Source organism: Parasteatoda tepidariorum, chromosome 4 (assembly GCF_043381705.1).
Source record: "Parasteatoda tepidariorum isolate YZ-2023 chromosome 4, CAS_Ptep_4.0, whole genome shotgun sequence".
In the NCBI taxonomy this organism is placed as follows: domain Eukaryota; kingdom Metazoa; phylum Arthropoda; class Arachnida; order Araneae; family Theridiidae; genus Parasteatoda; species Parasteatoda tepidariorum.
In genome coordinates this window covers 33547186-33688589 of record NC_092207.1, presented here as the reverse complement: position 1 = coordinate 33688589, position 141404 = coordinate 33547186, and the positions used below count along the sequence as shown (strand labels likewise).

The following is a 141404-nucleotide window of genomic DNA, read 5'->3' as shown; positions in this document are numbered from 1 at the left end:
GGTCTTTTGTTTCATAGAAGCACTTTATATATATATATATATATATATATATATATATATATAATGCGGATGAATCGCTTTGTACTGATACTTACGCGTTGCATTAACAGTTCATTAAAAAATAGACTGTATACTGTTAGATAAGCTTTGATTTTTATATATCATAAAAAGTGTACAAAATAAATGAATAATGAAAAAAAGTTTAATTATATTGAAATCGATTGGAATTATCATTAAATGAAAATTCATTTTTCAATAACTTGACAAAATTTGAAATAAACCTATCAATCAATAATTTAAAGGAAACTAAACTTTTAGGTTATGTCGTTGAATTTAGCAAACTGTTTCTGTTAAAATATTCTAAAAATATGAAAGTAAAAGAAATGTTAGACTATTAGAATGATAGCGTCCAAAATACATTGGCACTGTTGGAAATTTATCAGTGCATGAATACATTAAATATACATTAAAAATGCCCATTGACACAATATAGATTTAGGAATATAGTAACCTGCCCATGAGACATAATATAGATTAAAAAAAATTTAATATTATGTTAAAGAAATAAATTTTTTTTATTGTAAATGTTATATTGTGATGATTTGAGTGATATTCTCTCATGTATACATTTAGGATAAGCCGGAAATTTTATTTAACTTATTAAATGATAATAATAAGATTTTGAAAAAATGATTTCCGTACATAAATGACGCAGTCTAATCGTATAATTACTATTACCAATAACTATAGTGATTGAATGAGTGAGTGAATCGATGAGTGGATGGATTAGTGATTTGATGAATTAATTCGTGGATGGTTACTAAGTATTTTAATTAGTGTAAAAAAGTTTGGGATTTGTTAATACAGTCAAACCTCGTTATAGTGTACATGGTTTATAGTGAACTCCCGGATAAAGTGAACGAAATGTTCGCCCCCGTGCCTTGCTCTACACATGTAATATTATTTTTGTGTGGATATAGTGGACCGAAAGAGGAGAGGAAATTGGATATTAAGAACTTTTTTCTGTCTTTGACTGATTTTCTTTCTCTTCATTTTTTGGTAATTTTGCAATTTCTACATAAAATACATACTGATTTTTAAAACCATCTATTGAGTGCAATGTAGTCATAGGCATTTTTTTCTTGTTTGCTTCTTTTATCTCAGTTTCCCGTCCCTAAGTAAAGGCCATTTTTGTACGCAAGACGAAACGTAATAAAAAATAAAAGTTAACACATTTTTTGTTACTACATATAGTTTTTTAATCATTTTTGTATGTCTTTTTTTTAATTGGACATTTATTTAAATAATGTGTAATAAAAGAGAGCAGTTTGGAAAAAGGAGTTAAAATTGTTTGCGGAACGGATATAGTGAACTCCTGGTTATAGTGAACCGAAATTTCGGTCCCTTGAAGGTTCGCTATTGCGGGGTTTGACTGTATATTGAAATAATATGGAGATTGACTTTGGTGCCCATTCAGTTACTTAGAAAGTTATTTAGTTGATGCTTTAATAAGTTGGTACCTTACTTAACTGGTGATTTGTAGAGTAAATTGTTTAATCAGTTAGGGATTTCTATGGTAAATGATTTAGTTATTAAGTGATTCAAACAATAATTTAGGCAGTTCTTCAGTGATTCCGTTTGAGAGAGAAATAAAATGTACATAAACACTCATTGCAAAAACTAAAAGATACAGTTTCTTAGTCAATCTAATGTAATATATACGAATAAATGTAATAGCTAAAATTCATTATGTCAATAGTTTTTTAAACACTCGAAAGCATTCTTATCGGGTACTTAAATAGTAAATTCATTACCTCCATGTTTCGTTAATTATATGCGAAAATATTATTGAAACTACCAATTCCACAAAAATTTACGTTAAATTCTCATAATGTGATGCATTTCGAGTGTGTATTTATATCTTTATTTATTTAGTGATTTAGTTAGTTATGCTGCAGATCCTAACCGGATACTTTCAGCTGTTTGAGTAATACAGTCAAACCCCGGTATAGTGAACCTTCAAGGGGCTGAAATTTCGGTTCACTATAACCGGGAGTTCACTATATCCTTAATGCAAACAATTTTAACTCATTTTTTTCCGAAGTGCTCCCTTTTATGACACATTATTTAAATAAATGACCCATAAAAAGAAATGCAAAAATGATTAAAAATCAATACGCAGTTGCAAAAAATGTGTTAACTTTTATTTTTTATTACTGTTCGTCTTCCGTACAAAAGTTTTTGGATTGACCTTTATGTAGGGATGGGAAACTGAGATAGAAGTAGCAAACAAGAAAAATTGATGGCTGCATTCCTTTCAATAAATGATTTTAAAAATCGGTATATGTATTTTATGTAAAAATTTCAAAATGACCAAAAAATTGAGAAAAAAAATCAGTCAAAAACAGAAAAAAGTTCATAATATCCGATTTCCTCTCCTCTTTTGGTTCACTATATCCACAAAAAATAATATTATATGTGTATAGTAAGGAACGGGAGCGAGCATTTTGTTCACTATATCCGGGAGTTCACTATAAGCCATGGTCACTATATCGGGGTTTGACTGTGGCAGTTTAGACTACAATGGAGTGGTATCTAAACTAAAATGGCTTATAAATACAATGAAATACCCAGATATCAGGCATCCTTATGGTAAACGTTGCATTTTTATTTTTTGGTTGTCATAGAAAGGTTGACTAACTAATTCTTTTTACAAACTTGGTTGAAAGATTAGTATGCCAATCTTGTTTTCTTAAAAATTGAATTAAGGCATGAAAAAAAAAATTTAAAAAAAAAAACACATTTTCAACTTTCTTTGTAAACTTTATTTTTGTCTTTTTTTATTTTATTCTAACTCATATGTAGCATTCTATTGGTGAAAAAAACTGAATAATCAGGACAACCTTCACTTTTAAAGTGTTAAAAAAGTATATAAGAGCATACGCCAATAAACCGTGTTTCAGTGTTTCTCATAAAATCTAAAATAAACATTGAGAAGGTGAACTTATCCTTGGTTTGAAAACGCTTTCTGCTCTTGATTTGAAAATCATGCTTCATCCTCGATTTCGAAAGTTTTTTTTTTAGTCTTGTTTTCTAAAGGATGAACTTTTTAAGCTAATTGAAAATTTTTTACCCACAATTATAAAATTTGTTAATCCAAAGATGATTCCATGCAAAAAATAACTTTTATTAAATATTAATTATATTTCATTATTTTACTTAAGAATGGTCGAATTTTTTTTATTTGCAAGGTATACAATTTTTTACATCATTTTGAAGAATATAATTTTACATGGCAAAATACAAAATTTGAGCTAAATCGTCCGAATAGTTCTTGAGAAATTGAATTTTGAAGAAGTCGTATGAGATTGAGTCCTAGAAATCGGATGACCCGATCATTAGATCAAAAGTTATTTAGGGTGATCCGTTTGTTTTTTGCGCCCTATACAACCCTCTCTTGGGACAGTTAAGAAGCTTTATATTGTGTAAACCGCAATGACACATCATCACATACATTTCACTCGACAAAAATTTTTTAAGATATATCGAAATAAGCAAAAGTGATTTAAAATTGCTAATAGGACCATAATTTTCGAATTGCCACCCTTTGTACAATTGAAATCGAAAATTAGTATGTCATGATGTGTCATTGTGGTGGCCACTATATAAAGATTCTTAACTCACTTTAAACTGGGGTGCAACTATGGTGGTTTAAACATCCTGCTATGGTCCCGGAGGTCCTGCGTTTTAATCTTGCCGGCAGCCCACGAACATCTCCTGTATTACATTTTCTCCTCCAAACGCGTTTTTCTCAAAAATGAGTATATGCTGTTTGAATTTTGAATATATGGATGTTTCTAATCCAAATGTTATGTATTTCGGAGCTATTTCGACAAATTTTTGCTTAATTCTGAGAAATCTTTTTTTTTTAAATTTTTTTAAATATTTTTTTTTACAATGATTAACAAAAATTATGTTTGAAAGTGATTACGATGTAATATAAATGTGAGGAAAAAAATAAAAATAAGGTAAACGCGAAAATGATGACGGAGTTATGAAGATAGTAATAGGAAACTTTTTTCAAGGATAGCACGAAAATTAAAACGGAGATATGTAAATCACAACACAATAAACGTAAACTGATGAAAACAGAAAACACAAAAATGAATACGAAGTTGCGTAATTCACAAAATAAATAAACTTGAATTCAAGAATACAGAGATCGCGAATATAACTACGGAGTTATGAAAATCTCGGGAGAAAAAAACTAAATTAAGTAACATCATCTAAATTTCATCGACGGTTTTATTTTATTCCTGGTTTTTCTTTTCTTCTTTTACGTAATATTGGTATGATCGTGTATCGTGTTAAGTGTTATGAAAATAGAAAACGCCAAAAATTAATACGCAGTTGCATAACTAGCAAAATAAATAATCTTGAATTCAAGAATACAGAAATCACGAAGTTATAAAAAACTCGGAAGAAAAAAAATTAAATTAAGTAATATCAGCTTAATTAATTATTTCTAACAATTTTTTTTTACATAATATTGATCTGATCATGTTGTTAAGTGTTTTGGTAGTGGACACTGATGTAATTGTGCCCTTTGGCCATAGATGAATCTATCTCAGGTGAATATTAAAAGAAGATATAGGAGGCGCTTCTTTTTGATGACCTTAACTTTTCCTCTTACCTTGGAATTCCTTTTTGGTTTTGAACTTGCTGATGTGAACGCACTCTTCAACTCCTTCAGATTTACTATTACGAAAGAACTCCTTACAAAACCTGCATTCTTCGTTCACTTTACGAAATATTACAAAATTAAACTTTTTTTTTCCTACCTAATCTCAAACTCGATTTATTACGAGGAGCAGAATAAGAACTGTCCATCACACCGCGAGAAAAAACCTCACGTGAAAACAAAATAACATAAATCGTTGAATTACAAAAATTATTAAATAAAAGGTTATGAATTATAAATAAATAAATGAAATATAAGTAATAAGCAAATTCATAAACCAATAGAAGATAAGTTAATGAAATGCTATTAATATTAAACAAACAAATAAAATAAGATTGCAAATAAAATAAAACTTTGTACATATTAAAAAATACGAACGAAATAAATGAAATGGAATTTTAAAATGAATAAAATAAAATAAATGAATTAGATTGAAATAAAAATAAATTGTTTCAATTTTTCTTTCAAGTTCATTTCTGAAAATTTCTTTAAATTCTCCCCTCAAAATTTCGGTCAATCACTCTTTATACTCAGTTTAATTTTTTATAACTCTATACACTGTAATATTTTATTTTTGTGTATGGTAATTTAAGTCGGAAAAGTGTCAAAATTTTTATTGATTATGATTAACAACAAATTTATGCTTAACTGTTTACTTAATTATGATTAACGATAAATTTGGTTGCGTATTGCAAAAAATTCTGGATCAAATTCTGGTAAAATGTCCCGGCATCTGGATGTTGGCATTTTTTGCCGTAGAATCCATTTTATCGGAATATATTACAAAAAAAATCTGATAAACCGTAATTTATACGGTAAAAATTACAATAAAATCACTGAATCACTCTAATTATATAAATATTACGGTAAAAATTACAGTATATTATACGGAAAAATGGATTTGATGGTAGAATGAATTTTAATTTTGATGGCGGTACATAAACCATAATTTCCTCAATTTTTTTTTACAGTGTGCTAATTCTGCCTATATTCTTAACCATTATGGTTCTGCTCAAAATATTTTTATATTGATAGTTATAAATTTTGAAAATATAAATTTTTCAAAAACTTAATACTTCGCTCAAAAACGTCTCAAAAGTTGAAAAAAAGTTCAAATTAATTGATAATATCACTGCTTTTTGTTTTTAATTTAATTTTCAATTTTTGTTTTACTTGTATTTTATCCTTATTATATTTTACATTAAGCATTTTTTAAGACTCTAAGGTTTATTTTTAAATATAACCTAACTTTTTTTTAAACATCTGTTAAAAAAGTTAGGCAATCATATTAAAACCTCATCAAAATTCCGAGTTTTTAATATGATTTAAAATTACACTTTCAGTTCTCTGATAAATAGCACAAAACTATCATCATTATTCTGAAAAAATAAGTATTTTAAAGCCTTTATTTAATAATTGAATGATATGAGGACTTAATTAGCATTTTTAAAAAAAATTTAGAATGCAACATCTGACTCAATTCTGATTTTATTTTTTAAACTTAAGTTATAGTGAAATTTCAAATGTATTTCCCCATGATAATTATTTTATTTATTTTTTTAAACTTCAAAAAAAAACTTCAAAAGGTCTGAAACACTGTGAAAGAAATTTACATTGTCTGTAGAACACATACACTTTAGGTTTATTTCTTTATTTTGTTTTCATGAGTTTGAAAAAAAAAAGATTCCTATTTATAAATTTTTTAAAGACAAAGTTAATTAACAAAATGAAATTAAAATGTGATAATTTAACTTAAGATGTGCGTAGTTTAATTTTTTAGTTGCTAATGGAAAAAAGGAAGGTAGTCTTCAGCCTAGATGGTCAAAATAAATAAAGCAAATCCATCATATTGAATTATAATATTTTTACAACTTATTAAAATTTCCCCACATTCACATTTTTATTTAGTTACATTACAATTAAAATGCAACATTGCAAGTTTCAAAATTTTAAATTAAATAAAACATACACAAATCAATTCAAAAGAATATAATCATTAAAAAAGGTTATAAAAATACTTCCTAAATCTTCTTAAACCGATAATGACATCAAACTTTTCGCATCAAAACTATTAAATTCTTAAGCGAATAAAATAGTTTTTAACACTTAAGACATTATTACATAAATTTTAAGTATTATATTTGGAAAATGCTATTCAGAAACAAGAGTATTGGGACTTGAATAGACTTAATAAACAAATCAAGAACAATCGAATTCTTAAGCGAATAAAATCATCGTTTTTATTATTAAAAAAATTTGGCTTAGAAAACTACTCAAATCTTGTTATAACTTTTAAAAACCTGTTTTTTAAAGAGTTATGGCAAGATATGACAAGTTTCTGACCTATTTTTATCTCATCTATGCATGATGAAACATATAGTATTGAGAAGAAAAGGAATTAAAGCAAAAGACTAAAAATAACTTAAAATAGAAAACTTTTAGCATTACAAAAATTGCTTTTTTCAATATATAATATATGCTAATAGGCTCCCCACCCGGTTTGCTAANTTTAAAATATTTTTTTGAAATTTTGTATAACAGTTGTTTTCAACAATATAAATGTATTCTGAAAATTTCAAACAAATCCCTTGATAATTTCAAAAAAAAAAAAAAATTGAAAGTCCCTTGTCGCCTTAAGCGAATAAAATCATCGTTTTTAATTTAAAAAAATTTGACTTAGAAAACTACTCAAATCTTGTTATAACTTTTAAAAACCTGTTTTTTTTAAAGAGTTATAGCAAGATATGAGAAGTTTCTGACTTATTTTTTATCTCATCTATGCATGATGAAACATATAGTATTGAGAAGAAAATGAATTAAAGCAAAAGACTAAAAATAACTTAAAATAGAAAACTTTTAGCATTACAAAAATTGCTTTTTTCAATATATAATATATGCTAATAGGCTCCCCACCCGGTTTGCTAATGTTCACAAACTTCTTGATTTCAAAACATTCTTATATGTTCACATTGCGAACCAAGTTCACTTCGTTTGCTACTATGGGAGATCACAAAAACTGAATATTTTTCTTATGGAATTGGTATCCTCATTTTGTTACAATTTTTAGTCACCAAAAACTTTAGTAAAAATATCAACACAGCCGTTTTTAATTATTGGTCATGCAGGTCTTATTATTATTGTTATTATTACTGTGATTGCTTCAATAATGCAAAGTACTTTTCAACCTAGGGGTCATATTTTACGACAGTGCCATTTTTCTACTCTAAAATACAAAAGAACAGTAATTCACAAATGCTAGTCATATTTGAAATTATTGTGTTTCTTTCCCTTTTTTGCGCAATTTTGTGCTGATGTTTATATCTCTTTACTACATTCTTACCCGGAGAAGAAAATTTTGGTAAAATAATCATATTGTATCGTATTGAAATTTCTTTTTACCCCCCCCCATAATTCTGGTTAAAATGTACGGTATTTAAACTATACATTCGATAATTGTTCCGCTTTTATGGTGGTAAAGGTTTACCGGAAATCTTGGTTTTCAAATTTGAAGTTCTTATTGCCACGCATTTAGTAGAAAACTTAAAACTGAAAAGTAAATTTACTGAATAAATTTTTCATGTCATGCTCTAAGGCATCACAGTAAAATTACCAAATTTTACCTCATTTACCAAATTTTATCACATATTATTAATCATGTTTTACTTTTAACTTTACCAGAATCATTAAGAAAAATCTTCGGTAAAAACTACCAATTTTTTAATGCTCCCACAGAGCAAGAAATACGGTAAATTTTACCATATTCCGATAGTTTTGACCATACGTTTTTGTCAGTGTACTAACCCGATTTTTTGTCTGTAAAGATGGATAACTGCAATCAAAATATCGACTATTTTCCAAGTTGCTAGAGAACTCAAATCTCTACTGATAATGCAAATTTCCACCGCTTATTAATCTTCAAGAGCAAAATTTATCACCGACTTATAATCACGAGGAATTTTTCATAAAAATTTTGAGCACCGTTCTACCAAATCGAATGCTTAAACTTTAACTGAAGCTTTGTTAAAAATACAATTTTCAATCGTTTCTGTCTATTGTGAGACCAATTTATCAACACATTTAGCTTATCGTTTACAAAATATCATATTTTGTTTGACTAACTAGAGTGCTTAAATTTTAAGTGGAGCACTGCATTGAATGAAAATACAAGTTTCTATCATTTCTTGTCCTCTACAAGTTCAACTTACATCAACTGTTTACCGTCATGCATAATTTACCGTCACTAGAAATTTCGACCACTCTCCTGCTATTAAAGTACTCAAATTGAAACTGAAGCTCTGTGCATGAAACAGATACAAGTTACATTTGTTTCTTAAATGACGCTATCGAATTTATCGTTAGTCAAGCTTGCATAAGCAACCCTTATATGCTAGATTTGATCTGCCATCACAAAACAAGGCTAGGAAATTCTTCTGCATCATCATTCGCAAATCAAGAGTAGAAAACATTCTCAAACCGAGGGTAAATTCATCTTTTCAAGGGTTATTTTAATTTTATGACCACTACTGAAACAACATTTACGGATGCAGGCTCTTATGTACTTTCTTTAACACTTTAAAAATAAAGGTAGAAATCTCGAAGGAAATCTTTAAAGAAACAAACTTGGCATGCTAATATTTCTATTGAGATTGAAAAAAGGATTAATTAGTCTACCTTTCTATGCCAACCAAATGAAAATGAAAATACAACGTTTGACGTAAATTTGCCTGCTAACTGAGATCACCATCAAAAGTTATCTCACGTCTTTCGAAACTAATACGTTTTTCGTTTTACAATGCGTTTTTCGCTGGACAATTTTTTTTTCTTCTAATTTTTAATCCACTTAGAAAATTTAATTTTCAATTTTTTTAAAAAATTACTTGTATCCAAGAATGCGTTTTTGTTTAACAACCTTATATTACCTAACCTTGACGGCAAGGTTATTGTATTCTCCAATACTTCGATCAGATACTTCTATTTTTAGTATCTGCTCATATAGAAAGTGTGAGATTCCCGGATCACATTCAAAATCCTCTTTTGAAAAAAAAAGAAGGAAAAAGTCATCTCGCACGTTATTGATCAACAAATAAACAGCTTTTGCTTACGCGATAATACGGATTTCGTCAAAATGATCCACCCTCCGTCATAAAATATGGATAAAAATTTTTTTTTCCTTTCTAATCCATCAAACGTGTTTCTCTGAACCCATCAAAGTCCTGAGTGCTACTGTTGTGGGCTCTGAATAGGAGGACATAAAAGCGCCAAAATTTGTTCCGTTTAAATAAGGGAAGAACTGAAAAAACTCGCCTCACAATAGATGCAGGGTTTTAAGGTGTGAAAAGGAAATAATAGACCATTGTTGTTACTTGAGAGAAGAACAAATTTAATTTTCCGCGGCTATCCACTTTCTTCAAGAAAACTATCTTTGAAAGTGAAACTTCCGTTGTATGTAATAACGGGCTCGTCTTTTAAGATCTGGGGTTTTTGACCGCTTGCAACGACGCAGGTGACCGTTGTGTGCGCTTATGAAATAACTTAACAGTTCTTATATTTTCTCAATTTTATGACAAAAGAAGTAGTTTGGAATCATTTAAATTTTTTGTACATTGATAATTACATAAGTTGACCACTTGTGGTGCATTGTTTTAGTGGCCAACTTAGACACGGCTATCCACTTTAAACTACCATTGAAAATAAAACTTGTATTGTTGTATGCTATAATGAGCTAGTCTCTTAAAAATCAGAAGTTTTTGACTGTTTATAACAGGTGATGATTATATGTGAACATGGGAAAACAATATACTCAATTTTATGGCAGAAGTAATAGTTTAAAACCATTTAAAAATCAAGCTCAGTGTAACCTAAGTTGGCCACTTATGGTTCATTGTTTTACTGGTCAAGAGGTTAGTATAATTCAAAACTCCGAATTCTACTAAAAAATCTATCTTGGTCTATCTTTTGAAGTATTGAATTTGCTTTGCTGTAAAGAAAAACTCGATCATCAGTTTTAAAATTCTTTAGGGTAAGCTGATTTTAAAAAAAAAATTTTTGTAGTGTATTTTTTTTAAAATATTGTTATAAATTTTATAAGCTTTGCTAATTTAAAAGATATATTTGCAACAGACCAAACAGTTTACCTACTGGCATAATTTAAGGACTTATAAGCTTCTGTTAAAAAGTTTAAAAAAGTTAATAAGCTTTGAAATTTTGCGCAACCTTACGAAATTTTATAAATGTTATAAGCTTATTAATTTTTGTAAGTCAATTTTTACGTGTTTTGAAAGGTTTATTTCAGTGTAAACTTGTGAAAGTTAAGGTACCCAACTGAGTAAAAGTCGGAAATTTTGACAAAAATTTTGATTTTTTTTATTGCAACTTTTGTTTATTAACTTTCTAAATCTCTTTAAATTTTTGCTCTCCTGACTTTAGAATCTAAGTTACAGTTTTTTTTCGCATGTTTAGAGACAAAACAGAATATGAATTACATATTCTAAATGCAATTTTAGAATAACGTTCATTTCCAGAAAATCTTTTTATGAGAACACACATTACGAAAGAAGTTTATAGTATATCTCTTTGAAACTTGAATGTAGATTTTGTTCGCTTTCAGCAATGTTTCGAACTAAAAAGTCTAAGTGTGAATTTATTATTTTTATCACGCCTTAAGTGCGACAGTCTAGAGCTTATCTTTTAAATTATAAATATTTAACAATATATTTAACTCTATTTCATTGTTTATTTGAAATTTTATAAGGATTTTAGTTCAAAACACAGATAGCTATATTTATGATCTAGAAAAAAAAATAATTTCAATATTTATCCATTACAATTTGTTGTAGGGCTGCTAGTATGATTTAAAAAATGCATTATAATTTGCTGTAGGGCTGTTAGAATGATTTAAAAAATTAATAAATTATATGCTCAAATTTACCCGCATTTATAAAAAAAAATATTTCATCAATTTTTAAAGTTTACATTAGATTTATAATTTTAAGAGCTCTGCTTAATTAAAATTAAAAAAAATTGCTGAATCTTGTCGCAAGCTTTAAAAATGTGAATTACTTAATAATTAGAGAAAAAACATGTTTTTGTTTCTAGATATTGAGAATCAGTTCCTTAATTTAAAAACAATCTTCTGTATTTCGATTTTGATATTTAATGTGTAATTAAACTAAAAATAATCGCTTAGTATTTGAAAATTTAAAAGTAATCCAATGTTGAAGGATTAAAAAACGCTTTTGTGAATGAGTATTGAATAAATTAATCATACATGAATAACTATAATAAATTATGGGAATAAAATAGGTTCACTTTACTGAGAACTTGCTTAATATTTAGTGCATGAACTAATTTGCTTTAATGTTTAGTGCATGATGCAATCACATATAAAGGTTCCGGATGTGCTAAAATTAGAGATCATTGGAATATCAAAAATTGAACATTCATGTATAACTAACCCTTCAACATTATGATAATTGAATAGGCTGTTTACCGAGAACTTGTAATTTGTTTTAATATAAGTGAAAAATGCAACCGATCAGAAGGTATCACTACGCACACGCAGGTAGAGAACAAATGTTATATTTAAGGAGTAACTTAAAATGTTATATTAAGTAAGCTTTCATTAATTTAATCATCAATTTATAATTTCGGCTCATTAAAGAAATAAAATTAATTCAGTTCCTGAGAACGTACAATTCTCGAATTTAGAAATTGGTTTGGCATTAAGACTATTCATATAACTGTGCATGTGTGAATATTAATAGTCAGTATAAAATTTAAGAACCAAAAAAACTGGAGCAATTAAAAATTGCTTACTATAATACATTATACGAATAAAAGAAATTCTGTGTCTGGGAACATGTAAAAGTGCTTTTCCTCTATACAGCCGATTGAGTGAGAAAAACGAGTTGCGTTGCAGAAAAAACAATTGCCGCTCGCAATAAAAAAAAAACGAGCTTAGGTAAAATGAATCAAATTCTCATTTAATTAATTTACTCTTTTAAAGAAAAAAAATTAAATTTGCGAAATTAAATCGTATTATCTTCTGTAGTAAGTTTCAAAAGTAAAGAGAGAGGTCATTTATAGCAAAACGGACATGTAACCTAGGTACTGTTAGTAATTTTTATTTAATATACCATTATGTTAATCAAATTTACATATTTTTTTATTCCGTTTTTTATTTGAAGCATCATGTTTAATCTATATTATGAATAGTATAAATCACTTTTTTATTCCAACATTTTTAGCCTTTAAATATTATTATTGATAAAAAAAAAAATTATAGTAACAAAAATTTTTTTGCATTACATACGAAACTATAAAATAAAAAATTTATTTGTAATATTTTGAGAGTCTGATAATGCAATTTATTTGATGCAGTAGCAAATCTGATACAATTTATCTATTGCATTTGAGACGCTTGCGCTTTTACTCTATGAATAACGTTAATCATTTACTTATCTTTTATATTTTATAATAAAAATAGCATATTTAATTCTGTTTTTATCCCTGATGCTTCTTTTAAAAGCTTTATCCTGAAATGCCTAATTTCCGTATACTCCAATTACAAAGATAACAGGGGTAGTTTATTTTGACTAATGATTTCTGAATGAAAATGCACCACAATAAGGGAATTTAAATTGTATTAAAAATTTAATTTATATCTCATCGCTCGTCTTGCAGAAAAATACGGTAGATTGAATGAAAAAGGCTAATTCAAATTTTGTTGGATAAAAACCCCTTACACCAAATTTTATATTATTTTTCTCTTTCAAACACGTAAAATAAACCGTACAATCAAAATAGCGATTTAAGGACTAAATTATTGATTGCTTTTTCATTTAATTTGCATTTTAAACAATCTTTCGAAATTTATTTTTATTACTCTCAAGAAACATACAGTACATTATTATTTATTTATATTTTAGTAATTAATTTTTGATTAAAATAATATATGCTCTGAACTTACTTAAGTTCTGGAACAAAGTTTGTGTCAAAAATATGTCTGTAAACTCATTAAAAAAATATCATAAGTTACTTATGAGTTCACCGAAAACACAAAATGTTTTGATAATTTCAACAAGAATAATTTTTACTAGAATTTATGTAAAAGCATCTGGTTTAAAATTTACACTTTAAAAACGTGACAAAATAAGGAATAAATATTTCGTTTTTCATTTTTATCTACCTTGAAACAGTACAACGCATGAACCTTTTTAACACTTGTAGAAAAAAAGTTGATTGTTTAAAAATTAAGTACTACATTTAAGTTTCAGATTGACATAGACTAGTAGTTTAAAAATTAAGAAAAATGTAGACCAGTATTCTGAATGTTTAGGTTTNTATTGATAAAAAAAAATAATAGTAACAAAAATTTTTTTGCATTACATATGAAACTATAAAATAAAAAATTTATTTGTAATTTTTTGAGAGTCTGATAATGCAATTTATTTGATGCAATAGCAAATCTGATACAATTTATCTATTGCATTTGAACCGCTTGCGCTTTTACTCTATGAATAACGTTAATCATTTACTTATCTTTTATATTTTATAATAAAAATAGCATATTTAATTCTGTTTTATCCCTGATGCTTCTTTTAAAAGCTTTATCCTGAAATGCCTAGTTTCCGTATACTCCAATTACAAAGATAACAGGGGTAGTTTATTTTGACTAATGCTTTCTGAATGAAAATGCACCACAATAAGGGAATTTAAATTGTATCAAAAATTGAATTTATATCTCATCGCTCGTCTTGTAGAAAAATACGGTCGATTGAATGAAAAAGTCTAGTTCAAATTTTGTTAGATAAAAACTCCTTACACGAAAATGTATATTATTTTTTCTCTTTCAAACACGTAAAATAAACCGTACAATCAAAATAACAATTTAATTGCTAAATTATTGATTATTTTTTCATTTAATTTCTATTTTTAACAATCTTTCGAAAATTTTTTTATTACTCTTAAGATACATACAATACACTATTATTTATTTATTTTTCAGTAATTAATTTTTGATTAAAATAATATATGTTTGAGCTTACTTAAGTTCTAGAACAAAGTTTGTGTTAAAAAATATGTATGTAAACTCATTCAAAAAAATATCAGAAGTTATTTATAAGTCCATCGAAAACACAAAATGTTTTGATAATTTCAACAAGAATAATTTTTACTAGAATTTCTGTAAAAGCATCTGGTTTAAAATTTAAGCTTTGAAAACACTACAAAATAAGGAAATATTTTGTTTTTCATTTTTATTTACTTTGAAATAGTGCAACATATGAACCTTCTTAACACTTGTAGAAAAAAAGTTGATTGTTTTGAAATTAAGTTCTTCATTTAAGTTTCAGATTGACGTAGACTAGTAGTTTTAAAATTAAGAAAAATGTATACCAGTATTTTGAATGTTTAGGTTGAAGTTCGCCATTAGACTAATTTTATTAAAAAACAAGCCTGTTTTTTTTATATGAAATTTGTTCTGTAATTATTGTTTGCAGCTTTAAAAGAATTTTTATTTTCGAGAAACTAAAAGCAGCCAAAAATAATAATAATAAAAATAATAATAATCTGAATAAACTAATTTATTTGATAAGAAAGTTTATAAATGAAAAAAAAAATCATTAACAATCCATTAAAAGTATCCAAACATTAATTTAAATTTTTCCATTATTTGTCTAAACAATGTAAATTCCACTAAAAATATTTGTAAAATTAATTCATGGGAAAATGAAATTCATATGAAATACGCTCTACGATATATAATGTATTAATTACGGTATTTAAAAACAAATTAAGGAATAAATAGGCAAGACACTAAGCTGTTTTAATCTAAATTTTAATCTTGAAAAATTAACAGCGTGAGAAATATTATAATTTTTTTCGCCTGGTTAAAGAGAATTATTTTGCTTGTAAAATAAAACTATTTTTTGTTTTTATAAATAATTAGATTTTTCTAAAAAGAAATACAAAAATATTTCATCCGAAAATAAATTACTTATTTTGTTGCTTGACTTTTGTTTTAATGTAGTACTTGTTGTATTTCAAATATAATGAAAAATAAATATTAAAGCAGTTAAACTGATTTTATTTAAAATTTAGTCTTTGAAAACTATCAGCTGGAAAAAACGATCGGCAAAATAAATCCGATGGAAAATATAGATTTATTTTTCTAAAAAAAAANAAAAAAAAAAAAAAAAAAAAAAAAAAAAAAAAAAAAAAAAAAAAAAAAAAAAAAAAAAAATCTATTATTTTTCTAAACAATGCATATTCCACTAAGAGGCAAAATGAAAAATCTTTGAAATGAAAACTCAATCGTTATATAGTTCATTTCTTGTAATGCATAGTAATTATTACATTTCGAGGGAAATGAAAACAAAACAAATATTAAAACAATTTCTCTGCTTGAATTTAAAATCCAGCTCTAGAAAGCCAACAGCAGAAAAAAGGTTTTTCCCCTGACTTAATAGATTTTTCTTAAAAAAAAGAAAGCTATATCTTTTAATTATTTTTTAAACAATGTGTATAAAAGGAAATATAAAAAAAAATTTAAAAAACGACTTTAGTTATACAATTCATTCCTTGCAATAAATAGTAATTTTTACATTTTAAAAAGTAATAAATAATTGAAAACAAATATGTAAACAATTTAGTTGCTTTAATTCAAAATTTAGTCAATTAAGACATTTCCATTATTTTCTAAACAATGCATATTCCACTAAATGGAAATATGAAAAATCTTTGAAATGAAAACTTTATCGTTATACAGTTCGTTGCGTAGTAATGGGTAGAAAAATTATTTCATTTGAAAGTGAAAAGAAAACAAATATTAAAACAATTACATTATATTTTTTAAAATCCGGTTCCATCAAACCAGCAACAGAAAAAAGGATTTCCTCCCTGACTAAATGAAAACAAATATTTATGCAATTAAGCTACTTTAATTTAAAAATGTAGTCGTAGAAAACAAACTATAGGACAAATGTTTTGTTCCCTGGTTAAATAAATCTATTTTTCTTAAAAAAGAAAGCAATAAATTTCTATTATTTTCCAAACAATGTATATTATACTAAAAGGAAACATGAAAAAATATTTCACATCAAACACAAAGAAAGTAAAATCACTTTTAAATAATACACAGTAAACAGTCTTCCCAAGGAACAGAACTTCCGGATCTTACCAGGAATATTATTTAATTTTTGACTCCCGAAAAGGCAACAATTTTCCGTACCTCCCTTTTCACTTAAAAATGGGAGAAAAAAAAAGCGAAAGCTAAACTGTCAGACCACAAGTAATGTTGGGGGAGCCATGTTTAGTTCCACCTAATCAATTTACGGGTTCGACGCCCCTTACAGAATCGAACAAACAATAAACGGAAACGTTTACAAAATTTAGCGAGAAACCGTTGTCCAAAAAAGGCCCCCCGATACTTGTTAAAAAAAAATGATGACCAAGGAGAAAGCAACCGAATAAAAACTTATCGAATAAACAAATTGACAGCGAAAGTTAAAAGAGAATTCGAATCTCCCGTCGATAGTATTAATAAAAAAAGTGCCATAAAAACAACATAACTTTTTTTTTCTTCATCCAAACAGTCCATCAAGGCTTCTATAACCGGTCTCTAAAATTTAAGGTGTCATCGCCTGACCTTGAACTTGTAGTTCTGACAAGAAATGTATATACCTTAACAGAGCCCCACCGTCTTATTCATCGCATCAAAAAAAAATTTTTTTTATTAAATTTTTTTTTTATTATATATAAATACACTCTCTATGTACCCCTGGAGGTGGGGTCAACATGCGAGGGATCTCCCATTGTTGCCCCCTTGTTTTCGCCCCAGCAGGTAGAACCCCTGTTGGGGGGCAGGGAAAGCGCCCAAAGAGAGGGTGCTTCTTTCATTGTATCAAGTGAAATTTTTTTCCTTCACCTTTTACTTCACACTCTTTCTGCTTTTTCTGCTCTCCCCGCCCTTTCACCGCGGGTGGGGAGCATTTCATGCATGTCAATGAGGTTTCATGATCGTATAATTTGACAAGTTAGTCAGTCAAAGACCTGGGTTTCATTTTGGGTTTCTTCATTAAGTTTATAGTAGCTTTATTGATGTTAAAATGTCAATCAAGTGAATGTTTTCATTAGATTTCTTACTGCTGTGTTTAAAAAGGAATTTTAATGATATTGTTACTAATTCTACAAGAAAACGCATGGAATAATCACCAGTGTTATAATTAATCACTTAGAATTGTCACCAATGATACAACTAAACGTGTTGAATTATCACCAACGCTAAAATTAAATGCATAGAACTGTTACCAATGCTGCAATCAAACGCATAGAACTATCACCAATGCTACAATTATGAGTGAATGCGTAAAATTGTCATAAATACTAATACATACTACTGTAAACAATTATGGATCAAATTTTGTTAAAAAGTACTAGCACGCTGAATACAGCATCCTTAAAACCCATTTTACTGTAAAATTTTAAACCTCATTTCTTCACTAATATTTATTTAATTACAGTGATTCAGTTATATTCAGTTACTTTACAGCAAATATTACTGCAAAACATTATATATACCGTATATAATGTGTATGTCGCATGTAATGCGTATAATACCGTATGTAATGTATAGTCTGATATACCGTATTACATTACGGTATATCAGATTGCTTGTGCCGTAAAATTTTATGATAAAAGTGAATTTTACGGTAAAAAGTACTGGCAACCTAAGTGCCAGTACTTTTTACCGTAGTTATGTCCCATTTTTTTTATCCTCGTTACCTGGGTAAATCTGGACCATCATTAACTAGGATTAGGTGAATTATATTAAAATAAATTCAAATAATTTTTGTAGCTAATAACAAAGAATGCTACATAGACATGAACAATAATAATAATGACGATAAACATTTGGAATTTTAGCTTATCTTAAATTATCTCGTGATGCAGATTCAGGTGACTTGTAGATTTATTTATTTTGATTTTTTGACATGATACAGTGCTGTTTATTTCAACTTTACTTTTGAATTACACATTTAGACAATCACACACTTTTTCTCATGTGAAAGGATGCAACCGAATGAAGTTGTAACAAATGTTAAAATAGTGGAGTACTCGTAATATAATTAAATTGGGGCAGTTGCCAATAACTTTAAATAACTACAGAGGTATATGAAAAAGTATTATACATTCAGAAGTACGATATACACAATAATAATGAAGATGACGTTTGGAGTTTTTCCTTCTCTTAGGCTATATCGCGATAAGGATTCACATGAAAGTACATATAATCAAATGCTTTTAATAGGTATAACGTATTTCCTTCTGTGGCTTGGGTTTTTCATGGAATCGGTAGCTACAGCTACCGATACTATACCTAGTACTATGATGCGTATGTTTTTTTTTTAACATTATTCTTAGAAATTTTCATTTGAGCATTCGAATCTCCAGGGGATTTAATCGTGCTTTTCAGCCAAAACATTTCCCACATTATATAGTATGGGCTCTGTTTCATGGGTTATGAACTTTTATTACGTTGAACCTAATATTTAATTACGAATCCATTTAAAACAGCAAATTTGTTTCTAAATAAAATTTGAAAAAAGTTAGTTTAGTTCTTTTATAACAGAAAATACTGTATCTTAATCTCAATAAACTTTTGCTTGCTTTCATTTTAAATACTCATACTTTAAGAGATCATGAATATTTGCTATTAGCATTTTGAAAATTTGTTTAAATTATTCTCATTTCAAATTACATATTTTTCCTTTTCTTAGTTTTCTTAAAAAATATATGTTTTGAAATATTTCAAGCCTCATGCAGTTATAATGTTATCAAGTTTCAAAATATACCTATTGTTTTAAACTAGAAGAAACAGAAACTAGAAAACAAAACATGAAATTGAGAAAAAAAATATTATAGTAAAAATACAACAGAAATTCTAAGCTCGTTCATAGCTTTTAGTTTAATGAGAAAAAAAACAGAAAAAAAAATCCTATCTCACGTTGAGATAAAAGCATAATTTTTTTCACATTTATGAAAAAAAGCAATGATATTATTTTTAGGAATAATAAAAGAATTCAAAACAGTTTTAAGTTTCTTGATACATGAACCTTTTCAAGACCTGAATGTAAAAGCTGTGTCTGTACAGTGTGCCAAAAAAAAATGGACCAACCTGATAACTTTTAATTTAATGATCGGGTTTTCGCGTTCTAGGACTCAATCTTAATGGTTCGAGGCGATGACTTAAAGCATGCTAATTATTTAGTGCACACAATATTTTAAGTTACGAAATCAGACCCAAAAACGAACTTTCTCTGAATATTCTCTGATTTAGTTTTCTGAACCTCAAAATACAGATAGTAACAATCTGGGAAATACAGTTCTAATAGTTTGGTCAGGAAAGCGCTGTAAAGTTTTGATTCCTTAATGTTAATTTTACTCTTTGCGTATTTCGCCATATCTCCAGAACTTTTTATAGCGGATTGAAAAATTTTTGCTCATAATTATAATATTCGTTTATCCAAAGATAATTCTCTACAGAAATTATTTTTTAGTAAATATTTATTATTTTATATTTATCTTTGATTATTTCATTATTTATAGTCGGAAAAATTTCGAATTGTATAGTTTACAATTTTTTACAGCATTTTTAAAGTAAGTAATTTTACATGGAAAAATACGAAATTTGAGTTGACGAGTTGAAAAGTTTTTGCACACAATTATAAAATTCGTTTATCCAAAAGTAATTTCACGCAAAAAATAAATTTTAGCAATTATTTATTATTTTTTATTATTACATTTATTATTTATTATTATTTTGTTATTATTCTATTTAATAATACTCGAAAAAAAATTGAATTATAAGGTATACAATTTTTGACATCATTTTAAAGTATCTAATTTTAAATGGCAAAATACAAAATTTGAGCGAAATTGGCTGAGAAATCAAATTTTTAAAAAGTCGTATACTTAAAACTCGCACAGTGCATTAGCAATAGGCGAAAAGAAACAACTATAAAAAAATATCAACCAAACAACCTTTAAGACTAAATGTAAGTTTTTCTTCCCACATTATTTAATTTCTGTCAGCAAATAAAATGGCGAAAGAAGCAAATTGGATTTCGCAATTTTGTTCGGAATCGACCTGTGTAAGATCGAAAGTTCGCTCTCATAACAGATGAGATAAGAGTAACAGGTCCATTTAGGGGCCCCCACTATATCGAACGTCAAACGATTCACCTGTTGGAAAGGTCCACTCTTCTGAAGTTCGTGCTGGGCCGAACTTATTCCGAGCTTGAGTTCGTTGAACTTTCTGGGGGATTGAGAGGTGAATCTAAGCGGTCGACAAGACACAGATATTAAAAGACGGCCCAAACATGCTTCCAGAACCATTTGGGTCAATAATTAAGAATTTTTAACATTTCTTTACAATTTAGGCAATATTAACGCTATTTTTATTGTTAAATCACGCATAAACTGCATATTAGAACACTACTGCCTCTGTTTTAAATAGTATTGTCAGCACACAATGAATAATTAGAGGAGGATTTAAAAAAAAATATTAAAAGTTATATTAAGAATTTCGTATTGCATTGAAAAAAAGTCGATATTTATATTTTCTGCGAGAGTTTTACAATATTTACCTCAGACTTTCCGCAATTTGCTCTAAGCATGATTTAAAAGAAATAAAATTCCTAAAAATTGACTGTTTAAATTTTTTTATGATAAGAAATTTAGGATGAAGTGGGGTTCTTTCAGGACAATTCTGAGGTCTTTTTTTAAAAAATGTTTTGAATGAATTGCAATGCAGAGCTCTGAATATTTTAAATAAAATGAGAATATTTTGTAAGGAAAATATATGAATTATTTAGAATTTTTTAGTTGTGTTGCACCATTTATTAAGCAGATAAATTTTCTTCACAAATTTTTTTATGAAATATTTAAACGATATAAAGTTTTAAAAAATTTAATTTCTAATTCTTTTTTGGTTTTTTAGGGTTCTTTTTTTAAAATTTTTTTTTAAACAATTTTGAAGTATTTTTTCTTCTTTTTTTTGTTTGTTTGAATTGCAATTTTTTTTTCGTTTGAATTGCAATGTGAACCTCTAGATATTTTACAATTGCGCAACTTTCTTTTTAATGTGGTAAGTGAAACTTTATTCTAATTGGTTAGAAAAATTAAAAAATTTATTTCTGTATGACAAATTTTTCACCTTGGGGGAGATAACTTTGGGAGACCTAATTTGTTGCCTAAAAATCGATTAAAATATAATTCTAACTCACAGTAAAGCTTCTTTATACTGAATATAGATAAAAAAAATTTGCAATATCTTTGAAAATTTTTAAATTAGATTTTTTTTTTAAATTTTTGGGATGGGGAATTAACAAAAAAGAATCCGGCATTAATGTATTAATTTCTTTGTAGTTATGAGCAATTATACATAGAGTATTCATTGCATTATTCCTATCTATTCTACATTATTACTAATTATATTGCTATTATTTATAATGCTCTTTTAAAATCAGCATATAACAAAATCATAAGAAATTCTGTTTGGAATTGGGATCTCTTTTTAAAAAAAAAATGATTTCTTTTGTAATAGACTAAATCAGATGGTCCGTCAGCGTAAATACATTGCCTTTTACCTTAATAAACAGCATTGGAAACAGCCTTAATAAACAACCTCGTTGGGGTACTTCTTCTTAAATACTGAACAACATTGCACAACATAATTAGTTCTTGATGTTTCATCATAAACTCATTATTGAACAATACATAACCAAAACTTGTCATAAAGTTACCACCCTCAATGCAATATTCTTTATTATTATTAAATGTATGATTGTACTTAAAAAGACTTAAATAACAAATAAACAAATTTTAATAACATATAAAATGTATTTATTATTGTAGGAAACTGAACATTAACTTACACAGAAAAAAAATTGGCAAAATTACCGTACTTGTATGGTAATTACATTGCTCATAAAAAAAGAAACGTAATTCTGGTAATAAAACTAGAATATGCAGTTTTTAAACCATTCATTTGATAATTTTTCTGTTCATATGTTAACGATTTACCAAAAACTCTGGTTTTCAAAATTATAATACTTGTAACAACAAAATGTAGTAAAAATACAAAACTGGAAGGTAAATTTAACCAGACAAAAGGTTTTTATACCTTGATCTAAGGTATTATAACAAACTTATCGAGTTTTATAACATTTACTACCAAACAGCATGGTAATCAGACCATATTTTTCTGTTAATTTTACAAAAAATCATTACCAAAGAGCTTGAGTAAAAATTATAGTGCTTTTTGCTGTTCACATAGATTCGGAATCATGGTAAATTTTATCGTATTCTGGTAGTTTTAACCACACAATTTCTTTCAGTGCAGATTACTGTAGTACGTACAATGCCGTAAATAAGTACTTCTGAAAAGTTTTGAAAAAGTTCATCACAAAATTAATATATTGTTTTAATGTTAATAGAGTTTGATATTCCATATTATAATATGTCATCAAAAATTTTTGTTATCAGCATTTAAATGGAATAATTACATAAAAAAGGAATAAAAAAATAAAAGTGCAACAATTTTAACTTAAATTTAATTATAATAATCTTAACTTTTTCTTTTGACGAATTTTTCGTCTAATTTAAAACTAAAAAACAATTCTTTCGATTTTCAGAAGAAATTTATTGTAAAATATCGCAAATATTCCAATACAGTGCGCAAAATGAAAATCGGACCACTCTGAATAACTTTTTGATCCAATCTAATGATTGGATCTTCCTATTTTAGGATTCAATAGTTCGAGGGAGAGACCTCAAATATGATAAATAATTCGTGCAAGCGATATTTTAAGTTACGAAATCAGACACAATAATGTATTATCTCTGAATAAAAATACTTTTTTTTTTGATGGACTCAGATTTCTGACCCCCAAATTGTAGGGAATAGTCGCAGTCTGGGAAATATGGCTCCTTAGTTTGGTCAGGAGAGTGTGCCAAACATTAGACCCCTTAATGTTAATTTTACTTTTCGCGTGCTTCGACATATATTGAGAATGTTTTAAGCGACTTGAGAAATTTTTGCATAAAATTTTAAAATTCGTTTATCTAAAGATTACTCCATGCAAAATATAACTTCTAGTAAGTATTTTTTATTTTATTTAATAATAGTTGTAAAAATGTTTAATTGTAAAATATAAAATTTTTTTACATCATTTTAAAAAATATAATTTTGAATGGCAAAATAAAAAACTTAGGCGAAATTGGTCTAAAAGATCGTGAAAAATCGAATTTCGAAAAAGTCGTATTTTTAAAATTGTATTTTTTAGAAACTATTCGACCGATTTCTCTCAAATTTTACAATTTTGCCATTTAAAATTACATTCTTTAAAATGATGCAAAAAAATTGCATACTTCACAATTTAAAATTTTTTCGACTATTATTATTTAAAATATTAAAAAAATAATAAACAATTACTAAAATTTTTTTTTGGCATGAAATTACCTTTAGATAAACGAATTTTGTGATTGTGTGCAAAAAAAAATTTCAATTCGCTTACTGAATCTCTTGACCGAACTATTAGGATCATATTTCCCCGACTGCTACCCTCTATATTTTGGGGGTCAGAAATCTGAATCAGTGAATATGTTCATTAAGAGAAAGTACGTTTTTGTGTCTGATTACGTAACTTGAGCTATCGTCAACAGTAATTAATTAGCAAATTTGAAATCTCCCCCTCGAACCATTAAGATCTAGAAAAAGGAAGATCCGATTATTAGATCAAAAGTTATTTAGAGTCGTCCTTTCATTTATTTATTTTTTGCTCACTGTACATGTCCTTAATTTTATTCCTTATCATTTTTAGTTTCTGAGATTATTAAGATTAAAAACGTGAGAAAATTATTCGTAGAAAAAGAAAAGAACTCTAATTTTCAGTATCATTTGAAATTCGAAACAAATTTGAAAAAAGGAAATACAATGCTTTCCCAGCAGGGCGCCGGGCAACCCAAGCAATATAATTTTCTAGTCTTGTTCTAATACGTAGATATTTTAGCTTTTTAAAAACTTGATTACTTCGACTTTCATACTTTTGACTCCTTTATCGCTTAGAACTTTATATGTGTATTGTTTACATAACCTTAAGTTTCGGTTGAACAAATAATTACATTTAATATTTCATTTTGTTTAAGAAACGGACCTATAAGTTAAGCGAAGTTAAGAAATCGGTCAACCAAAGTTTTATGTATTACTTTAGTTTTTTGATTGAAATTTTTTAAATAATTTAATTGCTATGAAATGTTTTTTTGAACGGATGTTTATTTGTTTATTAGGATGAAAAATGCCTTACCTTTGGTAAAAAAAAAACCCTAAATTTTGAAGAAAAAAAATATTTCCGCACTAATGAAAGAGTATTAGCGTTTCGTCTACATGAACTAAATTTTTTTTATTTTATTTGTTCGATATGAACTTTTCAAATAATTTTGTTTGCTTTTCGTTAAGATTTAATCGGTATTTTCTCATAATGAATTAAAAAACAAATCTTTTTGTATGTTATTATTTTATTAAACTAAATTGGTTGTTTATTTCACATTAACTATGTTTTTTAGGCAAATTTTTTACATCAATTCGAATGTAGTAAATTGGAATTGAATTGGTTTTATTTCAGCTAAGATATTTTTAATAGGAATTATGATAAATGTTTCTGATCACAATTCAAATGTTTTACGTAATAATCTTAACCTAATTATAATTTATTTGATTTAGTTGAAACAGCTACATGTTGCAGTTTGTTTAGGTCAGTTTGTTTCACTGAAAAAATAAGTATGGTCAAAACTACCAGAATATGGCAAAATTTATCGTTTTTCTGTCACTATGAGAGTACTAAAAAGCTCGGTGACTTTTACCGAAACGTGTTGGTAATGATTTTGGTAAAATTAGCAATTAAAAATTGTTTTTTAATGTGATAAAATTTTGTAATTTTATCATGGTACCATAGATCATGTCTTAAAAACCATTTATTCAATTAAATTTAATTTTCAGTTTTATACTTGTTATTAAATGAATGGTAAAAAGGACTATGATTTTGAAAACCATAATTTCAAACCGTTACCACATGAACGGAAAAATTACCAAATAAATGGTTTAAATATTGTATATTTTGATTTTGTTAACACAATTATGTTTTTTTTATTAGAAGTTTCTTTACCGTTATAGTATCGGAGTTTTTCTCAACGTGCGCAATACTTATATTTCTTATTTTATTCTACTATTATTACGTTTTTAATTTTGATTGTTTTTTAAATTCAGAGTTCAGAATTGATTTTTTTTTATTATAACGTAATTCTATGATATTACCTTATTTTGCTATATTTTAAGATAAATTTATTTGATTTGGTGTTTAATCTAATTCGTTTTACAATTATAATTTTTTTGGTGTAAATAACAATAACCTTCTGTTATAAATCGGTGAAGAGATTCGTTAAAATATTTAGAACTTAACGATCAGCTTCATACATAATGATACATGCACTAACGCTATATAGCAAGATCAGGCTGTTTGGTTCACGAAAATATTAAATTACGGTTTTAAACTCACCTAATTTATTACATCAATATACATGCTAATTTTAAATGTAATTTAAAAAAAGATTTTTTAAGCAAAACTATTAATAATTACAATGTAGATATAATATAAAATTATGAACCTCTTATTAACCGGGTATTTGGCCAGCTTTTTATAAAAATGGTTAAAAATATAAAATTTAAACCGCATAGCAAAAATAATACATTATATTTACACCCAAGTTCTAAGTATGAAACTGCTATTAAGATTATCTTAAGTGTTTCATCGGTAATCCTTCATCCGCATGTGCGTACTTCGAAAAATTGTTTTTTTCTTAATCTCGATAGTAAGCTTAACGTTTGCAAAAGAACACGAAGGTTGTTTACCCTTTCTTTTTTCCACCTGCATTGCAAAGAAGACGAAATGCGGTGAAAGACATCAAACATCGCATCCTGTTGATCCTGGAATTGAAACCCCTTTTCTTAAACTCCTCCGCACTATCTCTCCTTCATTGTCCATTCCTCTTTTTCTTTAACAATTCCTCCTCCATATTCGTTGTTCTCAAGTGCCCATATCCTCCCCTTATGGGTAAACATTTCTCTTTTGCATGAATAGAGAGTGAAGCACACGCCAGGGTACAAAAAACACTTTAACCCAGAAGAATAGATGTCAAAGAACGAAAGGATACGGTGTTTTAGTGAATATTTTCGCTCCCTTTCCGCTTTTTTTTACAGAAAAAAGGATGCATCTTCAGGTTTAACTTCAACAGAAAAATTCTTTGTTCAAAAAAGTTTGTTTTTCAGCAATGAGGTTTTGGAATTTCTTTCCAAACATCAGTTTCCTTGGTCAAATTGCTTTTTTCTTCTTTTTCTTTTTTTTCTGGTAAAGTAAAACTGGTTATGGGTATTTCAGAAAAATAGCTAAAAGCTTTATTATAGTTTAATCAATAATTGATTTAAACAACTTGATTGTTTTCCTGACAATTAAGATGTTGTTCGAATTTGCTTTTTTTTCTGGGGTTACCTGCTTCAACCTGACCCAACACAGATGCACTTTATGATCGTTTCCTCTTAAATTTATTTTGGTTTATTCCCCTACAATCTTTTTGTGTTAAAAAGAATATTTCATTCCAATGCATTTATTAAGTAGGCAGGTATTTCATTTATGTCACTCTAGAGCTGCACAATGGGCTATTAGCAATGATCTGAGGAAACATTCCTTAAAATCATCTCAAGACATTCCATCACGATCTTCATCCTCTGCAGAGGAGATGATTTCCCTTCTTTGGTAGCTTGATGACCTGCGCGCGAGGTCATGCACTGTATTACAATACAGTACTCGACTTCGTGCACAAATCTTCCAACGATGTCCTATACCGCGATCGCCGAGTTTCTACGCAGGCTGATCAAAGTGGTCACCCACCCGCACACTGACAGCAGCCAATGATGCTTGATTTCGGGTTTCAACTGGGAACCATATATTAAAGATTAATCCACTGCGAGACTATTAAATAAAAATAATATTGCTTAAATTGGCACAGTATTGCCACTTCCAGACATTGTACTGTTAAACTCTTCCTCTTCAGAGGACACATACCAGGACAGAAACCCTTTACGACACATTCTGTATTACCTAAATCAGTAAAAGAAAAAGTTAGTTTATATAAATCAAAATTCAAATGTGAATTTTCAAATGCTGATAAAGATTTTTCCTTTTATTAAAATGCAAAAATTTTATAGAAGGTTTACTTAAGATTACGGAGAATAACATAATTTTCTTGCACTTTGAGATTTTGAAAAAGTAATTTGATACATCATCACGGTTTACATTTAGTTTATCTAATCTCATTTTCTACTATACTTTACATTTTAAGCAACTAGCGTAGGCAAAACAGATATTACAAGGAAAAGTTCCATGATTTAAAACAACTTCTTACTATGCTCCTTTATTAAAAAATTTATTGGATAAACAGAAAGGAAAAGGACGTATTATGTAAAACATCTCACTAAAATTTTGGTAATATTTTCAAGTTTTAAAGGAGAGATTGGAAGTCAACTACCCATTCACTAGATGCTATTCTTATGCTTTTATAATAGACCATTCAACTCGTACATATAACGAAATTTACAGGCACTTTCTATAATATTTTCAAATTTTAACACTAAATTTAAAAATGTAATAACAACTTGACTTGCTTTAAAATTCCGAAATTGTAAAGCATAATCATAACGGAGAAAAATTCTAAATCAATTATGAATTGTCTCTATTGAAAGGAAATATTTTGCCAGTGAATATAAAGCCACTAACAAACCGACAGCAATTTCTGAAAATGTCGCCAATCTTCCCCTTTATTAACTTTGGAAAGGGAAATCACGCACAGAGAGGGATAAATTAAGTATATGTATTTAAATCCTTCAGAAATATCCATTTTCGCTTCGTCCGTGAAATGTGGCCTCATACCGTAATAGCCTTTTAACATTAATGCCTTTAGATTACGTATATAGAAGAATGGCTTTTCAGAAGAATCTGAACACATGCAATAGAAAAGCGATTAAACAATGGAGAGTAGCAGGTTTTAAAGGTTCGTGACTTCGGACCCCCCCTTTGAGGAGGAGGCTTGTTGATTTGAATATGGAACAAAAGGCTGAGCAAAAGCTTCTCTTTTCTATGTGGGTCTTAAATCCCATCTCCATGTTAAACCGAAAGGATATATGTTTAGATTGAGAACTGAGCGCCCAGCCGAGAAGGGAAATTTGACGAGTTGGTCACAATTAAAGAGGTTATTGGAAGGGGGAGAAGTTTCTTGGATGATTCAGTCTCTTACACCTGATTTAACCTAACTTTGGATGTCGTAAAGTGTATGCGAAATCTGGAAAATATCGAAATCCTTTGGTAATTCACATAGTTTTGTTCCCCACTGACATCGGGAAATGTCGACATTCTTCATGCACTCATAGGGAATAGTAAATTCAATATTTTTGCTAACTATCATCATTTTCACACTGATACCGATAAATGTTGACATTCTTCACGTCTTCATGCACTGATGAAGAATTTTGAATATTTTTTTTAATTATTACTTCTCACCGTTGCCAATGAATTTTGACATTCGTCACGAGGATAGAGAATAGCTAACAAAATATTTTTGATAAATATCATTATGTTTCGCTGATGCCGACAAACGTCGACATTCTTCATGCACTGATGAGGAATTTTGAATATTTTTTAATTATTATTATTTCTCGCCGTTACCAATGAATTTAGACATTCGTCACGAGGATAGAGAATAGCTAACAAAATATTTTTGATAAATATCATTATTTTTCACTGATGCCGACAAATGTCGACATTCTTTAGGCACTGATGAAGAATTTTGAATATTTTTTTAAATTATTATTTCTCGCCGTTACCAATGAATTTCGACATTCTTCATGAGGATAGGGAATAGCTAACAAATTATTTTTGACAAATATTATTTTTCGCTGATGCCGATAAATGTTGACATTCTTCGGGTCTTCATGCTCTGATGAAGAATTTTGAATATTTTTTTAAATTATCATTTCTCGCCGTTACCAATGAATTTCGACTTTCTTCATGAGGATAGAGAATAGCTGACAAAATATTTTTTGACAAATATCATTATTTTTCGCTGATGCCGCCAAACGTCGACATTCTTCAGGAACTGATGAAGAATTTTGAATATATTTCTTTTAATTATTATTTCTCACTGCTATCAATGGATTTCAATATTCTTCATGGGGATAGAGAACAGTTAAGAAATTATTTTTGTTAAAATTATTTCTTACAGGCAAATGCCAACATTTTCATTGCAATGATCATTTCAAATTCTGAATATTTTTTAAAAACATTATTTATCTTCACCACCGATGCATTTTGACATTCTTCATGCATTGATAGGGAACAGCGAATGAACATCATTACTTCTTACCAACACCAACAAATATGGAGATTCTTTTTGTGCTAATGATGGATGATGAATACAAATTTTTGTTAAATATCGTCACTTTCCACTGTCACAGGTAAACGTCGAAAGGTGAATGTTGAATATATTAAGTTTAAAAAATAATTTTCGTTATTGGAAATTGTTGATATTTTTCATGCACTACTCTGACAAGTCTATAAATTAATGTAATAAATTTTAAAATGAAGTTTAAATTTTATACTAAAGTGTACTGTAAGACTATAGCAAGTGAAGTTAATTTTAATAAAATAATAAGTCTTTAAAATAAAATGTTTCGATATTAATTTAAATAATTAAATTTAAATACTAATGCGTTTTTCTATACATAATTATTGAATTATTACGTAGTTCTTTTTTCTTTAATATTATTTCGAGCATTAGTATGAGAAAACGTGAAATTAAAAAGAAAATTACAAGAAAAAATAGTTTGCGAAAAAATTTATTTTGTTTGAAAAAGTAAAACAAAAAGCAACTGTAAAGTTTGGACACGCTATGTAAAAAATACCGAAATCTAAAGTTATATAATATTTTAGGTAAAAAAAAAATTGTCCTTACAATTCCTTTTAATAACACATTTGCTAAACCTAATAATATGGCCAATACTACTTGATCATGGTGAAATTTACCGTATTTCAGGCTCTATGGGAACACAAAAAAGCTCGGCAATTTCTACCGAAGCGCTTTGGTAATGATTTTAGTAAAATTAAAAATAAAATATGGTTTAATAAAATGTGATAAAATTTGGCCACTTCATAATACTACCTTAGAACATGTAATATAAGCCATTTATTTGGTTAAATATATTTTTCAGTTTTGCATTTTTTTACAAAATATTAAGTAATAAAACCGGAATTTCCGGTCAACTGTTACCATATAAGCAAAAAAACTACCAAATGAATTGTTTAAATTCTATATATTTTTGTTTTATTAACCAGATACTTCTTTTTTACCAGAAATGTCATTACTATACCAATTTAAAAGGAAAAGATAGTTGTGACCTTTTGATATATTTTCATAAACATTCTTAAAAAAAGAAGTGTGAGTAGTAATGATTTGTAGTTTATGCGAAGGAAATGGACCACATATATATACGAGGATACTTATTTACTATTTTTTTTACTTACTGGAATATACCAGGATGAGAAAAAAAATAACAATATAATGATTTCAATTTGGAATCACTTGAGCTGCAAAGGTCAATACTTGTAATTGTTTGTTCAAAAATTTTCAAATTGATAAATTTTGGATCAGTGGTTTATGAGAAATAATTTGAGTAATATAAAATATTAATTTTTTTTTGTTTATCCCTGGAGCTAATGATAAATAAGTACTGCATAAAAATGTACTATCAATTGACGTTAGATAAAGCTTATAAAAGGCTTATTATTTTAAATTACTTTAAAAATAATTAAATAATTAGCAGACTTAAAGGTTTAAAGTGATCGTTTGCTTTAGAATCTCTCCTACCTCATTTTGGAATTAAGGTCCATTTTTTAAAAATTTTCATTTCCTCTATGTCCTGAATTTTTTCCAATCTGAGCAAAATATTAGTGATAGAATACCACTCGATTAAAATAATACTTTATTAAAACAGGAAGAAATAAAGTTTCAGTTTTATAAAATGAGGGAAAATAAAACTGAAATAACCATTAAAAGTTGAGACTTTTTTTTCAGAAATTAGAAACAAATTATAAAGTTAGTAGTTTCAGATATGTTGCGTGATAATGTACATTTTTCTAATTTTAAAATGTTTTATTTTATTTGTTTACTTATTTTAATAAAACTGAAAGAAAACGATAACGCAAACACTTTTTAAAAAATAATAAAAAAAAACATTAAATTGTATAATACTAAAACGTTTTTCGTAAAATGCTGATTGCTGAATTGAACTACTACAATTTAAAAAAAAAATCCATTTAAAGTTCTAAAAAAAACACTTACTTACACCTCTTTCATTTCGCTTGGATTTAGCATGTTTCAAAAGGTACTGCCACTAGAAAAAACATCAGTTTACTTTTGAAATTTTTTTTTATTAAAAGTAATACTCTCCCTTCCTTCTTCCCCCGATTTGATGGCTGCGTGAGGGAAGAGCCCCTCTCCTCACCTGACGAATGTTCTTCGAATTCTGTATTTATTTCATTTTTGTTTGAATGCCAGAGAGGAAATTAATTAGGTAATGCTGAAAATTTTTTAAAAGTTAATTAGTTAATGTGAAAAAAATATTTAAAAACTGTATATCGTGCAACACTAAAATGTATTTCTGAAACTAATTGATCGCTAAATCATAACGGCATAATTTTTTCCTTAAAAAATTCATTTGGAATTCTAAAATAACGGCTGCTATTTGTCTTCCATTTTGATTGGGTGGTGTATTTAATATGGTTGCATTCAAGATGTACCAAACTTGTTTGGATTTAACATGTTTCAAAAGATATTTCCAAGTAAAAAGAAAATATCAGTTTAATTTTTCAAAAATAAATAAAAGTGATTTAAAGTATTCTTAAAATTCCCCTTCCCTCTTCACCCCCATTTTATGGACACGAGATAAGAGGCCCACCAGTGATTGTTTTCATGACAATACAGTGACTTAGAATGCACTGACATCCTCGGTATTCAGGTCCTATATTTAAATGATGTTGCATACTCAACAATTAACCCTTTCTTGCGATATTACTAAAGTCCTGCAAGGTTGGCGAGAATTAGTTCTGCAATCGAATACCTCCTGCTTTAATTGGAGATTTAAAGAAGGGGCAGGGAGAATTAATTGCATTTGAGCAAGTTTCCAAGTGTATATTGAAGAGAGTGTCTTTCACATCTATACCATAGAAGTTGCTTGTTATGCTAATTTTAGGTTTATTCGCGAACCCACATTTAGACAATGTAAGACGCGTTTGGTCTTTCAAAAGGTCAATTTTGCATTACATAAACGTCAGTTGCTTAGATATTTAAAACGAGTTGGTAAATTAATGCCATAGAACTAAAGGACTTAAAAAAACATTATTACTGAGCATTAATTTTAGGTAATAGATTTTGAAAAATTAATAGCTAAATTGAAAGTGATAATTAAATATGGTTTGTAATACGTATGCATATTTTAGGTTTATTCGCGAACCCACATTTAGACAATGTAAGACGCGTTTGGTCTTTCAAAAGGTCAATTTTGCATTATATAAACGTCACTTGCTTGTTTGTATAAAATAAGTTGATAAATTATTTTTATAAGTGCCATAGAGATTAAAGAGGCTAAAACAACTTTATTGCTGAACACGCATTTTGGATAATGGAAATTGAAAAATTGATAGCGAAATTGAAAGCGATTACGATTATTGAAACCGATCAATTTGTTATACTTATGCCAATTTTAGGCTTATCGACGAACCCAAATTTAGACACTGTAAGACGTATTTGGAGCTTCTAAATACCGATTTTGAATTACAAAAACGTAATTTGTTTTTGGCTTTTGAAGAGAGTCTATAAGTTGATTATTTCAAAAAACAGTAGAACTAAGGATTAAAAAAATTTTGCTAAAGGCTAATAGAACAAAAGAAGATAAAAAAAATTGTTGCTAAAGGCTATTACTTGATAATGGAAAAGGAGAAACTTAAACTGTTATTCAATAACTTGCAAGTTAAATTCAATTATATTTTGCCACTATCCAAACATTTGTTTTAAACTAGCTTGAAAATAACAATATCCTCAATTTCGAACATGTTGCTCGCTAAAACAAGCTTTCTGAAAAATTCCTCTTTACAATCAGGGTGAAATAAAATTCTAATTACATAGCAATGCAATAATGGGTAGTTTATTTTAAGAAAATGTAAAAGTAAACAAAAGATGCAATGTTTATTTAAATGAAAGTATTCTCTTTATGTAAATGAAATAAATAAACATTTTATTTTTTATTTATATTAATTTTCTTGATTTTAAGCATAATTGAAAAAAAAAATTTATTAATTTATTTTGCGGAAAAATTCCTCAACATAATTTAAAATAACGTTCGAAATCATTTACACAAAAATTATTACATGGCATGTTAATATTTTTCTAAGTACGGATTGCGCATTATTGAATATTAATATGGAAATCCGTATTTTGTTTTAAGAGCAAGCAGTATTAAATTGCATTGGAATGTCTCAAGTAAATATAGTAATTTGCCTATGTCTTTAAAGTAAATAAACTATTCAAATTTCTTATTGCATATACTTTTTAAAATAATTGGATCGAATTGACAAAAATTCTTAATTATTAGTGCAAAGATCAATTTTTATTTATTCAATTTAAAAATTATTTTTCTAATTTACATAAAATACTAAATTTTATAAAAATTAAAAAAAATTATATTTGTTTTTTTTTCTCTCTTTTTCAGTATATTTCCAAATCATTCATCGAAAAAATAGTAATTCCGCTATTCGAAGTAAAATTCAAAATTATTAGCGAAATGTATCGCAAGTGTTAACATTGTTTTTTTTTTTTTTTTAAATATCTGATTCATATGAAATATCTTAGAATTATTTGATCAAAAATTTGAATTCATTTCATTAATTTAAATCAATTTTTTAAAATTATTTTAAATTTTCTAAAATTATTAGTTAATTCAGAAATTTTAAATACAGTTTAAATAAATATATAGGAAAAATTAAATTTCTTTCGGTCCAAGCTAAAAATGCATTCAAAAACTTGTTTCTCACACTTGTTCAAAAAGATGTAGATACATCTTTTTATCTTAGAAATATATATTTCTATCAATTTAAAAGCATCAAAACTTGCTTGTCAAGAAACCTTGTTTTAATTTTATTTATTTTAAATAAAAATTTTAAAAAAATTATTTCCTGGGTATTTTTGCTAATATTACCCTGTTTTACCTCAATCATAATTTTTTGTACAAGTAGTTTGCTTTTTATTTATAATGTGATAAATAAAACGTACTTTGATTTAAAAAAAAGTATTAATTGAAAAATTCATATCATATTATTTTGAAAAAATGCTTATACAAAAAATTAATACTATTTTTTTAATTAAAAAAATAGTTAACGCATCTATTCTTTTTTCTTTTTTTTCTCGAATGGACTTAATTCGTTTTGCCTAGAAGATGCCAGAGGTGCTACTCATTTCGCGTTACCCAGTGGGCACCTGTGAACCAAAGTCATGGAGACGAGTAACATTGCCCATGCCACAAACCCGTTCATAGGGTGGGCCACATTCACACGACACACAACAACAGAGGACAATCCAAGAAAGAGAAATATCCATGCCAAAGCGGGATTCGAAGATTCGAACGCACGGCCATTGGCTTCGCAGTCAGGTGCGCTAACATCTCGGCCACCTAGCCGACACATATCTAATCTATACGAAGAAAACCACTCAATATATCCTAATTAATATAGTTTTTTTTTCTTCAAAATTTTCAAAATTTTCCATACATTACCTTTGCCATATTAATAATATTTTTTTTCCATATGTTCCAGATAAAGAGCACGAAAATTAAATTATATCAAACTTATCTATCAGTTATGATTAATCTTTTAAATAATACCAATTTTAAACAAGAATATAATATTTTTCTTTTGAATTCATAAGACTAAGCTAAACTATATCCCGTATAAGAATATAAATTCTTTCACAGCATATCAACTAAGGATCAGAAATTAATATTAAAATGTAAATATAATTTGTAAATATATGTTTTAACAAAGTTGTTTAGCACGTCTAAGAAGCCTTAACCAGCTTATTTCTAAAGATATTTGAAATAGAAAATAGCGCAGAGGTGCATTGAGAATCGAAAAGCTTATGTTTCAAATTTTAAAAAAGAGAAAGGAATGAAAGATTGGTTCTAAAACTTGAGAAAACTTCAATACACTATAAAGCGTCATATTCATATTTTAATTTGTCATTAAAATATGCAAATTTGAGTGAAACGGATTAAAGAGTTTCTTCTCTGAAAATTAGAAAATTTTATTTTTCTCCACTGTGGTCCGCTTCTGTGTTGATTACATAAATTTCATATTCGTAAATTTTTAACAGCAAAATGTTTTCGGTTTCGAAATCTCGCGGAAGTTATTCTATAGCTTCGGTAAGCCATAGGATCAGAATGACTTAAACAATGCTTCAATTTACTGAATTGGAATGTTCGACACCACCCTTCAAAGGACTTCGCCTTTATCCCTGATTTTGAACGAGTCCAAGTTCTTAATCCAATATCCCATCTGTTGCTGAGGTTTCAGGATTTTAATATTTCAAAGAATTGCTTACTTTTAAAGTAGGTTTCACGAATTGTGCTTTAATCTTGACTTAAAATTGGTCGCTGTATTTCGTTGCAAAATTCAGACGCTACGCTTTAAAATATAAGAAAATTATGTATATGAGATGTATATATATATATATATATATATATATCGAGCTTTTTTATTTATTTTCTTCAGGGAGAAAATAATTCTGGGGAAATGATCGTATGGTATGGTAATGACATTTTCAATATGAAAAAAAAACAACATAATTCTGGTTAATAAAACCACAATTAACGGTCCTTAAACCTTTTGTTTCGTAATTTTTCCGTTTGTATGATAACGGTTTACTAGAAATTCTGGTTTTTGAAATTACAGTTCTTATTATCACACATTTAGTAAAAAATATATAACTGAAAAGTATATTTAACCATATAAATGGATTTTATCTACCAAATTTTATCAAAATCATTACCAAAACTTTCTTTTCTGAAATAATTTTTTTAAATTTTAAAAAGCAAATATAAATTTTCTTAATTCCTATTAAAATTGCTTATCTTTTCTTATAAAAGGACCTAGTGGATATTTTTTTAAATTCAAGTTCTTAAAATAAATTTGTAAGTTAGGTAAATCAGCATAACGAAATGGAGATCATAATATCATTTGCAAATTATGTTATAAATATTTCTAGAACTGTAAGAATTCAGAATTCAATAAAATTTATGATTAGATTAATTTTTTAAATAATAATTATTATTAGAATTACGCATTCAAAACGATAGTTTAAACATAGATGTTAGATTTTAATCGAAATAATTACCTTAAAAGTATATAAAAAGTTTGTCATATTAGACAAAATTGGTAAAAGAAATAAGTATGGTAGCAAGTTGTCCAATAATATTTTTATAATGATAATAAATAATGAGAAGTCCAATGTTATGGCAAAAACCATAAAAAGACATAAAATTATTTAATGATAATAATAATGATTTTTAGAATTAATCATCCAAAATGATAGTTTAAACATTAAATGAAAATGCGTAATTAAAATAAATAATAATATTCTTAAGATAATAAGAAATTCAAATTCTTGGTCAAACCTATAATAATGATGATTATGGCTTATGATGATTATTATGATAATTTAAAATTCTTATTTTATTTGAATGCTTAAAAATTAAATGTAACTTTAAATGGAATTATTTATTTTTGAATAAGTTTGAAGATTGAGAAAATGTAAAAAATTTACTTTATAAATAGAAATAATTGTCTCTTTTAATGTTTATCTAAATACTTTCTTAGGGTAATAATAATTTTAAAATCATGTCAAAATCTATAATTCTATAATATTTTACTTATAACAATGTTCAAATTTTCAATTTTATTTGATTTAACGATTAAATGTCGAAGCACTCCTTTAAATTGATCGCCCTTTTAAATTGTGATAAATAAATTTGAAAATATGAAAAATGTACGATGAAAAACATAACATTTTTGAGAACGTAATTATTGAACATAATTTCTGATAATAATAATTTATGTCGCATTCAATCCTTAGAATTCTGTTAGGTATTATTAGGTGTATTTTTATGTAATGATTCAAATTATTATTAATCCTGTCAGGAATTAATGTTGAATCATAAAATGTTTAGCTTTGAAATTAATTAAATAAAATTTTGATTTTCTGCCCATTAAATAAACCAAAGCAGTTTAAGAATACGGATGTATAAACTGAATTATTATATCAATCCTGTTTTAACATGAAATTCCTAAATTTGTGTTCTTATTTTTATATTTCTATGGTGAGTTTATGGGATTTAGTATGTGTCATTGAAATTAAGATCTCCTATAGATTGCAATACAACTTCAGTAAAAAAGAATTTTTCAATTAACAATTAATCAATGAACTTTTCAACAAAGTCCTTTTTAATGAGACAATAAATCCAATTATTTTAAGAAATTTCTAAAAGCTATATTTTAAGATTTATGCATTTGTCGAATTAGTGAAGTTGTTATGATTCAGTTCTACTAGTGAGAGTTTATAAGATTATTTTTAAACATCCCAAGTAAAGTACACAAAATGAATTTAGAGAGTAGTAATTGTTTTAAAACGTAAACGCTAAATGCGATCTCTTTTAATCTTCTTCTAAATCCTTTTCTTGGAAATCTAAGGTATTCTTCCAAAAGAGATTAGCATTTTATCAAAAGAATCCAAATTTGAGAGAATAGATTCAACAAAAGCGATTAACAACACTGTTCCAACGAATTTAAAAGGCTAAAGAACAGAGGCGTTAGAAAGGGCGCAAGAATTAGTGATTATTCTACATCTATTGTGAATAGCTTAACTATTAGTGTATCATCATTGGTATGAAATAGCATGATGCTATTTAAAGTATTAGTTGATCCGTTGCGCTGTTGGATACTTTAATGTAGTTGATATTCCCAATTTCACCTTTTAACGGTAACAATTGTGAAAGGATTTTGATGAAGTTTGGTAAAGAGAATACTCACCTGTCTTAGCCTTTCATTTTAATATCACGACCCATCTAATAATTAATTTTTAAAAGTCATTAATTTAAATTGTTATTAATATAAATTGCTATTAAATTATTTTGCATGATGAAGTTAGAATCAGTTCTAATAAAATTAGAAAAAAAATTTTAAATTATGATTTACTCAAAATTTTATTTTTTATTTATTACTAGTGGGCTGCCCCCCCTTCCTGTTCGCTAACGCTCACCAATCCCCGAAAATTGCTACGTAATCTTATATGGTTTGCTTCGCAAACCAAGCTCGCTTCGCTCGCTTCTATATTAGGTGCATTGCAAATGCACAAAACTCTAAGAATTCAAAACAATCATTCAAATCCATATAAAAACTTTTTTTTTTAAATTGCATATTTCTAGTAAATACTAAGTCATTAAAGTAAATTTGAATTCAAATAAATGACATATAATTCGTTAAACCTATTAGAAATGTGCTATAGTATAATTCGTGATACAAATCAAAAATCGTCAAATAAATTCGTAATATATAAATTCGTGAAAAAAAAGCGCTTTCGACAAAATACTAAAATAGAGATCTATCGACAAAGACTACTCACTTCTGCCTAGCTTAATAGTATGAGATTGCCGCAGCTGATGCTCTCTGGTTATTTCAGTTTCCGTTTTTAAAAGCGCTATATGTTGAGTCACCTCAGCTAGATTTGGCATGTGACATTTTTAGCGGCAATCATTGGTCGATTCGCCGTGTAAGACAAATAGTAACGTAAACAAAACAAAGCAAACGCTGAAGAAATACAGCCCAAATTTGGGAGCCCCGTAAGAGAATTATATATATTAGATTATGTTTTGTCCTTTCAGGTAGCTTCGCGTTATTAAACTAAGCAAAATTTGTTTTAGTGGTTCATCCGGTCAAGATAAAGATTAAGTGTATTTAGTATCATTTAGCATGATGCTGTTGCTCTATACCAACTCAAAACAGCCAAAATTTACACACACAAACAGCCACAAACACTCGATTTTTTTCGAGTACTGATACCTTTCGAGGATTCGTAAAAAACCTTTACATAAAATTTGCACAGTGCTGCTCAAGTTTTATTAAGTAGCAAGTATACTAACATTCATTTTACTTATATGTGGTACAGATTAAAAATTTCGCAAATTGCTATAATAACATTTGAGTCCTTTACCAAAATTAATTAATCATCATTGGAGTCAATGATATAGCAAATTTTCACGCTTCTCTTTAACGAATCCGTACCATTTCTCTATTAATTTTAATTTTTAGTAGCACATAACTTACTTTTTTTCATTTTATTTCAATGAGTACCTATTACCGCTAATAATTAAGCCTCATTGCGTCAATAATAGTTTGGCGAATTTTTTTACGGATAAGTACTAATTGATTTTGATTTCTTTTAGGAAGAGCTTTACATTGCAATGAATAGTTCAAATTCATTGTGAATTTTGGGTTACTTTAAAGGCTCTTAAATAATATTTCTAAATGCTCTCATTTATAAAACATAGGTAAGTTAAGTTTTAACTATAATGTCTCAGTATTAGAAAGAAAAAAAATTGGTACTTTTTCAATTTGACCAGATTAAGTAAATTGAGCTATTTAATTTAAATATTTATTTATTTATTTAAAAAAATTGTTTGTACCTAAAACTAGAAAACAGAGATGCAGTTATATTGGATGATTTAAACACGTTAAATACTTACTCTTTATGCCACTTATATTCTCAGAGTGAGACCGTGAAAATCTTGCCATTAGAAAGTTTTTAATTTTTGATCAAAATTGCATCAAATTTAAAAAAAAAGAATTATACTATTCTTAAATATAAGATGGAAATCCAAAAATAAGCACAAAATAATCAAATTGAAATTATAAACATTATTTGAGACATTTTTAGATAGCCAACATTCCGCAGTTTTTATACACAAAACTCTATAATTAAACTTTTAAATATTAGGTTAAAAGGAAGATTAGGGTGTACTTATACTTGGGCACTGTATCTTGAACTCTTATAGCACATAAAATTAAAATATTTCATTTTCCTAATATGCTTTTATCTCGATTACTTATTATTAGAAAATCTCACAGACATTTTCCCTGTTTTCTGTAAGAATACAAAAAATTTCCTTTAATCTGAATTAAAAAAAACAATACAGTCATGCAGCAAAATTAAAAGTTTAATAGTATTTAATAATAAGAAATTTTATAGTATTTAATAATAATAAGAAAAAAAAGTAGTAGTACGTACCGCTTCGATTTGAAATCCGTAAGTTCTTTTTCTCAGTCAAAGGTTGAAGGAATTGCTAAAAGGCTTTGATGGTATGAGAAGTATTTTTTATTAAACTGAAATTATAAAAATTCAATTCAACGAACAAAAGAAATAGCATAGATTATGCTGTCACATCCCAAAACTACAATCATTCTAAAAAAATCGTAGAATGTCAAAATTAAACTTGTACAGAAATACCAAAAACAAAAATCGCTTGAAAATCAATTCTCTTGACACTGTTAGAATCGCTTATCGATTAAGTAACCTCCAACGCTTATTGAAGAAAGCGTTAAAAGTTGTTTTGATAATCGTTTTAATAATTTAGAGCTATAAGCTAGATAATTCAAAAAGATCGTCTGCAGTTTTAATCATATCAATAGCTAGTTCTAAATCAATGAGAAAATTCTTTTTTTCAACGATCTAATTGAAATTTTAGTATCGGGGGCTGAAATTGTTCCTTTATGTCGCAAAAAATGCTTACAATTAATTCACGTACATCCACGCAATTCGTGAATTATATTTGATTTTAAGAACGTCGATTTTGCCATGCGTAAAATATCGTCAGTAGATTAATTATAATCAACTACGAAATGGCATGAATTTGTTGTCTACTTTACATCTATAGAACCAGATGTTTACCATTACAAAATGTATGTATTTTTTCAGTAGTGTAATAAGGATAATTTTATTTTAAATTTTAAATATTTGTCAGTTGTATTAAATAATTTTATAGTATGTAATTTATGCCCGCTGTTAAGCCTATCTCAAATTCATGTTAATATCTTCTTTGCTAAGCCTTTAATAAATTTACAAGCTAAATGCATTTTAGGAATTTGAGTCTGTTTGCATCCTAAACTAAAGGTACTTACTTTTAATTAAATCGTAAAGATAACTTTACTGACTCTTATGTATATTATATTTTAATGCTAATGTAAAATTTATTGTTAATGAGCACCAAAAATGGATCCAATTAGATAACATCAAAAGTAGTGTAAAGGAGCATTCGTAATGATTCACGAAACCAGGAGCTGGACCTGATGTTTGATTACATGAAGAATTATCTATGGTGTTTCAATGCATCACCTTCGGTGCAAAATAGTTGCCACCATCTTTCGGTGTTAAGATACACAGAACTATTTTATAGTGTATTAGAAATAAAAATTACTTAACTAAACTCTCCACTACAAACAAATAAGAAAAACGACTTTTCTTGTTTATTTTTAGTCGAAGCAGATTTTATACAATAAAACGTGCATTTTACGCCACTTTTCTTGTATAGAGAGGAAAAGTTGCAAAGAAATGTCCTCAATGGGCGCAAAACGACATTTCTTGTACTTTATATGAATCTTGACCTATCATTATTTCCTTTCGAAGCGAAAAAAAAAAACATTAAGTTAAAAAGGAACATTTGGCGAGAAAAATCTGCTGCCAAAGAAGTTCGATGGAACGTCTTCATAATGCGTGAAATCGTAAATATGTCTTCAGTAAGGGATACTTTGGAAAGGGAGTTTGAATATCGGGAGGGGGCTTTTCATTCAATTTCGACGCACTCGTTTTACATGAGATGTAAATAAATTCGGTGACAGTTATTACTTTTTTCTCTGCGGGCATTGAATAAATGCCCTTTGTCCGGCAGTTTAAATGTTCTAAGTAAAAGTTCACATTGGATGTCGGCCATGAATAGTATATAACTTCCGCATCATTGGACAATTTTTTCGATAGAAAAATTAGACTAGTTGCACAGATTTTGTGTGCGTTTTCTTTTATACAAGTGTTTGTAAATTCGTTTCGTGTTCGTAAGAGTTTGGTTTTGTAAATTCGTTATTTTTAAAAAAAGTAAAACGAATTTAGGAAATCAAACTTTTCTAGAACACTAATTTTCACAAAGTTTTGTTAAATTATCGTCATTAAAATTAAATGTATTGTTACAAATCAACGTAAATAAAAATAAGTTTTTAAGTAACTCTGAATGCATAAAACGTGCATATTATTTTAAAGATATCGATAAATAGTTCATAAATAGTAAATAAATAGTTCTAAAAATAATAGTTCTAAAAATAATAGTTTAATAATAATAATTCAAATAGCAATAACAATTATAATAATAATAGTTCATAATAGTTAAAATTCAGATTTTATTTTCGCATATTCATTACAAGCTCTAGATTTTCTTAAAAGTGACCCAGGTTTAATTTTTGGAGATATCATATTGATTGAAACTGGTAACGCAATACTAACCCAAAATCCTCTTGAAGGGTAAATAAAGAGACTCCCGATGCCATCGGCCAAACCATGAGAGGTTTTTTGTGATTATCTTCACCATGTAAGGCAAAGATATTAAAAAATGTTTAGGTCTAAAATGTTTAATACGATCATTCAAAATGTTTAATACAGCGAGTTTCATTCAGAATCCCCCCTGTCTCAAATTGGTTGACTCTAATTATTGTACAAAAATGAACACTAAAAGCAGCTCATTCGGTCATGGGCCAATTATTCAAAGAATGCAATAAATGTAAACGTGTAATTTTTTTCAGATGTTTACATAAATTCTTTTTTTTTTCTACATTTAAAAAAATATTGTTAGAGAAGAATTCAGAAATTTTGAAAACATGTTTATTTTTAATTATAATTTAGTTGTTGCATAATTTAGCATTTAAAAATACTATTTTGACGTGTTTATAGCTTAGAAATTATTATTTCACTTAAGATTTTCATTCTACAGACCTTATTTTGGTGAATTCAGCAGTCTTTCTTCTAAACAATGAGTCAGTGGTTTTAAAGAGTACTGTGATAGAAAAGAAAAGAACAAAGAAAATAATCTCTGTCAAATATTTCCATTAATTTTGAATGTTTGTCGTATGGATATAAAATTTTCTCATTATTAATTTTAAGTGTTTACAAAATAAAACATACTTTAGGAAATAAGTATTTTTCCTTATTTAATGGGAAAACTAGTTTGCTCATATTTCTTATGAGTTTAATGCTTACTATAATGTAACAGTAGTAAGCATCGTCTCAAAATGATGTTTTCCTTAAAATTACTATACTTATGTTAAAGATTGCCGTTGCCATGACAACTTTAGAGCAACCGCCTTTCTAGGTGGAGATCAATCGGAGAGATGCTGGACAGTGACGTCATGTGCGCAAACCGAGAAATATGTATAACAATTCTAGCATTTTGGGCGGGATAACAAAGTAATCATTTTCTCTACTCCACTAATCGAAAAACGTAATCTTCTCCATTGCAACGAAATCTTCCGCATTTCTTATGTTGCATGTTTGCTGTAAGATAGAGGTGCAATATTTTATGTAATATAGATTTAAAAAATGTAAAAAAATTCGTGTTTATTTTTCAGATTCTAGGATATAAGTTTTATAGTATCTCATTCGCCTTAATGAAAATAGTTGTTTTAATATTCGAAATTATTGCAAAATTAAAAGATAGAATAGGACCTGTAAAACACTAAGATTTAACTAAGAAATCCTTACCGCTTAGTATCCCAAATAAAGTTTTGATTCTTTTAGATAAATGCAACTTTCAAAATTAAATTAAATTCAATTCGTATTATCTTCTTTCTCTCGAAAATTTAAAAGTAGAAGTGTACATTTTACGATCAATTTTATTTCCTACAAGAAAATTTCTATTAAACAATCAATTTTTAAGGGAAGCAAAGATATCTAAAAAAATGCGAGTTATAAAATTAAAATTAAGAATTACAATAATGGGTCAATGGTTGAGTAGCATTGAAACATGTTAAACCAGCTAAACAAATCATAATATTTTTTGTAATTTCTTTCGTAGTTGTGACAATTTTTTAATTGAACTAGAATAGTACAAATATTGAACAATAAAACGTGGTTTTTAAAACCATCTTCCCCTTAAGTTTTTCATTAAATAAAAAGTAATTTAAACTAAATAATTTCAGTATGACATTGCAATATTTCTGATTTTCATGATATCTTATTTTTAAATATAGCATTCGTAAATAACTACGCTTAAGAGCTTATAACTGACTTTTCATTTCAACATTGCTTTATCCACTGATTCATTTAAAAATATTGTATATGCTTCATTACTATGTTGCATTTAACTGTCATAAATCATTAATATAATATTTTATAGTGTACTAATGATTAAAGATGAGACGTGAAATTTGCTGTGAGTTGTACAAAATATTATATGAATTGAAATTTTTGCTGTATAAAAAATATTTCTTAAAATTTAATGTTTTCATTGATACTAGAAACTAAAGAAAAATATTTTTTTAAAAAATAAGTTCTTATTGAATAAAATGAACGGATTTGGTCTTTTACTTTAAAATGATGTACAAGAGTATCTAAGTTAAGCTATAGTTAGAGAACACTGATCAGGACAGGAAGTTTCAGTTCAGTCAAGTTTAAGTAGTACAAATTCAGTTCAGTTAAGTTTAAATAATTTTTAAAACGCTAATATGTAAATATAAAAAACTTTTTGTTATTCAAAACTGCAAAAAAATGTGGAAACTGAAAAATGGATACACAATTATTATAAAGTAACATTAATATTAATTTAAGATAAGGTTCTCGCAAATATTTCTATGGCTTCAATATCACTCAAATTCTTTAGATTAAGAAAAATATCAGAAATACAATCTGTCATTTTCAGCCCTGGAGCCAGATTCTGGTATTCTCCAGTCAAAATCTGTTACTTACTCACTAGCCCCAAATATTTGGTCACCAATGGTGGGCTGGTGAGTGGATAATTTGCACCCTATTGTAAACTATTGTAAAAACCCTATTGTAAAAACCCGAATCTTTCCAAAGGTTGTCAGTTTGGGTAATGTGAGGTTAATTGAAAAGTCTTCAGTATTTCAGTGTAATGTTTTCCTGTTTTTACAATGTGTGCTTAGGCTAATGAAAATGCGTATTAAAAATACTCAAGCGTACTGACTTTACTTAGGATCATTACAATGAACTAAAAATAAGACTATTAAAATAAACTTTCACTATACTAGGCTTATTACACAACGTTTGAATAAATCAATCTAATTGAAGTTTAAATCATAAATTTTCAACTAAGCCTGGAACTTTGTGAGCTTTCTTCAATATCCCTACAGAGTGTCCGGTTGAATAGAAAAAAATGAAAGGTGTCTCTCCCTTATAACTCTAGAACCATTTGCTCTATCACCCTGAAATTTGGACAGTGGTTGAAAGGGACAATTTCCGCCCCCTTTCCGGAAAAATGTTCAAAAATTTCAATTAAATCGTTCAGGAGAGACATTTAAAAAATTGAATTTTCTCATTGGTTTAGAGCTTGTGCCATTCATGTAAATGAAGCTGCAGACGATTTTAAATATAGCGTCTGTAAAGTTTAACCTAATAATGCAAAGCCACCAGCATGGTCTACATGGTATATGTATTTCAGTTTTGTGCATGATTTCTTAGTGTTGCTCAGTACTAAGTTATTGATAGTTTAATTCTTTTCACTCAGTACGGAGAATAGGTGTTCAGCTAGTTTAAAATAAAACAGTTTCAAAATATCCCATTTGCTCAACAAAACATCACGATAAAACGTTTAATAATCTATCTACACTATATTGCAGAAAATGCCTTAATTACAAGAACCGAATCTAAAAGTATATCTCACTATCTCGGTAAATAGCATGATAAATTGTAATATACATCTAACAGAAAATTGGGCTTAATCGCCGAAGTCGGTTGAATTCAACTGTTTTTCCTGCATTGCAACCGAAGAGCAAGAGCAGAATCACGTGCAGTGAAGTATCAAAAGCCCGCGCTTTCAAAGCCGGGAAAGCAACGCAAGGTAAGAACAGGCAAAGTTTTCGAACGTAAGCGCCACCTGGCTACAGGTGTTTGTGTATAACCTAATAGGCTATTCAAAAACGAAACCCGTACCGGAGTGTTCGTGTGTAAACGGCAAGCGGAAACGATTCTTCACCGGCAAGGTTAAGACCAACACTTGGTTCTGTGAGTTCATGAGCGAAGCACGTTTTAATCATTCTTCTTCCTACCAGTGGTAGTGCGTTTGACCGCTTGAACTTGAACTTTTTTTTAGTCATCGTTCTGTGACGGACACTGGTCAGTTTTTTTCCTGAATTACTCACAATTGGACTTTACCGGGTTTGTTTGTCGAGTGATTTTTAAAATTGNAATTTTGCATAAATTTTCACCTGGACTTAGAATTTTGTTAAAAACTCTGGTGAGTTGATACCGGTACGTTAATTCCATTGATGATTCAAAAATAGTGAACTAATTACGGATTGTGAAGTGTGGACTATATTTTTATCTTTCAAAAAAGGTGGCATCCTATAGTGGACTTTCATAGAATTGAAGAAGATTTAAACCTAAAGTATGTGTTTTAAATTGATTCTTTTTTTTTCTTTACTTAATTCTTATTTTATTTCGTGAAGGTTGATTTTGGCTAGTAATTTTACATGTTTTAATCTGAAACATTTAAATTTTATGCATTCATTAAAAGCAAAGAAAGGTTTATACGAATAATAAACTAATTTTTCGAACAATTTTTTTTTGTATCGAATATATATTACAAATGTCTACTAAAAAAAGTAAATGTAGCTATTTTTCCACATCTAAAAGCTTAATTAATGTATGCAATTTGTCTATTCATTTATTTATATTATTCATTTGAATTTCAATTAAGGAAATATTAATCTTTAGAATAAAAATAATAATACTTTTATTTTGCTTTTATCTTTTATAAATTTTTATAATTTTTTATCTTGAATTTTTATGAAAGTGTACTTTACAACTGATAATGCTATTTCCTTTTAAAATTTTAAGTTATTAAAATTCTTAAATTATTTGTAGCTCATTTTTTTGTTATTGATTTCAAAAAATTTCTATTTTATTTATTAATCAAGATAATAAATTTTTATTTCAAATTTTAAATACGCATTTGTAAAAGATATTCAAATATCTAATTATGGGCATTAATCGTTCAAATACTTTTTTCTTATTTTTACATGTCTACATGATTTTATTAACAATTGTAAAAAAATTAAAATCATTAAGAGTAAATATGTTAAACCTTATCTACAATTGCTTATTGACTAAACATTTTAAATTTTATTAAAAGTGCTTATTAATTTTTTCAACTTAGAGATATAAAAATATTAAAAATTTTATAAATTTTTCCTTCTTTTTATTAAGTTTTCATCAGTGCTTGATAAAGACTATTCAATTTGAAATTTTAAAAGTATCAAACATTTTATATGATCAAATGGTTCCTACCTTTTATTAGATTTTCATAGGTGCTTATTTTGAAGTTATAAAATTAAAAAGAAAGTTTCATATGATTAAGACATTCCTCTCTTTCATTAAATTTTCCCTGCTGCATTAAGATTCTTCATTTTAGAGTTATAAAAATGTCAGTTTTTCATTTATTTGTCCGTATCATAATATATTTTGTTTCTCATTTAATTTTATGTAAATTAGCTCAATAAACTTTTTATTGAAATTAAATTTTTTAACGTTTAAAATGTTTTACATTAAGCTTAATAAAAATTATTGGTGGAAAAAGTAATTTTTTTCTCATAATTTCTTTCACGCTATTTTTTCAAAATCAATATTGAATAATTACAACTGTTTAAAAGTGTTTAAAGAATGAAATTAATGTCTAGATAATAAAATATAAAAAAATTAGCGTAATTTTGTTTAGATATAATATTGTTTTTATTAAAAATGTGTAGTTTAACCAATTTAATCTGTGAGTAAACATATAACTGAACTTTACATTTTAGACTTGATTGCATACAATGTATAAATTTTTTTATTCACATAAAAACTGAAGATCTTTGGGACCACGTAAATAAGATTGAATTAATAATGGATCTCGTTTCTTTCACAATTTTGAATGCTTTGATGATTAAATTAAATTAAATTTAAAATTAAAATCAAATTTACTTTTTAAATAAATTTACAAAAATTTATTGCACTGGTTTCTGAAAAATTAGTTAATTGACCGTAAAATACTTCCAAATTGTAATTTTGTTTAAAATATTTAATTTAATAAATGGATCAATGGCTTAGAAAAAGATGTAATTTCGCCAAAAAACCTACATAGAGACAAAAGTAAACATGACATTTTAAAAGAGGAAAATTAATTTATCAGTGTTGAAAAGTGTTTTCTTTTATTTAAATTGATTTATATCATTGCTTTTTATGAAGAAAAAAGTTCAAACATTTATATTGATGTTATTCTTTTGCTTAAGAAACTCACTTAAATAATTTGTCTCTCAGTTGATATTTTATATATTATTTGTAGATATGAAAACATAACTATAATAACCAATATTTTAACTATATTCTGTGTTTGGTGTGTAAAGTGAGAATTAATTTATTTTTATTTATATAAAGAATCATTAAATCTAACAAATATTTACCTATTTATAATTATTTATATTAACCTACCCATTTATTTATATTTATATTTACTTACTCAATTTAGTAATTTTACTCTACTGTCAAAAAACACCTTTTCAAAACTGATTAAACTAATGTCACACGGGTTATTCCCATTTTTATTTGTTAAAACATTTACAAAATTAAAAGGCAAATATTAATTTATTTCATTTTATAATTATTAAAATGTTTCGTTACATAATATATGCACTGCATAGATATCAGGGTATTGTAAAAAGTCGTGTTTGATTAGAATACGTAAAAAATATGATGAGTTGTCACAGTGAGGACTGTTGAGGAGGCAGAAAAGTTAAACTCATATTACCGAAATACTTCGATATAAATAGAGTTTACCATTTTTTAATGTTACACCATGTTGTATTCAATTTTGGAAACCTTTTTAATTAATTTGCCTAAGGTTCATTTTTATTTTCACGAAATTAAACATCATGCAATTCGATGAGAATGATGCAGATAACTTTGTAATATACCCTGTTAAATTCCGTCATATTTATAATTAAAAGACGTGAAAAGATTTGCAATTAATTTAATTTTGCATGCATTTTCTGTTGAAAATATAGGTTATTTTTAAAAATATATGTAAATACATAAAAATGAAATATATATAAATAATGATTATACAATACAGATAATTTTACAAATTGTATATTCAACTAGAAAGTGTTTTTCTTTTAAATTTATGGTAGAAAAATTTTAAATAATTTGCTTATAGTTTAACTTAAAAGCTATTTAAAAAAACAAAAATAAGAAGTATTTTATAAATATTTTATTTGAATAATTTTTGACATCGAAATAACCATTAAAAAGGAAATACTACAATATGATTTTAAACAAAAATAGATTAATTAAAAGAATAGTTGTACCATTAGATATTAATTTCTAACATATTTCTAAGCATTTCTTATTTAGAAAACTATTGAAATAATACTTTTTTAAGGACGATAAAATTGTTGATTTTGAAAATTTTCCTATTTTAAGATCTCGTAAGAGTGTAGAGGAGGATTTAATAATGTAGTTTATTTTAAAATTTATTAAATTACTCTTCCTTAAATAAAAGTTATTGTATCAAGAACACAAACAGATATAAAATAATTAATACTTAACATTTTTCATAATTGAAAAGTTTAAAAATATATCATAATTGTTTCCATATAATGCTTCCATATAATGACAACCATATAATGCTACCATAAAATATACCATATAATTTTTAATTTTTACTATAAAATATTCCATATAATGTTACCATTAGGGTATAGTTCTCACTATATTTGTTACCCATATAACTTAAAAGTTTTAAATAACTAAGAAATTACTGGCGGAACAAATGATAGGAACCCAATATCATAGACTAAATACTAACACACCGGTTGAAGGTAAAATACGCTTTAGTTAAAATATTTTACATTTTTCAATAAAGCATTTTAAAATTATTCATTTTTTCCAAGGCACGTTGATTTGTAAAAGCAAACTTTATTGTCTGAATTTAGCGCAATATAAAATGGATACTTCACAGAATAAAAAAAGACACTAGAAAGTATGGTATAATTATCAAATCAAATAATCGATAGATAGAATCGAAATATAGAATAGTTATGAAATTGATAATAAAATAGAGTATAAAATACGAATCATATAGTTGTTATAAATCAATAAGACTTATATTCAGCTTTCAGTGACTGAAAAATACAGCCTCCCATATTTTACAGATTTTATCTATCTTCGATCACGCTTTACAGCATAACTATTCGGTTAAACCACAATGTCGTGAACTCGATGAGAGACGTTAAAGCTTTTGAGATATAAAAAATTCGATATATCGAATCAATGATAATTTTATAGTGATAACGATATAACAATGCTAAAGCTAATGAAGCAATTCGATATCCTCAAACAATTTCCATATCTTTACTCCTTCAATGAATTAGTATATTTTTATAAAATTCTGTTACGATATAAAATTCTGTTCTCTTCTAATAAACTTTCCGATGCAGTAACCACTTTTAATATTATTTATTCTTCCCAATCATTACACACTGCAACACTATTGTCGGCAGGAACTGCTTCTTTATAAATATCAGCTTCTTTTTGATTTACAAAATTAAAAAGTACTAATTAACTCCTTAATTCCTTAAGGATTTAAAGAATTAATTAAATTCTTTAAATCCTTAAAGAGTTAATTTAAAGAGTTAAGGGTTTAAGTTAAGGATTGATGGTTTAACATCAATCCTTAACTTAACCCTAAATCCTTAACTTAAACCCTTAACTCTTTAAATTAACTCTTTAAGAATTTAAAGAATTTAATTAATTCTTTAAATCCTTCAAAAATTAGAAGAAAAAAATTTCGAATTAAAGGGTCGCAGTGAAACGTATTAGGCTTAAGGAGTTTTATTCTATTATCAGCATAGCAAATGCGGTATCTGATTCTTTTTTAATATGAACGTCTCCAATTGTTAAGATAGGCAAAATTAAAATGCACAGTTACAATAGTTCTATAATTTCATATCTGATAAAAAAAAAATTCCATTTTCCAAATTTACTAAATTTCTTAACTTTTTTTAAAACTTAAATGATGAATCAATAAGTTTTTTCACTTGCGTGAAAAAATAAATTCTTAAAATTTTTAATTATTGATGGAGGCATATACACACCGTTCCTCACCTCAACGACTCCCAAAAAATTCGTGTTATCGATGTTCGTGATTTGGAGGCAGAATCGTATCGAATGTAGTGAAACTCAGTAAAATTCCTAATATTGATGCACAAGGATAAGGAAGTATCATCATACAAAGTATCTATCTTCCGTATTCCATCTCATTCATGGAATAAAAAAGAGAGTAAAAGACTGTGGAAAGCTGACAGAAGTAAATATTTACAGTAACAAAAAATTCGTCTTATCGAAGTTCGGTGTGTCGAGCTTTGACTTTTATAAGAATTGTGCAAAAATAATGAGACTGAGTTGAATTTATAACATCGACACATAAGAAAACGGAAATAGCATCATAAAAAATAAGTATCCTCCATATTCCATCTCATCCATGGAGTTAAAAAACAGTGAGGATGTTAAAAGAAAAGGATTGCGGAAAGTTAATATTAACCGTAACAAAAAATTCATGTTATGGTAGTTCGGTATATAGAGGCTTGGCTTGAATAGTATCAAGTATGGAGAGACTCATTTAAATTCATAGCATCAACAGACAAGAAAGTGGAAATTGTTTCATACAAAATATGTATAGTCCGTATTCCATCGCATCCATGGAATAAAAAAAAGGAGAGGATATACAGAGGGAAGGATTGCGGAAAGTTTACGGTAGTGAATATTCACCGTAACGAAAAATCCGTATTATTGAAGTTCGTGATTTCGAGGTTAGACTCTAAAGAAAAATTTATCAAGTATGGCGAGACTCAGTTAAATTCCTAATATCGACAGACAAGAATACGGAAATAGCATCATACAAAATTTTTATTTTCCGTATTCCATCTCATCCAGGGAATAAAAGAAGAGAGGAAAGGATAGCGGAAGTGAATATTCACCTTAACGAAAAATCTGTGTTATCGAAGTTAGACTGTAATAAGACCTGTATCAAATACGGCTAGACTCAGTTAAACTCATAATATCAACAGACTAGAATATGAAAATATTATCATACAAAATTTGTATCTTCCGTATTCCATCTCATCCATGGAATAAAAAAAGAGAGGAAAGGATTGCGGAAAATTGACAGTAGAGTAACCTTAACGAAAAAAATCTTTTTATCGAAGTTAGTGAGACCGGTGTTTAACTGTAATAACAATTGTATTAAATATGGTTAGACTCAGTTAAAAACATAACATTGGAAAATGTTAATTTCATTTTACAAAATATGTGTCTTCCGTATTCCATCACAACCATGGAATAAAAAAAGGGGAGGATATAAAGAGGAAAGGATTTCGGAAAGTTGACGGAAGTGAATATTCGCCGTTAGAATGTAAAAAAGGGTGAGAGTTAGAGAGGAGGGGAGAGGTAAAAACCAGTCCTCCCTGCAAAACAAAAGTCGTGACCGATTCACCTAGTGGAGTTTTGTTGTTTTTGGTCATTTGATTCCGCGCATATCATTTGAGGGTCACTTGCATATTAGATAGGAAGTAGGCTCTTTATACAGTAGAATACTACATTGATCATCCACTGGGAAGCTAATTACTCAAAGTTTGATTGACTGATAACAAATATATGGTTCGAATTTGATTGATAGAATTCTAAGGTTATCCTTTTATGTAAATAAGGAAACATTAATTACTAAAAATAAAAGAAATGAAGACAGAGGAATTTTTAAAGATTTCAGTTTACATTTATCAGCAACTGAAAACTACTTACTTTAAATTTTATTTGTTCATAACAAATATAAAGGTACAGTTTGATTTATCGAATTTGCATTTTCCCTGTAAATGTAAATAAAAAAAGAAGTTTAGTTTATATAAATAAAGGAAATGAAGACCTATAAATTAAGGTATTGTAGATGTTATCTTTAATGTTTAACATTTTCTATAATGGACTTATTTATTCAAATTTTAAAAAATTATGAATTCTTCTTTTAAGAGAAATTGCTATGGTATTTTTTTCCAATAAGATTATAGAAAAACTAAGCTAAAAATTGAGAACTTGAAAACTAATCTAAGATTTAAAAAAAAGCAATTTTGAAAAACAGAAATTAAAATTAGAAATACAATTAAAAATACTTAAATTTCTCGACATGCATTTATCCTTTTCTTTACTACATTTAATATTTTTTAATTTAGTAGTTTCTTTAATAATTTAAATGTTCATACACTAAAATAAGTTGAAGGATTTATTTACCTAATAATCCTTTGTTTTGAATTTCCTAACAACTTAAACAAAGATTATTATCTGATCTTATAGAAAAAAAGAAAATTTTACCATAAAGAATAAAAAATAATAACAGTGCGCAATGCTTCCGAAACTTATTTAAATGTAATATTTTAGCTTCTAAGCATCTTTTTGTTGTTATAAAGCTTTTTGCTTAAATAAAATGTCATGGTACTCTTTTAAGGTGTTTAAAATATTTTTTACAAAATAAAATTATGCAGTAAAGTCTAAAATTTGTATTTCCTTTCTTTATTTTAAAAATTTTGACTGTAAATGTTTGCATATACCACAATATGTAGGCATAACTGCTTTGATGACTCAGAGAAATGTTTAAATTGTGACAATTATAGGAGTTCCAAATGCAAACCTCCAGTTCCAATGCAAAAAAAAAAAAAATAGTAACTTATAAACAAAATTGTTTACAAACTAGTTTTCATTTGTTTATTTATTTATTGTTATTACTGCTAATGAACGAAACATCGTGAGAAAATTATTTACTCCTATTGTTTCTTAACAGAAAATTCACAAAGATTTAATTTTATTCCATTAAGTTTTAATATTTAATTGTTTTTTTTTCTTCATAAAATTAGCTTTAAGATCTACATGCGTGCTTCGGTGTTTAACTATCTGCTTTAAAACTCAGTGTGGTAACAAAGTTAATTAATGCATGTTTTGGTAAAGTATAAATTTTTTTAATAAATATATGTTTTCAGGTTAAGATACCCATCATTATATCTGTATCAATTTTTAATTTAAAAGAAAATTCAAAAAGTATTATTTATTACAACCAAAAATATAATAATAATGATGAAATTAATATTTAAATGACCTCTGCATTTCGATGTAAATAATCTGCATTAGAATTTCGGTCAATTTAAATTAATATACTACTCTGAATTAATGAATATTTTCGATTTAAAACTAATTTTCCTGCATCACGGATGCAATTATAAAAGTTTTTTTCAAAAAAGATTCAAAACTTTCTATTTATTTTAATCAAAAAAAAGAAACCTCTTCGGTCGTGGTAACTTAATCTCATTCAATAAAATATTTTTTTATCAAAATTTTAAAAAAAAAATCGAATCTGCATGAAAAATTGAGTTTAAATTTAGGAAGAAAAAAAAAAGGCGTTACCTTTCGATTCTATTACCTTTCTCACTCACAAAAGGGTTAGGCAAGTTCAAGGGAAAGAAAGTCACGAATCTTGTTGCTTCCGCGTTTCATTCAATTCTTCTTCGGGCTCTCTTTTAAACGAAACATGTTTCCACTTTGTTTCTGCATTGTTTAGATTGTTTCGTTTCCCTGCTTTTCATTTCTAGTGTAATTCTATACCATTGTATTTTTATAGTTATGAGTTCAGTTTAATTTATGACAGAAATAGTGGAGGAATATATTGGATCTTAAGTTAACAAAACCTAGCCTAACCACGAGATTAAATAAAGTTAAAATAGACAAATTATTGATAGTTAAATGACGATTTTATTAGCTCAGTTTTTTCTGCATTGTTTAGATAGTTTCGTTTCCCTGCTTTTCATTTCTAATGTAATGCTGTACGGTTATAGCATTGTATTTTTATAGTTAATTTTAAAATTCTAAGTTCTTTCTACAATGTTTTGATTGTTTCGTTTCCCTTCTTCGTTTCATTTCCCTTTCGTTTAATTTCTAAATACCATTGTATTTTTATAGTTATGATTTCGGTTTAATTTATGACAAAAATAGTGGAGATATATATATGATCTTAAGTTAACAAAACCTAGCTTAGCCGCGAGATTGAATTATTGCTAGTTAAAATAAATGAATTATTGATAGTTGAATGAAGATATTATTTGATCAATTTTTCTGCATTGTATTTATTGTTTCGCTTTCCCGCTTTTAAATTCTAATGAAATTCTATGCAACTATACCATTGCATTTTTATAGTTATGAGATAAGTTTAATTTATGCCAGAAATAGTGGAGGTATATATTGAATCTTAAGTTAGCGAAACCTAGCTTAATCGCGAGATTGAATGAAGATGAATAAATAAAATATTGATCGTTAATTTAGATTTATATTTGCTCGATATTATTGATTAGTATTGATAGTTAATTAGGATTTTTATTTGCGCAGTTTTTTCTGCAATGTTCAGAGTGTTCCGTTTTACTTAATTTTCATTTGATTTCTAATGTAATTCTATGCATCTATACCACTGTCTTTTTATAGATAAGAGTTAATTTTAATTTATGACTAAAACTGTGGAGGAATATACTAGATCTTAAGTTAATAAAACTTAGTTAAGTCGCGAGATTGAATGATTGCAAGTTAGAATGAATAAGCAAAATATTGATAGTAATTTAGGATATTTTTGCTCATTGTTACTTTTATTTAGTATTATTTTTTTTACCTTTTGATTTCTATTGTAATTCCTTACATTTATTACGCTGTATTTATGTAATCAAGAATTCAGTTTATTTTATGACAGAATTAGTAGGTGAATCTTTAATTAATCTTTTTCTTCTACCTAACTTCAATCTTTAATTAGGAAAAGCCAGCTTTTATTAGTTTGAAATACTGCGAAATAATTTTGAAAGGTGTTAATAAAATATTTATATTTAATCTAGGTTTATTTTTGTTAAATACTTTCCGCATTATTTAAATTGTTTCGTTCCTTTACATTTGATTTCTATTGTAATTCTTAGTTTAACGATATCTTGTAGACTTGCAAGTTTGTTTTAGCTTATGTTAGTCGGAATTATTAAAGGAGTAACTTACCATGGATCTTATTTTAAGAAGAATTAACTTTTAATAATGTGAAATTTAGTGACTGCATTTCAAAATTAATAGACAATACTGATACTTAATTTAGGGTTTTGGTCAATTCTTTCTGCATTATTTGAAATGTTTCGTTTACCTGCTTTTGATTTCTATGGCAATTGTATGCATGTATAATGTTGTATTTGTATACTTTCCTTTAGTTTATTGCATAGTTTGAGGAAAATATCTTAGATATTAAATTTAAAAAAAAACTAAATAATTACATACATTTATAACACATGAAAACATATAAGTTTAATATTATATCAACAAAGTGATGTCAAAATACAATTTTCTCATTTTAATGTAACATTTTTATCTAACTTTAATTATTTGTTCACGAATATAATAAATTTTAACTTTTCGTTTTATAATTTTTCACATGATTTCGTTTCATCATAATCCTGATTTTCAAATTTGTATGAACTCATTTCTACAATAATCTGGCATTTGACGCACCCATAGTATTTCTTTCATAGAGATATTTAAAAGAACTTTACAGATAAATATCAAAACCATTTTGTAATATAATCACATTAAGAACTCCAGATAAATTGCAACGTTAAATGCAGAATTGTAGCATAACTTTGACAATCACTTGTTTTTCATCATTTTGCTCTTTAAATTACAACAAAGTAATATACATCAATATATCAATCAGTGTATTTCTCAAAGTGTTTGAATTTAAATGTCAATTTAAAAATTATCTGCATTTAAACGCAAAGATATTACGAGTTACCTTTTGGTCTCAATCAGCATTATGCGTAAAATAACAAGAAATAGTAGTAAATGCTTAAAAAATATTTTAATTCATTATCTGTCAAGTTGATTTTTATAAATTATGCATTAATTATGTAAATACAATTTATTAAGTGTAAGCATTATTCATAATATATATATATNAAATTATATATATATATATATATATATATTCATTAAAGTTAGAAGCAGCACAGATTATTAATGAATTAAACTTATATAGTCAATTTAACGCACACTTCATTACGAAATGAGCATTTTATTTTTATTGAACATTAAATTATAGAAAAGATCTGCTTTACGAATAGATAATGTTAAATATTCGTAAACAAAAAACATTTTTAGGAAAAATGTACATAAAACATTTCTTATGTTATTTTTTAATAAAGATAACCTAAGACATAAATAAAAAGATCTAAACATTTATAAAAAAAATACTGTCATTTTTCAGAAATAAGTGTACTTTTCGTGATGTTAAGGTAAAATTTGAATTAGAAAATAGTAAATTTATATTGTTGCATAACGAGTCTTAAAACTTAAAATAAAAATAGAATAAGAAAATAATATTCTCATTTACTATACATGATAAAAAGAGGAGTATTTAGTGGTTTTACTATATTGATTTGCACTTAAAAATTGTAACATTGATTGCACTTAAAAACTTTTTTTTTATTCCATAAAAATAACTTAATTTTGGTAGCAATTATTCGAATTCAAATAAAACAAATTTGATTAGTTCAAAAGTAGTTGAAATAAAGTTGTGTTTAAAACTAAGTCAAATAAATTCACTCAAACTTAAAAGCGTGTTTTTATTCAAAAAATGGATTATTTTAAATTTCGCAACTGAAGATTCGCAAATTAGCAATACATTTATTTCTTCATAATTGCAAAAATTTAAATTTAGTTATTTCTTTTAAAAATTAAATTAACTTCTTTACGCGTTTACTATTTTTATCTGTTGAAATTTGTTGCAACACAAAATATAAATTTTTAACACAGAAGCATAATTTTGACTTTTATATTCTCCTTAATTTGTTGTTCGTAACAACATACATTCTGAAAACAGTGTAATTCAATATTCAAACATAAAAGGCATAATTTCATTGTTTATAATTTCGAGAAAAAAAATTGCAATTTGTCTTCGCTAAATAGACATCATTGATGTTAGAGGATAAAAAGGCAACAGGATCATTTAAAATTTGCTTCAAAAAATCTGACAATTTAGTTTTTTTTAAAGAAAGTTCATCTCCTTTGCAAAAATTTATTTTTTAAGTAAACAATTCTGTTAATACACAAAAATGCCAATATAAAAATTTGATCAAAATTTTAAAAAGGAAATTTTGATATACTAGTATATGATCACATTTCATTAAAATTATCAGAGTTGGTAAGAATTGAGTAAATTTGCTCTCCGTTGATATTAATTTCTTATTTCTTAGGAAAATATAAATTAATAAAGTTAAAAACAAATATATTCAAGTATTTATACTCCACCAAGAAATAGCATAAAAATTTAAAAACAAATAAAAGTATTTTTTTCAATCACTAGAAAGGTGTAACGGAGTTTGGTTTTTTGAACTATTGACCTGAGGTAGGATGTTACTTTTTCAATGACCTTTAATCACAAACAAGTTTTTCTCCTAAACAAATAACTCTTTTCCAACGATCTTGAATTGTGTGATATTGATAATGAATTCAGTATTTACTTATCTTTAAAAAATTTTATTACTTTTTAAAGCTGAAAAGTTTAAATAAATATGTTAATTTACAATCCCCATTTAATTCTGCATTCACAATAAATTAAAAATTTGCGCTTTCAGGGATAAAAATTTCTTTAATTTTTTGTCATTTTTTTTATTAAACGTCTTATTGTCTTATAATATTATAAGATGCAACTTTCCTAGACTTAAAAAAATTTCTGATCAATTTAGGATAAAATGTGCCAGCATCCATTGTGTCGTATCTTTATACTGTAAAAGTTTACGGAACAAAAAAATCTGATATATTTTAATTTTTACAATAATATTTATTGTAAGATCACCGAATCACCGCAGTTAAATATTTATTACAGTGAAATATACGGTTTAAAATTTTACGCAAAAATGGATTTTACAATAAAATTAATGTTCCTTATGATGCATTTAGGGGGCCGGTAATTTTTTACCGCAATTTGATTAGTTTATAACAAGCAAACCATAAAATAATAAATGCAAATATATTCATTCTTTATTTGAATTACAATTTTATTACCATTAAATTTTAGCATCAAATGTAGAGTTCGTTTTGCAATTAAAATAGTTTTAAAATACGATCTAGTTTTGAAAGTACATAAAAAGAGGTAGATTTAAGTTTTTAACAAAAAATTGGGAGGAGTACAAGGATGAAGAGCCCGATAAGAAAATGATGAAGAGCCCGATGAGCCATGAGTATGTGAATTAGAGAAACAGCGAATTGATGAAAACTTCAATAAGAAAATCATGGAGCTTACGAATTAACGAATGTGCAAATCAGTGAATTAGAGAACAAAGTTTAAACTAGTCTATAATATGTAGAAAGGCAATTAACACATTGAAACGTATTATTATTATTAAAACGTATTATTATTATTAAAGCGTATTATTATTATTAAAACGCATTGTAAAAATAGAAATTCTCTTTTAACATTTACGTTCGAAGTAGCTAAACAATAACAGTAACAGCGTCTTTTCATTAGTTGGAATGCATCAGAGAGATTGCAGTTTTAATAGTTAATTTTTAAAAAGTTAATTAAAATAGTTACAGTTGCACTCGAAACAGCTAAACAATTACAGTTCTAACCTCTCATCATTAGTTGAAATGCAACAGGGAGAATGCATCTCAAATAGGTAAATTAAATATAGTTATTCATAACAGTTAAATTATAGTTAAAATAGTTACAGTTACTCTCGAAGAAGCTACAAAATAACAGTATCAATTTCTTTTTATTAGTTAGAATGCCACAGGGAGATAACAATTCCGATAGTTAAATTAAAGAACATAAAGATCTGTAATTAAAAAAAAGAGACCGGTCTGTTTGTGATTAAGGAATTTTAAATTGAAAAAGGCGTTAAGAGTCCTTAAATCCAACATATAGTTTATTCAGACTCTTTAGATATTTGACGATTTGGTCCGGAAAAAAAATTTAAAGCAAGAAAGCTGCACATTTTAAATAAAAAATGAAAAATTCCTAAAATTCTCAACTTTCAGTTTTATTTTATATCATTCCTTTACAATTTAAATGTTATATTTAGTATCAACTATTTATATTTTATGGTAAACAGGATGAAACATATCTTCAAAAGAGTACCATTAAACGAAATCTGATTTATTTTATTATTTAATTCATTTAACGGATAAAAAAAGCTCTACTTTTTAGGGGGAAATGACATTTATAGTCTACCGACAATCAGAAATGGTACCATTTACCGTCCCTGACCGAATTAAAAAACAGCTGCATTAACCCCAACATTCTGAAAAAGCGTTCCCGGGAAATGCACTTAGCAGACGGGGTAAATTCCTGCAAGTGGCAACAATTCCTCAACATCGACCCCTTTTTCTTCCTGTGAGTCGAGAAGGTGGTTACGGAAATGACGAGTTTAGAAGGCGGAGCATTCCTTTTTTTCTCGTTTGCTTACTTGACGATTTTATAAATGATCAATATTTGTTTGTTGAGACAAACTGAGATTATTAGTTCGATATATCAACAATCAAATAAGAAATTTATCTTTCAAATTATGGTTTATTATGTAACTTAAGTGTTTAGAGTAACTTCAAGAGTTAAACGACTGAGGATGATTTTATTTTGCTTCTAACTCGAATTGAGAATTTAATGAAACAGACAAAGTATTTTATTCCGTATTTCATACAACTGTTGTGATTATTATATTGATGGTTAGATAATATTGTTCATTTGAATTGCTAAAAAAAAGTTCATTTTTGTATTACTTCGGTGCGTCTTGTTCTTTAGGAACACACATAGATAAATATTAAAAATTGGGCTTCATCTTTTAACATTAAAAAAAAGTATATTGTAATACGTTCAGTTCCATTTACGTGCATTTTAAGAGATGGCTCAAAGGATAGAGCACTCGCCTTGCAATCAGGTCACCCGGGTTCGAATCCCAACGATGACTGGTCGAAATGAACGAGGTTTTGTGGTTTCCCTTTCCATGTAACGCAAATGTAGATTAGTTCCATCAAAAAGTCCTCCACAGAGGAAATTTCTCCCAATACTTAATCCAGCAGTTCCCTTGTCTTCTAGATTGGGTTCAAAATTACAAGGATGCAAAATTGAGCATTGGTAGTCGTAAACTCAAAATTGGATCAGTAATTATAAAATGTAAAATATAAAACATGCATATCATGTTCGACACTGTAAAATATCCGGATCAAATCGCTGTAAAAAGTACCGATATTCAAGATGATGGTACTTTTTGCACTAAAATCCATTTTTACTGGAACATGATACGAAATCTAGAATCTGATATACCGTAATTTTTACAGTAATAATAACCATAAAGTCACTGATTCACTCTAATTAAATAAAAATTACGGTATAATATTTTATGGTAAAATGAATTTTACGGATGCTGCACCCATAGTGCCGACACTTTATACTGTAATTTGATCCGAAATTTTTTACAAGTTGTTTTAAAATTTTTTTAATAAACATTATGCATTATGTTACAATATGCAACACGCATTTTGAGCTGCAGCCGTATTTTCGAACGAGCGTACGAACAATTATTTACAACTCGCAATTTGAGCAATCCTTAAATTAAAAAGTTACATTTTTGGAAAATATCACTTACTGGAGCACTTACTTAAGCACTTATTGGAAAAAATCACTTGGCACTTCAATAGAAGGAAAAGTTTACAAATTCTTTTTACTAATTCGTAAAAGCTGAACTGCTTAGTTAGGCACATGCTTTTCTATAACAGCGCTTAAACCATGCTTATTCAAATATAATAAGACTTGATTTAAACAAATTATATTTTATTTGCATGATTTTTGGTAACTTATGACGTTTTTTGTAGAATATTTCTTAGGTATAATTGAGAAAAATGCTTCTGCGTTAGCGCGAATAATTTGAATTTTTGTGCTACGTTCGAAACTATATAATCAAACATAAACAAAGTAGTTTCAATAATTGTAAATAAAGTTTGCATAGATAATTGTATCAAAATAATAACTTATTTTTTATCATTTAACTTATTATTATGTTTGCTTTTATACATGTTATGATACAAGTCTCATTAACTTAAATATAAATTTAAATTGTTTCGAAGTGTGGGGAATATGTATACAAACATGCAGTAAGATACAAAAAGCACTCGACCTGATAAAAATAGAACCTTTAATTTGTTGTTTAATGGTTCCGTAATTAACGTTTACTTTTACTCGTTATTAGAATATGCAAAAAGAATTAATACTTTTATCCTAAATTATCTGCTCTATTTCTGGATTGTTTGGAACTTTACTTCTGTCATTACAGAAACATCATGTAATTAAATTTTACGCTTTCAAAAAATTAAATAACTTTATAGCAGGTTAAAAATTTAGTAATCGATTTTTTTTTAATCAAAATAAATCATGGATGTTATTATCTATACATTATCAAAAATTAATTATACAAAAAAAATTATGTAATTGATATTGACGCATCGTTTGTGTTACATGTTTGCTTTTATTTTTAATATTTTACATGATTTTTTTTATTTGAAAAAAACCTTCATATGAAACAAAATTAATTTTATTTTGTGAAGTTTGTAAAACTTAAAAAAAAAATTTCCACTAAAACTATGCTGGCTAATGGTTTTTAAACATTTTAAGAAAAGATATTTAATATATTAACAGAAAATAATTTAGTACATATAATAGCTGACTAAGATATACTTCCTCCATTGTGTGAAAAACTCACAATTTTAAGCTTCTAGCGAAAAAAACTTTTTGCCTTTTATTCAACTGCATTTTTATTTAAGAGCCTTTTTATTCCTTGCGCTACTCCTTTTGTTTGTTAAAATTTTTTATTGAATTTGATGCTATAAAATCAAATTTTTGTGAAAATAGTAAAATAAACAAATATGCAGATGGTCTCTAACAAAGTGGCAAGTGATTCACATCAATTCAATTGAATTCTTTTTTTCTGTGGGGAATTCAACTTAGTTCCAGCGGCCACCACGGGGTGTCGCTAGTGCGGGCAGTGGGCCACGAGGGCCGACAGAGGACATTCACCTTTGATGATGGAAAGGAACAAAATATTCACAGCTACAAAAAAGATGAGTAGGGCTTGTTCACTAGAGCGTCACCTGGCACAAACCTCAAGGCCAAAAGAAAACTTTTTTTTTTCTTTACTTATTAATATTTTCTTTTTTGTACCGTTATAATGCAAAACGAAGAAATAATCTTCCTGATTTTTTTTTTAACGTAAGCATCTTATTTAAATTTTGTGCGCATGACTTAACATTTGAGCGGAGTTATGCTTCCTTTCCTATTTAAAATCTATGGTGAAAGGATTAAGATTCATCTCTTAGTGTACAAAAAGATCATCTCTTGGCGAAAGATGCAGGCGAGAAATGAAAAGGCCTTATTTTTTGATTCAGCAAGTGATAATTAGAGGGCATTTTTACACATTTAAACCGCTTTGTTCCAAAATAATCTCTTTTAAAAATATAAATTCTTGTTTGAACTTTTGATGTGCTTCACTATATTAAAGTAGTTTGGTAGTAAGTTAAAAAAAATACGACTTTTATACATGTCTTTTAAAAATTATAATTCAAACTTACGAAATCAAATAAATTGTTGTATTATTCGAAAAAAAATCATGTTCACAATATTAAAAGTACTATAAAAATACAAAAACTTAAATATAAGATATCGTAAGATATATTTTTAGAATTGTTCGTAATGAAATAGGATGCTTTTGTAAAAATTTAAATTTAATTTTAATGCAGTTTAGTAGAGTAATGTTGAAATGCAGTCTGTCTGTAGATAATGGTTTTAAAAATGTTATTTTCTAGTTTATCTTGTAAACAAAATGTATTTTGTTAAAAAAAAATTCTTAATGCTTGGTTAATTTCATATTTTAAACCTCAATTAAATAGCTTTTGTATTATTTACATTCAATCTTAAATAATTCATTTAAATATTGTCAAGCATTTTAATTATTTGTGAAGTCCAAACAATTTAAATATTATAAAATAAAATACAAAGCAACGAAATTGAATTTATAAGGAAAATATATTTTTTTTCACTATTGTAACGACTGTATTATTTATTCACTATTGTAACACTTGAAACAAGCTTACTTCAAAAACAAATAATTCAAACTTTTATATTTTAAAAATAATTTTGGCAAAAATTTATTTATGTTTATTAGTAACAGCATTCAAAAAACTTTTAAATTTAACAAAATTATTCTTGCATACATCACAAACAAAAAACTTTTAAGAATTTAATTTGAGATAGTCTGGTGCTTTTAGTGAAATTATAAACTACAAAAATATTTTTTAATGAATGAAAACAATCAAACAGAATAATTCAGATTAAAATACAAAAATGTCCGAAATGAAAAATACTAAAATAATATTACATAAAGCTTCTTTCCATTATTGTTGTAGAAATTCGTAAATAAAACTAATTAAACTCAAATTATCAACTAGAAAAATTAAATAATTTTTTGGAATTAATCAATCATATAAAATAATCAAATATTTTTTTAGATTTAATTACAATATTGCAAGAAATTACAAAAATGCTAAAATGGTAATACATGAAACTATCTTTCATTATTGTTATCCCAATTTGTAAATAGATTTTCATATAATTTTAAAAATAATTTTATTCTTTATTATTCAAATTAAAGCGCCATATTTTTAACGAAAAACTTTTAGATTAAAGCTAAAGGTTTGATATTCAGTCTTTGATGTTATTCTTAACTCAAAAGATTAACCGCGCAACATTGCATTCATTTCTTCCTTCTTCAAAATAAAAAAATAATTTAGTGACTAATTATTTTTCTCTGGAAAAGAAATTGAAAAATCGCATAGTCTCGAGTATTCTGATTCTTTTTAATAAAAGTATAATCCCAAATCATCCAATTTATGACCGAAAACAAAATGCAAAAACGGGCATCTCCTATTATCTAGGTAATCTAATTAAATTTTAAAATCAAGCATTGAAAAAATTATGGTTAATTTAATTATACGACAAACAAACTTTAAGTAAAAAAAACCCGCATTTAATAAGAAACATTTTGGTAAAATCTGAGCACTTTTTTATAAATATATTCACCAGAAAGAAGCATCATTTAATTTAATTCTGTGGCTAATTATATTTCCAAAAGTTCGGGAATTCTCTATTTTAAAAAGATGAAAAGGCGTTCTTATTACAGTGCAGAATATAATCACATATTTTCATTCAAACTCAAACACAAGGATCATTATTTTCTTAATTAATAAATTTCAAGATATTTATAAAGATGAGGATATAAAAAAAAAGCTACTGGGATAAAGATGAAATTCCTTTGAAAATTATATTTAAGATATCTTTTGAAACCCGTCAATGATTGGAATTATTTCCATCAAAAAGCCTGCGGCTTTGTGTTCCTTATCTTTGAAGCCTCCTATGAAGACTTTCATTTCGTTCGTATAGTGCTGCACTAAATAAACTAATGAAACGGAAATAATAATCTGAGGCATCCGATTGGAAAGTGAAGTACTCTTTAGACTCCAAAACCCAAGCTTTTCTTGAAAAGGAGAAAACTTCCCCTTATAAATGGGGATTTCCTCCATAATACGGTTCGCGTTCGCTGAGTTGTTTTCGTTTAAAAATTGCATTCATTAATATTTATAAACTCTATTATTCGTTGAAAGACAATGAATAATATCCCCACTTAATTAGAATTTAATAAATAAGCATTTTTATTAAATATCACTTTTATATGACATTATGCCTCTTGAAAATGACAAGATTTATAAAAAAAATTAATAATAACTCGACTTTCGTTGTATTTTAAATTTTTATCGCATGATTATATGCTTTTACAAATAATTGTAACAATATTTCTTTGAGTGTATTGTTACGAATAAAATATTTGTTTTACATGTTATATTATTCCGTTATTATCTATGTGTATAAAGATTCATTGAGATTGTTAGTTTTGATATATTTGAATAGAATATGAGAAGAAAGTGGATTTTGTTTCTATGCATCAGTTGTTCATTCATAATAAAATGTTAACAAAGGAATTTTCTTTAATAAATTAACGCTTTGAAAGGTTAATTCTTATTCTTATACTGAAAACTTAAAGAAGTCCCACTTGAATATTGATATATATAAAGACATAATATTTAGTTCAAAGCCTATTTGATACTTATAATAAAAAGCGTAATTTAAGTAACAATTCAAATCTTTTTTAAGTATAAATGAAGATTTACAGTTAAAACTTCATAAATTTTGATACTATATTTGAATTGAATTTGAAATTGAAAACTTTTATCACGCAGCTATCTTTTTTAAAGGTAGTATATAATACAACGTTACTAATAAAAATAATATGTTCGAGAAATAGAATAAAAATAATTATAAATGTTTTTCAAATAAAAAAAAATATTGTGAAATTGTATTGTTTAAACTGTATTGCACATCGTTATAATGTATAGTATTTATGAAAACTACATGCAAATAGGATGTGATCATCAACCGTAAATTGTCAGATAAATTCAATATTTAAATACTGCATATTAAAACAAATATAAATAGTCTGTTAAAGACAAATTGTGGCAACTACATACGCTCTAAAAAATATTGGTGTATAGTTGCCGCTACTTTCGGCGTAGAAGTAAACTAAAAATTTTATAGTGATTATAGTCACATTTTGTACTTACTTTTCCGTCATTATAACTTTATTTATTTAATTAATCTTTTTTGTTGTTTATTGACAAATACATATTTTCATGCTCAGTGGAATCAATTTAATGGCCTCGTTTCAAAATCATTTCCTTTAAAAATCAAGCACATTTTTAGTTATATATTTGCACTAATTCTTTCGAACAAAATGACTGATTTAGAACGTTTATTTATGAATATCCTTTAAAAAATGAAAAAAAAAGTTGCTAGAATTGAATGAAGTTTGTTGAAATTATTATTGAATTTGTTTGTAAATCAGTTGAATTTCATAATAGTTTCTTTAGAATTTTTGTACTTTTAATTAAATTATTTTATAACGCTTAGAAATTTCCTTATAAGTTTAAAAGCAAAGTTAGCATTTTAATTTCCATACATATTTAATTCAATCTATTATTTAATCAAACTTATCAATTTTAGAAAACATTTTCTTTCATACTTATTCTTTCAAATTTAATATTCTTTGAAACTTATCCATCAAAGATATTTTTTATTATTCAGAAATATTTTTTATGTATATCCTTTCTAATATTTCATTCCTAAAATGCATAATATTATTGCAAATTTACTTCAAAATATTCATTTCTTGGATACTTATTCCTTCAAATATATTTTTTGAAGATATTCTTTCGTTATATATTTAATTATTTCTAATATATTAATTTTAAAATCTATTTTTTATACCTATCCTTAAAAATATGTAATTTATTTGATATATATTATTGTATCACTATTATTTTATTATTATTTTAAATATTCTTTTAAATATTCTTTTAAATATATTATTCTTTCAAACTTATCGATTGAAGATATTTTTTATTATTCAGAAATATATTTTTCTATATGCAAATCCTTTCAGATGTGCTGTTCCTAAAAAAATATATTATTATTTCAATTACACTTCGAAATATACATTTCTCTGATACTTTTTTTGGAGATACTCATTCAATATATTTTATTATTTAAAATATATTCATTTCAAATATATTCATTTTAAAATCTATTTTTTTTATGCTTATTTTTTAAAATATGTTATTCGTTTGAAGTATATTTTTGTACAGCTATTACTTTAAATGTAATAATTTACTTAAAAAATATACTCAAAAAATTTCATGTTATAATCTGTATTATTATTACATATATTTAAAGCCTTTTTAAAAATTTAATATTTTCTCGATTGCCGTATAATTTTTTTTTCGAAACCAGTAGAAATATTACGTTTTGCATTATTCCTAATACCAGTAAATAATAAAAAAGATACTGTTCCTAATCCTTTAAATTTTCTCTTGGTGTACTCAGTAAACAGTCCCCTTTCAGCACTTTCCACACAACCCCTTCTCCCAACTCTTCTTCCCCACTCTGTCGGATGAATACCTCTTTTATACATCTCTTCAATAGGAAAATTAGGCACTTGAGATCAGAGACTTGGTTTACCACACCAATAGAAAACGATATTTTGATCTAACAAGCCAATTTGGGAGACCTCTTTACCCCACTAACAAGCCATTTCGGACTTTAAACTGAATTTAAGTGGGAAGACATTCGTGCCCCTTTCGGGTAAAAGATACCGGAGTTCGTCAATCGGACCATCACTTTGTGTGCGTGCGTTCTCTTTGAAATGAACTCCGCAGTAGTATTTCGTTTTATTTAATGCGCGTGCATTTAAGAATACGGAATGGTTATTCTGTAGGCAGCGCTAATGAAGGGAGAAATATAAGTTGGTTTGGAGCTGAGGTTTTGTTGGATTCGCCGTTATTTAGCGTAATTTATTAATGATTATACTCACAATTTAACCTCGTTATTAAATGCGATGCTTTAAATGACCGTTATTTAATGTTACATAATTATTTGTTGTTTGAATTATTGTATTATATCACAATGGTTGTTGTTTAATGTCATAACCATTATTTTACATTACTTAAAATTATAATTTGTTAGTTTTTTTAATTTTATTGAGGCGTTAATTACGAAGAATAAATAAATTTCATACTCACCCTTTCTGGCTAGCCTCATCGATTTCTTTAACTCCTTGTATTGCCACTACACACTCACGTTGATATAATTAAGAGAAACGAACGAAGATGGGCGAATAGAGAGGAGTGCAAAATCTCTCTATTATTATAAGTTTATATATTTTAATATAAATGTGTAGGTCTCAGATGACTGAGGGAATAGAGTGGTTAAATGAAGTGACCCACTCGATTCCTGGTCATGGCTGGTCAATTTGTATAGTGGTCTCAGCTGTTAATAACCACAATACTAACGTGAACCATTTTCAGTCGCATAACGAATAGAGGTTCCTTGGTGTCAAATCTTCTGAGATAGAAATTTGGGGATTTTTTTCTCTATGTGATGTCACTAAAAAGTCCTCTTTCTCTATGTGACGTCACTAAAAATTCCTCTTTCTCTATGTGACGTCACTAAAAAGTCATCTTTCTTCATGCGACGTCACTAAAAAGTCCTCCACGAAAAAAAATTCTTTCGAGGGCTTCCTTTTTTTTATGCTGGTTTCAAAATTACAAAACAACGGAGTTGAATATTGGTGCAATGCTGGTTAGTGTTATTGCAACTCTGTAATTGGCTGTAGTATAATGCCGGTTATCAAATATAGAACAATAGAATTATTATATTATTTTAGAATAATTTTTTATTTGTTCTTAGAATAGTAAGTAACTAATGCAGTTAACAGTAGTAATGGTAAAAATGGTGAACTGGAAATGAGCTTAGTTTTTGATTCTGGTTCAAGATGTTGCCTCTTCAGTTATTTTATTTTTAAAACAACTATTTTTATTTCTCGATAAATATTAAACTCGAAAAATAGCTGTTCTTTATTTTTTAACAATCTATTCTATCGTTTTTTTCCAACCAATTATTCTGAAGTTGCTCTATTGTCAATTTTTAAAAAGTTCTTCTTAAGCTCTTTTGTATGTTTTAACTAAAGAAACTACGAAAACTGCACCAGATGACAAAACCTTTTGAAAGTGTTATTATCTGACAAGCTAATTTAAATCCTGTCCTCTGCTATATTCTGAGAATACTCAGAACAAAACTTCTCTCACAAAATTTTTCTCAGCGCTTTTCTTTCGGTAGTTGTTTTCTGATAAAATTTTCTGAAGCTATTACATTCTTATGTTCTAAAAGAATATTCTAAAAATTGTTATTTCTTGAGCCTGTTTCATTTTTTATTTTCCGATGCGATATTTTGAAACTATTATTTTCTGATAAAATATTCTGAACTTGTTGCATCATTATTTTTTTGGCAAACTATTCTAAACATGTTCTTCGAACTCTCTAAACATCAAAAGATCCATTATTCATATATACAGTTATTATGTACATTTCATAATACATCTTATTATACATTTCATGCATGCAGTCATTATGTACATTTCATAATACATCTTATTATACATTTCGTAATACATTTCATAATACATCTTATTATACATTTCATAATACATCTTATTATACATTTCATAAATACATTTCATAACACATCTTATTATACATTTTATAATACATCCTTTTATACATTTCATAAATACATTTCATAAATGCATTTCATAATACATCTTATTATACATTTCATAAATACATTTATAATTTATTTCATAACAACATTTCATAATTAACAAATATTTATGTATTGTGAAAAATAATTACCTCAGGTTAAATCATCTAGTAATTACATATTTAAATTTGCGTGTGTTTCATAGAACTTTTATTATATTGTTTTTCAAGTTAAAATAATAGCTAAGAGACTATGTATAGGAATTTTCTTTATTATTTTTATTTTGTCCAAAAATTTACGAGTACTTCGTGAAATTTGCGAACAGCGAGCGTTTTAATAACCATCTCCTTATCAAGTACTTTTAGAATTGTAGACTTAATAGATATGTTCTGATATATACAGCTAGTTTCATTTTAATATGTTTTCAAGTCCTAAAATATATAAATTGCCATTTATAGATATTTTTTTCAATTTTCTTATTATGCATTATTTTTCATAAAAAAATAATTGATAGCCGATACTTATTGAATTTTGTCGACATTAATTTTGATAACTGTCAACCGGACGGTGTAGTGGTGAGGGAGCTGACCTTACATCAGAAATGCCCTAGGTTCGAATCCCGAAAAAGGCATGGATGTTCTTCCATTCTCTGTACTATCTGTCCATACTGTGGGAGCAACATTGGCCTATCTAATATGGTGCCCACGAAAGAGTGGTCAACAAATCTGCTTTATAGATTCAAAATTCTGATAATTTAACCAGGTACTTAGTTGCAATTATCAGCTATGTACAGTGTTGGCAGTATGTGCCTTTTAGCTATTTTTATTTGTTAACTTATTTATTTATTAGCTTTTTTTTGTAAATAGTAATTTAAAACTTTTTGATTGATTAATGCGAATGTGTTATTTTTCGAATTTTAGGTCCTGTACAATAAATTTTTATTAAAAATTTAAAATAATTATTTATTTACTGAAGTTTGTTTACGGGCGTGCATTTTGATAGCCATATGCTTAACAGGTGTGTACACGATACTATGTATAGCCATATGCTTAACAGGTCGATAGCCATACAAATTTTTTTACAGCTGGTGCCTTTGCTGTATTTTTTGAGTGCTCTTATAACCCCCAATGTTTATTTCACCGTTATTTGCAATGTGTCTTCAAGGTCACTGTGCTTTCACTTGCTAGGACCAATACATTCAAAAAAGTGGAGAAAGAGAAGAAAAAAAAAGAAAGAAAAGAAATAAAACTGCACTTTCAGAACAATTTCTTTTGTTGTTATTTCTAAAAAAATTCTTCTGGAAACTATTTTCGACCTTACGACAGGTTGCGCAACTAAGCAACAATGTTTACCATTTTTTTTACCTGATTACCAACAGTTCGTGTACCATCTGCCTCGTAAACAGAAAAAAAAAAGTAATAAATCTGATCTGAAAAAAAAATCAAAACTTACAGGTTATAACTCAGGGAGGGTAAAAAAAAAAACCGCTCTAAAAAAACTCCCCAAGCGATGCGGAAGCTAAAATCTTCCGTTATACCACAAGCCCCTTTTTTTTGTATTCGCCCCCCCCCAAACATTTTACATTTATTTGAATAGCGGTATATTTCCAATACCAGATGCCATCTGATTTTTTTTCTTCTTTTCGAACGATGAACGAAGTGGGTAGTGGAATTAGAGGGAAATAAATTCAAGCCGGCCTAACTTCTATGACCGTGAAAAGTTCAAAAGGACAAGTTCACGCTATGATGAGGTATCCAATGCAGGTTTGTTTTCATTGTCGAAGTTAAGCGTCTATTTTTTTATTATCTTTTATTTCACTCTGTTATCTCTGCATCGTTTTTTTTTAAAAATAAAGCCTATCTATGAATAATGTGTAATTAATATTGCTTTTATTCTATACGCTGTCGCTTCGCTATTGTTCTTGGGAATAGAGTAAATGAGAATTCTACATTTTCTGTAGAGGAAGGACGAAAAAGAAGGTATTCCCTTCGGTTAATGAGACTGCGGAAGTTGATTTCGAACTTTATTTTTATTACTTTGTTTCTTGTTTGCTTTGTTTTGTTTCATTTAAGTCGATTAAAGCAATATTAGAAACTCGAAACAAATATTTTATATTGTTTTGATTTAGGCTATTTTTTTTTCTTTTACGTAAATAATATGATATTCTTAGATAGCTTTGTGTTGGTCCATTTAAGCCAATCATGGAAAAACTAAAAAAATCAAGAACATGTAATGTCCTTTAACAATTTTCATTTTAAAACTTTTTTTTAAAAATTACAAAATAGTTGGCATTCTTTTGTTCCATTTAAAGTTAATTAAAACAAATTTATAAACGCTGAATGAAAATACTTTAACATCTTAAACATTTTTTTGAATACAATGACAAAGTTCTTTTTATTCGTATTGTTTTATTTGTTTCAAAGTTTACTTTGTTTCGTTCCATTAAATTCTAAGAATTCTTAAATAAAAATGGAGAACAAAAAATTAATATTTTTGACAACGTTGGTTTTGAACTTTTTTTTCTTTATTAATATGATATTCTTAGTACAATTTGCTCTATTCCATTGAGGTTGAATAAATCAAACTTAAAAATCTGAGAAAAAATATTTAACATTATTTGACAATATTCACTTTAAACCGATTTCTATCTGATATTTCTAGCATACTTTGTCTTGTTTCGATTTCTTTAACTTAACTGTTGATTTTAATTTAATTGTTAAATTTAATCAATTAAAACCTCAAAAATGAATATTTAATACAGTTTATCAATGTTAAATTTAAAGTTTTATTAAAAAGGAAGAACTGCTCTTCTATATATTCCCTTAGAATTATCAATTTTTAACAATGTTGTCAAGATATTTACCGTAGTTAAGTCAGGAGTTTAGTAATTAAACTCACACATTAAATATTTTTTTTAGAAAAATGCGAAGTACAGTGTGCGATATAAAAAATCGATCACCCTGAATAATATTTGATCTAATGATCGGATTCTTACGTTCTAGGACTCAAATGTTTGAAAGGGTGATTTCAAATATGCTAATTAATTAGTGTAGACAATATTTTAAGTTACGAAATCAGACACTAAAAGATACTTTCCCTGAGTAAACATGCCTCTTTTTCACCAGATTCGAATTGCTGACCCTCAAATTAAAAGCTGGAGGGGAGATCGCAGGGTGGGAAATTTGGTACCATTAGTTTGTCTGTTAATTCTATTTTCCGCGTACTTTGTCATCACATCAAGAACTTCTTACGAGAACTGAAAATGTTTTGCAGGCAGTCATTGAACTCGTTAATCGAAAGATTCCATGCAAAAAAATAAATTTTAGTAAATATTTATTATATTTCATTATTTTATTTAGTAATAGTCGAAAAATTTTGAATTGTGAGGTACAAAAATTTCTACATCATTTTAAAAAATATAATTTTACATGGAAAAGCACAAAACTTGAGCGAAATTGGTCAAAAAGTTTATGAGAAATCGAATTTTTAAAATAGATCTTCTTTAAAATTCAATTTCCCGGGAATTATTTGTCCGATTTCGTTAAAATTTTGTATTTTGCGATGTAAAATTACATTCTTTAAAATGATGTAAAAATTGCTTACCTTGCAATTCCAAGTTTTTTCGACAATTAACAAATAAAATAATAAAAAGTAATTAATATTTGCTGGAAGTTATATTTTTCATGGAATTATCTTAGCATAAACGGATTTTATAACGGAGAGTAAAAATCTTTCAATTCGCTTAAACAATTTTCAAGATATGGGGACATACGCAAAAAATAAAATTAACATTAAGGGGTCCAAACTTTAGACAGCTCTCCTGACCAAAATATGGGGAGCATATTTCCTAAATTGCGGCTACACCGTATATTTTGGGGGTCAGAAACCCAAATCTGTCGGGAAAAAGGTATGTTTATTCAGAGAAAATGCGTTTTTGTGTCTGATTTCGCAACTTAAAATATCGTCTGCTCTAACTAATTAGTATATTTAAGGTCACCCTCTTGAATCATTAAGATTGAGTAGAACATGACGATTCAACTATTAGATCAAAAGTTATTCATGGTGATCAGTTTTTTATTTTGCGCACTGTTCAATATAAGTTAAATGAATACCGTAAGTGTAAAAATGTAAGAAAATGATTTCAAAAAATATAAATTCAATTGTTGATTTAAGCTGAGAATTTTAATTTAATGAATAATACGTATAAATATATAAGTAATTTAAATAATTACGGTGTAAAAATATTGGTTGAATTGTTAAAGTAAGTCAAAAGTGAGTAATTTAAATAAATATTGTGGTTGCAAAAATTTTAAGTTTAATAAAATGTTATGTATGTTAAATAAAGTATAAAAATACAAATGAAATTAATGATATAAAGTGTGAAAAGTAATAAGTTTTGTATACATTTAATGGGCAAAATTTTGTCAGTACAGTGAGTTCAGAGGTTTAGTGTAAAATAAATAACTAATGCAAGCGTAGAAATATTTTTAATAATTTCTTTAGTAATTTGTTTACTGTGTTGCGGAAGGTAAAGAGTCTAATCTACATTAATTTCAAGATTGTGATATTTAACTCGATTGCTTTCGACATATTTATTTAATTTTTTATCATTCTTCTAAAAATCATTATATTTTTTTCCTATTAAATTAAAGCTCTGAATAAATGCAATTAATTAACTAAAGCACTTTATTAATACTTGAATTCTTCTATTTCAGATCTGAGTGCAATTTCTAACGAAACATACACTGATCTAGATGAACCAACCTATTTAAAAATTACTTATGTTCTTTTGGTAAGTATTTAAATTTAATGATTTACCTCAATCTCATTTGGTAATTTTCTCGAAAATATAGGGTAAAGTAGCCAATTTTGGAACCTAATTGCGAATCAAGTTCTTAAGCGTCTCAGTTATCATACTTGACAACAAATGGCGAAGATGTAAAAATTCTTGTCCCGCTGAAGAACTTCACTTTTGCACAATATTGCACAATATTTGGATTTCGAATGTGAGTTTGTGAAACAATTTATCAGAATTTAAAGATAAATAAGGTGTATCAACCTGTAAATTATTTTTAATACTACTATAGAAATAAGTAAGAAATGATAAATGTATAATAGTATATGGTTTAATGTAACCGGAGGAGAAAAGTCTCTCCTGTTTTCTCTGGCTAGGTCAGCGTGTGATTTTCAGTAAGGTGTACGCAGTTTATGATTCGGAGGCCGAAATTGCTTGATGAGAAGTATGCGTATTATAAGAACTTTATGGAATTAGCAAAAGTTGAGGCCCAGTCGGTAGGGAGATGGGCCCATGTACGAGAGTTCGTAGGTTCGAACCCCGCCAGCCGAAGACTCCCCGTGTAGTAAAGTGAGTGATGCACGTTAAATCTGTCGAGTCGCAAAAGTCCTCCATGTTTCCATAACAAATCAATACCTCTGCTGGTACTGAATTGGAGATCGATCGCTCTCTGATTCAGGTCANAGTGCAATTTCCAACGAAACATACACTGATCTAGATGAACCAACCTATTTAAAAATTACTTATGTTCTTTTGGTAAGTATTTAAATTTAATGATTTACCTCAATCTCATTTGGTAATTTTCTTGAAAATATAGGGGCCAATTTTGGACCAAAACCTAATTGCGAATCAAGTTCTTAAGCCTCTCAGTTATCATACTTGACAACAAATGGCGAAGATGTAAAAATTCTTGTTCCCCTGAAGAACTTCACTTTTATATTGTTTGGATTTCGAATGTGAGTTTGTGAAACAATTTATCAGAATTTAAAGATAAATAAGGTGTATCAGCCTATAAATTATTTTTAGTACTACTATAGAAATAAGTTAGAATTGATAAATGTATGATAGTATAAGGTTTAATGTAACCGGAGGAAAAAAGTCTCTCCCGTTTTCTCTGGCTATGTCAGTGTGAGATTTTCAGTAACGTGTACCAGAGTTGGCCAAAAATGTAATCGATTACATTTTTCGATTACAGTAATCAATTAATTGTAATCATGATTACAAGGTAACATAATTTTGATTACAGCTGTAATCGTGTTTACAACAAACAATTACTTGAAATCATGATTACAATTTTGATTACAGCTGTAATCATGATTACAAAGTCGATTACAGTAATCAATTGCTTGTAATCGTGATTCCAACTTTTAAAATTTTTTGATTACGGCTGTAATCATGATTACAATATTGCTTACAGTAATCAATTGCTTTTAATCTTGATTACAGCTGTAATCAAAATTTTGATTACAACTGTAATCGTGATTCCAAATAATTATGGTTACAAGTAATCACTGCAAAAACGATTACGGGTAATCATGATTACAAGTAATCAAAATATATGATTACAACTGTAATCATGATTCCAAGTAATTGCGATTACGAGTAATTGATTACATAGCTGTAATTATCTGTAATCAATTACAGTTGTAATCGATTACTGTAATCGACGGCCAACTCTGACGTGTATGCAGTATGTGAGTCGGAGGACAAAATAACCTGGTGAGAAGCATACGTATTATAAGAAATTTGCAGAATTAGTAAAAGTTAAAACTAAAGCACATTTCTAATCATATTTTCTTATCTATCTTATTGAAACTTTGTAATACTGTATTTTGCGATTGAAATTCTGAATTTCTGTATCAATTAATTTATAAATTAAATCATGTCCACGAAATTTAAATAAGTAAGCTTGTCGTTTGGGCTAAATTTTGAAACTAAGACTAAACCTTTTAATTGTTTTTCAAAATACACTCATTGCCATAAAACTTAGCACACCTAGGAATAGTAGTGAGAATGTTTTACGTATATAAGTACATTATTGATATTAGCATATTTGTAAGTGATAAAAAAATTAAAGCGACGTGATTGTTTATAGCAGGAAAATACAAACGAATGGAAATTTTAGTACCCTCCTGGGCCACCACTAGCAAGATGCAATACGGTCGGCTATTGAAGCATACATATACCATTATGACACAGTCGTAATAAAAACGCCACTAAATCGATTCAACTAGTAGGATGTCCAGCACAACTTGCCGTCCCAAGTAGTCTCGGATATGATTGTTATCATTGTTTCGAATGCTACTTGCCAAAACCAGCTAGCCTGCTTGGTGAAACCAACCGAATTTAAGGCAGATAGTGCGCTTCTTGTTTTTCAGTGACGCAATCTATGGCCAAGAATACGACTTCGATACGCACACGTCACAGTCCGTTTATAGGGTGGATCTATTCATACGTCCATTCATTCATCCACAGATCGTAATTTTGATCTGAACCAGAGAACGATCTATCTCCAATTCAGTACCCCCAGAGGTATGATTTGTTATGGGATCATGGAGGAAGTTGTGATCCCATAGATTTAACGTGCACCAATCACCATTTACAACACGTCTTCGGCCGGCTGGATTCGAACTTCCGTTCTCACGAACGGGAGTTTAGCGCCCTGTGTATATGGTAACGGTTTACCGTAAATTCTGGTTTTTAAAATTATTAAGACAAAATTAAGACAAAATCCAAAATTTGCGGTTTTTTAAACTATTCATTTAGTAATTTTTTTCATTCTTTTGGTAACATATTACCGGAAATTCTGGTATTCAAAATTACAGTTCTTATTAGCACATATTTATCAAAAAATATAAAACTGAAAAGTAAATTTTATTGAATCAATAGTTTTTATGCCATGCTCTAAGGTTTGATAAAACCACCGAATTTTATCACAGATTATAAAATCATATTTTATTGCCAATCTTACCAAATCATTAACAAATCCCTTCAGTTTTTGGTGCTTCTACATAGTCAGAAACACAATAAATTTTATCCCATTCTGGTAAATTTAACTATATTTTTTCCCTCTGTATATTATGAGTAATAGACATTGCAATAAACTGAGGTAGAGCCGTGATGTCTCGGGGGATAGAGCGTTCCAATGAGGTGAACCAGGTTCGAATCCCAGCGATGGCTGATCGATACGAATTTCGCATCTGACTTGCACCGACCACAGTGAGGACGTAAAATATTCTCAGTAGTAGACGAATCATGGGTTAGAATCCCTCTTGCCGTTAGTCTAACCGTGGGAGGTTTTCCTCTATATACAACGCAAATGAGGATTAGTTCTATCAAAAAGTCCTCCACGAAGGCAAATTTCTCCCAATATTTAATCCGGAAGTTCCCTTGTCTAATGGAATGGGTTCAAAATTACAAGGCTACTGAGTTGAACATCAACAGTCGTAAGCATAAAAAGTGGGTCGGCTGTTCAACGACGGTTATAAAATAAAATAAACTGAAGTAGCATGCAAATGATATCATATATACATGGTATTGTCTAAGACTATAACCATCCTCTTAATTTTCGAACTGTTGTAGCTATAGTTAGAAAACTGCTGCGTAGTTGCAATAAAGTGAAAATGTGCTAGAAGATGAGATCGTTAAAACAAATGGCTTCTTTTACGTTTTAAAAATCGACTTCCCGAAAAATAAACTAAAATTTCCGCGTACTTTATCAATGTTTATTGGATTTTATCGTTAAAGAAACAGCATTATGGTAAAAGGTAAAACATAAATGAGCTATTTTCTTGAGGATTTTATTCCATAAAAATAAAATCAAAAAATAAATCTTTAAACTAAGTCTTCACAATTTCTATGCAAAGCCTCATTATGTTGATTGGTTTTCATGACTGTCGGGATTTTTTTTTAAAAAAAACCGGTTTTAAAGACTGAAATTAAACGGTTTAAAGAGAAAACCGTAAGGATTTCTGTTAAGATAAGACTATTCAGTTGAAAAGTATGGTAGAAATTTTGTTACACAGTACAAAAGTCAATGATTTTATTTTCCTTTAATTTTATTTTCAATCTGATGTATCTAATTTTCATCGAATAACTCATTTCCTTAATATCACAGCTTTAGAAAGTAAAAAAATGTTTTTGGAACAATGTTATCAAATGTTATCAAAAAATGCTTTTAAAATTCTAAATAAATCTTGCAAAATAGAAAAAATGGAACATTTTAAAGACTTTTGATCTTGTAAAAAAAAATGATCTTTGGAATCAATGAGTGAATTTTCTCGAACTAATATGCAAGCTTGAATTTTCGTGGTGCTAACCTTAAATATGCAAATTAGTATGTGTATAACATACTAAATCAAACACAAAAATTTACTTTCCCTGAATAAATATAGTTTGTTTTCGATTTAAAAAAATCAAAAACCTTAAAAACTTAATCGGTTAAAAAAATCTTCAGAAAAAGTAATCGAAAAATATGACTTTTTGAAAAGTTGTTATTCAGTAACTTTTCGGTAGATACCATTTAAATTTTGTATTGTATTTAATAAATAGTCAAAAATGATGTAATAGTTTTTATACATTACAATTTAAAAAATTTTAAAATCTTATTGAGAGAAAAATTTGTAAATAACTACGAAAAATTATTTTTTTACATGGACTTGTCTTGAAACAAAGACATTTTACAGTTAAGCTCAGGATTTTTTGATTCGCTTAAAGATTTTCAGACAAAAAGTGAAATTAATATGAAGAGTCACTCAATATTTCCACCAGTCTCCTAATTAAACTCTTAATTAAAATTACTTTATAGATTGAGGCTACTTCCATGCTTTAGAAATCAATAATATAAATTCAATAAAAATATGTATGTTTTTTCAAGAAAAGTGAGATTTTGAGTCTTATATTTAAGATAAAAGGCATTTACAAAAATATAATGAGCATATTTGTGATTAGACCCCAAACATTACCCATTAATTCTGAAGCGTTTCCTCTTAGTCCATGAGAATCCAATTATTAAAACAAAAATCATTTAGGTATTTTACTAGAGCACACTTATGTATTATTTTTACAAGAACGAAAGTTATTTGTGTATTTGGTATTTCATACTTGCCTCCCATTACAAATTTAAAATCAAAGTAATTTTTACCCTTTTCCTTAGTTGGTGTATTGTGCGTACCAAATGTCATATTTTCCTATCTTTCATTTAATTTAAATCTCGAATTATTTGTGTAGAATGCGAAATTCTTAAACGTCGCCAATAGCCCATTGTGCAGCTCTAGTGCGACGTAAATTAACAGCAACAACAACAACAACAACGAAATTCCGAACAATGCTTAAATTTTGAGCCGCGATGGTTCAGGGGATAGAGCGCTCGCCTCCCAATGAGGCGAACCGGTTTCGAATCCCAGTCGATACGAATTCCGCATCCAGCTTGAACCGACCACAGTGCTGATGGATATCCTCAGTGGTAGACGGATCATGGATTAGAGTCCCCTTACCATCAGGCTAACCGTGGGAGGTTCTCGTGGTCTTCCTCTCCATGTAACTCAAATGCCGGTTAGTTCCATTAAAAAGTCCTTCACGAAGGCTATGGAGTTTAACATTAGTAGTCGTAAACTTATAAAATTGGGTCGGCTGTTCAACGGCTTATATAAAATATAAAATGCTTAAATTTTGAGCTGCAAGCTCATGGGAAAGAGATTCACCTCTCAATGAGGTGACGCAGACTCGAATTCCAGCAGCAGCTTCGGTTTCTTCTGCTCCCGGCTCGCACCGACCACAGCACTGACGTGAAATATCCTCAGTGGCAGACCAATCATGGGTTAGAATCCATTTGTCGTCCGAGTAACCGCGAGAAATTTTCGCAGTTTTCCTCTCCAGCTAATGCAAATGCAAGTTCCTTTCTTGAAAAGTCCTCACGAATGATAGTTTTTCCCAATGCCTGATCCGAGAGTTCTTTTGTCTTCTGGGTTGGGTCCAAAATGGCAACACAACGGAGTTGAGCATTGATAGTCATAAACTCAGAATTGGGTCAGCAGTTCATCGCCGGTTATAAAATAAAATAAAATAAAATAAAATAAAATAAAGTAAAATAAAATAAAATAAAACGCTTTAGTTCTCAAGATTTAAACAGTCCTTTTAAGTGTTTGCTAGTAGTTTAGTTACTAAACAAGACATAATATGTTAAATGATTCTTGCATTGATGATATTTGTATATAATTTTACTTCAATTACTTTTAAGAAGTGAATCATTATGCACTCAATTTCAAATTTCTCATAGATTAAATACAATGGTTATTGAAAGTGGTAAAAATTCATTTTCATAACAATAAATTTTATTCTCGTGTCTTATGTTAGATAAATCATTAAGACAAGTCTCATGAAAAATGTTAATAAGATCGAACTTCAAGCTCGTAATTGATATTAATGATTATAATATCCTTAAACGAATAGTTATATAAAAATGAGTAATTAGCAAATCAATTTTTAAACGTGTCTAAAGAAGTTTTATAATCTAAATGCACAATCGACTGATGACGTAAATGAAACCTATTCATTTATGCCGATTTATTTAATTCAGCATTAAAGTGACAGAGATATTAAGTGTTCTATTTGTAATAAGATGGGAATAAAATGTAGATCGTCCTTGCTTGAGGCTACTGTCTACTGGACGACCTTCATTTTGACTGTAAATGAAGGCGCCGGAGACGCTTACATTTATTCACGGTAACTGTTATAAAATCCTGTTAATTTACATGAACACTGTTTTGAGTTTATGGCGTACAAGTCAAAATAATATTTTTCAAAAAAATGTCAAAATAACGTGTTTTCAAGAAATGAATGTAGCAAATATTAATATGAAGTCAAAAAATAATGCGTTCAAACGCGTGATAATTGTTTTAAAAATTATTATTTAGGCAAAAAACATAATGCATAATGTTTATTACTACTTAGTTATTTTTAATAATATTCTCTATACATTTTCGGTGTACCTTCTTACACCGGCAAGTATGAAACGCCGGCATTCTATAAAATGCCTAGGCATTGTATATAATGCCGGATGAAGTATTAGATACTTTCCCTAGGCATTGCATATAATACCTAGGCATTCTATAGAACGACAATTACTATTTAGGCAAAGTATGAGGAAAACGTCGTGATGAGGTTATTATGCAAATGATGCGCATTTTTCAAAAATAAAAATTTTATTCTGAAAGAATAATGAGAGTGCCATAAGAAAAATTTATTCAAAATGCTTAAAGAAAAATGAAAGTTGTACAAAACATGATTTACGCCTTTCTTATTATGGGAAACAAAATTTTCGTTTAAAAAATTCACATTTAAGTCACAATTATTTTCAGATTAGAAACAAATATTGCACAAAATATCCATGTCATCACCTTTACTAGCATGGCCACAGAGGATTTTATACTTTGCCGGTTTCTCATTTGGCATTCTATAGAATGCCTGGGAAATGTGTGAAATATAAATCATTTCATACACTGCTGTCTAGTTTTAGGCATTATATACAATGCCTAGACATTCTATAGAATGCCAGATTTCAAACTTTACCGGTAACATATACATACATATTCCTCTTCACTCCGAATTGGAGCATAGGACTTCTATCATAGCTCTTGATCTCACTCTATTTGTGCCCAGATATTTTTGTTTCACCATTGTTTCTTTAAATAGAGAGAGAGACATTTAAAGTAAAAAATAATGCTGGTATATGAAGGGTTTTAAATCCGATGTTACTGATGATGATGCTTAATCGCATGATACTAAAGTATTGTAAGTTATTAATTTAATTTAATCCATTATAATATCTTTTTAATGAAGATTTTAAAAATGAATCATAAATACGCAGAAATGATTTTGTTCATAGGAAATTGGCATTCATAATTTTTAAGTATGCATTTCTTTCAAACTTTATGAATAAGTCTTAAGTGACTATATTGTCCTTTCAAGTCAGATATAAAGTACGATTTAGTAATTGTGTTAATATTATCGATGCAACACTGTACTACGATGCAGTAATTTTTAGTTTCGGAAATTTCCCAACGGTACTAAGTTCAAAACGAATTATTTGTTATTTTATTAATTATGTCAGTTTCGAAGTGCTTTCTAAAAAAATTTAAAAAATTTTTTTTCATGTGCATCAATTTTTGGTCAAACAATTAGATGACAATACGCATTTTTTTACATAACAGCTCTTAAAAGTTACTGAAACGAATTTGCAATGCTCATGAAGCTTATCAAAAACATTTTTAGAAACTTTAAAAACGTTTTTGCTCACAACTAACGTTGCAAGTATTTAACATGAAATACGTGACATCATTCCTACTGTGATGTCATAATTAAAGTTTTAAATTTGTTCTCAATTGATTACGGTTATTAAAGTATATATGTGCCATTCATTTCTTTTAAATTTCGTTATCAAAAGATATGGTGCTATTCTAAACTTAAAATTGGTATATATTAATTTTATTTATGACTAATTAATAAGTTGCGAAAAGATAGCAGTTCAAATTAATGTTAAATATTTTGAAAAAATGAAACATTTGAAAATTGTTTCGTATTTTTTTCCAAAAAAACAACGCTTTTGATAACAAGTAGACATTATGGTACTTTTTAAAGCGATAAAATAGATTTCTGAACTATTAATAAAATATTAAAACGAGTTCTTAAACGCGAATGTGACATTAAAAAAAAGAGTTTTGAGATATGGTTCATTTAAAATATTTCCGAAACGTAAATGGGGCGTTTTATTATTTTGCTTGATATGCTGTTGTTTAAAACAGAACCAAAAAAAGCCTTTGAATTTCTATTTTATTTTAGCTTTTTGTAAGTTAAACACATTAAAACTTACACACGAAAAAAATTCTGGAAAAATTCCCTTACAATTCAATTCCGTAAAAAACACCATAATTCTGGTTAATAAAATCAAAATACTTTGTATTCAAACTATTCATTGAGTAATTTTTCCGTTTATGTGGTAACAGTTTACCGAAAATTCTGGTTTTCAAATATAGTTCTTAATACCACACACATTTAGTAAAAAAATTACAAAACTGAATAGTGAATTTAACCAAATAAATGGCTTTTATGCCATGTTCTAAAGTATCTTGATAAGGTTACCAAATAGTATCATTATGTAATTACCAAATTTTATAAAAACCATATTTTATTATTAATTTTACCAAAATCATTACCAAAGCTTTCCGGTAAAAATTATCGAGATTTCTGGTATTCCCATAGAACCAGAAACGCGGTAAATTTTCCCACATTCTTATAGTTTTGTTCACACTTTTTTTTTCTCTCTCAGGGTAGCTTTCAAATTTATTTGCTAACTTTTTATTTTCTATAGAAAAAGTTAAAATATTTTAAATTCTTTGTTTCATAGAACTGTTACTGACCAAATAACGCAAGTTAATTTTTTTTTAAAAAGAAATCTTTATAGTTCAAAAAGTAATAATAGTAAAAAAACTTGAACTTTTCCGAACGAAAATCTTGTAACAGCATTTACTTAATATTTTTTGAAACGCTAATTGTTTTTATGTTTCTTTATAACACTTTTCTTCGCAGTTTTATTTTTATTTTTCTGCCGTTTTTTTTATTGTTTCCTTCGAAATCATATTTTTTAACTTTATGTTTTATAAGGTTCTTTCTTAAGCATTAGTTAGTTTATTTCAATCGAAATCTTTCTTTAGGTTTTTTCTAATATGAATTTTACAAGGCTCAGATTATTTATAACTCGTATCCTTTTTGCAATTTTTAACACAACTTTTCAATTTTAGAAAGTGATTTATTATTGGATAGTTCAATAATAAGCTAGCATTAAATTTAAATGACACATTAAATTTAAGTTTATCAAGTGAACATTCACTGTGAAAAGGTCTTCTCAAGTGTGACGAAACAGATCCAAAACTAATATAATCGAATTTGAAAAAACCCCATGTACTCATTCTTAAGTATAGTGACGAGCAGCGTATACTTATTTTTGACGATTATGCTCACTTTAGTTTAAACAACAAATTACTCAAAATGAGTACATGATGTATCATTTTTTGAACTTGGCATTTCGCTCCAAAATGAGTATATGATGTTTTGAGCAAATCGCTATACTCAAAACAATAGATTTTCATATGAGTAGTAGTATGAGTAATATGGGGTTTTCAAATTCAACTATACTTGCTTTGAAGCTATTTTGACACACAGTTTTGGGAAACCCTTTTTCCCAGTGAATGTTTACTTCATTCTAAACTTAAATTTGATGCGTCCTTTAAATTTAATGCTAGCTTATTTTTAAATTATATAATTGTGAATTATATATGTTTTGGAAGCTATTTTAATATTTTTGCCCAATTTAGAGAAACCCATTTTAAAGTTTAAGGGTAAGTCTAAGTTTAACATAAAGTAAACATTAAGTTTAAATTTAATGTCCATATAGTCTAATATTAAGTTAAAATTTAGTATTATATTAAAGCTCAATATTAAAACCAAGTTTAATACTACATTATAAAATTTAAAATCAAGTTAATATTAAATTTAAAATTAAAATCGTGTTAATTTTAATGAAAATTTAGCATTATATTTAATAACGTTAAGCCTAAATTTAAGTTTAAGTTCAAATTTGAATTTAATGCTTTGAACATTTGTTTTAGCATTTCCTGACTCTAGTGCAACGTAAATGAACAACAACAACAGCATTTTCTGAACTTACAGATGGTGGTTCTACGCTAGCATTAAGCTTAATTTTATATTAAATAAGCGTCAATTTAATCATTCAATTTAACAATTAATCGCAATCAATTTAACATTAATATAAATGCATATTAGACAATTTTAATATTTGTTAAATATTTTGCCTATTTTAGTATTTTACGTCATAAAAAACGGTTGAAAACACACACAGGAAAAAAAAACAAATAAATATGTTAATTATCATAAACAAACAATTTCGTCAATAAAAAAGAACACTCGTAAATGTTATTATTTCAAGGACCTCCTTGTCAATAAAAAGCATTGAAAATGCAAATAAATTAAATAAAAATTCAATCACTGTTAAAAACAAACATTTGCCTTGAGAGTAAAAATGAAAAAAATGGTGAAGATTGGCCTATTTAGAACTGGATTTTCGTAAAATTGAATAAAAAAGATGTTTGCACCGGTTTTCACCTACTATCCTTGGGTGCAAGAAAAATTCGAAAGGGAAAAACTTAAATGTTCTCCCCGGTGTAGGTTAAGGCCGACAACATTTAGAAGAAGGGTTCTAATTTATTTATAATCGGCATAAAACATTCTGACATTATCTGTAAAATTAACATTTCACTCTCGTTTGGCAAAAACTACTTTAAAGAACTTTCAGAAACTTCGATTGAAAGTAGTAAAAGATATGAAAAGTAAGGCCAAAGTGAAATGGAATTGTACGATAAGTCCATTCTAATTACTCTTTACTTTCTCTTTGTGATAATAAGAATATTACGATTAATTCAAATTTTTTATAAAAAAGCATTAACTACTTATTTTTTTATAAACAATTGCTTAAAAGAAAAACTAATGTGCAACTTTTTTTAAATACAAATATGAATATTTTATTTTATAACCACCATTGAAGAACCATCCCAATTCTGAGTTCAATATCAGTATTCAACAACTATTAATATTTAACTCCGTAACCTTGTAATTTTGTGCCGAAACCAGAAGACAATGGAATTTCTAGATAAATCATTGGAACAAACTAGCTTTCGTGGAGGACATTTTTATAGAACTAATCCGTATTTGCGCTACACTGAGAAAAAAATCACGAAAAAACTCCCTCTGTTATACCAAAGATCAGATTCTAACCCATGATTCGTCTATCACTGAGTCTATTTAATGTTAACACTGTAGCTGGTGCGAGCTGGTAGCTGAAACCAGCCAACGCTGGGATTCGAACCTAGGGCACCTCATTGAGAGATGAGTGCTCTATCTCCTTATTAAATTTTTTATTTATTTTATTTCATGGCATTCTGTAAGTACTTAAACTATACTATATTTCTAGAGCAGCTTGCAAATCAAATGCGATTTATACGATACCACGATGAGTGCCAAATTAAAATATATAAAATATAAACAACTTCTCCGTGAGCTTAGTTGGCCTCTGTTTTCAACATAGTTTTTCTCTTTCTTTGTACGTTTCTTTGTTTACGTACGACCAACAAATCTTAGCATTGGGTTAAGTAAATTATAAAAAATACTCAAGTAACAATTAAGCAGTTTAACCTCACAATGCAGATAGCATGATGCTATTCGCATTAAAACGCGCTTAGTTTACATGTTCAACAAGAACATATAAACTATTAATTTAATCTAATTATTTACTCTTCTTGAATACGTTAATTGTTAATTAAATTAAACCATCGCTTCTTTTTTGAATATTAAAATTATGAATTCAATTTAATAGCCCTTTTTTTATCAGAAAAATTATTTGAAACCAATCTAATTGCAATTATTAATTCAATTTGATAAGAATGGAATCAAAATATATTAGATATAAGAAAACTTTTACGCTATTAGTTTTTGTAAATTTGTATTCTGTAGTTGGAGTAAAGTTCTCAAATTTGTAATATGTCTCTAAATTATGTAAAAAAAATCAACTCATGTTTTCTGAGAAAAAAATTTAATTTAAAAAATTAGAAAGAGTCATGTACTCTTCAATTATAAGGATATTTTGATAAGGAAATAGTTGATAACCATGTATAGAAAGTGAGACTCTTTACTTTGCATTAAATTTACTTCACAAATTTGGTTTGACATTATTCAATTATCAAAATGAAATTCTAACTTATTAATAAGAGTTGCTGATACCACCGGAAGACAATTTTTTTCTGTTGCATGAAATTCATTAATAGATCTTAGATATTTTCGTATTGCTGATTTTAAATCTGCAATCAGTTTCTATCTCTAAGTTGCAGTTTCTTTAAATGTTATTGCTTTTGTCGAACTGTACAAGTTTAAAAACGATATGTATAACAGGGTGTCACGTAGGTGTTGCTATGAACTTCTAAGGGAGTTAGGTCACATCATCAGGATTAAAATTATATGGAAAACCATGCTCGAAAATGTTGTCATACGCCGCTGGGGGTGCTATCCTATTATGAACTGTTATTTCGTGTGCTTCCGAACTGGTCATAATAGGGAAACTAGCCGCGTGCAGCGACATTTCTTGCCATGAGTTCCTCAGCAATTTCAAACATGATTATAGCTTCCCTAGAAGTTTGTCGCGGAATTTACGGTACTTTCTGCTAAATAAATTTTTTTAAACTTGTACATTTCGATAAAAAATGAATTAAAAATATCATTAAAAAAATTCTACAGCTTTGGAAGCAAAATTAGGCCGAATTAGGCAACTATCAATCATTTTTATAAATGCAACAAAAAATTTGTTCACAAGAGAAATTCATTGATTATAAATAAAACATTAGAAATAATTAATGTTTAATGATGACGCCCTAAGCGTAGAAGAAGAAGTAGTACTTCATTCTAATGTATTACCTACGTAAATGAGGAGGCGAATAAAAAATAATTCTAGTCTCTCTGTGTTAAAAAAAAAAGGTTATCAAATGCGTTTATGAGATTTCAGATTAAGTTTATAATTTTTCGACAAAAATGTTTAAGAATAAAATTTTAAATTTTTACGAATTATTTTTCTTTGTTCTAATTTTAAAATGTCATTGTTTTAAATTTAATTCGATACAATATAATTTTATATATAATATAATTTAATTAATATTATATAACTTACAATTATTATAATATTATTAAAATTTTCAATTATAAACTATTAGTTTTTCTTAATTACGACAAATTGCAATTTTCATCATTGCGAACGCGCTTCTGTAAAAACTACCGAGATTTTTGGTGTTTCCATAGAGCCAGAAACACGGTAAACTTTACCATATTATAGTAGTTTGGACCATATTTTTTCTCAGTGCATGAAACTTGATGTTTACGACATAAATTTTTTGAAGTTAATGCACATTTGAAAATTGAGTCATTTTTAATAGAGGGTAAAATGCACGCGAGAATTATGTACCTGAAAGTCTTCTGTCCCTTAAGTCAATTTAAATAAATAACCTTAAACTGAAAGAAACTTACTAAGTAGACAAAATAGATAAAAAATAATTTTATTTATGAATGCCAAGAAAATAGATTTAATATACAGTTAATATTTTTTGAACATTAAAAAAAGAAGAAACGAAAACACTGTGTAAGTGATGACTCGTTTTCTTGAAAGTCTCTTGTTTTCAGATAAATTAAATTTGAACAAAAAATTAAATTGTATGATCGATAATGGGACAAAAAATTAAACGCTTTTCATAGAATGACTAAAAAAGAACTTTAACATTCATTTTTAATGGAACAAAAAATAACTACACTGTAAAAAATTACAGTATAAACTACCGAAATTAGAGTGCATCACCCGTAAAATCCATTTTACCGTAAAATTCATTTTTACCTTAAAACGCTGCACCGTATATTTTACAGTAATAAATATTTAACTGCAGTGATTTTACAATAAATGTTACTGTAAAAATTAGGGTATATCAGATTTTTTGTTCCGTAAACTTTTACTGTAAAAATGGATTTTACGGTAAAATATACAAGCAAACTGATTGACGGTACTTTTTAAGGTAATTTGATCCTGAATTTTTTTACAGTGAAGCTTGGGCATAAAAAACAGCAATACTCTGAGCGTTAAAAGTTTAAATTTTATAAATACTCAAATTTTAGGACTTGAAAACATGCTTAAGAACAGCTAGGAGTGTACTTTTAAAATTTTATAAACATGTTAAACTATTCATAACATCTTTTTTTTTTGCAACCAAAATATCTAAAAAACAATTTGAAAAAATAGTGAATAACTGCAAGTTTGAACAATTATTGCTTGAGCCGTGCTTAGAAGATTCTAATTTTAAAAAGATCCCGGTGTGCATATTGTGCTTGATAGTTATAAAATATTAAAATGCTAAAGATAATTTTTCATATTTTGGCCTAAATTAAATAAAGGAAGATTACAGCAAATTTACGTCGTTAAAGGTACCGATATTAGGACTCAGTTTTGAACTGGTTAGGAAAATAATATAGTTGTCCAATACTATAAATAATGCAATCATCTTAATGTCAAAATGTTTTTATTAATTTCAACGATGATTTTATTAAATTATTACTTAGACGGTTTTTCCTTAATCTCTTTGTAACTAGGGATTGATAAAACTTTTTTAAGCAACTAAGCACATTAACTTTTAGTACAGAATAAATGCACTAAAAAGGCAACGTTTTGAATTGCTTTTTTCAATGAAAGAGAAAGCTACGTGTACTCTTAGGACAAATGTCATTATCAAATAAAGCGGCAGAGCAGGTATTGTAAGGTGGGTACGAGAGAGCGAATTGCTCTGAGCCGTTGATGAAGGTTAAGAAATCTCAATCTTCAATTGTTTATTTTTTTAATAAAGCAAACAGAAAATGTAAATGTAGCGTTCTAGTAAGTAAAATAAATTTAGTGTACGGAATTTTCGATGAAGATGACGAGGAAATAAGTATATTATCGTTGCTTTTGATCGCGGTGATCTTGAAAAAACCCGTTTGTGGTATTCGCTTTCGCTGAAACGAGAAAGTAGGTCAGTATTTTTTTTTTTTTTTTTTTTAAATTTAGTCTTTTATGCTTGAGCTTGGAATAGAAATGAAAGTGATTAGGCATATTTTGTCGATGATCTAAGAATTTACGCTTTCAAGCTGAAATTTCTCTTTTTAGCAGACGCGACTGCGGGGACAAAAATAGAATATCATATTTCGATTTATCAGTAGACCAACCAGGATTCTGAGTTAGATCCATTATGTCTAGGAGACCATAAATCGTCCTAACACTGATTTCACAATTAACCACATTTGTAATACTAAAAAAAATTCACAATTGACGAGCGAGTGGATGAAGGTTCTAAATGACATTTTAATGAAATTTAGCTAATAAGCAGCGACAAAGAATAGAATATCACATTATGATTAATAGTTCAACTAACCAGGATTCTGAGTTAGATCCACTATGTCTAGGAGACCATAAATCGTTCTGATGCTGATTTCACAACAAACCACAAATAAGGCTGTATTACTCAGAATAATTTTCAATTGACGAGCTGAGTGGATGAAGGTTCTAAATGACATTTTAGTGAAATTTAGCTAATACGCAGCGACAAAAATGCTAATGATCACATGATTAATAGTTTGACTAACCAGAATTCTGAGTTAGATCCATTATGTCTAGGAGACCATAAATCGTTCTGATACTGATTTCACAACAAACCACAATTAAGGCTTTGTAATACTCAGAATAATTCACAATTGACGAGCTGAATGGATGAAGGTTTTAAATGACATTTTAGTAGCTTTGAGTAACTAAGCTTCAAAGTTCCATAAAGCATTCGTTTCGCGAATTTTCGAAGACTCAAGCTAAAACTTCATGTTTAAGTGTTCGCACTCATGACGATTTAACTTGCTGTCAAAATAGACATTTCCTGAGGTTACTTGTGTAAGCTTACGTGCAATATTTACGTGGACTCTTCTTCTTTATTAGAAAATCGTCTCTCAGTATCTTCATCCTCTGAGATAAATATAAAGAAATCTAAGAAAAAATGTAGAGAAATGGTAAAATAAACTAGTGTTGCAGATTAAAGTAAAGCTGAAAGAAGGTTTTTCCCCTGGATCTCATTTTCTTAAAAGTATTTTTTTTAAGAACCTTCTTCCGCAATGAGCTTTCTAGTTATATTTTTAGTTTTAAAACGCAATAATACATGATAAAAATATGTTCTGTTGTTAGCATATTACTTAAAACTAGCAAAATATTTGGAAGAATCAAAAAAAAATTTTTTTTGCACTTAAAGTAAATTCTTTAATCTGTGTTTAATTGTGAGAGCTGAATTATTTAAAGGTACAAGTTCGGGTCATTATGTGTTGCAGAGTGGATAAAACAATATTCATAATTATTTTTACATACAGTCATTCAACTATATTAGAACATTACTGAACTGTAATCATTCGGGATGAAATTACGATAAAAAATACCGTCATTCAGAGTGCCAGTACATTTTATCGTAAAATCCATTTTTACCGTAAAATTTTACAAAACGAAAAATTTGATATTCGGTAATTTTTACAGTAATATTCACCGAATTACTGCAATTAAATGAAATCACTGAATTACTGCATTTAAATAAATATTACTGTTAAAATTTTTACAATAAAAATTAATTTTTACAGATGCTGCACTTAGGGTATCAATACTTTTTACCATAATTTGATCTGAAATGTTTCACAGTGTGCGAATATCACTTCAATATTTGACATACGAATGACATAAAAATATAAATGCATCGAAACTTTATTTATTTTGAGATACAAAATAGAAAACGGCAATTATACAAGTCAAAATTTAAAAGATAATTTTGAATTTTTTTTTACATTTTAATAAACCGTATTTAAAAGTTAAATATCATTTAAAAACTCATATTAATAAATTTCATAGGTAAACAAAAACCGGAAAACAACGGATTTCGAAAAACTTGGACCTTGAGCTAATTTTAATATTAAAACTTATAATAAGCATTCAGTTGCTTAAATTATCTCTTGATCACAGATTTTGCACTTTGCTGGTTTACTTAGCCATTTCTTCTTTTTTTACAAGTATACCTTTTTTTTGGACAGAAATGTGAACTATTTTTTACAAAAAGTTAAATCTAATTTCCAACCTATTTTCTTTCATAATTCGCTTTTAAACATAAAAAAAACCGCCCTTTTTAAGTTAATTTTTTCTATGTTCAGAATATAAATATATCTATTAAAAATAGTCTCTAAAGTTAGTAATAATAGTGAGTTATTATTCACAAAGAAGAATTAGGTAAATAAAACTTAGTATATTATGTACTATATATAAACTACTATATGTATAAAAGTTTTTTCTTTTGAAACTTTGACGAGCCAAGCACGCCAGCCATTGGCCATAGCGAATTGCGTCTGGAAGGTGCAGCTGACGAGAATGAAATTACATCTTAGTTCAGAACCTCCCGGATAGATGGCAGCACCACTTATTCGTTAGGCCACCTTCCCATTTTTGACAAAGATCTGAAGGGGAATGAAATATTTTTCTGATTCCTGTACCCATACTGTTCATCGACCGACCACAAGACTTTCGATTCCACTGATTTTACGAGCACGTATATCACATGTAATCGGTGGGTCTTATCGGAATAGAGGATCGAGTCCCGGCCCCTCCGAACTGGAGTCCAATTCTCTAACCCCTGGGCTAATATGCATATATAAAGGCTACAAATAGTTCTATAGTTAATTATTGCACTTAGTTAAAATGAATTTCACTGCTGTTATTTTTAAAATTTAGTACATATTTTATGCTAATATTTTTCCTAAAGTCGCGATTTATAAGATTACTATAATTTAATATTACATCCCTTGTTGAACACTAAATATACTTCCTACTTTTAAAAATCGTTATTCATTTTGAAAGACATTTGAATAACGTCTAAATGCCATTGTCTAAAAGAAAAATATATTCTATATTTAGCTTTCAAACTATTTTAAATTCAAACCACCAAACAAATGCCATTCCTTCAAACTATAAAGAATGGGAACAGTGCAGGAGAAGTCGTGAATAAGTTTAGAAGCATAAAGGAGCCTTTCAACAATCCAATCGATGCTAACTTTCTCGTAGAGCATCCTAATCCACCATACTCTCGGATAAAGAAGACTTGGATTTACTTTCAAGTTCTGTAGAAAAGTTCGGTGGATTTATTTGGAAAAAGAAAATTTGCAAGGAAGGCGGGCGTCAACTTTCGAAGCGAGAAAACATTTCCTTTTTGTGCATATATCATCCACCGCTAACACCATCCGCCATCTTCTTTTTTTGGAAGATTCAAATTTTTGCAAACTTGGATTTTCGAAAAGAGTTCTTTAGAGGAAAAAAAAACTCTCTTTGCCTTTGAAGAAAGACATTTGTCTTGATCAATGGAAGCTGTTTTACAAGATTTATGTAAAAGACAGTGACGCGAAGCATATTGAATTTTCCTTAAGCAACAAAAACTGACAAACCATACATTGTCCGGGAAATGACAGATTCCAATTCCCCCTTTTTTTTTATTAGACATTTTTTTTGCGATAATATCACATCAAATTTCACCATGAAAGGTCATGTTAATTTGAAATATGTATGGTCGTTACTATACTGTTAAAAGTATAGGCAAATGTGTTGAACGATGCCAGCAAATTTTAAGTTTAAAGTTAAATATACTGAAAAATCTTTTTGAAGTTTATTTATAAAATATATACTTTAAAAGACATTGACGTAAAGCATATTGGGTTTTCCTTGTCACATCTAAAACTAAAAATAACACATCTAAACTTGTTGGGGAAAAGGCGGATTTTAATTTTTCTTTCTACCTTAAATTATTGTCTGGTAACATCACATCAAGTTTCTTCACGAAAACTTATGTTAATTTGAAATGTATGTATTTGTTCCTATACTGCTAAAAATATTTGTACAGCTAAAAAGAAAATGGACCACCCTGTATAACTTTAGATCTAATTATCGGATCTTCACGTTTTGGAGTCAAATTGTGGTTGATTTCAAATATGGTAATTAAGACGGGGAAAACCTGGTTGGTAGGTCACTGAGCCCGTGTCCAAGTGGTCGTAGGTTTAACCCCTCCATCCGAAGACTCCCCGTGTAGTAAATGGTGACTGATGCATGCTAAATCTGTCAAGACGCAAAGTCCTCCATGTTCCCATAACAAATCATACCTATGGGGGTACTGATCCAGGAGTTTCCTTGTCTTCTAGATTGGTTCGAAATTACAAAGCTGCGGAGTTGAACATTAAAAGTCGTAAACACAAAATTGGGTCGGCTGTTCGACGACGGTTATAAAATAAAATAAAATAAAATAAAATATGGTAATTAATTAGTTCAGACGATATTTTAAGCTACGAAATCAGACATTTCTCTGAATAAACATACCTTTCCTTCACCAGATTCAGATTACTAACTCCCAAAATATAAGAGGTTGCCACAATCTGGAAAATATGGTGCCCTTAGTTTTGTTTGATTTAGTTTCCATTTCTTCATTGCAATTTTACCTCTTTCTCATTTTTTGAAGCTTTTATAATCAAGTATGAGTTCAGTTCCAGTTTCTTGAGGTTATTAATTCAATTTAGGTACATGTATTGAACTATATTGCAGCAAATTTTAAGTTAATTCGACTGAAAATATCATTTGTCTTGATACAAGTTGTTTTACAAAATATACATATAGAAGACTTTCATTTGAAGCAGATTGGATTTTTTTTGCCACATAAAAACCTGAGAAACCATGCATTGCTCGAAAAAGGAAAGATTTAAATTTCTTTCTACAGATATTGTCGAGAAATATATCTTACAATATCATATCAAGCTTCAGCACGAAAATGTCAATTTTATATATATGTAGTTTTGCATAAATACTGTTAAAATTATGACAGCACGTGTTGATACTTTAAGTCTTACATGAATCATCTGGAAAAATCATTCACCTACTTTGTTAGAAATTTCTCAGAAAAAATGGTTAAATAACAATTTATTTAATTGTTATTTTACCGTATTTAAACAAAACAGTCAAATAACCATATGTAAGATGTTATTGAAACTGTTAACTGTTGGAAAAACCGTTTATTAACTGGCTCCACCTAGTATGCTGAAATAACCAGAATTTTATCGCACCAATTAGCTGGATACATATTATATCCCAGATGGCTAATCTGTCATTCTCATTACCAACAGAACGTAGGTTCGAGTCCCAGCGACAACAACATTTCCCCCATTCCCTTCAACACATGAAGTTTCCATTGTTCTGCACTCCCCAATTTGAAAACCTTGTCTGCTAAAATACGATACTTTCATTCACAGACGGCAGCACCATAAAGCTGCTAAACTATCTCCTATGTCCTGTTAAACTTCTTTTTTACGGTTTTGAAACCACGGTAATTGGTAAATGGTAGGGTAGTACCACGGTAAATGGTTAAAAAAATCGCATAGTTCTCAATTCATAGTTTTTTTTAACCATACTAGTTGTAAATGGTTAAAAACTCGTAAAGGTAAAAAACGTTCTTTACCGTAAACTTTACGGTTAATTAGATGGACAGACTGTTGTCGGTTATTTTACTATAATTTTAGAATGGAAATTCTAACAGTGTAGGTGGAAGTTAACTTTACGAAATATGCATATAAAAACCATTGACGAAAAGCATATTGGGCTTCCCTGTTGCAAAAACTTACTTGTAAACCAGATAAAATTTAATTTGTTACCTTAAAGATTGCAGCGATCTCGAGCAATATTATAAAATACCGGTTTTAATGCTTCAAAAAGTATTTGACTTTTCTGAATTAATTACTGTTATGTTTCATCCCAATGTATAACTTTTCTGAAACAAAACAAAAAACAAAACAAAATTAACCATATCAGGGAGAAGGAAAATAATTTCTGTATATATTGTTTACTGTTTACAAAAAATAGGTAGTGACAAAGATGCGTTTATAATTCGATGTAGTTTTTGGTGGTGATACAGTTTCTGACTGAAGCTTTAAGGAATATTTAAAATAACTGAAGCAAACTAAAAAATACTTCAGAGATTTACAAAATTTCTCAACTTAATATGGCAAACTATTTTCCCCGTAAAATCGGTTTTTACCTTAAAATATTATACAGTTATTTTTACAGTAATAATTATTTAATCAGTGATTCAGTGATTTTACGATGATTATTACTGTGAAAATTACGGTATATATGACTTTTTTTGTTCCGTAAATGTCCATATAAAAATGGATCTTACGGTAAAAAGTACCAGTACCCTGGGAGCTAGCTTTTTACTGTAATTTGATTCTGAATTTCTTGTAGTGCAGGCATTTTGTTTGAGAACATCAATTTCACTAACTTAGTTTTTGTCTAAAATGTATAGAATACTGTAAAAGTGTGTGCTTTTATTTGCTATGAAATTCTTTAACGTTTTCTAACGAAACAATCTGGTATTTTTATTTAAAAGGATAATTTTGATACTTAATGTAAACTCTATTGGATACAAGATAAAATTAAAACGAGTAAACAAAAGGCATATGTACTCTATTTTCCATTACATCTCATTCAGATAGTCAAACAAAAATTAAATTCTTTTGCCCCAGAAATCGGACCCATGACACATGAACCCAACAAATCCAACAAAGGGGTTAAAATCTAAAATTGACAAAAAAATAATTCTAAAATTTTTTTTCTAAAATTTGTAGAATACTGTAAAAGTATGTGCTTTTATTTACTATGAAATTCTTCAATTGGCGTTTACTAGCAAAACGATGAGGTATTTTTATTTAAAGTAAATAAAATGCATACGTACTATATTTTTCATTACATCTCATTCACATAGTCAAACAAAAATTAAATTCTTTTACCCTAGAATGTATGAATTCTGAACCCATGACCTATAAAACACATGAACCCAACAAATCCTTTCAAAGGGGTTAAAAATCTAAAATTGACTCTAACAACTACTAAGCCTTACCGCATGTAACAACACTGTCTTCAACATCATTTTTTTTCTTCATGATAAAATCATTTCACACTTCCAGAGTTTGACCCAAGTTACTGTAATCCCTTTCACATCCATTGAAAAAATTCTTCACCAAGTACATAAACTCCAGGATAAATCACTTAATCTCCAACCCCTTTCATATTGGTTGTTCAGAGAGGGGGTGGGCACACAAAAAGGGATGAGAAAGCTGTACTAGAATAGAGTAAAAGCGTGATAGGGATTTAGCAATTTCTGCACATGCATCCCTGGACATTCCCTTCTTTTTGTAGGGAGGAAGAAATAAAATGAAAAACATAGGGATTTGGTGATTTTTTTCCCCAACCACTCGAATTACATTGTTGGCGAATTGCGTTGACTTTCCCCAGGTGTATTTTAGGTATTTTAGGCACACCACCCCCACTAACCTGATTCCTTTTGAACAGTATTTCATACAGGGATATAGAAATAAAGAATGGTCTAAGTATTGACAGTATTGCTTCTGGATTTGATCCTGTAGGATTTAGTACAAGTGCCTAAAAAAGATTAAGAGGTAGAAGAGAGTAACGGCTTCTACATTTTTTTTTCTTTTCCCAGGATAATCTGCCCTTTTATTATTATTATTTTCTTCTCTTTTTCGTGTATTAGATTGAAGATGATTCTTAAGGCTTGGTTTTTTATGCAACTTGTCTGCCATTTTTTTTTAGGAATTCTTCCTAAACTTACTCCTTTAGCAAATAATTTCGTTTAGATTATTAATGTAGTATCCACACAAATGCAATAAAGTAGTAAAAAAACGTTAGGAACGGTAGGTTTTGAGGTATTTGAGAAATAGTAATGAGGTAATTTTCGACAAAATGTAAAAAACAATATTTTTAATTGTTTCTTTTTTGTTTAATAAGCTGAAAAATTTTATGCATTTTTTTTTAGCTACAAATCTTATTTTTATTTAGATCAACTAATATATTTTAGATGATTATTGCTACCTAATTTTTTAAAAATAAAAATAATTATAAAAACTTTTTTTGTTTTATTTTTCAAAAAAAAAATTTTTTTTTCTGGAAGCAAACTTTTTACAGACAAAATAATCTCTTGTACAATGCTGGCCAATTTATAACAATAATTTGATTTTTTTTTTAATCTCGAATTCAAGTTTGAAAAATATTTTCTAGGATATAAGAATATTGTACTTAGTTAGAGAATATCTAAATTTTTTTACAGAACCAGAATAGTTGAACTCGAATTTATAACATAGTTTGTACAATATAAGATGTAGATGAAATTTCATTAATAACCACTATATAAATAAAAAAAAATACATGGAATTAATGCCGTGTCGCAATAAAACCTTAAAACCCAACAGATGTATTACCCAATACCAACCTATAACTATACAACAGAGGAATGTAAATATAAGACATGTATGAAGAATAATTTCTACTTGTTTTAATCTAATGTCGTAAAATAACAAGAAAAGAACAGGATATAATAATAATTGACTATCTTTGTGAAGTTACCGCATTTTGGATTTAATAACTTGGATTAAGTGATAGCTAGACTTGGTTTATTTTTTGTTCGGCAATGGTTCTTCAATTTAAAATTTCGAAATCATTGCAATGGGTTTTTTTATTAACCGTCGTTGAACAGCCAAGCCAATTTTGTATTTACAACTACCACTATTCAGCTCCGTAGCCTTGTAATTTCAAAATCAACTCAGGAGACAAGGGAACTCTTGGATCAAGTATTGGGAGAAATTTGCCTTCGAGTAGGACTTTTCTATAGGAACTAACCTGCATTTGCCTTACACGGAGAGGAAAATTTCGAAAAACTGCTTTGGTTGGTTAAACTACCGGCAAGGAGGCTCTAACACAAGATCCGTCAACCTCTGAGGATATTTTACGTCAGCACTGTGATCGGTGTGAGCCGGGTGCGGAATTTGTATCTACCAACCATCGCTGGGATTCGAACCCGGTTTTCTCTTTGGGAAGCAAGCTCTCTATCCTCTAAGCCACCAAGGCTTAATTGCGATCATTTTCGAAATATGTTTGTAAATAATAGATAAACTCATCTTATTAATATTCATAGCTACGAGTTTTCGACCCCTGTTCGCTATCGCTTGCCAACCCCTGGGACAGCTATCGATCTAAAACATAGTTGTCTAGTATTCTTGCTTAATTAATATGGTCGTGTATTTAACAAAATTGCAAGATATTTTGACACTCGCTAAGTTATACCTCTAAAGATACTGAAAACAGAAATACGCTCAATAATAAAAGTAAATATCAATTTTTTCTCTTTCCCATTAAAAACAACTGCATTTACCTTGTGAAAATAGTGTAAAACTGTTTGTTTTCTTTTAAAAAACTGAATTTAAGATTAAGAAAGCATCATGATGTTATTTGTCACTTACAACTGACACATAGTACACTGAGAAAAAGCTTGGACAAAAGTATCAGAATACGGTAAAATTTACCGTGTTTCTCGCTCTATGGGAACCCCGAGAATCTTGTAAATTTTTACCAAATCACTTTGGTAATGATTTCGGTAAAATTAACAGTAAAATATGGTTTAATAATACATGATAAAATTTGGTAAATGTGGAAGAAAAAAAATTTATTTTATCGTGATACCTAAGAGCGTGGTATGGAAAACCATTTATTTGGTTGAACTTACTTTTGTATTTTTTGCTGAAAGTGTGGTAATAAGAACTATAATTTTGAAAACTAGAGTTTTCGGTAAGTTGTTACCATATGAACACAACAACTACCAAATGAATGACTTAAGTACTGTATATTTTGTCTTAAATAATAAGAAAAATATTTTTTTACCATAAATATCATTTCCATGCAGTCCGGCAATTTTACCAGATTTTTTTCTTTAACTAGATATCATAAATTAAAATTAAGCACAATATGCTATTGTAAGGTTTTAATTTAAAGCAAAATATATAAATTGAACTATACTTTTCAGTACTTAACATCGTGGTTCTGAACAACTTATAATTCAAATCAAAAGTATATTTTATTTCAGACTTTCGCATTTCATAAAACAATATAAGTTTAAACAATAGATCTACAACAGCTTACAATAGACCTCGATTCAAAATCATTATTTACAAACAAACATCAGGCATTTAGTCAAATTTCTCAATGTTTACTTCCATTACATCATTAACTCTATTACTTCAGACCAATAGAAAGTCAATGGCTCTTCGGTCTTCAACTCAAAAGGCACTCATGGCTTCCGCGTGTTTCAAAAAGACCAACAACGAAAACTCAAGGTCCACTTTCTAGTTTTTTCCGACCTTGATCTACTTATATTTGATGAACAACCCCACCCTCTTTCTCTCAAACCACTTTTTCTTTCTTTCATTTTCAATTTCAACGATGACCTTCGATCTTTGGAATAAGAGAGTTCTTCATTAGTAATGTAAATTGAGTTTCTCTTTCAGATGAAGTCATTCATTAGTTATCATAATAACTTTATAATAACATGTAACACTTTTGAGTGTTACTGATCTCGACAATTAAATTGACTGGCATTTGAAATTTACCTTCACTGAAATTGCAAGAAATGTTTGAAGGTACAATTTACGGTACACGCAAATGTAAACGTCATTACGCATTTTAGACAAGATGATCAAACGATGTTATAAAACTGAGTCTGAAACCGGGAGAAGGAAAGAAAAACCACTAGGGTATTTCGGGGTCGTGCAACCCGTTTTTGCCTAACAAAAAATTCAAATCTTTTGAAGAAAACGTGAAAAATGTATTTATAATAAAAACCTCCATTTACGTATCGGATATGGGTAAGGAAAACGTTCACATTTTAGCTAAAAATTTGTTTTTATGTAGTGTTTCAGCTTTAGATGACATTACGTATTATTTATTATTCTAAAGAATGTCTTTGACAATATGTCTAACACCTTCAGGTAATGCTAATCTCGATAAGAATCTAAATAGTTAGAAAATTTGAAAAATTCTTTAAATATACTTATAATTTATTCATACTCTAAATATGCTTTAGTGTTGTTACTTATCTCCAAAGGTCTGACGGTGTCAGACCAGATCCATAATTTCGTTGACGAGTAAAAAGTCGGAACCAAGGAGAGGAGAAGTGTAAATTTCTTCCCGTAGAAATCCTAAGCAGTTTAAAATATGTTCAGCTGAAGACTGATGTTGATGGCATTTTGGGCAAACAGGGTAGGATTTTAGACCCTGAGAAAAAGTAAGACAGGGACATATTTACAGGGGCGCGGGGGAGGTTTAGACAGAGAAAATTAAAATTATACTTTAAATGTACTTTATTAAAACTGCATTTATGGTGAAACACAATTGACATTTCATTCATATTAATGATTATTCCCTTATTAACGACATTAGTTTCTCATCAACTCTCCATAGCTCGTGGAAATGCATTTTACCCTAATTTGCCCCTCTCGATCACAATGGTTTTTCCTGATTAGTTTTGTTTCACTATCGACTGCTGCGGTTTTTTTATTTATTGTTTCTCACTTTCATTTTCCATTCCTTATTGACGACTTTACGTTTTATATTTTAAATCATTTTTTTCTTTTTCCCATTCACGCATGGCAGGTCATTAGAATGAGTGTCTAATTTTTGAGCTCCTGAAATATGTCGACTTTGATTTCCATCAGCATATTTTTGATGTTTATGATTTGTTGTTGAAATATGCCATTAAGGCAGAGGGGGTGCAGTTGCTCATGTTTTCCAGTGGCGCCATCTACAGCCACGAATTCGACTTCTGCCACTCCCATACGTAACACGTGTTTATAGGGTGGACCCATTCATACATCCATTCATTCCTCCACAGTAATTTTGACCTGAATCAGAGAACGATCAATCTCCAATTCAGTACCCCCAGAGGTATTGATTTGTTATGGGAACATGGAGGACTTTGAGACTCGACAGATTTAACTTGCATCAGTCACCATTTATTACACGGGGAGTTTTCGGCCGGCAGAGATCGAACCCACGACCACTTAGCCATGGGCCCAGTGATCTATCAACCAGGCTGTCCCGGCCCTGTTAATGATTTTTTCTATTCAATTAATATCTTACTGCTTCAGTTTCTTGAGATTATTTATATAACAATTAACGTCAGTTAAAATAAAAGTCCTTTTGTTTAAAACGTCGTGGAGAGTCATACAAAAGAAAGGCTAACATCTGTTATTCCAGTACCAGTTGGAAGCAAATTTTTAAATGATTCTTGAAGATTTGCATGGTTGTGTTTTGAGTATTAAACCAACAGACACTTTTAATCACTACTGAATAAAGTTTTTCGCTTACGTTTTCCCACATTTTTCGGCTTCCTTCCGACTTCACCAACTTTTTTTTAAAAATTAAATCTGATGAATTTAATTCAATTAATATGAGAAAGATACTAGTTTATTGTACTAAAAATCCAGCAATTATCAGCTTAAGTCATTAGATGGTACCAAACTATTTAAAATTTTATACTACTGTTACTGGTGTGTTAAATTCAATAATCTGGGGGGATTCAGTGGCTTAGTGGTTTTCTTAATAGTTCAGTTTCAATACATCGACGATATCAAATTTAGCAAAAACAATTATTTAATAGCGAATTATATAATACAACTTGACTCTCTAGAACAGGGGTTTCCAACTTACATGCTGCCGGGAACCGTAATTAAAAACATCAGTCAAATGGCTGGCCGCAACTTAATCAAAATTTCGTATAGGACTCTTTTATGTTTGAAGGAACATTAAATATTACTGTCAGATTTTTGTCAAGTTGTACAAAACAAAAGTATTGAATTACAAATTAAAATAAGAAGAAGATTTGTACCTGAGAAAAAAATCTTTTTGCACCGTTGGTATGTTAAATTTCACAGAAACAAAAAAGTTAGGTTTTTTTTCTAACGAAGAAAAGTATTTTAAACCCACGTAGATTTTTTACGAAAATTGTCTGTAAAAAAATGACAACTAATATATTTTAGTTCGCGGGTCACAAAAAAAAAGCTTCGCTGGTCACCAGTTGGTAACCACTGCTCTAGAAGTACGAGTGAAGGAATGCATCTTGACATACAATGAATGAAGGAATGCATCTTGAGGAGCTCTCTCTCTTCGATCTTATGCTCACAACGTCCTCTCAGTTAATTTAAGTTCCACAAATTATATAAACATTAGGGCAAAGAAAATTGAAGATCTAACTTATACATTGCAGAATTGTCAATGCACACAATGAATTTTGAAAACTTAAAAACATAGGTGTAATTTACACTATAATTATTGATATATTATTAAAAAAAATCGTTAACTTCAAAATTGAACTTAGTATCGCGAGACCTTTTTGGCTTTCGGTTTTTCTTCTGTGTCAAAACACTTAATGATAATAATAAAGCAACAAGATAAATGAGTTGCAATTTTTAAAAAAATTTAATCACTTTTTTTCGTATCTAACTTGTTTGTCTCATTACTTTCTCAGTTTATGTATTTCGATTACTGTTAATTTATGTTTCGACAATGAGGAAGATTCTTGTTTTTAAAACCGAAATTATTCTAAGTCCATTTTTGTTCATTCAGTTGTGCTTTCTTCATATTGTTTTGCATTATTTATCATCAGAAATGTCTTAAAAATTATATTTTTTTAGTAACTAAAAATAATATTGTTTATTTTAGTAAAATGTATGAAAATCAGTAAGTGTTAAGCATTGAACTTGACAACATTGTTTGACTTAGTTGTCACGCAATATCAACAATCGTCAAAAAATAAGTCCAGAAAATTAAAAATAATATATAAAAAAGGTGGCAAATTATGATTAGAGAATATTTTTTCCTTTTAAATTTTAGCTTCTGCTTTTGAAAATAAATGTTTTTTGATAATCATAATTTTCATTATGCATATTTACTTCTACGTTGAAACTAAGCATAAGACGTTTATCAAATTTTCAGAAGTTAAAAATTCTAAAATGTCACTGACTGTTTTCTTACTTTTTTAGGGTTTCGCATATTTCAATAAACTTGAATATTGAATATATTCACTTTTTGAACGATACCCAGACCTAAATTTTAAGATTAAATGACAAAAATCACTTTTATTTTCTTTCTAGTTTATTTTCCTTATATGCACATATAACTTTATACATTAAGAAAAAAAAATTTTATATTTTGATTTGAAATAAAGTTTGTATCAAATCTCATAATTAAAATCAAACTCATGTATTAAATTCGCCTAATCTCAATTTTCCGATACCAGCAAACGATATTTTTAGCAGAGCTTCAAAATCCAATCAAATTTTATGCTTTTTAACAAATATTTCGATTAACTACTATCTTGCTGAAATAATGAAAGTTAAAACCACAGAGCTGCAGTAATTGAAACGAAGACATTCGTGTTCGAAGAATGTTCGAAATTCATGTGCATGGAATATTCTATTTCAAGTACCCAGGAAACAAAACCAACGTGACTTGATGAAGTAAAAAGAATCATATTACTAAAAGAGAAAATATGATATTGCTGCCGTTCATTATAGTCGCTCGCTTTCTCCTTAAAATTTTTTGTTTAATTTTGTACAGCTAACACTTTCAATCACTTTTCATTTCAGCAATTTACCTATCTTTATTTCTATCTCTTTAATATTTATTTTTCTTTTCTTTTTGATACAAGAAGACTACACGAAAATTGTGAAGTAGAATTTTTTTTTTGTCGTTTTTTTTTTGCAATTAATATTGCGTTATGTTAGACTTCAGTCATTAAATGAGAACCCGTTATCAACCACATATCTTTTCGAAGTAATTTATATTAAGTTCTTACCGAAAAAATACAATTTTGTAATTTTCATTTAAGAATCTGTTCGCTATTTGAAGGTTGGTAAATCATTTGTACGGTAAAAAGAAAGATTTATTTATTAATTGTTTTATTTAAATATAATTTTAATATTTCATATGTTTTTTTAAAATAACTATTGTCTTTTAAGTATTGCATTATTTCGTTTCCTAAAATAGATTTTTCATTTGCAATATGAAAAGCTTACTATTCATTAATTTTCCTTGATTGTTTTATTATTTGTAGACTTATTTTTTTACTCCTTTTAATAAATCGAGCCTAATTTATATTAGTACATTTGCTTAGAAAATTTTAAAAAGTATAATTTATTTACTCTATTTTTCTCTTTTTAGCTTTTAGCATCTTGTACTTTTGTTCATCAAATTCGAAAATTATTATAATGACAAACCTATAATTAAATATTATAATTCAAAATATGTTTTATTCTTAATTCTCATCTTAGATATTTCATTATTTTGAATAAATTGTTCAGTAATGATTCTCTAAGAGTTTTTTTTTTAATTTTTAATATTTGTATATTAAAGCACGAAACAGCAATAGCAAAACTGAGCTATACATTCACTGAGAGAAAAATATTGCCGAAATTACCAGAATATGAGAAAATTTACGATGCTTCTGGCTCTATGAGAGCACTAAAATCCTCGGTTATTTTTACCGAAACGCTTTGATAATGATTTTGGTAAAATTAATAGTAAAATATAGTCTTATGATGTGTGATGAAATTTGGTAAATGTGGTAAAATTTTATAATTTCAGCATGATACTTTAACGCATGGCATGTTAAAACATTTATTCGGTTAAATTTACTTTTTAGATTTTTTATTTTTTTACTAAATGTATGGTAATAAGAACTATATTTTTGAAAACTAGAATTTCCGGTGAATTATTTTTCGTACCGTATATTTTGGTTTTAATAATAAGAATTATGGTTTTTTATTTTTCTAAGAATGTCATTACCATACAGCACGATTATTTTACCATAATTTACGTGTTTTTCATTATACAGAAAGAATTTAAAGTTGCAGCAATATTTTATTATGATAGAGATTAATTTTTGAAATTAACAATTATTTTTACAGCTATTTCTTACTTTCTCTAAATTCTATTATGTATGATCGGATCATATCCCAATTTATAAGTGTTTGCCATTGTATTCTTTTTGCACCTTAAGGAAAATAAACTTATTTACTTATTCATTTTGGTTCAATTATGTAACTACAGGTTAGTTAAAATGCTATTTTAATAACGTTTGCTAAAGCAAGACTTAACATTTCTGGTTCAATAACACATAACCAAAAAAACAACTGAATTTTTTACGGTTTCAATCATCAATAATTTGATTTTTTTTAAACTTTCTTTTTTGCGTTATGCGTTTTTGTATGTAGTTTGAGGCTTTTTACTAGTTATTAAGCTTTTCTACGTAGAAAAAAAAATTTATTTTTGACGTGATGTATTTGAAACCTTGACATTAATTGCTGAGTTGAGGAATGTTAAGACAATAATAATAACACATGCTAAGTATACACTCACTTATACTCGCAACTCGTAGTCAATCTAAGAAGAGAATATCAAAGATATCTTCACTTTGATGATTATTGTACATACACTCTCATATTTTAACTCGCAACTCGTAGTCAATCGAAGAAGAGAAAATCAAAGATATCTTCACTTTGATGATTATTGTACATACGCTCTCATATTTTAACTCGCAACTCGTAGTCAATCTAAGAAGAGAAAATCAAAGATATCTTTACTTTGATGATTATTGTGCATACACTCTCATATTTTAACTCGCAACTCGTAGTCAATCTAAGAAGAGACTATCAAAGATATCTTCACTTTGATGATTATTGTACATGCACTCTCATATTTTAACTCGCAACTCGTAGTCAATCTAAGAAGAGAAAATCAAAGACATCTTTACTTTGATGATTATTGTGCATACACTCTTATATTTTAACTCGCAACTCGTAGTCAATCTAAGAAGAAAAAATCAAAGATATCTTCACTTTGATGATTATTGTAAATAATAATATAATAGTACTGAGATACGTTTTTTCTTCTTCTTTTTTTCTGTTTTTAAAAATTTCAAAGTATTAAGAGAAATAATAGAAATTTTGATTCAAAAATATTAAAAATAATTTAGATCAAAATAGTTCGTTTATAATTTAGGTCATTGCATATAAATGTAAATTGGAAATATTCTAAAATATTTCTTTGTTTTAATTTCAGGACTGAAAATGATTTATGAATGTATGGTTAGTCCTCATCCTCCGGATGTTAGGGCGACCATTTAGAAAGGTGAGTTTTTCCCTTTTTATCCCTCTTCTTTAACTTATTTTCCCTAAGAAAAGGAATAAAGATATATTGTTGCATGAAGTAAGTTTTTATAAAAGTGGGACATGAGCTACAAGCCGCATGATTGATAAATAATTATTTAGGTAAGTAAATAAGTTTTGCAATTTTTTAACTACCATTAAAATAAATGAATTAGCAAATTAATAGGCTGAATGTGAAATTTTACAATAGCAAACAATAAGCTTAAATATATCAACTTTTTTATAAGATCGTGTTTTCTTCTACTTAAATGTTTTAAATCCTAATAAAGCCAAACAGTTTATAGTTATCGTAGTTTAAGAATTATTTTTAATAATATATCTTAAATAATTCTTTTTTTTTAAAAAAAATTGACGATTTATGATAGTATTTAACATCAAATGTTATCAGTGGATTAATAAATACTTAATAATATAAATATATTTGAAAACTAGGATGTATTTCGTTTTATTATAACGGCAGATTTTTTTCATAATAGAATATAAAAAGTGTACTATGTCAAACAATAATTAATAAACTGTAATTAAACTAATTTTAACGATGAGTCAAAACATAATTCAGAAAGGTATTATGTTCTATCCAACGTTATAAAATAGTTTATCCATGTTCTTAATAATAGCTAAATTGAATTATAAATTATTTTATAATTTTTGCAACCCAAACTCGATAGGAACGATACTTATGAAGTAATATTATTATGGTTTTAACCCGTAAAACTGCCACAACGTAGGAGAGGCTTAGTCATTCAAAAGAATGTAGTCCGGATTCGACGTAAATAAAAAAAAATACATAGTATCATAAATCAAGACCAAGGGATCAGTCGATAAAAGGTGAAACACGCGAGACTAAATTCCACACTGCTGGAAATTTCTAGGAAAAAATGGTTAAATAGCAATTTTTTGAGTGGTTATTTTACCATATATAATCAAAACAGTCAAATAACCATAAATAAAATGGTAATCAAACTGAAAGTTTGAGAAAACTGTTTATTAACAGCTTTCACCTAGTACGGTTAAACAACCAGAATTTTATCGCATCAACTAGAACGACCTAATGAAGCTACTTAGTTCTTTGTAAATGCGTACATATCATAGCCGAGCGGGTTTATCTGTTAATCTCATGACCGGCAGAACTGGTGTCCGAGTCCTAGTTTTGACACCACAATATTTCCTCCCTTCCCTTCAACACATGAAGAATTTCCAGTGTCCGGCACTCTCCAATGCCCATTACCTTACGAAAAGCCGAGCTCCTACGTCTATTTAAATAATAATTTATTTTTTTTTACGTTTTTGAAAAATTTAGTAGTAAATGATTAAAAAACCGTATAGTTTTGTATTCATTGTTTTATAACCGTACTTTTTGTAAATGGTTTCAAAACCAGAAAGGAAAAAAATGTTCTTTACCGTAAACTTTACGGTTAATTGGATGGGCAGACAGCTGGCAGTTATTTTACCATAATTTTAGAAGGAAAATTTTATCAGTGCACCCCGGCCGATATGCATGGGTGATGGGTGTTCTAGTACAACATATGAAGAATATTTTTCTGAAGTTTAAAGTCAATTAGAGTAAAACTCTATAAGAAAGAGTCAGTGCAAATTTTTCCTGTCAGGATAAACTTACCGGGATCACAGAAAGCAAGATAAGCGTAATTTTACAGTAATAATTAGAGTAACATCGCTCAATGATACAGTAATTGCAATATACTCAATAATTGCAGCAACAGTGAATCACTCGAATTAAATAAATAATACTATAAAGATTGCGGTATAATAATTTACAATAAAAATGGATTTTACAGATGATACACCCAAAATTTTAGTACTTTATATCGCAATTTGATCCGAAATTTTTTACAGTGCATGTTTAGTTAACAGAGTTAAAAACTGTTGAAGTTGATTTAATCTGTCATTGCAAAAAATGGTACTTTTGAGATAAATGTCATTTGCTAGTGTTTATTTTATCTGCACTGTTGTATAAAGCGAGTTTTTTCCTAATTATGTATATATCATTTTCAACTTAAATATAAACAAATGAAGAAACATTACTATATCAAAGGTAAGGAAATTTTCTAAAAATGAGCATTTTATTTTGTGCTTATTTAATTTCAGTGGATTTTGAAGATTGTTGGATAGAAACAATTAATGCATGTTGATTATGAATTATTTCTGAATTTAAGCAATGTTCGTCATACATATAAAAACATTTAATTGCTTATAGTTTTGATCCTGTTTTCTAGCAATTTCTGTAATAAATTTCTAAACTAAAATAACGATAAAACGTTTTCATTCGTTTAACTTCAGCAAACTTTATGTAACAATGAAAAATTTCTTTTTTCTTGGAAAACAAGTTACAAGCAACACCAAAATATTCTTAATTCAATAAAAACATTAAAAAGCTTCTCAAAGTTTTTTTTTTTTAATTTTCTTACTTCCCCGGTCTTATGCGTAAATTAGAAAGTTTTAAAAAAAATTCTTAATTTTCTGACAAACTTCTTTTTGAAAAACGTTTTTAAAACTTCCCTTTATAGTTTCTAACTTGAAGGGAAATTAGTTAGAAGCTTTTCAAAATAACTCTCTAACTATTAAATGTCATAATGTCTTGACAGGCTTTCTTGAAATATTGTAAATTTTTTACTAAATGTGTTAAATTATTTATTTAGTTAAATGAATTTGTGGAACAATCTACATAGAGTAAACAATTCTGGTAAAATTTCCATACATGTATATTAATTTTCTATCATATTTGTATGGTATTTTGCTTGTAAGGTAATGATCTTTCTGGTAAAAGAGGAAGAAAAACATAACTCTGGTAATAAAACTAAAGTAAACGGTTTTTAAATTATTCACTACGTAATTTATCCGTTTCTGTGGTAACAATTAAATTCTGTTTAACGAAATTATAGTTTTTATTACTATAAATTTAGTAAAAAATACAAAACTGAAAAGTAAATTTAACAAAATAAATGATTTTTATGCAATGCTAAGGTATCATGACACAATTACCAAATTAACCATATTTACTTCTCAACAGATTGACAATAAAACTGTATTTCATTGTTAATTTTTCGAAAAGTCATGATCAAACATTACCGTGCTATGGCAAAGAATAATATTAACACTTATTTGACTGTACATCGTCTAACTCGCATAGAAAAAAATCTAAATTTATGACACTAAATAATTTTAACATTCGTTCCCCCTACTTGTAATGCGAATAATAATTATATCATTCATTTCACTCAGGTTAATGTTGTGAGACTGGTACGGAAGAAGGCTTGATTAATATTCTTTATAAGTTAGAAATACTGCCAAAGATTTTTCAAGAAATATCAAACGTTGCTTATGCAATCATTATAAACGTAAAAGAAATTTTTTTTAATACACAACAAAAAATTTAGAAGATATTTTTAAATTAAAATTTTGTGAAGAAACAGAAACCATTATCTAAGCCTCTGATTTTATAAGTTCCTTAATTATGATACACATCGCCTGACAGGATATTCTATAATGCATTAATTTCAGCAATTATAATGGTAATATTATTTTAATAACATTGAATTATTTTATGCCCACCCCATTACTATTGCACTGGAGCACATTCATGAAAAAATTATTTTATATGGACGTTGTTAATTTGAAATTTTTTTTATTTCTTCCTTGGAATAAATTCTTCAAGTGCTTAGAATGGACGATGCTGCTAACTGGGACCTCAACTCTCTCCGAGAAGAAGAATTCGATACTCTAGCAGTTTATCTTGTGAGAGACCAGCCATGTGATGAAGACTGCCCGAACAGGGCAGAGGCTAGTTTACCCAGAAATCTCATAATAAGAGCTGCGCCCTCTCTCGGGGGAGATGTAAGTGAATTTTTTTTTATATTTATATGTCAATAATTTTAAACTCTTAGTTTGATTTAAAATTTTAACAGTTTAAGATTTAAAGTATTCAAAAATATTATGTATAATCTGCCTTAAGTATTCAATTATCAATTGACTTCTTAGGTGAACAAGTTATTGAAGCTACTACTGCTGTTACTCTTTATATAGAAAATATGATATTTTATTAATGTGTATTTTGTAAACAAATCAAAAGTGGTAACTTAAGAAGAGGCGTTTTCCTGAAGCTAAATTTGCTGTTTCAAAAATTCTGATCTGCTACTCTGGCGTATCAATTCACAACTGCTGCTTTTCTAATTTTTATTAGACCACCTTTTTGTTGTCCTTTTCTTGGAAGCCATTATCAGATGCCACGAGAATACCAATCTAAGACGTTGTAGGTCCAGTGATGGTCAGTTCGAGATGCATGGACAGCCCCTATAACTTGAAACTGTTTTAATCCCTTATCTCTTTCGGTGACGTCGAAAGCCTATGTTATCGTGCCCATGTTGCACTCTCTTAGTCATTTCTAATAATAAGCAATCTTCGATACTTTTTGTGGGATTTTAAATCTATAATATGTGGTGTTTTAAATAGATTTCCAAAGTATCTGCCCCATAAGGACGTACGGGTAACATCCTTGAATTGATATCTTTAATCCACTGACGAAGTGGCATATTACTCTTTAGTTATGCCATTTTTGAAAAAAGAAAGAAAAAGAAACTCAACCCGATTTCGATTCTTCTGTAGATTTCATGCTTACTTATTCTTCCTCTGTTCTTTATGTTACCTCCCTCTTTACCCCTCGTTTCCTCTCTACTCGTGTACCAATCCCGTATTTAAGGGGATTTCAATAACCACCTTTCAAAGTTCCTCTGTTTCCTCTGATAATCAAACAGGTTTCGTTGTTGCCGATCCTATATTTTTTTAATATTGATTTGTTTCCCGACGCAACTTAAAGTAATTTCGAACAATCACCTTCAAGTTATCTTTGTTTTTTTTTCCGGTAACCAAACAGGTTTCGCTGTCGCCAAACTCATATTTTCAACGTTAGACTTCAAGAGCGTCTTTGTTTTCTTCCGTGGAAAAATAAAAATTTGAGACCTCTAGTAAGTATATATGTTACTTTTCCTTCGTTAATTATTTGACACATAGCTCCTTTATCTAAAATATTTTTTAATTTATTGAAATTTTGCAGACAAGACAGGATTTAAGGAGAAAGTCTTCGTAGACCAAGTGAAGTGAAAGTTATAAAACATCCCAAGTCTAAATTATGAAAAATATTAAATAATTAAAAATTCTAAGCATAAATTTACGCTTTACACAATCCATCGGAAATTTTCAGCTAAAATAAAAATTAGTTTGGTGCATTGATTTTGCAACCGCAGTTTTCTCATTTCAAAATTTTTATTTATTTGGCTTCATTTAAAACCACTTCAACACAACAAAATTTGGAAAAATCAATAAAAGAATTCGGATTTGAAGACTTAAAATATTGAAGAGATTTTCTGTTTCTCTCCAATAAATAATTCATGACTTTTTATTCTCCTTTCTAAAACCTTTTGGTTCTGGCAATAATTTTTTTAATGTTCGAGTATTTGTTAAGGGAGCATTTTCAGAACTTTAATTAAAATGCGGTAAACTAAATTTGAATAATGAAACAGCTCTCAGTACTCCAACGTCGGAAAATTTGGAAAGTTATAAGGAATGGTGAAATACTTTAATTCTTTTGAGTTTCCATTAAATCTATGCACCAGAAAAAGAAAGAAATATGTATATTTGGCGAGGATAAACACTTTTCCGAACCAAAGGAAAAGGAAACGACTAATGAAATGAAAACTTTTTCTTTTCTTTTCAACGTCTTTTGTCTTTTTAATCCTCCAAGCTTACTGCAAGACATATTGCGTTTTTACTTTTCAATACAATAGCATTTTCTGTTAGAGATGCCGGATTAAAGTCGGGGCTGTACGGAGGGTGTTTTTTTACCTGTTATTCTTTCATTTTATCATCATTCGAAGCGTAAGAGAAAATTTTATTCCAAAACGAAAATTCTCTCCAGACAGATCTCTATTATTTAATAAATCCCTTTTTGAAATAGCCATTGTTAGACATAAACCGAAGACGTCTTAACTGTTTTTGCGAAGAAGTTAAAGATTACTGTTGCGAAAAAAAAATTATGCGCATTTTATTCAAAGAAAAGTTTTTTTTTATCGAGGAAAATGTTAGAAGTCGTCAAAAAATCGCAAATACTAAAGTCTGAAATAATGGTGTTGTGGTTTCCTTGTTAAGTTTATTAAGAAATGCAAAGTAATCAAAAGTTAAAAATTACTGCTTTAATTTTTATTCTTCGAAATTTTATAAATTAAGGAAGGTTGTATTTAAAGTTACCCTCTAAGGATGCATAATGTCAGTTCCATTAAACGAGTATTTAGGAAATTTGGTAAACAACGGATAACAAAAAACAGAAATCTACAGTTTTAATTTCGAAAATTTTTTATACAATATAAGAAGATTTTATTCAGATTTTTAGTGATTTAAAAAGACATTAGTTACTGTCATAAAATTTCTGCAAGATCATACGGGAAAAGGAAGAATACTAGTTGAGAGAGCCACTAAAAGATCATAAGAGTAGAGAAAGGATGAGGGATTCTGGTTGTAGGAATTCCTGAAATATCGCGTGTGTAGAGGAAGAATACGAACTTCTGGTTGAAAGAACCACTGAAAGATCATATGAGTAGAGAATGCATGCGAACTTCTGGTTGTGAGGATTCCTAAAAAATCAAACAGTGGAGGAAGAATACAGACTTCTGGTTCAGAGAATCACTGAAAGATCATATGAGTAGAGATAGCAGGAGGACTTCTGTTGTAAGGATTCCTAAAAGTTCATGAGTATAAATGAAGCGTACAGATTTCTGGCTGTGAGGATTTCAAAAAGATTATATGTATCGAGAAAGTGAGTTAACTCCACCATAGATGAAAACAAGCACATGTAGCTGCAATTGATCAAGAAATCCTTTAGGCTACTAATAAACCTAACCCATATTTGAGTAGCATACAGAGGAAAACAACGAAAATCCTCTTACTGTTAATCCGAAAGTAAAAAAATTCTAACACACAATCAATCTACTAATAGGGTTATTATACGTCAGTTTTGTGATCTTTGCAAGCCGGAAACAAGTCGGTTAGCCATTTCCGTGATTGAAAGTTGAGTCAGCGAGAACTCTATTGATCACGTGCTGTTTTCAAAATAATGCACTTTGAATTTATTACGCGTGTTTTAGTTCATAATACTCTCCTGCTGTCCACCTGGTGGTCGAAGTTGGAACCATTATTAATTGTTCTAGATTTCTTTTTTTTTTCCTTTTGATATAACGCATGTACATTTTATCATCGTGAAATTATCGTTAGGGAATTTATGTAGATCTAAATAAAATAATTTTATTAACTATACCTTGTATATTTTTTTAGTTGTATTTGATCAAAGGGGCAATGGAGGTTAAGGTTCCTCAATTTTGAGATCAATGGCGTGATGATGGCAATGTGGTTAGAATTGCGCATCGACCGCTTTCACAGACAAACTAGTACCTATCGATATGATACCTGGTAAGATTCAAAACACCACTGGGATAGAGCCCCGACTCAAAACAATGACAACTCAGTACTTTAACCATTATGCCATCGCGTCTTGAATTAATATTTAAAAATAATATATTTCATTCATCAACCAAAATTTTAATAATAACTTACGGTTTTACTAATTCGTATATTAATGATTAAACCGTTAACAAAAAAAAAACTTTTTTTCAAATCATATCCATAATTTACTGTCATAAAAATGAATTAAAAGTTGATTTATAATATTGATACCTCAAACTAATATATTCTGTAAGCATGGCTTTTTTCATACTTTTAACGAATTTCATTAAAAAAACCTGTTAGAATTTAACATAAAATTGTGATTAAGCTTACGTTTATAGATTGAGGAAATTCATATTTAAATTTAATACTTTTAATGATTTGGGTCAAATACCATAAAAACAGACTCAAAAAATTCCAATAAAGCTTACGTTTATAGAAATTAATCATAGAAATCTATACTATTGTTTTATGTTTTTAACAATTTAAACACAACACGTCTGAATTTGTTCATAAAACTGTGTATACGTTTATTGTAATAAACTGTAGAAATTCCCACTTTCTTTAAAATTATTTTAATACAGTTCTAAAAATTTTAGTGAATCAATAACTGTTGGAATTTATTCACAAAATTTTAATAAACTTTACGTTAATAGATTTACACAATAGAAATTCATAGACTGCAAAAAAATTCTTTATCAAATTACGGTAGTAAGTTCCGACAGTCAGGGTGTCGGTACTTTTTACCATAAAATCCATTATAACCGGATCATTTTATGGAACCAAAAATCTGATATACCGTAATTTTTACAGGAATAATTACCATAATATCCCCGAATCGCTCTAATTAAACAAATATTACTGTAAAATTACGAAATAAATACTTTACGGTAAAAATGGATATTACGGATAAGGCAACCAAAGTGCCGATACTTTATGCCATGAATTTTATCTGGAATTTTTTACAATGTGCTATAATTTTATACTTTTTAAAAGTTTCACCAAAGCCTGTGAGAATTTATTCACACCTCTCTTATTAAACACGAAAATTCAAGAATAAAATTTGACCTTGGCCTTGAATGAATGTCAATATCAAACTTGTGTTTTTTGATGATAAGATCCCGCATTTATCAGTTCTTGAACTTCAAAGCAACTGTAATGATACGTTTAATAGCGCTCTCTTTATATTTTGTATAGCCTAAAAAATTATTTTCTCAATACTTCTGACATAAAAATAAAAGTCCTAGTCTCAGCATTTTATTGATAGTAACAGTAAGACCTACATCTTATTGTTATCGTGGCTTATCTATATCGTGCCTGTTCGGTGACATTTACGTTTTCAGTATTATCTCAGTTTTAGATCATAATCATTTACTGTTGTAGCTACGAAAAGACTGGTTAAGACAAAAAAATTTGTTGATGACAAAAGTATACTATAGTTTCATAAAAGATCCATCAAATGTTCTAGTACGACCTAAAAAATATTTTAAATACGTTTCATCATTTTTGTTAGATACTGCTTTTAAAATGTGATTTATGATCTGGATGCAATACACATAAATTTGAGACGAATTCTTGAATTATCACGTTGCCTTTTATATTTATTTGAACACTTTTCAGGTTTGTTTGCAGATTGTTTTTTGAAACTTATTAACTAAATAACATAAAATGCATTTTGTTATTGATTATATCTATTTTATAAAATAAATTAATGAAAACAAATTCAAGATTTTATTTTCATGCTTTCGCAATTTTTCAAAATGTGTACCAACTTTTCTTGTTTTTTCTTTTCTTTTAAGAAATGTGTATTTTTTTGTAATTCATTAAAAAGTGTAGTTTAGTTAACTGAAAACAAATGTACCTTAGTTAACTATAAATAACTAATTTAAAAATTATTTGTTAATATAAAAAATTATCTCAATTAAGTTTTAGATATTGTTTGAAAATAATTTAGTTAAATCAGTTTTTCTTAGCTAGTTTAATTATATCACATAAAACTATTGTATAACATTACACTATAAGGTAAAGTACATTTTGCACAAATACTATGTTAAAAATATAGACTTCTAAAGTGTATAATATATGAAATTATGTTTTAATAACATACAATGTTCAGCGTAATATTCAATATTATGTAAAGAACATATTATATTATTTAATATTGGTTTCTTAGTTTTTTGTTAGTAAAAATTTCAATAATTTATTTAGTGTATCAAGATTAAATTTAATTATTAATCAAATACTTATTTTAAAAATAATTGAACATATTTTATATTCAAAAATTAACCATATTTTATATTAAATATCAAAATTTCTTTTGCTGAAAAGGCAGTTTTTTTCTAAAATTATTTTCTTGTGCTATGCTTTATTAGTTTTGTTTAATATAACGGTATTTCATATCATATAAAGAATGTAAAACAATGAAAAACAAAAAGTGCTTTTTAAAAAAATCTTTTTTCTTGAAACCTATTTACCAATATAAGTTTTAAACTGCGTAGCTATAGATATGCAATTTAGCAAACATGCCATATTAGTAAATGCAGTGTTACTATGTTTTTCTTTTGGTAAATAGAGCTTAGCAACAAATTGCTAATTTCATACAGCTATTTTCTGTTACCAAAATTCTAATTTCACCTCAATGCGTATCAGTATCAAAGTTTATTCCATATGTACTTAATATTATAAAATGCTGAAACAGGAATGTACATAATTTTCATTAATTTCAAAAGGCCTTGAAACATTGATAAGCATTCATTTCTGAAAACCTTGAAATACATAAATAAAATTATCAAATTCCAGTCAAATTAAAAACTGCCATCTTGGCCGAAATTGAAACTAATCGATTCCAGGGGTTTCTCATTTTGCTAATCAACTATGAAATTGCAAAATTCAGCAAATTAAACTAATTTTCCTCATCTTGTCTCGGAAATTTCAATTATCATGTAAACACTTTCTCTGCGCAGTTATACTACAAGTGATGATAAATATTGAAGATGAACAACCTGCGGCGATGATTGAGATTCATTTCTTGAATCACTTTATAAGATAAGAGTTCTTACACAAGAGAAAATAAGAAAAAAAATTACAAGAATAAAAATGATGGCTAGTTTGTAGCCTTGATCAAAGAATATTTTCATTACTTATTTGAGAAAAACAATATCTTAGCTTTTAGGCCCTTAATTCGACATCTTCAGGTATTTCGAGTACATATTATATTATATTATATTATATTATATTATATTATATTATATTACATTAATTTTCACGAGTTCTTTAAAAAAACCTATAATTAACTGCCTTTTTAAGAACATTTGATTTAACGCATTACGTACTTCGACTAGTTGTTTCATTGTTTATATTTAAATGTGAATAGTAACTTTATTAAATATATTAAGCTTTAATGAATAGATATTATAAGACAATCTTCATTTCTAATGTTAAAGAAATAAATATTTCCATAATAATTAGATGTATTTTTTTTCTATAACAACTATTAATATGATTTAATGAAATAATGCGTATTTTTTAATTTTGAAAATTTCTTCTTGTGTTTTGATAAATTAATGTAAGTTTATAATTTTAAGATACGTTTTGATTAACTTTCATGAAAGAGTAAGAAATTTAGTACCAGATATTTTTTTTGAAGAATTTTCTCATAAAACGTAATTTAAGATTAATTTTTAACAGAAGAATAGCTCTTTGTAAATTGATCTCTCAATGTTTAAATACACAATCAGGAAGAGAAGGTAAGTTTTGAGTATAACTATTATAGTTCAAATAATTAAAGCGATAAAATTTTAGTTTATAATTAGTTATCGCGTTCAATTTTGGTACAACATCATCAGTGTCAAAGCAAAGAATATATTCCTCTTCTATCTGTAGTCACGCTGATGATAGTACTTGATTATAACGATCTTCGTAGTACACTGTAAAATTTTTTAATTAAATTATGGTAATAAGATGAGCCAATACTGTTTACCGTAAAATTCTCCGAAACAAAAGATAAATGAATATTAAAGTTAAAATTACGTTTCAAAATTTTACGATAAAATGGATATTTGGATGCTTGTTGTTGTTGTAGTTTGATGACGTCACAATAGAGGTGCACAATGGGCTATTGGAGACGGTCTGAGAAACATTCCTGAGGAGGATCTGCAGACCTGCCGTCACAATTTTGATCCTCTGCAGAGGGGATGACACCCCCGCTTCGATAGCCTGACGACCTGCGTGCGAAGTCGAGTGATTTACAGTGAAACAGTTTAGCGAGGACCTACCCGCACACTGACCGCAGCCAGTGATTCTTGACTTCGTTGATCTGCTGGGAGCCGTGTTTTAACGATCAGTCCACTGCGGAAAGATGCTACACTCAAGCCAGTACTTATTCTTGATTTGATCCAGAATTTTTTACAGTGAACTGGAACTATAACATTCATGATTTTCGCTTTATTTAGGTTTAGTTTTACTTTAAGAACTTTGTCTCTAAGTTTATATAAAAATGTTATGTAAAAAAAGCGTTTCTAATGTTCTGCAATGTTTCAGGTTCAAGGAATATGGAGCACTGATTTTATTCCCAAGGGAACCCGGTTCGGTCCCTTGGTTGGCGAGGTGTATAGACAGGACGAAGTCCCACCTGAAGCCAACAGAAAGTTCTTTTGGAGGGTAAGTAAAATCCTGTATCGAAAAGTCTTGAGCTTTAGTCAAAATTAGAAGAAGAAAAAATGATCCGACAGAAATATATTTTCAACAAAAAAAAAAANAAAAAAAAAAAAAAAATCTACCTTAAATTATATATTTGGCTATATATTTCATTAAATAAAATGGGGAGACACTCCCACTGACAGTTTCTGAGAAATTGATTGATAGATTTATTTGAACGAGCTGCTAGCTTGAAAAACCAAAATTGGTATCGACAACACTGTGTCTCTTAAAAAAATAAATCACGAATTTCCGGAAAACGTTATAGCACATTATTTTATGCTCTATAAGCTTTCAAAAAAAGCAAAACAAGGGAAATGCAATTTAATAAGAAAAGGGCAGCGATATGACATCTTCAGAAAAATACTTGTTTACAATTAAAAATCACTAACTTCCGAATTTAAATAATTATACTAAAATTTAAAATTTTATGAATCCCTCTTAAAACTCAGAGTACGCATTTAGTGTTTATCTCATCAGTGTCAGTACTCATCGATAGTGGATGGAAACGAAGCATCTGCTCAAGCGAGCTGTACAGGGAATGATTTCTGTTGAGACAACTACTGAAATGAGAATCCTTTAACATGCCCAATCCTTTAACATGTGCCGGCTGAATACGACAGATGATCACTCTTCAATCGAACTTATACACCTAGTCTGTCATAACCTGCGCCATCTATTGGCACTTAAATGAGTAATTTTCGAACGCAAATTCTATAACTAGGCGAAAAAATTGCTTATTTTGGTCTTCTCCATCCCCTTTACAATTTTGCCAGATATTTTTAGAACATGTTGTATTTTCGAGAACTGGATATTTTTTTTAAAAACATCTATAAAAAAAGTAAAATTCTTCTCATATGTGTTTGAAACATAATTAATTTTCACCGTTTGACCTTCTTTATTAAAAAAAATAAAAGAAAATATCAGTAAAAACTCAATAGCTTCATCATTTACTTTAAATTTGAATTTAATGAAAAAATTTTAAACCATCCGATATACCTTAAAAATTTCGTCCTGAAAAAATTCATGCTGAGTACCTTAAAAATTTCGAAGAAAAATAAATAAAATTAAAAATATTTTTAGGTAAAAATATTTTTGGATCTTTCGATTTATGTCTTTACTTTCCGTGGTTTTGTACTTGTTGAAACTTCACAAACTGTAGAAGAATTTTCTTGTATATTTAGGTCTACAACTCGCTCGATTCCCCGGACGATTACTTCTACATTGATTGCTTGGATGTTCGAAAATCGAACTGGATGAGGTACGTCAACCCAGCCTATTCAACTGAAGCACAGACTCTTGTGGCTTGCCAAGTGAACCGTCAATTATACTTCTATACTTGCCGATCTGTACTTCCCAATGAAGAACTCACTGTTTGGTACTGCAAAGAATTCGCTCAACGATTGGGATATCCTCTGACTGGAGAACTGATGCTTGAAAGGATAAGTAAGTACATCATTTTCCATTTTTATTGCATACCTTCAATAAGTACTAAATTGGAAAAATTCTCCGATTTCTAATTGAAAGTGAATAATCATCTCTAATTTCAAATCTCATTTTTAGCTTCCTTTCCTAAGCCTATTTTTTAATTCTAGCTTTGTCCAGGCTCTCAAATGCAGAATTTTGTTTTCGTTGTAAACTTAGTGATCAGGTCAACTTTAAATATTAAAGTATTAAAGTATAAAACAGCCAGCTCAAATAAACCTTGTTTCAGCTATTTATCTTAAAATCTAAAATAAACCTAGAAAAAGTGAATTTATCCTCGAGAACGTTTTCTGCTCTTGATTTGCTTGTGATTATTCATCCTCCTTTTCAGAAGGTTTTTCTAGCCTTATCTTGTAAAGGCAGATTCAATTTCGATATAAATTGGTTGTTTGTTAACATAAAATGGGCTTAATATGAAACTCATAGCTAGTGAACTAGCATAGTTAAATTTAACATTGTTTCAAGCTTTCGCTGTTTATATGCTAATCATTTATAAACCAGGTTAGGCTTTGTAATAAATGTTGTTGCTGACAGTGAAATCAACTTTACTTTGCTATCTGGGAATGTTTTCAATTAATTTTGAAAGCTTTTCAATAATAATAAATTTTTCAGACACTTGTTTTCAATAAGGAATCACTTTTCAATAAATTTCTGAAGGTTTCAAAATTTTCAAAAAACGAGTTTATTTGTTAACCGTAAGGAAAATAGAAAAATTATTAACTGTCCCAAATATATAAAATAGCGATAGCAAAAAATATTAAGGAATGAAGAAACGTTCCTAGAAAACAATTTCAATTAACTTATTTAGTCCGGATTCGATTAAGAAAACGAAAAGTGCATATCGGAAGAACTCAACGATTCAGTTCATGATCTTAGTTCCTCGTAAATAACTTTAACTTTGAGCAAATGGAAATAGTATTATTTGCCCATTCGATAATCTGCCCCTGTATGCATTGAGTAGAAATAACAAAAAAAAGGAAATTAAAAGTAAAGTTTCTACTTTACTTCTAAAAGGTTTTTTCAAGATTTTTTAAAGGTTTTTTCAACCGGGAACAAAAATTCAGTTTGATTGGTGAGTTTCGTTTCTATTACAGTTTTGCTAAGTTATAAAAATATTTTTCTCATTAGCTGGTATGCTTTCATTCTAATGAATGCTTGTTAGCGCAATATTAATATAATTACTTACATTGTATCAAAGCTAGTATCAATGCTAGTTGATACTTTATTGATATTAATGATAGTTCATACTAGTAGATACTTCCTTTTGCATTAATGCTACTTTTTACTAACTTATACTTCTATTCACATTAATGGTACTTCATACTTGCTGATACTTCCATTCACATTAATGGTACTTCATACTTGTTGAGACTTCCATTCACATTAATGCAACTTCATACTAGTTGAGACTTCCATTCACATCAATGCTACTTCATACTGATTGAGACTTCTATTAACATTAATGTGTTCATGCGTGTTGATACTTCCATTTACATTAATGCTACTTCATACTAGTTGAGACTTTCGTTTTGTGATAATCTATTCAAACCTATTCTAAATCTATGGTAATCTATTCTAAATTTGATACGGATGGAAAATGTATTATATTGAATTATATTATATTGAATTCTCATATTATATAGAATTATTATATGATATTGAGATTTTAAATTTGTTGTTTTCTATTCTATTGTTATTCCAATTGATAAAAAGAACAATTCTAATAAAAAGTAAAATTTAAAAGCGTTTTTTTTTATTTCGAATGAAAATTTGATTATTATATTTTTTTTAATTCAGGGAATCAATTAACAGTCGACACATCAGCACCTGGTATTCAAGAAATGGAAAAAGGAGAAGATGGAGTCAAGCTAAGCTTATCGGAACTGCCAACACTTCTGCGCTATTACAGACACAACGCAGAGGCAACTGAAAAAGATCGAGTAGATGAAGGTTATCACAGCAACGGGTCACAGGATGATCCTCTAACACCACCTGAAGGAGGCGAAAATGCCCAGGACGATCCTCTGACTCCACCTGAGGGAGTTACCAATGGCTCACAAGAGGAACCATTTGTCCCATCTGAGGGTTGTGGCAATTTACCCCAAGACGATCTTCCAATGGCAACTGAAGATTGCTTATCTGATGCAGAGTGTGCGTTGGACTTCAGTACGAAAGAAAAACCAAAACCTTCGAATGAAATGCAGGTAACGAGCAGACAAACTCATGAAGAGGATCTTGTGGAAGATCAGACTGAATGTACGTACAGAAAATTTCGCGATGCTAAATTCAAAATGTTTAAAGCACTCAATTACCGGAGCAGCCAAAATAGAAAAAACGATGTTCCTCACACAAATGGTGAAAATGCTCCGACGCAGCTTTCCAATCAGACACTTCCAGAAAAGGAAGCAGAATCTGTTCAGAAGCCTGTAATCGTTATTCCAACTCCCCATCGTCAAGATTCTGCTTCCCAACAGCGAGAAATCCCACCACCTGATGAGAAACAAACTCAGGAGCCCGTTTCTAATTCCCTGCTACATGATGTTTTATCAAAGCGTGGGTTTTCCGCATTCGTAGCGTACGAAAGCAGCTCAGCAAAATCATTTAGATCTGTCATACCTAACAGTCTGCCACTTTCACCACCTAGTTTACCAGCTCACGATGGCATTCCGCCTCCTGGCATATTAGAGAACTTACTTTTGCGCCAGAAAGCGGAAGTGGCAAGATCATCCATAACTGAAGGATCTACTCATATTCCATACCCTCGTCCTCCGCTTTTAACAGAACCAGTTCGAGTTATTGTCTCAAATGAGGTATCGTCACGATCGGAACAACAAATCAGTAGTACACTCCAATCACCCCCTCGTCCAGAACAATCAGTGACATCCTATTCGCCTAAAAAACCTCCCCTTCTACAATATGGCAACTCAAGCCCCCATAGCCCTGATTCGACTGATCATAATTCTGTTTCTGTAAACAGGCATAGTCCTCCTTATCCTTTGCCTGGACCTCCCGCAAATTACGTGTACAGCATGCCACCGATGTTCTCCTCCGCTCATTTTAATATGTATGCCTATTCTCTAACTTCAGAAGGACAGGCCAATGGTTTCGGACCTAAATCTTCAGAATATGCACAAAATCATCAACATAATCAGGCACAATATTATGGTAGAATGCCACTTAAACCGAAATCACCTTATGGTAATAACTTATTAACACCCAGTCATAATAATAGTTTACAGAACTCTCCCCAATCCCCACCCGAAGGAGCATCCTTGATTATGAGCAATTATCAGCAAATGAGAGATCAAGATAATGTCAGTCCAGCGGACTCGTCGAGATCTCATTCTAGCCAGCGGGGATATAGATCACTCCCATATCCATTGAAGAAAAAAGACGGCAAAATGCACTATGAATGCAATATATGTATGAAAACTTTTGGCCAGTTGTCGAATCTCAAGGTACATTTAAGAACGCATTCAGGGGAGAGACCTTTTAAATGCAATGTTTGCACCAAGAGTTTCACGCAACTGGCACATCTTCAAAAGCATCATCTTGTGCACACGGGAGAAAAGCCACACGAGTGCAAGGTTTGCAAGAAACGCTTCAGCAGCACCAGCAATCTAAAAACTCATTTACGTCTTCACAATGGTCAGAAACCATACGCTTGTGATTTATGCCCTGCCAAGTTCACCCAATTCGTACATTTGAAATTGCACAAACGTCTTCACACGAACGAAAGGCCGTTCACTTGTCAGACTTGCAAAAAGAAGTATATCAGTGCGTCTGGTTTAAGAACGCATTGGAAAACTACTTCTTGCAGACCGAACTCTGTGCCTCTGGAAGGCATGGACAAGATATACGATTACATGTCAGGTGAAGATTACAGTAACATAGATAGCAACGAAGAATTGCTGGAGATTATCGATGCTGGTGAGGAAGACAGTCAGCCAGCATCGTCAGGCCGGTCACATTCTGTAAGCCCACCTCCAGTTCTACCACCTATGACTGTTAGACCACCTTCAACAGTCCTTCCCCGCACTGTAGTTCTACCACCCATGGCAGGATCACCACCTTCATCGGTCGGATGGCCGACATCAGCAGGATGGCAACGATCGGGAAATCAGCAATCATCGGTAGGCCGTCCACCATCAACGAGCCGACCGCTATCAGCAGAACGACCACCATCACCTGACGGTTCAGGTCGTCCACCATCAGCAGGACGACCAAATCGACCACCCTCAGCTGGTTGTCTTTCTAGAATGACCCTTCATATTCCTCGATCGAATGCTGAATGTATTATGGCAAATTGAAAAATTGGAGAAAAAAAAATCAATTAATTTATTTCTTTGGGAAAAGCAGGACTTTTTCCTCTCAACTCATCCAGTGATATGAATGCGTAGTTTTTATAGCTGTTATTTGTTGTTATAATTCATTATATGTGTTTGTGTTTTATGTGTACAGAAAAGTATTTTTCATTATTTATTGACTTTAATGACTGACTGGAATTTCTCTAACCCCTGACTTTCATTATTTATAATTTCAACAATTTTTTTTTTCGTTAAACATTTGAGAAAATGTTTGTCTTTTGGTTTTTTTAAGTCATGACTTAAGGATTTTTGTTTTAATCTCGATTTAAAGAAAGTGAAGGAAATTCCTACGAATCATATTAATTAAAAATAAATTGGTTGACAAGTACGAAATGAAAAATATTTTTCAAATATTCTGAAACTTTTCAATTCATTCATTTGGCGAATATTTAAGAGCATTTTGAAGCCTGAAAGTATATTGTGAATTTATTAAAATATAACCCCTTTTTCGATTAATAATATGAATAAAAAATATAATTCTTGAATAATTTTCATTCATTTTATTTAAAACAAAATTTAAATTAATTAAAATTATGAATACTTTTTGTCCCTTAAAAATTACAGTCATTGTTTAAAAATTTCTTAATATTTGCTGAGCTATTTAAAAAGTTTAACGTCTAAATTTTACATACGCAAAATATTTAATTGCTTGATGGAGAAAATTTCAATATTTTTCTTGTTTTAGAATAGTTTTAGAACATACTAACACTGAAATTTTTTCATAATTATTTTTTGTTTATAGTCTATTATAAAAGTTAGTTCACACCTGCCTTTCATAACATCCTTTGCTCTTGATACGTTTTCTCAAGAAAATTTTATCTTTCGAATATATTAGAAATCTTCTTCAAAGCCCTTTTACCAAAATAAGTAAATAAATGAATAGGAAAGTCACAATTTGAGTGTCTTAAACAGGAATCAAAGGTTTAATATTAAATAATCTTTTAATTAATTATAAAATTTACAACATCGTTGAAAAGAAATGCCAGGACTTCAACGTTGAAAAGAATTGCGAATTAAACTTTTCATAAAATCGCCAATTTGGCTTGATTTTTCTTCTTAGTTGAAAATTAACACATTTAATGAACAATTCTCAATTTTTGCATAATTTTATGAGTCTAAACAATACAGCATTAGAGTAACTTTTCAAATTTTTCAAAATTAGATTAAAGCGTTTTTTATTTTCACAAAATTGTGGTTTCTCTTCATATGGACAGTAAGAAACATTTTCATGATAACCGAAAAGGGCGCTGACAAAAAATAGAAGAAGAAACTTAACCTTTGAGTCATGCTTAAATGCTGATAATTCACGTTAATAATAAAAATTACATATTATTCATTAAAAGAACCTTACTTCATATGCCGTCAGATCCTTCGAAAAACAGCCTTAAGATATTTTAAAAAGCTATAATCAATTATTTCAAAAATTGAATTATGACGACATATCCTACGAAAAACAGCCTTAAAGTATTTTAAAAAGCTTTAATTCAATCTTTCAGAAATTGTGTAGATAAATGAAGGAAAATTACGCACAGAATACAATTTAATGAAAACGGCTATTGGTTTCCTTTTAAATAATAGAAAATTGATAAAATAAGTTCGTCGGGTGTTCGGCTTCTTTCAGAGCTGATCAGCATATCATTGCATTAACTTGACTTTCTATCTTGCCTTATTTAAATTAATTGTTACACCAATATGTAGTAACTTATTCAAGTATATGATCATAAAAGCAAATATTATCGCTACTGCTATTATTCTAAAAGGTACCAAACATTGAACCTCTATTAATTACAGTCTGATCAAATTTTGTGTTAAACAAAATTTTTTAAAAAATCCTGAGAACCTTAATCTTTTAAAACATCTTAAAAATTTTGAAACGAAAAATTTTCTTGGGAATTACTTACATTGCAAGTGCTTATGTAACGCACGTAAGCAACCTATGTGACTCCTGTTTATTCAATTCGTCATCTATGAACAGTATTTGAGGGTTTTCAATATTGCAACATAAAAACATATGTTAGAAGAAGTATGCATTCGCTTTTGAGTTTTTTAAATAGTGTTTTTAATAGTGTATTGAATGAGCAGATTCCAATATAAAATTAATTTACTTCCTTTATCATTCATCAAACTCTTCCTAATGTTCTTTTTAGATTATTTTAATCATCTTCATCTTATTTGTCTTTGTTTGTTTTTTTTTTACTACTTTTTTGCTATATTTTCTGTCAAAATTAAAAGACACGAAGAGAGAGAATCACAATTCTGCTTGCATAATTCCTAAACAAAACACTAATCAAAAACTAAATAAAAAAACTAAGTGCTTATACTCAACTACTTACGTAATTAAACTCTAATCTTGCTAATTTAATGTTCTAAAAGCTATTTTTCATCAAAAGTTTATATTTTAGCATATTTTTAAATCGATCGATTCAAAATGCAATCGATCGATATTGATAATTATTTTAGAGATCGAAAAAAAATTAAATATTTTTTAAATTTTGTTTTAGCTACAGAAGAAAAATTACTTTTTATTGACGAATAATTCTCTTTTTAGTTGTCTAAAATATTTTTTTAAACGCAAAATTAACATAATTTGCATTTACTAATTCCAACCATTAATTTTAATAACATTTAGTATAGTTAATTTATAAACACTAACCTCGTTGCAGAAAACATACGATTAACAGAAAAAACAGCGATCTTGAAAATGGGCAAATTTAGAAAAATATTTTTCGTTTATACTCCTTTTTTCATTTCAAATAAATACGAAAACTGATTGAGAGGCAACTTCAGGGGGAAATGTGACTTTCTACGACTTCGAATTCTAAAGAATTAATTCCCCTTACGTAAATGTTATGAAAAATGCATTACATTTACTTAGCATTGATTAGTTATATTTAATCTTAATAACTTTATTAATAAATTTTAACATTAGTTTGAATAAGAATTAAGTGTTTTTCTCAATTTAAATCATCAATCAATTGCATTTAAAAATAAATGGAGCTAGATATCAATTGAATTTTAAGTTTAAACAAATGATATTTTTTTACATAAAAATTAATCAAAAATTAATCTGTTATTAATCAAAAGAAATTGCTTTAAGATTATTTAACATTTATTAGCTTTTTTTAATCTTATTAAACATTAGTTATAAAAATTCATTTATTTTCTATGAAATAAACATACATTCAGATGAATTTCATTAAATTGACTAAATAACATCTATATTTAAGTAAAAATTTTAACCAATTATTAAATATAAAAATAAATTACTTTTTTTTATTATTGATTAGTTTCATTTAATCTAAATAAACATCATTATTAATTATAACATTACGTTAAATACCAGTTTATTATTTTCCTTAGCTTAAATAAGCAATCAGGTTAATTTTAGTAACTTGTCGAAATAACTATTTTTTAACATAAAAAAAATTAAATCGCGCATTATTTTTGGAACTGACATCGAATTTCCGAGCAGAATTGTGATAGGTAACTTGTAAATTGCCAAAGCTGTATATAGTAGGACTTTGTGATATAATTGATGATGAAAATTTGATTGTGAAATGTTTTTTCCATGCATAAATTATATTTCTGCAAAATCAATATCATTTAAATAACTAGCGTTTCAGTAAATCAATAATACTTCAAAATTATTTATGTGTACTGGTAACAAAAATTCTGAACAATTACTTAAAAAGGGAAAAAAAGAATTTTTTTTTTCTGGAAATTAGAATTGATTGATTTCTGGATATTGTAAATAATATACCCTTAACTTTTTTTATATCTGTAAAGAGCAATAATATATTTTATCTAAATCTGTTTTTAATAGTGATTATCTCAACAATTTATTATAACAAACTTTCCACCATCTTAATTTTGAAATAAAATTCAATTTTAAGCAAAAACGTTTTGTTCTCTATAATATGTATGTTCTAATATTTTGTTCCATATAATCTATATATATTTAATATAACAACTTTATAATTATTACTATAATACTACAGATCTTTCTTAAATATCGTCCTTTTTTGTAGTTTAAAAAACATTTTTACAATCCTTGCAGAAAAGTAAACATTAACTATCTGAAGAAGTCTTAAACGATATTTAATGTTATTAAATAAAAAAATTACAAAAAAAAACAATTACATTATGGAGGTCATAAATGCTTTTAAATGGTGAAATAAAAAAAAAAGTTTATTAAAAAAATTGTTAAGAAATATACCACTAACATAATGGAGGTCATAAACGATGTTTATTAGCGAAATCCACTAAAAATTTATCTAAAAATATTGTTAAATGCTATTGTCCTTCTTTAAAGAGGTCATTAACATTATTTAATAAACAAGTCTCCTTTCCTTAATGACTATGAAAAATCAAAAAAAAATTATTATTGGTTCTGACTATTCGATTGCCTTTAAAACTTTTTTTGATGGCATTAGATTGAAATTAAAAGTAAATAGCCTTCGCAATTCAAATTTCTTTTTGAAACAACTTTTTATTTTTTATCATTTAAACCATTTAAAGTTTTAAAAAAGACATTTAAAATGGCTGGGACTAAAAAACACTCTTTTGTAATTTATCAATATACTATGCATGGAAAAAAAAATAAGATTATGTGATTGTGGTTTTCTAACGTGTGTGAAGATAAAAACAATGAGAAGAAATCGAGGAAGAGTTTTTTAAAAGACTTCGAATGAGTTTTTCTTATGTAAATGAACATGTAAATAATTTATATATTCCTAAACACTCTTTTATGCTTCCAGGTTATGGTGATGTAAATATGTAGGTAAAGGAATGTTTTTAAATCGCACGGTTTCAAGATCAAATATCTGAGTATTAAAAAAGTCTATGAAAAGTGTAGAATGTATAGAGGTAGTGTTTAGTATGGTTAACTTATTTTAAATTATTGAATAGTTAAATAAATGATGATGTATGATTAATCATTGTATTGATAAAACTATTTTGAAATTTTTAATTTATAACGTTTTTTTGATGATAAGAAATTACGTTTCAATTTTTTGGAATATAATAATATAGTATTCCCATTTTAGTTTCATAAAACAATATCATTCCTTTTACACTGTTAACGCATAATTTTATTTTATATTATAAATAAAATACTGTTCGTACTGTTGTTGATATAATGCTTGAACACACTTCGTTGACCTTTTGCTGGCTGTCTGCCAAAATTTTTGCAGATTTAAAAATATTCGAATGTTAAAAGAGAGTGTAGATATTGTAGAACGCTTTTACATTTTAATTTTTTTATCACTCGTCGCTTAATTGAACACCGAAACATGAGAAACCACTTAATAGATCTTTTTAAAACAATCTAATTATCTTCTAGTGCAGTTTACTATTTTTTAATTCCGGTAATATTTTCCATTCCTATAAGCACTTTATATTTACTACTTAGACGTGCATTTTTAGCTACAAAATCTTACATTAAATTTTTTGAAACGTTGCAATAATTTTAAAAAAAAGTTTCGAAATGGTTTATTAAGCGTTAAGACGTAATAAATATTGTGTTATTCTTCATATTAGAAAGCAAAATTATTTGAAAAAATTATGGCTGGGTATTGTTTTATGTGATGATATTAATTTATACTTAACATAAAATAATATTTTTGAAAAACCAATTTTTGAAAGTATCCTTTACCCCCATTTTAAACTATTCATGCATAATTTGGCACATTGCCAGCCGAAGGAATAAAGAAGCATGTTGAATCAGTATAGTTAGGCTATGTAACTTATAGTACATTGTTTTATAACTAGGGCGAATTTCTCATAAAAAAAATTATAAATAAATAAAAAAAAAATAAAAAAATAAAAAAAGCAGTTTTTTTTTTGTGTTCCAAAAATTTGAAACATGTTACAATTTAGTAATCGCATACATATCTCGAACCTTATTTGACACATTCAAGTAGATATTTTTTAAATTATTCCAACAGTTATCGGAAATTATCTCATGTAATTTAATTCTTTCTTGTCTTAGTTTAATTTAAAAATACCGGTGATTTTTAGTTTAGAATCTAGCGAATAAATCAAGTGTTAACTGAAATTATAAAGTTTTCGTGAAAAAAAATGCTAATATTAAAAAACAAATAACTACTTAAAAATTGGTAAAAAGGATAATATAAAAACTTGTAGAATAAAAGGTAATGTGATTTTTATTTTTTATTTTAACTCTAGTTTTTTTATGTAATTTTATTTAAAAATATTTTTTTTGTTTTTTTTTAAAAATCTTTTATGATATAATTGTAACTTGTTTATAAATAAAAATATACTCGCTCTAGTTACAATGTTTATACTATATGCTAAAATAATTAACCATGTGTTATTGAAATGTAATTTCTCAACCACTGGGTGTCTTCTGTCTTTTTTTCTTTGTACTTCTGTTAAATCGTAAAATTAAAGCCAATAAAGTTCGAACAAATCAAATTGTCTCTGTTATTTATTGCATAAAATTACAACACTCGCATAAAAAGATATGTTAAATCTTATATGCATTACTTTCTGACTCAGCAAGGGATTGCTTTTCTTTACATGCCTTTTGCACACACGGTGATTTAGAGGAATAAAAACTTTTTGATGATCATAATAAAAAACATGTGACTTCACTCTTATGAGCGTATTCTTTTTTTCACACACACACACACACACGCACGCACGCACGCACGCACACACACACACACACACATATATTTTATAATAATAATTTGAATAATTATTTGTGCAAAGGCATTNTATATATATATATATATATATTCAAAAGATGACTCTAGCTGTTATGAATGTTTCATAGTGACAGCTGGTTTCAGTGGTTTCAGAGAGGTTAGACATCTGTCAATAATATTCAGTTTACATCGCGTTGAGTTTCATACAAAAACCCTGTTTTTTTAATTTGCTGAATATCCATTTGCGGGAGGTTTTATGTTCCTGCTTTAATTTTAAAAAAAGTGCAGCTAGCTGAAGTGCTTCGAATGCTTGTAGAAGTTCATTGTGACAATGCTCCAACTGATAAATCATGTAGGAAATCGTTTCGACGCTTCAAGAATGGTGAATGTAGAATGGTGTTGCATACTATGCGCTGCTACAACCTGGCAATTCCATTACGGGCGATCGGTATAGGCTACAATTGATTCATTTGAGCAAGAAAAAAACGGCGAAATACGAGCAAAGACATGACAAAGTTAATCTTCTGCATGGCAACGGTCGGCCTCATATTGCAAAAGTAGTAAAAAATTATTTGGATGCGCTCAAGTGGGATATTTTACAGCCTCCGCCGTATTCGCCGGGTATTGCTCCTTCTGATTACTGGTTGTTCCGACGGATGCAGCATGTTTTTGCAGGTCACCGGTTCACTTCTTTCGCAGAAATCGAAAATTGACTCCTAACTTGGATCGCCTCAAGAGACGAGACATTTTTTCGAGATGGGATTAGAAAATTGTCTGAGAGGAGAGAAAAAGTAGTAGCCAGCGATGGACAGTACTTTGATTAATCTGTTCATTCATTTTGTTCTGAAATAAATGCATTTTTGATCACCAAAAAACGGACCGAACTAATTTGCACTCTAATTTGCAATATATAAACAGGAATAAAATTATCAATTGTATTCCTGTTATTGGATAGGATTGAATCCTTTTAGAGTACATGATTTTAACAGTGTTAAAGTGAATATTTTAGATATTGTAGAAGGTATTGATTTAAGACTACAAAAATATAATTATTACACGCTACTACACACTACAATTTTGCCATATGGGCTAAACAATACCTTCCAGCATACACAGATTAACTTAACTCACTTTTTCACATTAAAGATAAGCGAAGGAATCGAGGTAAGCGGGGATCATAATGTAAAGAAAACTCTCTTAATCCTGACAAATTAAAAGCAAATTTTATTTCTAATAAAGAAAAGGATTTTAATAAACATTAAAATATTAAAACAATGAAAGATTTTGTTTTCTCTCTAAAGATAATGACATCTATAAGCTTCAAGATTTTATAAACAACTTTTCTTTTGCTAATTTATGCTTCAAGACTCTTTGTTCCGATCTTGTGAAAGCCAAAATGAGTAAAATTAAGTAAAAATAAACGTTTAGATAACTTATTTTTGTTGTTAGCATTCAAAACTCGATTTTTGATATAATATATTTGGCAAATTTAAAAAATTTGTTTACTTTAAAAAATTTTAACATAACTAAAAGCTATAAATATTAAAAAAGAACTCTAAGTAGAACTATTTTCAATTATAATGATATTAGAAAAACTTTAGGGGAAAATAATATATCCGATTATGAATGTCACGTTGAAGGAGAGAAATATTTTCAATTTGTTGATAAACATTGTAAACATATTATTACTGGAAATTTAAATATAATAGAAAACTTAGAATTAAGAAATTTATTGTTAAAAGGCACAAAATTTCGACCCATTTTCAATAGATAAATTAATAAAAATTCTAAAATACTTCCTTAATGTTTAAAGATATCAAAGATATAAAGATATCATTTGTGTTTAAATATATCAAATAGATTCTCTTTTCCTTTAGGTATGTGTACAAAAGGGAAATAGGCTGTGTATTATGACTTTAAAAACCTTATTTTCAATAATATGGAAAATTCAAATAACAGTAACTATTCAACAATTTTTTTCTAAAATTAACTGCATTTAAGCACCTACATTTGATTAAAGCATTTAAGCAACTACAAAAGAAATTTTTAATTACCCTCATAGACAAAGCTACCAATAATTATGCAGTTTTCTTTAAAATCTTCTAAATTGAGCATTAAAATAAGGAGTGAAAAAATAATAAAAATTTTAAGTTTTGTAATTTAAATAATAATATTATCATTAAAATTTTTTAACTTTCTCTAAAAGATTAAAAATTAAAATTAATAGATAATACACAATTTCCATGCTTAATTATGTGTTCCAAATTTCGTAAAATTCCAATTAAATTTAGAAAAATCACTTGCTGGTCTGAAAATTACTTAACTCAACTTTGATTTCTAAGATGTCTTCAATAGCATTCCCCTTTCTAAATGAAAAGATATTCTTTTGAGTTATTACTATGGTTATAAAAATATCCTTAATTGCAATTTTGATTATTGAGAAATTCTAATTAACATTTGCTTTTTAAAAATTATCTTTACAATGGAAAAGACAATTTTTTTTCAAACAGAGGGACCACCACAAGAATCGAATTTTTCCTCACTTTCAGCTAACTTATTTTTACACTATTATGACAAAAAAATTATACTCTTAATATGAACTTGTTTTTTGATTTACTGATGGTTTAATCATTTTTAATTTTCAAAATTATACAATTTAGCTAAATAATATTTACCCGAGAAATTAATTTTGCTTCGTAAACATGACGATAGTATAAATTTTAATTTTTTGGATTTAAGTATTACATAAGAAAAACTATCTGCATTGTTGACTTACGCGATAAAAGAAAGGATTTTAAATTTAATATGAACTAATTACATGGAATTCAAATGTTTCTAAAAAAATTTATTTAAATACCATTTTTAATCAAATGAATAGAATGAAAGGAATTAGCAATAATATATTTATCCAAAAAAAAAAAAAATAAAACAAGTAGAACAGACGAACTCTTCCAAAATTTGAAAAAAAAAAAGGAATCCAACTAATGTAGTTAATATAAAATCATTAATAAATCATTAATAATCATTAATATAAAATCATTAATAATAAAAAAATAAAACAAGTAGAACATACGAACTCTTCCAAAATTTGAAAAAAAAGGAATCCAACTAATGTAGTTAATATAAAATCATTAAGTTAATTGCATGTTATAATTATTAATAAATATATTAATAATATTTTGTTAACTAAATTTATATATTTATCACGTGCATATCTAATTCTGGCAAATGTGTGATTAAAAATCTTTAATAAAGAAATTTTTAATTTTTTTTAAAAATGTTTTCAATAAATGTTCATAATTTCTCTAAAATCATCAGTATTAAAATTTATTTTTTTAATTACACATTTTGAATTATCCAGCATAATATTATTACCTTGCGCACATCGAGTTTCGGGCAAATCCAAGGTAACTAACAAATCAAACGTGCTTCTGTACTTATACTTATACCCGCTTCTGTACTTGTACTAAGTCTTTATTTTTTGTTCAAATAAAATATATGAGAAAAACAAGTTAGTATTTAATACCTGTAGTAATTATAAAGGAGATTTTTATAAAATTATGCTCTTGTAAAAAAAAAAAAATTTAAAAAAAGTTGAATGCGACCTCAATTAAAAATTAGCCATTTTCATTACCTAAAGTTATTATAAAAAATTACTTATATATGAATATTTGAATCTTAATTACTACAATAATAAATCAAATTCAAATTTCCGTAGGAGGGAAGCTTAATTAGAAAAATCAAAAATAAATCATAGTTTAAAAGGAGATCAAACAATAAATTAATAATAAACTATGGTTTTAAGTGATCTATGATTAAACAATGTGTTTCAGCAATTTCAACAGCATTTATAAACTTCACAAATTGATACGATCTCAATTGATGGAATACTAAAATCATCTCTCGCTCCCTGGAAATAATTTCCTTTAATTGATTGCAATATTTTAATATAGAAACTTAACAAAAAATAGATGGTTATTAGAAAAGTAAAACAGCTTTAATAAAAAAAAGAGATAAAAAATTCTGCATTCAAGTGTTAAATTTTTTTGACTTGAAAAATCGGAAAATAAATTACAATTTTATTTAAAAAGATTTTACCAATTTTTTTTTTATCGAGGAATCATTTATTAATTAATATAAGATCATCTTCAAATAAAACCTCTGCTTGCATGATTACGATGGAATCCCTTTCAATCCCAGGCAAGAGTAGTGTTTAAATATATAGTGCCGACATCTAGTGGCGATTCTAGCCATGAAAAAAAATTGCCTCAATCTTCTTTCATGGGAAAAATAAAAATAGATGATGGCCGCTCGAAAGAAAAAGAAAGAAATGAAATTTATGGTTTAAAACTGATATAAAACTAAATTATCTTTAAATAAAACCTAGTCTGAATTTTTAATAATATATTGATAGAATCCACTTTATTTCCAGTCCAAGGTAATAACAGAGTATATGGTGCTGTCATCTAGTGGCTACTCTTGAAATCGTTGAAGTGAGAATGAAATCAATCCTCTGTAATCGAAAAAATTAAGTTGATGCTGCCATCTCCTTAAGAGAAAAAATACAAAAAAATAGATAAATTTGCAAACAGATAAACATATTCTGAAGTGATCTGAAAAACTTTTGATAATTTATAACCTTTATAAAAAATAAATAAATAAGAAAAAAACATATTATTACTGGCAATTTATACATTATAGAAAATCAGTCAAGCTCGTTATTTTACTCTTTTTTTAACCAACTCAAATGCATCTGTTCAGTGAAAGATTTGTACTACGATCCTAAACAATCGATATGTTATATTGAATATCAAGAAATTTCATTGCCTTTAAATGTACTCTCTTGTCTTGCATCTCTTAAATTTTATGGCCTTTTAAATATACATTTTAAGCACTTCTTCGAACACAATCCATTAATGATTTAGACAAATTTTTAGATAAATGTAAGATTTCTAGTTTTTGGAGCTGGTACGTGTTGAGTATTGTAAAAGACTAATTTTTGCTTTTCAAATTATGCTCTTTTATTAATAAAAAAGAAAATTTCAAAATTATACAATTATTCCTTTTTATTAAAAAAGAAAGTAAAAAAAAAGGAAGAAAAAAAGGAATGAAATACTTTTTGTGCTCTTATGCTGCCATCTATTGAGACTTTTGATAACCGATGTAAAAAAATTAAAATATTATTAAAGCAAAAAGTAACTGTCGAAGACAATGAAAGAAATAAAAATTCTAAGAATATTTCATTATTATTCTGCTTGGAAACTGTTTAAAATTTTTTTAAATAATATTTACTGTAAGGTTAAATTAGGGAATTAATCTTGCTCCGTAGTCATTACGATAATATGAATTTTAATTTTTTGGATTCAAGTTATTAAAAAGAAAGAAATATTATTTGCATTATTGACTAATACGATAAAAGGATTGATTTTAAATTTGATATAAATAAACCAATTGCGTGGAATTCTGATGTTTTTAAAAATATTTATTTAAATGACATTTTTAATCAAATGAATAGAATTAAAAGAATTTGTAGTAATGTTTGTTTATCCAAAAAACAAATAGACAAACTTTTCCAAAATTTGACAAAAAAATAGATTAAAAAGAAAACAATCAAATTTTATATAAAATCATTGAGTTAATTGTATGTTATAGTTATTAACAAATTTATCAAAAAAATTTTCTTAACTACTTGGCAATGTGCAAATCAAATTCGAGCAAATCTGTTACTAAAAATCTTTTAATATTTAATAAAGAATTTTTTTCAATAAATGTTAATAAATTCTATAAAAATCATCAAATGATGTATATATANAACCGCTAGAGGGCGTCAAAGTTTATGTTCTATATATATCTCTATCTATATATCTATTCTATATATATATATATATAATGTTTGTAGAATTTATTAACTGCACATAAGTTGCAAGTGCATAGGACCCATGATATAGGAATATAGGATTATAACACAAAGGAAGCAAAAAAAGATCACAAAAAACATAAAAGAAATTAAATCAGAGGATTTTAAATAAAAGAAAAAAATATAATTTGTAATATTTAAAAACAGTATTTGAAAAACTTTGAAAAATTCACAAATTAAATAATGAAAAATTAGATAAATTCAATACAGTCTGCCAGAATGACTTTCATAAAAATTATTTATGTCCAAAAATAGTTTTAATAAATAAAATAAGGCGTTGTAAATTTGTAAAATAAATTTTAAAACACTTTCTAAAATTTATAGGCGTTTTTTTCTTTAAAATTCTACTATAACTTTTAGAATATAGTTTTCGTCTCTAATGCCAAGTTCATAGCACGGTTCTACATAAATATTTTTGTCAAAAAATCACAATTTTTGCGATGCATATTAAAAAAGAAACTTATCTATACCGTGTCCCTTGTCAGACTAAAATTCTCAGAATAGAATCTGAAATTTCTGTATTTGACTGCCTTTTCAGGCAAAAATTAATGCTTAAATGCAAAGAGCCGTTTTGGAGAATAATTCTCAAAAATAGTTTTGTCCAATCAAATAGTTTCCATTTCGCAAATTCTAAAACTCCATGCGTCAAATCCGAAATGTAAGACACAGTTCTATAGGATAACTTTCAGTAAAAATAAATTTGCAAAAAAGAAAAAGAAAATTAAAATTTGTTTTGGCAGTAGTCGAAAGTAGTGCACTACAAGTAGTGAAACTACTGATGTGGCTACTTTTTTCCGTAGTTTGTAGTGTAGTGTGCTACTTTTAAGAAAGCATTGTATTGAGTAGTGTGATACAAAAAAACAGTAGTTTGTAGTGATTCCAGGCAACTACTTTTAACGTTCGTTAAGTAAAACTCGAGCGCAACTAATTTTTCGAATTTGATGGGTACAAATCTTCGCTAGTCAATGAAAATGGCAATGAAAACTGCCCTGTGGCAGCAGCTAAGCTTTAACTAGAATTACTTATTTATAAACATTTATAATCGGGCATAACTAACATTTAGACTAGCCATAGCGAAAAATAGATAATCAATCACTTTAATCTCATTTTCACTTGCGAATGTTCAACCGTGAAGCATTCCATGAATGTACACTCATGAACATTTTCGATGTACTTAAATTCTTAGAGGAAAAAGAGCATTAAACATTTAAAAAGTATTGGTATAAATATTCGCTGTCGAAAAGGACATAAAAAGTTGAAGAGAAGTCAAATGAATAAATGCGAAAAAACATGTTTTGGAATAACAAACTGCTTTATGTAAACATGAACAAATATTTCTTAATTATTCCCATACATTATTCATCTCCTAAAAGTAGTGAAGTAGCTACTAAATTCCAAAGTAGTATGTATGCGCGACATTTAAAAAAAAGTAGTTGTAGTTAATTAAATTTGTTACAAAGTTGTTGTAGTAAACTACAAAAATAATGTAGTTTTTCCGACCACTGGTGCAAAGCTTTAAAATCACTTCTTAAAGTGTTCCTTGTAACGTTGAATTTTTTTTTCCA

General features: G+C 28.1%; 1 protein-coding gene across 6 annotated transcripts; it reads left to right on the top strand.

The window, feature by feature from the left end:
* Positions 1–41852: 41852 nt before the first annotated feature.
* LOC107447253 (PR domain zinc finger protein 1) lies at positions 41853–128115 on the top strand. 6 transcript variants are annotated; one of them, XM_071179632.1, is made up of 7 exons: positions 41853–41961; positions 76320–76396; positions 109092–109160; positions 112872–113050; positions 121244–121363; positions 122584–122845; positions 124682–128115. In XM_071179632.1, the coding sequence occupies exons 4-7, from the start codon at positions 112880–112882 to the stop codon at positions 127192–127194; spliced, it is 3066 nt and encodes a 1021-aa protein (XP_071035733.1). In that variant the 5' UTR covers positions 41853–41961; positions 76320–76396; positions 109092–109160; positions 112872–112879; the 3' UTR covers positions 127195–128115. The 6 variants fall into 6 exon arrangements, with proteins under 6 accessions (XP_071035733.1, XP_042912890.1, XP_071035734.1 ...); XM_043056956.2 differs by lacking the exon at positions 41853–41961 and adding an exon at positions 47054–47660; XM_071179633.1 differs by lacking the exon at positions 41853–41961 and adding an exon at positions 47186–47660 and having other exon boundaries at positions 112879–113050.
* Positions 128116–141404: the final 13289 nt, after the last annotated feature.

What these genes read in the sequence shown, in the direction of transcription:
- LOC107447253 (XM_071179632.1), top strand. Translation starts at nt 112,880, where the DNA reads ATGGACGATGCTGCTAACTGGGACCTCAACTCTCTCCGAGAAGAAGAA. An exon ending in ACAGAAAGTTCTTTTGGAGG is followed by an intron (nt 121,364 to 122,583) that starts GTAAGTAAAATC and finishes TTGTATATTTAG; the next exon opens with GTCTACAACTCGCTCGATTC. An exon ending in ACTGATGCTTGAAAGGATAA is followed by an intron (nt 122,846 to 124,681) that starts GTAAGTACATCA and finishes TTTTTAATTCAG; the next exon opens with GGAATCAATTAACAGTCGAC.